Here is a 105,154-nt window from a genome sequence, read left to right as displayed (position 1 = left end):
TGTGCACCTTGTGACAATCATTACATACCTCCAACCTGATATTATGTGCCCAGTGTTTTTTCTTTTTTTGGTAATATTGAGCCGTTGTCTTTCACTTATCTTTTCGTATTTATTATTGATGTTGTTGAGAGTGGAATAAAGGATCATGCCTATCTACAGCAAATTTCTTGTCACTTGATCTGTTTTCGAACCCCCTTTGGCATATTGGTTGATTGATTACTTGTAAATAAGAGAGATAGAGAGAGAGAGAGAGAGAGAGAGAGAGGGAGAGAGAGAGAGAGAGAGAGAGAAAGAGATGTATTGTAACAGGACCATAATATTAACATGTGTTGGCTATATATATATATATATATATATATATATATATATATATATATATATAGATATATAGATATATATCACAAAAGCACGCACATACACACACAAAATATTTTTTGTATGTTAGACAATTAGGCGAGAAATTATACTATTTTCAATTTGTTTTACTGTCACAAGGATGTCGTAACAAAAATCAAGCAGGAGGTTAAAAGAGACAAACGAAGAGATTCCAGACTAGGTATGAAATACATTAATTCTTCTTTTGCTCTGATTACTGAAACAGCACCGGTTTTACACTCAAGACTCGGTGGACAGTTGCACAACATTTATTTGCATATATCAATCTTCATTGAAAGTATACATTATAAAACGAACAATACACAAAAAGCAAAATGCAAAACACTATAGATTATAACTTGAAAATATGTCTACATACATCGAAGGAGGCGTACTTCAAGGACTTATCTGAAGAAGATGTAAAATGAACTGGAAAGCAGAGAATCTCTCTGTTCCAGGGAAGAAATAAACAATGTGAATGCGTCTTTGCAATTATTGATGGGACACACAGTAACGACTAAACACATTATGTAGGTGATGGTTTGATGAAAATGATGTACAACACACGCATGTCTATCTTTCTATCTATCTATAATACTCTCTTTCTCTCTCTCTCTGTATCTTTGCTCAAAGTTTTTACTATATATGTATATATTATATATATATATATATATATATATATATATATATATATATATATATGTATATCATATATATATGTATATCATATATATATGTATATCATATATATGCGTGTGTGTGTGTGTGTGTGTGTGTCTGTGTGTGTGCATGTGTGTATGTGCATTTGTGTGTATCCGCGTGTAGGGAGAGGGAGAGGGAAAGAGAGAAGGAGAGGGAGAAAGAAAATCGACGTTATTGGTGCTCGTTTGATGACGCGAGTTAGTAGGGGCCAACAGTTTTGCGGGTAAAATGAAAAACAAACAAACAAACAACAAAAAGGAGGCTGTTACGTATTCATCCGATGAGCGGATGATGATGCGAGAGATGATGGATACCCAGCATGCCTAGTCTATTAGACCAATTATGGCCAACCGTGTTTGTATTCGCGTTGATTGTGACTTTTGCTCCATCAATTATGATTTGATATGGATTTGTCGCGTTGGAGCGATTGCCTTGGACTGCTGCATTAGAGGCTGCAGCACAATACTGAGGGGGTAATATTTTTCCTATCACCCAAAGGTTGGTAGTGCCAGGTAAGATGGTAAGATGAGATATAATCAAGGACGACTAAAATATTCTCACTTGAATTATCATCGATAGTAACATAAATTATGTGACTCATCAATTAAAAAACGCATAGAGGACAAGATTTACATGTAAACTATATCAAGCCATGCAGATCATCATTTTCGGAAGCAACATTAACACAATTAAATCGTTCATGAATTTTACACATTCCATCAACTTGATACCGACGTATGTTAAGGGTAGCAATCCCCCTGCTGTCTGAAAGTGGTTAGTCAAGTGCTCTTTAACTTTGCTAGAAAAGTGAATGTTATGGAATTCCCTTTACATTTTCTTTATACTTTTGTCCACACATGACATCATAACCTCTAGTAGTCTCCTCATCCAGCGGTTCCAGCACCAAAACTTTAAAAATTAATAAATTTTGCATCGATTGTCCCGATTTTCCTCAAATTTTCACTGATGTGTTCTACTAATATTGCTGCTTTCACTCAATCCACATTTCTCTTTTGGTTTTGGTTTCCTTTAAAGAGTAAAAGAATAGTTTGAAAGGTGAAACAAAATCAATCTAAATCCATTCACATTCCGAAAAGTCAACTCACTGATAATGGTCAATGTGTTGTGAGGCGCAGTCATGGAAACGGCTATTAATGAAATAACAAACTGATTTACCTCGCTAATCAAGTGGTAGTGGGTATGACCTAGCGATGACTTCCTCTGAAACGAGAGCAAATAAATTGATTCGACAGCAATATTTACCTTGTTCGCTCAGCTGTACAAAGATGATGAGTGGTGTCAGATTAATGGACATGTCGGAGAAAAGAAGATACTATCATTGGATGGGGGCAGTGGGAGAAAAAAGAGAATCGATTTTACTGACAACGTTTTTACGTATTTCTTTGTGGGAAACTTTATTCCTGCCCTTTCTCACAATTAACTGCTTCACGTCTGCCTCGGTTTGTCACAAACGATGTGAACATGTATTCACTATAATGTGTGATGGTTATTCATTTTCGAGACATATTTTCAGGTATAGTTTAAATCTGGTTCCCATAATTGCATTTTTCGAAAATTTAGCCGTAATGAAAAAAAATCTGTTATTGCTTCCGCAAAATATATATATATATATATATATATATATATCTTAGGCCTAAACGATGCTGCGTTCTTCAAACAATGTTAGAAACAAACATACTCAATTTGAAAAAAAAAAAAGACTGACACTGAATTCTTCGCTTGTATTTTTGTGGAACTGTATAGTAATTACTAAATAATAAATACTATACTATTTATTGGTCTCACTCTGGATAGTTAGTCATACACCCCTCCCCCTTTCAAAAGCGGAATTCTGTACGCGTACTCCTAAAGTCTGACAGTAAATAGAATTGAAATAATACATATGATATATACATTGTATATATATATATATATATATATATATATATATATATATATGATATACATTATACATATTTATATACGTGTTGTGTTGTGCTTACCAATTGTTATTGTAATGTAGATTCTGCTACGTCTCCCGTGCAATTTGTTTTTGTTGGCAATATATTTTAGTGTCCTTTCACCACCCCGCCATGTTCAGGTTTAGTCCTTTGATGTCATTTTATCTATCTATCTATCAATCGATGTGACGTACAAGTGGTGGGAAACTTAAGGTTTTATCCTCTTCATAGAGTGATCGTATATTTCGATCAAACGGACGGTCGGCTCGGTCTGCATAAGTGCCAAGGCCCCGTTGTTCGCTACAATATATATATATATATATATAGAGAGAGAGAGAGAGAGAGAGAGAGACAGACAGACAGACAAACGGAGAGAGAGAGAGAGTAAGAGAGGCAGACAGACAGACGGAGAGAAAGAGTCAGAACAGTGTAGAAAGTGGAGTGAGAAAAAGATGAGAGGGGGTCGGAGATCGTTACTCAATTGCTACGGAAAAGGGAAACAGATTTCGTGTGAGTGTGTGTGTGTGTGTGAGTGTGTGTGTGTGTGTGTGTGTGTGTGTGTGTGTGTGTGTGTGTATGTGTGTGTCAAGTGGTCTCTAAATTGGTTTTTTGTAAGCCACGTCACTCAGGTACCATCAAGAGAGGCAAGTTAAAACTATTCTGTAATATTAACAAGCTGTTGCACCTAAATAAGAAACGAATCTATTCATATGCCCACCGCAGTGAAATCATCTGAAAGACGCAAGGATAAACTGTCACGTAAAATCATGGTGAGTTAGGTGAAATCAATATTGACTTACACTTCCATACTGACAGTGACAATAGCAGAGGGAATTGGACAATGAAACCTGTTCTTTACTCTGACGGCGCCCTTGCATTTAAAAAACGACCTTGCCATTTATCAATCACACGTTCACTGTAAAACTAGTGATGCGCAGCTCGAATGATGTCACAAACGTGAGCGATTGGATGTTTGATACCTGTACCAGTGAAATCTACGACTGGATTTCAACAAAAAGTATACTGGAAGGAACACACCTCTTACTGTTCAAGCCCAGATGTCATTATTCTTAGCACCTTGCTTCTTTGAACCTGTTGCTGAAGGACAATCACAATCCAAGAAGTTGGTCTGATATTCGAAGACTGATGCCTTAGTCGTCATATATTGTTTATTGGAAGAATGTATTATATAAAATGTCCTTGATGTAACAAGAAGATTAATTGATTGTGCCTTGAAGTGAAAAATCAGGACTAAGGACTGACATCTCGCGTTTTCTCTGACACGTGTAACTTTTGTTGGTATTTGGGACAGACGGCATTTTGAATGGAGGGAACGGAAACAATTTGAAGAGTCTCCGTCAGGCAAATTGCTACCTCGAAGACGCCTCCCTAAAGTGGAGATCGTGTTTGATGATGTGATCAGATTTGAGGTGCGGGTTATAAATTCATCTTGAACTCGGTAGTCTGAAGTGTATCTCTTTTCATCATGGAGGCGTGGGAGAAAAAGGCTGCAGAGGAGGAGGAAAGCTTCTTCAAGATCCTCCACTCTCGCTTGCAGAACTCGTCCGCTCATGGTCTGCCCAACATCCAACGCGCCTCGAGACCAGCGGTAAAGCTAGCATGGCTGGCCCTCTTCCTCACCGGTATCGGAGTGATTATGTGGCAGGTGGTAGCCCTCTTTCAGGAGTACTTCGAGTACAACTACGTGGTCAGTCTGGAGGTCAAGTTCAATCGCTCGCAGGAGTTTCCCGCCATTACAATCTGCAACATGAACCCCGTGATGAAGACCAAACTGGAGAAGATGGACGATTCGTTTCGCGAGCTCTTTGACGTCAACTTCGAACCTCCGCGGGCCAACTCGGCCATGGACATGGGAGGCTTTGCGGTAGGTGGTATGTCCAACCAAAACCAAGAGAACGCTGGAATGGCAGGTGGACAAGAACCACAGTCAGGTAGTCACATTCTAACATTCTCATCATCCTGTATAGAATCAAAACTTGTCATCCACGCATTCTTATATGCATAGATTATAACAGTCCAGCGGCATAGCCCGATATGTCAGACCAATTGTGACTCTGCATCACAAAACCAACAAAAATTCGCCAGACATTGATTTTTAGTAATGAGCAGATTCTGAAAGAACAGACTTTTAAGCTTAAAAATGATGTATAGCTCAATTCAATGGACTCTCCTAGCCTATCCTCAGGATGATCCTAATATTGGAAAGAGAGCACACACTCTGGAAAGTGTGAACTGAGAAAAGAGGCTCTGAAGTACAGGGTCTATGCAAGCGCTTAATCTTTACCAATCGAGCTAGCTGTGCGATGAATGGAACAAAAAACCCAACAATAACAACAGGATGTTACCCACCATAGCAACGACAATGAAGGGATTATCAGATTAAGCTGAAATTGAGCGTGCTTGATTAATACATACTGTACTACCAACTTTGAAAGCAGGAACATCATTCTTTTCAAAGTTATTGCAGTAGAAAGTGAAAAGTATGGGCATGGTTTTAAGAAATGAAAAGAGGACCCTATGAGAAAGACCTAATCACACTATTCTATCACAGAGTGTTCGAGATGAAAAAAACAACAACAAAACGCTAGAAACATAATTTCCTGTTGGTTTTATGATCCCAAATTTTTTATAGTGTAGAAAAAGACTTGCTCTTTCACAAATCACGAAAAACTCAAGATTGGCAGGGTTGACCCATTTCAACTATTTTCAGTACTAACACAAAATAAGTGCGTGCGACTTTTTGTTGGTTTTGTGATGCACGGTCACATTGTACACCGATATACTGTATTTTAATTAAGAAGAATTGGATAATGAAACCTTTAGAATTATGATGTCTTTCCTCGTTGCCATGGCAACTTTTTTTTTGTGCAAAAAAAAAGAAACATATTTCCAGTTATGCTATACTACAATTTTAGAAAGTACCATGTATTATGAGAAATATGTGCTATTTTCTTAGGTAAATCATTACCATGGCAACGTGGAAGTCGTCAGAGAATGACTAGATTTTTGATTTGCACTTAAATGGGTAATTCTGAATCTATATATTGAGTAAATTTATTACATTTTGGTGTTATTTAGTTGGAAATATGTATATTTCACAAAAAAAAAATGTTATCATGGCAACGGGAGAAGACATCAGGGAGTAGCCAGGATTTCCATTGCAATTTGAAAAATAGCGAAAAGTGCTTTTGCACAAATTTGAACAGTTGTTTCACTATGCCGGTGGACAATAACCATTCAGTAGCGGTTTTCCGTTAAACTTTGACAGTGTGGTTGCTGTTCAGGGCTGATGTACAAAAGCATTTTTTTTTTTTAATCTGTCAAGTTTTGTTTTGAGTTAATCTGCTGACCTTGCAAATATGAATCCAGTTAGTGTAATACATACTCCGCTCCTATAGTGGAGCAAGATGTAAGTACAGTAGGTGAGGACTTTATAGCTACAAACAGGAGAAAACAATCAGCCTCAACGAAGAATTTCATTCTTTGCTAGGAGGTATTTTTTCACGTTGTTTACGAAATTGTTTCTTTGCACTTCGTGGATATAATCGGTTGGGAGATGTACCTTTTTTGCGCCTGATATTCAACGTTGTCAGTTCGACAAATTCCAGTCAGCTCTGAATGAAGCAAAACCTGACACTCAGGGGGCTTTGCATTATTTCTGATGCTTTGCACATCAGTTGGGAAAAGTGGTATGAAATATTTCAAATCTTAACTAATTATCATTGCACTTTTGATGCATTATTTTTAGACTGTATAGTGCATTTGCTATTGATTGATTAAAAGGTCTTTATTAGAAAATCTGAGCAGGCGACTAAAAGTCGAATTACACAGATATACCAATTATGCATTAATATGAACAGAATAATGTCATAACCATAAGTACAAAAATAAATCACATTCAAATATACTGTATATACAATTAATACAAATTTAACTCTACGAATGACAATGTATTACACTAAATTCAGACAGAAAATGCTGGCAATACATTGCTATTTCCGTAGTATGCAATGTCATCTGCTACATTTATATGTGCTATATGATTAGGGACAATTGTAATGAGGAATTGACAAACTTTCTGTATTGATCCGTATATTCCATGCTCCTAACAGACATAGTATCCATTTCCGACTGTACTTCGAGAAAGAGACATAACATTATACTAGATAGTAAACCACCAAAGCTTTACCACAGAAACATTCTGTGAGGTTCCTTTCGACTATCTCCGTAGGTGCAGTGCTCAAAATTCATGTCTGGCCACCAAAATTCAAAAAATAATTCAAAAAAGGCTATCTTTTGGCGACCCGATTTGGCATTTTAGATTAAAAAATGTTTCAGCCTATTTCGGACCACGAAAAATTCAAGATTTTTACATTATTTCCGTTGTATGCATTATCACTAACTACATTGAAATGTACTATGTTATTCGAGCATAATAAGGAATTAACAATTTCTGTATTGATTCGTATATTCCACGTTCCTTGCAGACGCTGTATCCATTTGTAACCGTATTTTTTTTGGGAAAAAACATATAGCTATATAGAACTATAAAACCAGCAAAAAATTTGCACAAGAGAAACATTCTGTGAAGTTCGTTATGACTATTATTGTCGGCATGGGTTACTTTGATAAAACTGTTCTATAAGAAACAATAAAGCTGAACAGTAAATTCCATCTCAACTTGTGCCAGGCGGAATGCCTTCTGCACAATCTACCACACGACCACCAATGGAAGGGAAGAACGACCCGAGAGCCACTACCATGACTACTACCGGTTCTCCAGTTGGTCCCCAGCCCCGTGGGACCCCGGGGTTTTCTGATCGTACGACTGACACGGCAGGAGGGATAGCACCCACCACGACTTCATCCAAACTATCAAGGACTTCGTCGGGGGACACTGAGAGGACCACTGACCCCCTTGCGACGGGAAATATGAGCACCAGCAGTGTACGTACACTTCATCAAAGTCCACCTCTAGAGGTGGTCAGAACAGGATGCAATCTTACTCCTATGTAGGACTACCTAGTCCAACAAATTAGGCCAACTACTTCTTTCCCAATTGAAAACAAAAAACAAAAATACAAACTCATTTCCATATGACTATTAACTAAGATGGAAAATATCATGGTCAACGAATGTTACTCTTCTGTAATTATTGTTTTTGAGTTTGCAATTATTGTTTATTTTCTTTTTATTGTTCTTGTTCCTGACACAAACTTAATGTATCACACTTTACTTAATGATAAACGATATTATGCAGGGTCCTATACAGACCAGTTGTTTGGACGAGGTTTCCGTCCCAATCTGGTACCAAAAATGTAAATGAAGTGATTATACACAGACTAAAGCTTAATAAAGACAGGAGACAGTCACACAATATATAGTCATAAAAGTAGAAAATTGATAATAAAGAGCACATTAGTGGTAGCAGTGGTGATGAAGTAAAATTAATAGGAATGATAATAGAAGTAGTCGTAGTCGTAGTCGTAGTATCAGTAGCAGTAGTAGTAGTAGTAGTAGTTGTTGTTGTTGTAGCCGTGGTAATAGTATCGTAGCAGTTGTTATAGAAGTAGTAGTGGTAGTATAAAACCTAGTAGTAGTGGTAGTAGTAGCAGTAGTAGTAGCAGCAGTATTAAACCTAGTAGTAGTAGAAGTACTGAGGGTAGTAGTAGTAGTAGTAGTAGTAGTAGTAGTAGTAGCAGTGGTAGTAGTAGAAGTAGTAAGAGTAGTAGTAGTAGTAAAGTAGTAGTAGTAAGCATAGTAGTAGTGGTAGTAGTAGTGGTATAGAAGTAAGCCTAGTAGTCAATAGTGGTATTAGTAGTCGTAGTAGAAGTAGTAGTAGTTGCCATTGCCATCGTTGATTTTGTTATTGCATGATAAGTTTTAGCAGTGTCTCACAATTATTCCAATTTTGGTTGTAATATTTGCAAACCTGTTCTGTAGCTGCTTGTACTTCGATGTATTGATATCATTCATTTCAGAGCGTGGAGTCCTGGAAGGACCGGGAAAAGGGTGACTTCTTCCGTAAGCGGGGCTCTGAATATCTACAGAGGCGCCGCCTGATGGTGAAACTGGCCAACCAAACCATGGAGGATCGCATCCAGCTGGGCCACACCCTGGAAGACATGCTCCTTTCGTGCTCCTGGAGGGGTTTCCAGTGCTCCCCAGAGTGAGTTGTTACATGACCCCACCCCCGTCGTCTTTAACATTCCCATCGTCAACATGCTCACATCAAGAAGATGAGCCTCTTGCATAATGTTCTAGTCAATTGACATTGACGTTATTCTTATTTGTTGCACCTAGAGAAATAACTGACCCATTACCCTCTGTGTAGTTTTTAACCACAATGCTGTACAGAGTGTTCGTTATTTAGATGAAAATTTGATGTGAATGTATGTTAATTATGTTGATATATGTAATTCATGTGAGTTTGTGTAGGAATTTTGTTTGAGTTTGAAAACCCCCTTTCCCCCGTAATTCGCATCCGGATAATGGAGAGATCTGGATAAAGGGAGGCCGGACAGTGCCGGATAGGAGAAGTCGGACTGTACGTGGTATATACATGTCATATTCTGTTTATTAGAGGAACGAAATCTTGGTTGATGTTCAAAGAATAAAGTCACAGTTTTACCATTTTTATCTAAGATTCTATGATTTCCTCATCAATATATCCAACAATTCTATTTCTTTATTTCATTGATTTCCTAAATATTCAATGAATTACCATTTGGGAAAATTCCAACCTCACACCAATTACAACTCGCTGTTTTGTGATGCTTGCCTAATACATGAAATACGCGTTGACTAAAATGAATAGATATCTACCCACCTGTTATAAAGTGAAGAATGTGTTGGTTAAAATATTTTGACGTAATTTCACCCGTTATTTGAACTATGAAGGAACTTCACGCACATCTTCGATCCTCAATTTGGCAACTGCTACACCTTCAACTCGGGCAATGACAGTGCAGTGCTAACCACCAACCGCCCAGGACCAAACTATGGTAAGAACAACAGTCCGAAGTCTTTACACCGGAGCTGATTGGACGAATGTAGATAAAGGATTATTACGAGACGAATATACCAAACATGAGTAGCTGCTATCCTCATAAAAACAATAGGGTACTGGGAATACATAGGACTCTAAAAAAAAAAAAAAATCACAACAAACAGTATACCGATATTGCAACTCTGACTACTGCTGTTTAATCATGATCTGATGCACTTGCGTGATACCATCAATCATTACAGAAAAGAAGCATCAGCAAACATTTTAGCTTACTATCGCCAATCAATTAAACAGCGGAACAGAGAACCAAGGTTTTGTTGTTGTAAGGACGAAGGTTAGAGAGAAAAACCTGTCAGGATAATCAAAGTGATGAATTTGTAAAGGAGTCCGTCATTGCCAGGAAGTATGAAAAAAGCCATCTAGTTGAATATTGTACACAAAGGCTGACGTATGTCATGTAATGGCATTTGAAATGAAGGGCATTTGAAATCAGACACAAACTGTCTCAAAACTCACGAAAGAGACATGGCAATTTCTTATCCTTTTTAAACTCCAGGAGTATACTTCACTCATTTATTTTTAACATGCTGACGTGATTTGATTTTATATAACCGCTGAGTTTCGTGCTCCCCCTCCCCTTTTAAGCTAGCTCACTTTCAATGTGTTTATCCATATTTCGTCAGAACGCATTACGTAAATTGAAAATATTCGTAAATTTCAAAAGAAACAGGAATTGTTCGTCCTCACCAATGTCTCCCCATATTGCCTATCAACTCTTTGTGTGTATACCTCTACTGTCATCAAAATGGAAACGTGAAACAATAAAGTGTGTAAACAGTTTGCTGCCTGAACGATCAAAGATAGTTCTGGGTGATGGTGATGGATGCTGATAATTGCTAATGGCTCCCCAACGACATTTAGAGGTTCCTACCTGCCATCGCGTCTCCCCTGGTGCCACCAGTCTCCATTATCTTTGCCCTTATTTAATAAATTATTGCCTACCATGTTCATGTTGTGGGCCATCTAACTCAGAATTGGGCAGTGCTATCGACCGACTACAATACACAGATATTTGGTGATTTTACTATTTTTTATGATTTTTTAAATTTTTTTTTTTACTAATTGAGATCACAAATCTTTAGCAACATCACTATCTCCACATACACACACACACACGCGCGCGCGAGCGCACACACACACACACTCACACACACACACTCATACACTATAGTATTGCAACATTCTGCTGAGGTGAAATCAGATTGAGTCCTTACGTTTTTATAACATTGCTGACTTACTACCACACACACGACTTTAAAAATCAGTTGCCTCAATGTGAAAACATGGCATACTCTGTTACCGATACAGGTCTTTCCTTAGAGCTGTATGCCCAGCAGATGGAGTATATGGACGAGCTGACAGAAGTTGCGGGATTCCGCCTGGTCATCCACCATCCCGTCACCATGCCATTTCCAAGCGATGACGGCGTCTTTGTTTCGCCTGGCCTGGCTACCGCCATTGGTGTGCGAGTGGTGAGATCGCGCCATCTACGTTCACTCCTTGTCGCACGTTCTTTCTGTGCCAATTTTTGATTCAACCGATTTGACGCAGAGTAAAAGTCGATTAGATTCGGAATCTTCTCTGATTATGCATCATCTAATTGATTCTTTTTACTCGAGGAAAGATGCAAGATTGACTATGTGACTCACCCTGATGAGGAGTACAGAAAACAAAAGTAAACAAAACAAATCGAAACAACCTTATAGCAACATTGGCGAATTGTTTTCGTGGCCCTATTACTACGTTGTAACAGTATGCTCAGCTTTCTCGCACGCTCTCTGACCGCGTAGTGATTTTTTTTTTATTTTTTTTTTTTTACTCTAATACACAAATTTTGCTTCTGTTTATCTTTGGCTATTTTTGTCATTACTTTGTGTGCGCGTGTTTATGTGTGTCTTTAGCTGGAGCTGGACCGCCTACCACACCCGTACGGCGAATGCAAAGAGGATGTTCTGACAGGTATTGAACGGAACATCTACTACCAGCACTACGGCGTGAAATACAGCATGCAGGTGAGCGAAAATGGGGTTATATAGGTGGTCCCCAAACAATAGTACGCGCCAAAATGGTGTACTATGTTGTCTAAACTCTGGTTTGTTTGTTTGTTTTGTTTTGTTTTGTTTTGTTTGTTGTTGTTTTTTTTTTTGGGGGGGGGGGAAGGGTCTTAATTTATCTTTTATGTCTGACTGTCTTCTACCTTATGCGGTTGTAATGAGTGAAAGATAATGATACCTTTGCTTATGAGGTTTAAGCGTTCACTCTTCCACAGATAATCAGCTTTAGAAGATGTCAATATTTTGCCACCGCCACAATTGGCGCTCTGGTAAACGGTAACACAGCTTAAGCGGGACTGCCTCCCGACAACATTTCGAAACACACTATTTTGACGGGAAAAGGCATTAGCTAAACGAGACAAACAGTTCGTTATCATAAATTCCCTTAAAAATGTATAAAATCTGCCTGTAAAAGTTGGTCATGTGGCTGAGGTTGATGGAAATACACTTTTAGTTTCCCTTGTGAGTATCAATCCCGCCTCCCGACAACATTTCGAAACACACTATTTTGACGGGAAAAGGCATTAGCTAAACGAGACAAACAGTTCGTTATCATAAATTCCCTAAAAAATGTATAAAATCTGCCTGTAAAAGTTGGTCATGTGGCTGAGGTTGATGGAAATACACTTTTAGTTTCCCTTGTGAGTATCAATCCCGCATACCGACTTATCAAAACTGCTATGTAGGAGGTATTTCTTTGAAATATTCATACCGGTAGTTAATGAAGTTGTTATCCATGATGTAATGTGCGTGCTCATGTATAATTATACAAAGGATTCAATTCAAGATGCCCTTCAGTCGGCAGAGTTGCCTGATTGGGGCAGTTATGGTCCTCTTGTATGAAGCTGCATAGATGGTATAGTATAGCAACTATCATTATCATGTTTCGTACGAGATGCCTTTGAGATTCAAGTTAAGCCCACTGTAAGTGAGGTCTGTTCTCTATCTTGTTGTTGTCTCCCCCGTGAGTAGACATGTGAACAGAGCTGTTACCAGCGCCGAGTCATGGCGAACTGTGGCTGTGCGGACCCGACGTTCCCTCTCCCACTCGATGGCAATACCACATACTACCCATGCGACATCGACAATGATGAAGGTTGCATAGTTTCTTTCTATAGTCAGTTGAGAGGTTGAATATTGAATGTTATAATGCCCGTTTTCTGATTAACCATACAGGTCCATAATGATAAACAAATCGGTCGATGGTTATGCATTGACACTGAATAATGATAATAGCTTTATGGTTAGATGAAGCGCCGAATGAGATTTGCGCTAATCTTTGTTACAAGCTATAGGCGAAGAAATCCAAGATATTTTTGCTTAGATATCTAATAGTCTAGAAAAGATTGATTTCAGTGTTACATGAGACATATGTATTGACATCCCCTTTTGAGGCATAAGAAAGGGTAGTCGATGACAAAGAACGATTATTTTTCTAACTAAGGAAGAACGTAGTTTTATTGTTAAGCATTTTATATATCAATCTTATTTCTGCCAAGCAACATTATGTTGAGAAAATAAACCCGATACCCCTCAACTGATTACTGATAAGTTTATGTCCTATATAACCTCCAATATGGTCTTTTGAAACAAGTATGATGTTTTGATATCTTGTAGTATGGCCTATTTTCTTTCCTTTTTTCGTAAAGCTTCAGTATAAATTAATACTTTTTCTTTTTGCAGAGACTAAGTGTCTTCAACATATGGAAAGGAAGTATGAAGAAGACGAACTAGATTGTGAATGCCAAAATGCTTGCAAGTAAGATATTCGATTGGTTTCTCTTATCGTTGCCGTTAACATTGATAGCGAGCTTTAGATCTGCGACGCGAACGTAAGACGACGGTTGCGTTGACCGTTCTCCTCTCTCTCCCTGCGTCGTGTTGCAAAGAAGCATTAAATTTCGCGGAGGTGCAGCCTATGAAAAGTAAAATAGCGCCCCTATTTGTCGTTCGTGACGTGTGAAATTCGTCCTAAAACAGCTAGCTGACGTCATAATGGCATCAAGTAGCTCTCTGCATCGTGAATTTGACCGGACGCTAAAATAACCCAGAACCGTCGTGAAACCTTAGACAAAGCAAGATTGATTTTGATGAGGTCTTCCGCATGCGCAGAACAGTTTTTTTTCTCTCCTCGTTGCAGATCTTCAGCTCCCATTATTGTTTGTGTGTGACGGATTTTCGTATGAGAAACACACAGATCATATAGCTTTTGAGCAGATTTTAGGGTGAAATGTTATGATTCTCTACTCCATTTGGTGACTAGTGTTCTATACACATGAACTTCAAATGTGGATATTTGTCAGTGTGTGATGTTGCTTGTCCTTTGTTATACAAATTATTACTTTCTTAAAAAAAAAAAAACCAAACAAACAAACCCAAACAAACCTCACTTTTGTCGGTTCTGCTTTGATACTTAATTACTTAATCAATACTGTATTGGTCCAAATAAAGTTGTTACATCATTGCAACATAGCTAATATTATATTAACTGAAGATTGTCCATTCATGTCTATACTTTTTTTTTCTCTCTTTCATGTGTCCACATTTCACGTTCAGTGAGATCTCATACCTACCGACAATCAGTTCATCCATTTGGCCTTCTGATGGCTATGAGGTAACAGTCAAACATATCTTTCTGCTTTAAATATTCAGATGACGTTCGTTGGTAGGGCATACTTAGCCTTGCTTTATGTGGATTACAAAATATTTGAATGCATTTTTTTTTTAATGAACATGGTTGTGGGTGTTTGTGTCTGGGTTGTGTTGTCTTTTCGTCATCAGATGACGTTCCTTGGTACTCAGCCCTGCTTTTTTGTGGATTACAAGACATCCACGTTTCTTATCTTTTCTTTTTCTTTTTTTCATTTTTTTTGATGAACGTGGTTGTAGGTGTTTGTGTCTGGGATGTGATGTCTTTGTATTAGGTTGGCTTTTCGTTGATGGTGGCGTACATTAGTGTCTGTTTGTTTAGATGTTGTTCGTGGTTGTGTATGTTGTTTGTTTTTTGTGTGACAATTTGTGTTTTTGTGGATTCAAGGCATTCATTTTTTGGTGGTTTTTGTGTGTATTTGTGACTTTGTTTGGATGTTGTACGTGTTTGTGTATGTAATTGTTTGTCGTGTTTTGTGGGGATTGCAAGGCATGGATTTTTGTGTTTTTGTGGGTGTTTGTATAATACGTATTCAATGTGATTATGGGTGTGTGTGTGTCGAGGTTGTGATGTGTTGTGTTAGGTTGACGTGTCACAAACAGTGGCGTAGTGTTGTGTATATAATTCTGTTGTGTGTGTGTCTTCGTTGCCGCGTATAGTGATCGTCTTGGGTGGGCAAAGCCAGGTCTTTTGTGTTCGTGTGGATGTTTGTGTATGTATATGAATGTGTGCGGGGTGTTTGGGGTTGTTGGGTATTGGTGTAGTGTGTCGGTGTTTGTGTAATGCTATCAACGTTTACGGGGTGTTTGGGGTTGTTGGGTATGAGTGCAGTGTGAGGGTATTCGTGTAATACAGTGGGTGTGGTGTTGGTGTTTGGGGTTGTTTGGGTATGGGTGTGGGTGTTGTGGTGTGGTTGCTTGTGTGTCTGTCGTGTTGTTTGTTCGTTGAGGGGCCTCGCCAGCACGTCCACTCATTGCGACTGCCAGGGAAATTTCCGCCCAACCATCCGGTGGTTGCGTTTCTTTTATAGACTCCTAGATGTTCCGCATGAATGAGTGCGGTGTAGCTAGTCTTTTTCGTCCAGTCACTTTTGTAATATCTAAAGGAGAAACCTCACAGAGACAATCCACTACTTTGAAATCTTTGAAACGACTGTCAGCAAGAGACTAGCTCCTATACGCACTAAAATGTCAACCGGCTATACGACAAAATATCAGATCTAACGTGTCTCAAGTGTCATTTACAAATAAGAATAAAAGGGGCTAAGATGGTGAGATAAGGAAAGTTGTTTAATACTAGCTTAGGACCACCAACAAAGACTGACATGTAAATAACTAGGTACACCAAAACATATCTACAAAATAACATTTTATCTCGCAACAACAAATTCAGCGCATGGGACTACTGCGACATAGCAAAGCTTACTACCAGCTGAAAGTGAAACTTTCCTTGATCTAGGCCCTTACAGGCTTGTCTTAAGGGCATTGTGTGCACTAAGTTAACAAATTGTAGATTTCCTTCAAAAGCACCTGTATGAAATGACAACTTTTGGTACAGGGCCTCCTTATGAGTAAAAAGTACACAACGTAGCATAAGGACTCACCTTAGGCCTTCAGGCCTTCTTCCTTTATGTCTGGACGTGATGTTGATGACAGCGATGTCCCTTCTTCCTTTATGTCTGGACGTGATGTTGATGACAGCGATGTTCCTTCTTCCTTTATGTCTGGACGTGATGTTGATGACAGCGATTTCCCTTCTTCCTTTATGTCTGGACGTGATGTTGATGACAGCGATGTCCCTTCTTCCTTTATGTCTGGACGTGATGTTGATGACAGCGATGTCCGGTCAACATTCTGAAGAATCTGAAGATTCAGTCCCAATAGGGTCTATCAGCGTCAATCTGGCACTTCGTGAAGCACTTGAGATGATAGAGCCAAAAAAGTTCAGCTGACCGTTCGTGAAATGTCTTGTTCATATTTTGGAACATTTACCCATGACGACATGACTGTAGAGCCAGCCGTTAGTTCGTCAAATCTAGTTGGAAGAGGAGCTAATTTTATTCGCACAAAGAGCACTTTTTACTTTTTATAGTGTATATTACATCAATTGCAACAACAACAAAAAAGCATCAAACAATGCAGCGTGGCACACTAGTTTCAGCACTGCACAAAGTACGAAAATACTCTTTCCAGAGGTCAGTACTTCACCCGGAAGAAGAAGAAGAAGAAGAAGAAGAAGAAGAAGAAGAAGACAAAAACCAGGGTGTTTAGTGGAACAATGTTGAAATCTATTACGTAATCATGTACAATCAAGCCCGGGAAATTTGTCAGGTTAAAGAGCCGAATGAATAATACGTCAGATAGTAAGTTGGACGAATTATAGTAGAATGGGGCATCTTATAGGCCTTGATCGACGGGGGTTTTGCATTATCTTCGCTTTTCTGTCGCCTTTCATTTACTGCAAACAATGATGTATCACCTATGTAAAGAATTGAACGCGTGACTTGACAACACTGAAAGCATTCTCTTCCTCAACTGGGCAAAATCATTATACTGATGAGGCATTCTGTAGGGATTCAGTAAGCATTTTGTTGTTGACTGTCAGTGCTGGGTGCATGGGCTTTGAATATCCACGTCCGACCTTTAAGCATGGTGCCACTAGCTCTATGCTTAAAGTAAGTAAGGCCAAGCTGGCCGTAGATCGTCAGAACAGCTTATCGTCTGAAACACTGGCATTGGTCTTGGTATTGATTAGTGCATGGAGCTACAACACACATAGTAGCTCCATGATCAGTGCATGTCTTGTGAATGAAAGCAAAGCAAGTTAACCGATCACGTGTCAGCCAACCTAACTCTTCTATAAAATATGTGACATTAGTAAATACAACAAACTATTGAACCCTCATCCTATTCCACTGAAGGCCTATGCTGTACCAGGGATACGGAAATTAATCAGAAAACAAATTCATGAAAGATAGGCACCATGATCTTGCTGAGATTATTTCATTTGTAGTAAATGAGGGGAATTTCTAATCGATCAGAGCGAGTTAACCTTCCGTTATGTTATATACTTAATCATTCGTTGACTGTGTTAAATACCATCGTTATCGTTATTATTATCATCGCATTAATATCACTGTAGTACTGCATTGTCATATTTGTCCAATTATATGTGTAAAGATTCATCAATTTGTCGAAAGTGTCAATATCTTTCATGTTTGTTTCAATCTAGGTAGTACAAGAAAACTGCAATTTGTGTGCTTGACGTCCTTCGAAGTTTTGTTGATGTTTTTTTGACCTAATAAGAATCAGATGGGAATCACTCGTCCTCTTTCATAACTCAGCTAACGCACTTTGCATACTATAGTAATTCTTGGAAGTATAACGTGGTTATTGGCTCCCCTCGTCTCGCAGAAAAAGCTTACCCAAAGAATGAGGACCTCACACGAGGAGATGAATCAACAGATGAAAGGTCCAACTCCATCGGAATGGACCAGGTATACATGTGACTGATCATTCGTTAACTTCTACCAGCATCAGTGATTTCTTTTTCTGCGTATTGTTGATATACTGAGTATATGGAAAACCTTCCAAGTCCACTTAGATACGAGGAAATTATGAATTCTAATAACTACAATTGTGTGAGTCTGTAAAGATGGTCAACAAGGAATCTCAGCATCACCTGGCAACCAAAATCAAATTCAAGTATCAAATACTAAAGATAAGTGTATATATGGCCCAGCGGGTCATCCAGCTGTCTAGGAAAGTGAAGAACAGGTATATAATATCGTCGATTAGAGACATTTTGTATGACGTCAGTAACACGCCCTTCTCACTCTCTGTAACTAGAGATTTCACTCATCATAACACAAATGTATCAACGCGACGTTTATCAACAACTAAGTCAAAAGAATATAAACAAGTAAATATAGGCATATGAATAGGCCTATATGAATTAAAGATATTCGTATATACGCTTAACAAACTTTTCAACCATTACGCATAATTAGTTTACTGAATAACCATTACGGGAGTGGAATTGCAGTCCCAATATTCGTCAGTGTAGATGATTATGTCAGATCGCAGTCTTAACGGTTCTATTCCTTTTTACCATCTTATTGAAACCAAGGGGTTGAATGTTCGTCTAATGAAAAAAAAAAGATGTATAACTCTAATCAGCAGTTTTGCTTTTTGTAAAAGGAAAACAAACAATCAAGCATCCAAAAATATATGATACAGACCGGAACTGAAAACTTAGTTTATTCTATGAATTATTTCCTTCACTTGATTAGAGTTGAATACCTTATTGTTTTGAATTCAATAACAAGGTGATTATATATATATATATATATATATATATATATATATATATATATATATATATATATATATATGTATAATAACTTATTGTGAATTGAGACGTTCCATTATTCATTTTGCAGAAGTAATATGGCGAAGGTTGAGGTTTACTTTGAAGAATTCAACTACGAGTATATCAAACAAGATCCAGCGTACACGGTAAGTCTCTGTTTCATTTCTCTCTCTTTTAAAATGAGAATATAGTATAGTATCGATAAGGTTATTTTGGCGCTATTTCGATAGCAGCATTGAAGCTATTGTGTGTTTGTCACTGGTTTCGTCGAATTGTGAGTAAGGACGTCGAGGGCTATAACAAGAAAAAAATCATGATAATGTGAATTTGCCTTGCTGCAAAAAAATTCAGACAGAAAGTATAAAGGGAACAAGGATTAGGTTGTGTTGTCACCTCAAGAGACGAGAATAAATATACAAACACGTTGGAAATAAGGTGGAGAGGACAATAGCAGAAAGGGAATTTTGAAGATGAAAAATACTTAAATGAAACGTGTCTCTTTTAAATGCAAACTGTCTACTTCTGTCTTGGCGCCTGCCGTTATGTGTGTCTGTTTGTCTCATTGGTTATCATTTGGCCGTTTCTTATTCTGCTATATCTCTCTCTTCCCTTGATTGATCGTCAGATGCATTAGTGTATGTGTATTTGATGTTAACATGCTAACCTGCACGTCAGCTTTAGAGAAAAGAAACAAAACGACACCGAAACGAAATTCGAACCATTTTCTTTTAATCACTCGATGGATTATTCCATTCGCATTGCAGTCTAATGTGGTTTAGTAACCCTATAAGTGTATCTGAGAAGCATTTGCGATACCGCCGAGTATTATTGTCTTCTCCCCTTTATTTTGGCCCCAAGTTTTATCCGTGCTTCTCATCTTTGTCTTCACACTCGATTTCTAACAGGTTTAATGGGATCTACGTTTAGTAGTAGGTCCCGTCGTATTTCTCTAGCATCACTTAGATTCAGATTTCGATAAATTGATCACCATGTTCTATGTTAGTGATATCATATTGTACAGCCAACCCTGTTTTCATATACCATCTTATTCTGTCACACTTTATGTTATTTCTTATTGAAAAATATGAAAGTAAATCGAACTGAATTATGCCTCGACACCTGAAATGCTCACATGAACATTATTCGTTTGAATTTAGTCTTGGGATAAATTTGTTTGAAATCTAGATTCCAGATTTGCTGAGTGCTATGGGTGGTCAGCTCGGCCTGTGGCTTGGTCTCTCGGTCGTCACCATGTTCGAGATCTTCGAGGGTCTGTGGTCAATGATGGCGTTCCTTCTCCGAGGACGGAACCGAACCTCGCCAGTCACGACTCTTCCCGCCGGTAAAAAGCCGGGCCCAAACAATTCGACCTCTCCTCACTCGACGCGAACGCCACCCCCACCATACGTATCGAGCCTCCCCTCGAGGAATTCGAATGGTTTGAAATATTGCCGATAGTCCTATTCGTAAAGATAGATTTTCCTTACACACACGCGTTTGTGTTTAAGTGTGTTTTTGTATATGTATACATAACAATATTACGAACATAGTATATTCATCATATCTCTAAATCATATGATAGTTTCTACACAAACATGTTTGTACTTAGGGCGCGGCATAAAAAAAACAAAAACAAAAACAGAGGAAGAGAACTCCTTCTTCAGGATGAAATGTACAAAAAAAAAAACATAAGATGAGTTGAAATCTTACAATATATACATGAAAACGTTGTTTATTGCACACATACAAGGAACAGACTAGACATCACACAAGAAGAAAGTAAAACACATTTTACCACAATGTTTCTCTGATTGAAAATTTTTTGCCACAGTTTAGTTTGGACACCAAGGATATTTGCTATCTTAAAAAAAAAGAGATTAAAAATAAGCAATTTGCTACCAAAACGATTTCACCATAAAGCTACCGTTTACAATAAATTTATGCCTAGTAATCGAATCGATAAAGGCGAGTTGAAAATTCGTAATGTGATAAAGTAAAGTTAACCTGAAGAAAGCCATTAAGCTCTAACAAAACATAACTTCTTATTCGTTCGGAAGAATTTTCTACGTGGTTACCTTCGGCGAAAACCAAATAAGGTAACATGCCAAAAAGACTTCATTTTTTTTTTTAAAGAGATATTACAACTGACGTAGCTGAGCTTGTTTCTCATTGTGTAATTTTAAGAGTCTTCGACTTGCGTGCTAATCTTTTTTTCTTTTAAGGTACAGGGTCCAATATCCTCTTTTCTTTTCAGGTATACAGGGTCCAAGCTTGTTTGAAATGCCAAATATACTTTATGATAAATATCTATGTCTTTTTTCCCAGTGAAAGTTGTCTTGTTTGAGTACGTGCATTCATGAATTCCATGTGTGTTTACCTGCGCTCAGTGTAGTCGCCAGGAAACCTAATTGTAGTTGGGACAGCCTTTTGTAGGCCGGAAACAATGGCCGCTGGGATGGTTCATTGGACGCAAGAATTCTGTCAGGCAAGGCTTCCAAATTACCTGCTTATTTCTCACATGATCACATGTTTTCTAGCACGTTAAAAGAGGTATATAGCTTGTGCGATCTTGTTTAGAAAACAGCTCATTTTATTCATCATTTTATGTACCATGTCTCAAATTTAGAAAGAGAGAGATGGACATATTATGTATAATGTATGTACATTTATTATTATAAGATATGAGAAAAGAGAAAGCGGTGTGTAACTTTGAAATTATCATTCCTCTTACTGTAGAGAGAGAGATACAGAGAGAGAGAGAGAGAGAGGATGAATGCCTTTTGAGCACTCAGCCTGAGTGGCAAAGGGCATTATAAATCTTTATCATACTGATACTAATACTACTACTAATGATAATGCTATTTACTATTATCATTTATTATCATTTATAATAATAATAATAATAATAATGATAATAATAATGACAATAGTAATAATAATGATAATGATGATAATAATAATAATAATAATAACTATTATTATTATTATTATTATTATTATTATTATTATTATTATTATTATGTAGGGATAAATGAGAGCCATTATGACATAATTTGAATGCGTCTGGTTCACATGATGAGCTGACAAGGTAACAGTTCAAAAGGTTGTTTCCTTTTGGTTTTGGCGAAAGTCTACTAATTGTGTCTCCCTTGTGCCATCATCCTTCGTAATAATGCAGCTAATATATAATTATTATCATTGTAGTCCGGCAGCCAAACCCTGATTTTGGGGCTAAGGTTGCATTGGAATGTTATAGCTTTTTTTTTTAAAGTGATATTGAATGTTTAGACCTTCTATTTTATCAATCCACATGCTGGAGCTCTGTCAGCATTGAGCAATTTGAGATATACATGGAAATCCAAGATGCCCTACTTACTTTTAGAGTAAATCCACATTTTTATCAGAGTGTCTGAAAGCACAGACTATCACAATCAGTATCAGGGGAATCCCCAAAATGCTGGGATCTGATTGGTCAGAAGTGAAGGAAGTTACTTGCAACCAAAGGTTTCTATTCAGTTCTAGTAAGTATTTTCCTTTATTTTTACCTGTATTATCATTATTGATTAAAAAAAAACCCAAGTGTTGTTTATGGTAAATGACAGTTCATTCAAGTACCTAAAAATAAGCATCTTATTCATGAATATGTGTAGATTATTAGATACTCCAGAACCTTTCTGTCTTTCCAAACCAGTTCTTTAGTCCCACTTATATAAAATTGTGGTAGATCTATGCATAACACAAATGATACTGAGAAGTGATTGGAAAATAACTGCTAAGATAATAGTATCATAAGTCCAAACTACTTTAGGGTGATAGCATAATATTTCCCTATCATATTTCAATAAAGCATTATGTCCAAATGAATATAGAATCCTTTCATAAAGTATAATAATTCTAGTCCAAGTCATATCAAGTGATAGTCTACATAACTAGACCTTAGTTTTCCAATTTAAGTGTATACATCCCAATGCACTTTAGAATACCGTAAAGATTGAGGTGTTGTTAATCATAGGAGCTGTCTTGCAAAGTGACTTTAAGTAATTTTTAAAATGTCTTTTTTAGTTTTGTAAAAGACCTATGCAAACAATGGAATTTATTCTAAATTCAGATAATAAATAGTACTCAAATGAAGTTACCGTTATGCAGAACCATGATGTACAATTGCATAGATACATTTTTTGGTTTTCTGCCTTGGTGCACCTTAATATAGAGAGCTCTATATGGATCTATATCTATGTACACACCCATGATACAGGTAAATGACCTGCACATGTTTACAGCGGGTATGTGTGGTACAGCACTTAATCTGTCAACCTATACAGTGTGAACCACAGTTATCTCAGTTAGATGTGGACATCCCTTGTTTGGCCCTACACAAAACCTAATAAACCTAAGGTAAGTCCATAAACTTCTGTGAACACACACACATGCATAAAATGTATGTGTATATATATGAAGAGCTTGATCGCCAAATCCACATTTTGCGTTTTTATTATTTCAAACAAGAGGGGAGAGATAGTCCTACAGTGATGTGACACCGGATTTTTGGCAAGTTACATATTTCCAAAGATTTTAATGAGCATTTTTTTTTTTTTTTTTTTTTTTTTTTTACAAAACGGCTTAAACCCACTTGACCAATTAATCAGTGTCGCCATTTTATTCCAAGATGGCTCCACCAAAGAACATGTACTTATAAAATCAAGCTACGGATTTAAATCGTTTTTGCAAAAGATGCAGTTTTTGTCCGTTTTCAAAGGTATTTATGTGGCTGAATTTGAAATGGATATATCAACTGCTTACCATTCGGCTTAGAAAAATAGTAGACAAAACCATTATCTAAAGTTTTATAGAAATATTCATTCAAAAAAAAAACACATATCTATTTGATTGGATTTGACCCATTTTGAAAGCTATGGAATTAACGCGTTTTTGTGCTTTTTTAAAGGAATGTTCATGTAGCTGGATTTGAAATAAATATTCCAACAAGTTACCATTTGGCTCATACATAAATAATAGACATTGCCAAATCAAACTCTCACACTATTTCATTTATTTCTTTGTGTCACAGATTTGGATTTCCCCAATATAAAAATGGAGGAAGGGTGCTTCTTTGAATGGAGGTTTAACTGTGGTGGTAGAAAAGAACAAAAATTATCAAACATCACAGAAAAACGTATAAAGACGATAATAAAGTGTAGCAAAGAGTACGATGATGGTATTCATGAGAAACTTGAGATTGGTAGTCACATACTAGCTCATAGAACTTGCACTGATAGCTATTGTCATCCCTCTAATGTGAAGAGAGCTACAAAACGCAAACAAAGTAATGATCAAGCAAGTGCTTCACAGAATCCACAAAAAAAGAGAGAAGCGTTCTGACATTCCACATTTCAATTTTTGTCAACATTGCCTGTACTGTGGTGAAGTATGTGTGACTGAGAAAAATACGAAGAACCCCTCAAGGTGGCGGCCTGCCTTTGTTTGCAGACAAGTAGAAAGAGCAGACAACAGAACTTTAAAGCAAGAGATTCTAGACATATGTGATGAAAGAGATGACAAGTGGGCTTCAGAAGTCAGACTCAGGATAGCGGGAGTCCTGAGTGACCTGCATGCTGAAGATGCACGCTATCATGTAGATTGTCGTTTGAAGTTCAGATTGACCCGTTACACTCCTTACGCAGATGGTACAAAAACGGAAACTGAATCGAAAGATGAAGCTTTTGAAGCAGTTGTGGAGAGAATGGAAAATGACCAGACTAAAATGTGGAATTCTGTAGACCTCTGTGCGATGTACACAGAGAATGGAGGACAGGCCGTGTCTCGAAGAGTTCTTGTCACGAAACTATCAGAACACTTTAAGGTCTTATTACCCTATCATCACCTGGCGTAGCAACAATTCTAGCATTCAAAAGCAGGGCAAAAGACATCCTCCAAATCGTCCCAGACTTAGAAGACAGTGACATTGCGATTTCATGGGTGAAGGACAAGATATGTGAAGAAACCCAGAGAATACTAGTCGACAGAAGCAAGTACCATATCGGCATGAATCTTGAAGAAATAAAGAAGAAGTCAAGTGACACAGTCCTCCGTCTCTTATCACAGTTATCTCCAAGGCTGGACAACACACTACCAGCTTTTCTCATTGCAAATATGATCACATCTGTACTGACAGACTCTCCAACAGAGTTACAGATTACCTTAGCTGTCCTTTTGAGAGATTCCAAGGAGTTGGTAATGAATGAATGACTTCGGTGTGACATGCACATATGATGAATTATTACGCTTCAAGAGATCAGTAGCCGTAGAAACAGCCAAGATGAGTGAATTGACTGCCATATCGAATGCTGAAGGTGGTCTTGTGCAGTTCGTCGCTGACAACTTTGATGCAGATATTCATCTCAGAATGGGAAATTGTCAACTCGTTCATTAGCTGTCCTTATGACACAACCTGAGGGCAACTCTGACCAACCTGACCAACGCGAAGTCTCACGTCTGAAGAAAACTGAAATGTCCAGAAAAATTGACTACAAAATTGACACAGTGAGGTACAACGGTCCAAAGAAGCCAGAGATGCCACCGATTAAGTACTAAGTTCCACCGTTGAAAGTCATTGCACAGATGGCGGGTGTCAACACAACAAGCCAGTGAAAAGGACTTCAGTTTCCTGAAAGAGGTAATTCAGCATGACGACACTTCAGAGTTCAATGGTTACAATACAGGTCTATGCCGTGATGAAGGGAAACCCCTACAACCTAGAATAAAGATAGTATACTTACCATTGATTGACATGCCCCCTGCTCACCCTGACACATAATGACAGCCATGAGTAAAGCACAAGAGATGACAGAAAAAACCGGTCAGAAATACACACTGTTCACAGTTGACCAACAGGTATACAAGGTTGTGGTAGATGTAAAATGGTCATACCCAGAATTGTATCAGAACCTCATTCCTAGGCTGGGTGGTATGCACTTGTTGATGAGTTTTGTTGGTTCTGTTGGAACACTTATGGCTGACACTGGTCTTGCAGAGATATTGGCATCCACGTTTGGAGGTGTTGGCAAGATGATGACAGGAAAGAAATTCCCTATGAATATGAGAGCCATGCGGATGGTAGCCGAAGAGCTCCTTCGAGATACTCTTTCAACTGAGCATGTGCAGTCCCAAGGAGAGCTTATGTCTGAACTGGAGAACCTTGCACTTCAGAGTCGCACAACAAAGATGTGGGTTCATAATCTCATCAAGCCTGTGCTCATCATGATGATGTATGTGAGGGCAGAAAGAGAAGCTGATTGGGCCCTTCATCTCCAGACAGTGAAGCTCATGATCCCCTACTTCTTTGCATCCGCACACATCAATTATGCTCGATATTCTTTGCTCTATCTAAGAAGCATGGAGGCTCTTTCGGAAGATGTCCTTCGGAATTTCTTGCAAGGTGAGCATGTCATGCGCCATATCCAAGGGATCTGGAACGGCATCTGGAGCGATATGTTCATAGAGAGTACCTTCATGAGGTATGGGCATGGCAAGTGTGGCATCATCGGAATCACACTCAAACCCGGGACCTTGAAGACGTGGGCCCTGAGTTGACATGTTTGCGGAGAGTTGCTTCAAGAACTGTCTGACATTCGGGAAAATGCATCTTGTTCCAGTGTAACAAAACACAAAGAAGAGTATGCATCTCGTATCTCCGCAGACAACTTCGACAGAAAGGGTATCAGAAGTAAATTAGATACCTGCATCCACCCCTTGAAGCCAACGGATCATCCAAAAGCCATCGTCAATGTTGTGAATGACCGTATTGCTCCAGAGTCAGTGAATGTAGATGATGCACATGCAATAGGAATGAAGCAGATGAACGAATTTGAACAAAATCTGCCAGAAGGTTTCTATGCTCCAATTTCAAGGAAGGTGGTATTGATGAGCATGGGGAAGAAGGCCATCAACTTTGGTGAGTCAAAAGTGTATGACACCAAATTGATCTACTCACGAGTGATTGGATTACAAGCAAGTTCAAGGGATCTAAATTTCCGTGATGTGATGTCTTGTGAACTCTCACCAGTGCCTACAGCGTTGTTTGATGACTGTGGTGACATGCGAATTGCTAAATCCAAGGCCACCTTGAAGAATCAGACAAAGGTTGAAGTTCCGACAAGACAGACAGGAAGACAAGGTGAAATACGCACAGTGATTGATGGCTGTGCCCTCCTGTGGATCCCCAGCTGGCCATCATCATCACCATCAAGACAAGCAACTGTGATGGATTACGTCAACAAATTCAACAGCAAGGTAGCCAACTACCTGAAATCCGGAGATACATATCTAGTCTTCGATCGCTACTATGATTACAGCATGAAGTGTGCAACCAGGTCGTCCAGGGGAAATGATGGATCGCGGGTATATCAACTCAACCCGTCTTCACCTCTTCCTCCCCAGAAACTAACTCTCACAGTTAGCGAGAACAAAAGACAACTAATTCACATCATATCCACAGAACTTCAATCTGACGGCCATTTCATGAAAGAGAACAGACACAAGCTTATCATAACTGACCAAGAAGCAACCCCTGTTGAAGTTCATCCAGATGGGTCACTAACACAGAGGCAGGATTTGTCCAATAAACATGAGGAAGCCGACACCATCATTGTCACGCAAGCCATCAAACTGGCATCCGATGAAGGAAGTTTCACTCGAGTGATCGCCGACGATACAGATGTGTATATCCTTCTGCTCCATCATTATCATGAGCAAGGTCTTACATCACCTTTAGTGATGGAGTCCCCAATCAAAGACAGAAGAGTCATTGACATACCTGCAACAGTCAACAAGCACAAAGATATCGTCCATCTGATGTTGCCTGGTCACGCACTGACCGGCTGTGACACAGTTGGGGCATGTTTCGGCATCGGTAAAGGAACTCTGCTGAAAGTCCTTAGAAACAATCCTGGGATGCGGTTGGAGTCAGTAGGAGACATTGAGGCTGACATGGCTGATGTTATGCATGAAGCGACTGCACTTATTGGAGCTTGTTACGGGCAACCAAGTGCTACATCAATGACAGAGGCACGTTGGAGCACATGGCAATCAAAAGTAGGACGACCAGGGACAACGAGCATGCCAAATCTGTCTTGCCACCGACAACAGAAGCCTTCACTGAAAATGTGAAACGTGCCCACCTTCAAACATGGATTTGGAGAAAGGCCCTGGATCTCAATCCTACAGTACCAGACCCAACAAAGTATGGATATATGAAGGAAGAGAAAACAAAATCCCTCCTACCAGTGACACTTTCTCCAGAAATACAGCTGGCTCCTGAAAGCATCCTCAAACTTATTCGGTGTACATGTTCCAGTGAAATGCCTTGCAGAACATCTTGCTGCGGCTGCCATAAGGCAAATCTTGCCTGTACAATATTTTGTGCGTGTAACGGCTCATTAACTTGTCACAATGACCAAACGAGAGAGGCAAGAGATATTACCAGCCATCCAGAAGAAGGAGATGAAATAGATGCATAAACAGTAAGTATCTTCACGGAAAGACTGATATTCAGGAACATGATCCACACATCTAAACCAAATAAAGTAGTAAACAAACTTAAATATTTGGTTCTTGCCAGAACAGAAGATCTGTTTTATCACCTCTGCCTGTAGCAGTGTAACCAATGGTGACACTACAAGGGAACAAGCACTTCATTCATTGCTTCGTTGTAAGCGGTCATTCGTTATAAGCGACTTCGTTATAATAGGATTAACCTGTATTATTTTTATCAATGAATCTAAGCTTTAGGCCTTAATCTTCATATTTTTTTTTTTTTACATTATGCACCTCCCTTGTCCAAAAAAAAAAAGAGAGAAAAACTTAAATGATAAATCAGGTCTTTCCGCGATTCTACATAGTCTACACTACAGCATGTTTATATGGCGGCCATCTTGAAAAATGGCCGGCATTTTATTTTAAGACATCAAAACATAGTAATATCCTGAAACTAACCTCAGATTTGAATTCTCCATCCCTAAAATCCTTCAATGCCAATTTTTGATGTGCTAGGGGGGTTAAAAGTAAGTAAATAGCATTTTCAAGATGGCCGCCGGCGGCCATCTTGGATTTCCGCGTATATCTCAAATTGCTCAATGCTGACAGAGCTCCAGCATGTGGATTGTTAAAATAGAAGGTCTTAACAGTCAATATCAATTTAAAAAAAAAAACAAACTATAACATTCCAATGCAATCTTACCCCCCATGGCTGCCGGACTATTGGGGTCATCCCACAAGACCTACACCCATGAGTCATACATCCCACGAGTCCTATACAGCCCACGAGTTCGACACTAGGCAAGTAAAGCCCATGAGACGAACACTATAGGTAAAAACAGCCCACGAGTTTGACAGATACAACACAGGGTTTAATGTGTCGGTCTCGTGAGCCTTGTCTGCTTAGTGTTGAACTCATGAGCTGTATGACTCGTGGGATGTGTAACTCGTAGGATGCATGACTCGTGGGATGTGTAACTCGTAGGCTGTATGACTCGTGGATCTCGTGACGTGCACCCTATATCATTAACCAATCTGTTAAAGGAAATTGAATCTGCAATGAACAAGTGTAGAGAGACTTACGGACTACTTAACTAAAGCAGATTTACCCAAAACTTCATCACATACCAGTAACTCATTGTTGTAATAAAGAAGTTTACTATAATGACCGTTTTACATTTTGAGTAATTGACTTGTTCCAGTTTTTTGCCATAAATGGGTGCGTGTATGTGTACGTGCGTGCTTGTAGGTTGCATGTATATCGGTCTTTGATGTAACGTTATTATGTATGTGGACGAAAATATGAATATGTGTTGGCGTGTATGTGTGTGTGTGTGTGTGTGTCTACCTTTTTTGTTTGCTATTGTTGACATGTCGGTGACAGGAAGAGGGACCAAGTTCATTGAAAGTGTTATTATTATAGTGGTATTGATAGGGATATTCCTTACTGATTTATGTATGACCATATAATGACTGGTCACGAAGGCTAGATTATGCACTCATCAGCTTAGTGATATCTTCATGACATAAATTACATTGCCATGGCAACGCTTGGTCACCAAAGCACCAGTACAAATTTAGGAGAAGCTCGACAGATGGCATCGAAAAATTCATCTCTACGGCTGTTAACGGAATGAACGCAGAGTTATTTCTAACATATTGTATATGGGTCATTCGATATTGCCATTAGTTTAATCACAACTAAACTATGCACAGTCATTTGTCATTATAAAGCGACGATACACGTGTTTCAGTGCTTTTTAAAAAGATACCAACACGTGTACAAACATCCTTTTGGGGGATCGTCATCAAATTGTCCATTCATTTCCAGTGGTTACTCTCTTATCAACAAACAAATGCAATGGAAATACGAACGATCTATGATTATGATTTTCTTTGTTACGATGTTGGTGAAGTAAAAGAAATCTTTGAACATCGTAGATCTTCACAGTGGGAGAAGATGGGGCACTGGTTCTGTACACCTTCGGGACCCCTTCTCTCACAGAGATAGAGAGAGAGAGAGAGAGAGAGAGAGTTACAATTAGAGGAAAAGAGAACTTTGTTAGAGTATAGATAGTTAAGATATAAAGATCCCATTACCAGAACATTGCGTTACAAAGGCCTCCGTGTTTCCCCTTACACTTTCCTCGGAGGCAGACTTTCACGTCACACATAATCTAGTGTCACGCATTTTGGTTAAGATGTTTGATGTAATATTATGTATATAGCATTACTTGTTTTTCATTGCTTTCATGATTATTGTACAAGTCTATGTAAAGGATGTCTCGCTAGCGCTATTGCAAATTACTAGTTAGCAAGCCCAATCCCAATTGCTTTGCATACAGCGGAGTACTCTCTTTGGCCATCTTCTTTTGTTCTTCTGACCTTCACATGTGCCTCCCTCGCTCTGACTTTGCTTTCACCTTCAGTACTTTCGCTTTGTCCCTTCTCACTTGACTTTGCCTTGCCTTTCAGAACTCTTGCCTTGCTCTCCGCAGTCCAACCTTGCCCTGACTTTCAGAGCCCCTGCCTTTACCCTTCGCCCTTGCCACTCACTGTCCTTCAGCCTTTTTCAGCTTGCTCCCTTTCCCTCTGACTTCCACTGTCCTTCAGCCCTTTGTGCTTGCTTCCTATCTTGACTTTCTCCTGTCCTTGTATCCTCTCCTTGCCTATGACTTTCAGCTCTTCATCTATGCGCTCAAAGACGTCCTTCTCCTATATTCTCCGCAGCGCGATAAACGTCTTTCTCGTGACTTTCATGACTGGTCCTCTCTATCTCTCTCGAACAAGAGGAGCTTGTTTGACAGCGGTATATAAGACAGACTTTGCGCTTATCTCGAGAGAATTGACCTAGAGGAGAGTGTGTCCGCTAAGAGTGAAACCCGTGTTTGAACAGCAAGAGAGTAACCTACGAGAGAGATAAAGAGTCAACCAGTCCAGAAACGGTCTTCAGTCTTGTTAGCTTTCCGTATTAATTAGTCTAAGTCTTTCACCGCATCGCATCCCTCATGCCTGGCGAGACATCCTCACAATCCATCCTTGTCAATGTGTTCGAGTGATTCTCCACAATAAACTTCTTTAACCGTGATTTCTGCCTGACAACTGTAATTTCTATGTGTCCCTCGGCATCCTTCGACAATGAACTTCAACATATAGCGGGACTTTATCTTGGGACATTTACAGAATTGGAATTATATTCTGCCCATCTTCGACAAAGATAGGTCGCCGTTACACTATATCTCTTCGAAACATCATCTGATAAAAGAAAAATGCCATCCTTCGGTCTAGATACTCTTTATTTCTCTCACATGTGCTTTTGTTTCACTGCTTCACCCACAGCTGATTTCGGGCCATAGAACTCGAGGATGAGGGCTTGCGATGAAAAAAACAAACAAACTGTCAAACAAACATTCAAACAAGCAAAAAAACCTGCAAGCAGACAATTCACGGTTTTAGTCCAACTGCTGGTGCAATTGTGATTCGGAGATTCAGGATACTGGGGCTCAATGCAGCATATTAAAACTGTGGTTAGACGAGTACGAAATTGATTTCAGTCTCATTTCAATAATTGCGCTCGACATTTCGAGCCATCATTAACGCCTTATTCTCCCACATGATTATTGCATGTGCCCTTGTAAAGTCTCGGTCGCGTTCATCTAATTGGACATGGCTCCCCAATGTCTTTTTCGTGCATTCACTTCTCTTTCTGCTAGTCACTATTTTATCATCAACCTCGTTTTTTTAATAATTTCATTTCTACCCCCTGTATTCAACTTAACCTTGATATGGCGTGCACCTATGAAATTAAATGCATAGGTTTTTTAACATTCATGTTTACATCAGTACCCCTCTTCTATAATCTTACTTCATTCGCCATAACCTTGTTATTTGTTAAACTCGTCATTTCCATTAACTTGTTGGAAACAAGACTTTCAAACGCTCACCTCTTAATTTTCTCCATGCAGCATGTATATAATGACATACTTTCCTCGTTTATTTTTCACTCATTGTACAATTTTCTGCAGAAAGGGTCTAATAATCTATAACAAGGTGAACAGCTGGAAGTATCGCATAATACGAACCGCTATATACAAAAAGAACACACAACAGGTACAGTCAATCCTAAAGGAAGATAAACATTCGGAAACTTTCAACTATGCACGTACATCGTGTTATATTTAGGAATACATTGTATAACATAACCGCGAAAAGGAATCAGGCCTATATAAAGCACAACCACATTTACCGCTACCATCAGAGATATTCGGCTTCACAGGGATACAGAAACAAAACTAAACCATTCTTTAATCACTCATCCCAAAGAATTAAAAGCAACAACAACAACAACAACAATAACAACATACAGATGGAATATTCTTATGACCAAAATGTTTCTAAGCGCTTTACAACTTACAGAAGAGAAACTAACAAATAAATCAACTTCGAGTACAAATAATCCACAATCACATAATCATTGGCTCTGTTCTTGAAATAAGTGATTTTGAGTTTCTTTTCGAAAATGTCAATGCAGATGGAAGGCGTGGAGGACTGAATATGAATAGGGAAATGGTAGTCATATGAAATGATCTGTGAACAGTGCGATAAATCAACAGCAGTATTTTGCAAACAACAGTGGGGCCTAATAGGGACGCTTTCCGTCATATCTATACCTGTCAGAATTTACCGTGAAACTGAGTGAAACTGAGTGAAACTGTTCACTCAGTTTTCTCGATCGTATTGTACAGAGGTGAGGTCAACCTTCTTACGATTGTAAGCAATATTATACATTATTCATAATTCTGAATATTTGTTGAAATCTAAGAGTCAATATCAGCTGTCCGCTTTAGGGAAAATTAGTATCCCGTCCAATAGATTAAGATTGCTATAGAAGTAGAGATATATAAGTAAAAAAAAAAAAATATATATATATATATATATGTGAAAGATTTTGAAATTCATGTTGAATGCAAGCTTATTACTCGCTATCTTTGTCAACAACAACAGCAAGTACAGGCGAGATGTTCCTCAAAAGCTAATCAACCAACCGACACAACATTTATAAATGTTGCATATCAGCATTTTGTGCAACCTAACGGTCTCCGCTAATTAAAATCGCAGACTTGTAGCAAGGAAATAAACTGCAATTCCACTGAGAGCAGACAATTTAATGGGACATGCGCTGGGGTTGTTTAAAGAATATTCAATATTATGAGGTACATTCGTAATTCCAAGGTTCAAGAGTTGAAATGGCAAAGGTTTGTCCCGAAAAGGTAATAAACCCACGAGAGTGAATTATTCACAGTAATGTAGCTCTTCTGCCCAGTAATCAATAAAAATACTTCAAAAATATATCGCGTTGCAAGTAGGCAAATACGGCTGTTCAGGGGTAGACTACTATGTACAGTGGTTTGTTCCAGATCCACTTGCAAAGTCACAAACGCAAATATGACATCGATCGATAGTTGGCTAATCTAAGACATTACAAAAACAAGAATATACGTATATAGCTCAGACTAAGGTCGATATGACCTCGAGCTTGCCAGTCGGTATTTGAGCAGATTGCTGAGGATATACCTCAATCCGTTTCTTTCCAAGGGACGAACTAATGACTAGATCGTAGGGAAGGAGAGACTGTAAACGTTTGTTTGTTTGCTTGTATTGTTTGGTTAATATTAACTGTTGTTGTTGTTGTTGTTGTTGTTCATTTTCCATCTGTGAAGATGGCTGGATAGCCCATATTCAGCTACACTAAGCTGGTCTTCCATGGGGTCCAGTTGGATGTGGGGTGGGACCACTTCACCGGGTTAGACACCCTGCTCTTTTCGATGAATGAATGAAGCGGGATCTTTTACGTGCATGAGCTGTGACCCTCTCATACACGGGACCTCCATTTGAAGAGTTTGTTTGCAAAAACCGATAAGTCCATATTTGCCAAATGGAGATATTTGCGATTAAAGGTCAAGAAAAATAAAGAGAATAATAAGAAAATTTTTGCTTCTTTTGACCATAACTTCAAAAATATACCTTTATATGTAGTGACCAATATGTCATTTAAAAGGTTTTATTTTGTACTCTATGACATAGGCCGTACTTCAAAATCTTCAAAAATGGACTTATCGGTTTTTGCAAACAAACTCTTCATTTTATGTCCTATCCGAGGGACAGAGTGTTTTGCCTCTTGCTAGAGGGGACGGTATGTTTACACACAACATTGCTCAGTCCAGACTCGGGTTCGAACCCGGGCCGCGTGATCGTGAGGCAGACGCGCTACCGACTGAGCCAACTCACCGCCAACTCTGGGTACCAACTCTGGGTAATCACATGATTGTGATGCAATAACAGCCGAACTTTTCATCGTCCATCTAAGGCTAATCACTGTGTAAAATCTATATCTATAAATATGAAGACGTCTATGCAATCGTCAACATCTTTTCCCTGTATTTATAGACTATTTTGACTTCTCCATTTTAATATCTTATACTTTGTACATGCACATTGTATTTGTTTAATGGATGATTGATTGATATCATCAATGGTTGAGTCAAATGTTTTCAATTAACTGAAAATCCTGCACGGGAGCAACATTAGAGCATTTGCTTTCAAATGCTCCAAGATGTTAGTAAGACAATGAAGAGCTGAAAACAGCATAGATTAAGCACGTATTACACTTTTAGGCAGATTAATGGATACAACCTCGCTACGTACACGGGCTCATTTGAACACGAAAACAATGTCTGCCTAAGAATTTCTGACAAGGGCATATGGACAATGTTAGCGGAATAACATGTATAATGACATATCATTGAAATCCGGGTAGTGTTTTTTTATCATTCGAAAATGTATGTATATCCTATATATAGGATTATGTTTATATAATACAGACACATTATGATATATGATATTACATTTAAAAAAAACTGAAAAAGAGTATACATGTTATCATACATGTTGTTATGTAACTTTTAAATGTAGTATGCAATATAAAAGACGTGCGTGAATCTTATACAATGTATTGCAAATTTGGTCTGCAGGCCACACTGAACTGAAACCACGTGCCTTGAACTGACCAATTGATGACGTCGATCATGCCACGCACCTTACATGCGAATTAATATCTTAAATTGCAGTCATGAAACTTGTTGGAAAAAGGGAATTGAAATTACAACAACAATTATTCTGAATATAACAAATAAACATATACAGCAGAGGCAGTAGTCATAAAAGAGTGAAACTCAGACAGGTCAGACAAAAGAGAGATTATTTTTCTCAAATGATTTTAAAAGCTAGATCTCAATACTACTAGCTAACACACACACACACACACACACACACACACACACACGCACACAAATACATCAGACGACAAGCACACCGTTGTACTATTCTGAGTAATCAAGATAATGGACTTATAAAATCCCAGCAAAGACGTATATACAACCATGACAACTAACCAGTTTGCACCTTTGAAGCACGTCCAATGGATACCCTTTTCATCAAACACATCATAGAAATGGAATGTCTAGGATGATCGTCAGTGTCTACATTTATCTACAGGGGTAGAAAACATATCATGTATAGTTTGCAGCAGGAATTTGTAAAATGCTCTCATCGTTATGATTACCAGGATTAGTAAGTCATACTTATCAGTGTTACTATGATAGTATTTGCATTGCAATTCATTGCACTCCATGGAAAATAGCTTCAACTTTTTACCTTTACAGGTGCAGTTTTGCACATTTCAGGACAGTGAACACCTTTAAAGGTATAGCTTCGCACCTTTCTGGTCTGAAAGGTGCAAAAATGCACCCGTACAGGTGCAAAGTTGAACCTATTTTTCTTAGGGTGTATGACCACAAAAACAACAACAATAAAAGTAAACCTCTGCCAACTGGAGCACTGTGATTCATGTCCCTTGTCGACGTGGGTCTGAGTCCAAGAAAGACCCAGACGGCTGCTACTCAAGGCTTTAGGCACGCGGAGAGTTATTCTAAGAGATCACGGTTTTCACCATGCTCCCTGCGTAGTCTGTGTTGTGACACTGAATATTTTCTCCTTTATTTTGTGTTTTTACTTCATACCACTATACTTGTTACCTTTCGGCCCCAACGCTTCCATGCGGTCTTCCTTCCATCGAGGCGTTAAGGAAATGAACGTGAATGGGACGTCCATTTTGGATTGTGCCGTCATCATTTTCGCTGTCCTTTGGCACGTTGCGGCAAAGCTCCGATGCTGCCAAAGAGCCTCTGCGGATGTCTCCCACCGTGGTGCAGCTAGCGCGCTGCATGGGGAACACCAATCCCCCGTTCAGCCTGATAAGCCGGCGCAATCCGTCCAACGATCTCTCATAGCTCTCCTTCGTGGATTTGTCGATGGTGAGAATAAGACGGTTCTCGGCGTCGCGGAGCTCGCCCGTCCTCTTATTGTAGATGCCGTGGAGCCCGTGCTCGACGATGTCGGCCCCCATGAGCTCCTCGTGGAGAGAGACACGAAGACCGACGGTGATCTTGAGGACGTAGAGGAAGAGGAATGATGTGACGGCCGTCCATCCACAGAGACATACCACAGAGAGAAGCTGGACTCCCAGCAACCAGAAACCTCCACCCTTGATTAATCCTACAAGAAGGAAAAGAAGACAAATCATGCATAATTAATTCCACATTTGTAACTGTCTTGTAACATAGCATAAAACCTTGTATTTAAAGGGATTGTATAGTTTTGGTTGAGAGAGGGGAATCAGTGATCAGATTTGAACTTTTTGAGAGGTAATAAGAGACCGACAACTGACAAGCTGGAGACCTGAAGCGCCATCTTAACCAAAACTATACCATTCCTTTAAGTACTGTAATGGCTAAAGTAATTGAAAGTTTCTTGAAATATATCTTAAAGGGCAGTATTTCAGAACCAGCCATCGTATATATGATACAGTCAACCACAAAAGCACAAAAACGCAAATTACTAGTATTTACTCCCCTCTTTGGGATTCATTCATGTATTTCTACGAAAAAAAAAAATAAATCCGGAATACTGTAAAAAACAACAACAAAAGGACTGAAAAAATTGTTTGTATAGGAATGAGAGTTCATTTTCGGTCAAGGTTGAGACTAACCGTCATGGCGATTGAACGTCCCAAGGGTGTCAACCTCGCCAAAAATCCCCACAGCCAGTAAGCCCCAGATGGCCGGAAAGAGATGTACGGGCACGACGCTGACTGGGTCGTCGAGTTTCAGCTTGGACATCAATGGCGTGGCAGCACAGCCGATGACGGCGCCCACGGCACCGATGACGATGGATTGCCACGGGTGGGCAAGCGCGCAGTAAGCTGTGAGAGATAGATATCAACCGATAGAGGTATACATGTGTGTAACACACACACACACACACATACATTATATATATGTATAAAATTATATAGTATAACGTGAAGTTGCCTTGGCCACGTCAGTGATAGGGGTTGCATTACATGTATTTCGTATAATAGAGAGCTTTAGATTTTGACGCGCGGACGTTTGAGACAAAGCTTGCGCTGGACGTTCTCCTCTCCCCTGCGTCGTGCTGAAAAGTAGCTTTAGATTACGCTGGGACGCAATGTATAAAAAATAAAATGGCGTCCCCATATGATCAGTGCATAAAGTAGTTCTCTACGTTGCAAACTGTGCGGACGTAAAAAATAGCCCAGTACGCGTAGTGAAAAACTCAGGCGACGCAAGCTAAAAATAGATCGATTTGACGCGTGTTTTTGCACAGAACATGTTTTTTTCCTCTGAACGTCCCCTCGCGAAAATCTAAAGCTCCCTAGAAGTGACGGAAAGGGGGAGGCAGCGGACGTTGCGGTTGTTCACTCTATTTAGTGCTTTTAATGTCAATACTGAGCTTTCGACCCTTCGACGGACATTGGACAGGGTTTTGGAAATCAACATAACAAAACAAAAGCAACCAATTTGCAACGAAACTTGAACAAAAGTAAGCGAATACAAAGTAAAAACAGCGACTTAACATGAATTCATCAGAATAGCAATTTGACGTAAAAGAACATGCACGGAGGTGTTAGCAACATAACAGCAATACATTCATATATATATATATTGTATATAAATTATATATATATATATATATATATATATATATATATATATATATATATATATATATATATATTATGTAGAGAGAGAGAGAGATGGAGAGAGGAAGAAAAACAAACATAGATTAGTGTTATTGTAACGCAATAGAGAGTGAGTCTGTCTCGGTGTAGATGTAGATGATGCTTGTCCTAAATGGGATACTTGGGAGTGATGTCACCGTTTCAATCAAAACAGTTTGCTCATCACATTAACCCCACTCTAAAGATATCGTTTTGAAAACTTCAGCAGAAATAATGAAAAAAAAAAGAAAAATTGCATCGCCGTTGCAGTAGATTTGAAGCAGCAATTATAGAATAGCTAAAGAGAAAAATTGCATCGCGGTTGCAGTAGATTTAAAGCACCAATTATAGAATAACTAAAGAGAAAAATTGCATCGCCGTTGCATTAGATTTAAAGCACCAATTATAGAATAACTAAAGAGAAAAATTGCATCGCCGTTGCATTAGATTTAAAGCACCAACTATAGAATACCTAAAGAGAAAAATTGCATCGCCTTTGCAGTAGATTTGAAGCACCAATTATAGAATAACTCAAGGTGACAATAATCCCATTTTGGGCAATTTTAACAAACCTTGTCAGTATGCATTTGATTATAGAGCTGATTACTGGACAGTGTTAAAGGTATAATAGAATATTGGTTTAGGTGAGGATTCAGCTTTAAATTTTCCGCAAGATACTTAAAAATCACTTCATGAAATGTTAAAGAACACCCAATTCTAGGAAAAATTCAATGTTTACTGCATGTTGATTTTTTTTTTTAAATGGCTGAGATATCACAAACAAAGTAAAACAAAGCGATCCTATTAAAAGGTGGGTCCCACCTTTTATTAGGATCACTTTGCTTGGGATATTGCAGCCATTTCAAAACCTATTTTCATCTAACATACTTTGAATTCCTCTTAGAATTTTACATTCTTTCATTATTTCATATTGTAGAGGTTTCTTATTATCTAAAAAAATCACCATCAAAAAGGGTTGGAAACCGACTCCCCATCTCAACCGAAACTATACAATCCCTTTAAACCATTCACCAACATAATATGCCAAACTTTTCTATTAGCATTCAGGTAATCCATCCAAACTTGACCTAGTTGTAAAGGTAGCAAGCCCAGTCACGTACAGATATCATGGTTATGAACCTCTGTCCTACCGGAAGGCCGTGATATTACACAGGGAATTAGTAGGATTGGGTAATCTGTATAAATGGATAATGCAGTGGGTTTCTCGATGTGTGCCAAATGGCGAACAAAGTGCATTATGCATATTAAGGGTTTAGGGCGCTTCCAGACTTGACGACACGAATTCACCAATGGAGAATTTCAATTCAATTAAGTTTAATTAAAATTTCATTGTTAATTTTCAACAAAACAAAATGACTCTTCACTCCTTGTAGACTAATATGCACTGTATGATAAATGGAATCTAGGTCTTATACATTAGCAAAAAAAAAAAATATGACAATGAAACATTGCAAGAATTCATCAAAGTGAATCAAAATAAATTGAGACAATCTCTGAAGAGATAATTCTTGTTATGTGTTGGCCCCTCCGAAGAAGGAAACCAATACAGAAATAGGTTTGGATGCCAACTTAGGAGACACGTAGTATGACGGTATAGAGACAAGCTGAAGAAAAACAACATGACACAAGACTGACGTCACAACAAGACTTCTTGAAGTAAAACTGACATGACTATGGTGAGAACGAGACAATGATTATGAGACAAGACTAACATGACAACGAGACAATGATTATGAGACAAGACTAACATGACAACAAGACCACAGAACTGCAGAGAAGACGAGTAAATTATACGAAGACAGCCACCTACAGAAATATGTCGAGACGTGACTGTACAGCGTGAAAATGGAAAGGAAATGGGTGAATTACAGATATGACTTGAAGAGAGACTATAAAGCTAGACAAAAACCATGATATCTGCCCTCGTATACAATCGACGCAATAGAATATGTGGCAATTCATGTGGATTTTGCAAATTAGTCACAAAGTAGGCCTAAAGGACAATTCGATTCTGCAATTCATAAGGAAACATGAGATTTAAAAAAAAAAGCAACTTCAAATTCTTTTTGGAAAAATACTAGTAGACAGTTGACAGGGACATACAAGACAGTATATCATGTGCGATAAGGAAGAAAGGGCTCCAGAACGCATGCCATTTCCAGTCAGACCGACTTTTATTACCAATGCTACATGACTTAAATTTCATGGCATTCAAAGCAACAAAGCGGAGCAGGTAGTTCATAAAAAAAAAAAAAAAAAAAAAAAAAAATCGCCCTCCATCCAAAGAATATACAATACATTAACGACAAACGGAAAACTGAACAGGAATAACAAAGTACATGTTTGATGTAGAGTTCTTGACAAGACTCCTTTTTTTTTGTCCAGAAAGGTAAACATGTTACGTTGACGGCCTAGATCTGTTAATCATGGCGTCAATGGTACACGTCGTAAATAACGTGCTTTTCAAGCTCAAGAAATGGCATTTTGGGCGTTCTTATTCTCAGAACCTCAAAGATGTAGATGCGGTAGCCTATCTTTCTTTTAGATTCGTGTCCTTCTATCCAGCAACTAAAAAAGGAGGCTGGAATGAAGATAGCGCACTCCTACACAATGGAGGAAAAATTACGAGGTCGACGCCGACATGCCGTCTCTTCCTGTGTATCCTACATGGTTATATCATTCTTTTTTTTAATGCTAAAAGGTTTGGATAGTCTATGTCATCTAACATTGAAATTTCGTGTCTAGTTTGCTTTTCAGTAGGTAAACACACACACACACACACACACACACACACACACACACACACACACACAACACACAAACAAACGGCAGCAGTATACTGATGTTTTCACAATGGGGAAAATTTTCCAGCCTGTACATTCGTTATTGCTTATTCTGATAATAAAGTACATATTACTGTGGTAGGAACGTCCTTGCTTTGTATTGTAGAGAATTTAATCAGTTAATGCAACTTCCGAAATTTGAATTCATGCCATCAGTAAAGAATCGTATTGGGAAAAAAAATGCGGCATGTCATGTTGGTTGATAGTCTGATGTGCAGACTCAAATAATATCTTCTCCATCAATAATTACCCGTTATAGAAACCAGCGATGCAAGGACAGAGTTGATCAACCAGCCAATGTTGAATTTCCGACCAAGGGTAAGATAACTGGAGGGGCAAAGATAGAAATACACAACGCTAACAATGTACATTAAGATTACTTTCTAGCATTGAAATGACGAAACAAGATACATGGTATGCTGCTTACAGAGGAAAAGAAGCAAGCAAATGGACAAACAACCTCATTGCAATTCTTTATCGAAAGAAAATGATTGTATATACTTGTTTTTCTTTCCAGCATTTTCATTCCAACATGTTGTATCTAACAGTCAATGCATTGAATTTGCAGTTGTTATGTCTATACATGTATATTCATTAAATGTGATGCTCAACGAAAAATGCGTAGGCCTACACATGAATCATACCGGAGAATATATCTTTTAATGTTGTTGTTTTTTTTCTTCTGAAGATTGCAATTACAGTTTGCTGTTGACAGTTAAAACAAAAGGTAAGGGCGGAAAAAAATAGAAGAAACATAATTACCTGAGAGTAATTCCTGTTATCCCTCCAGAAATGGATGCAAGGATAGTAGAAACCGCCGATCTGGGAATTCAAGATACAATTTAAACATGATGAAACAGTATTATACACGACACGAGTGGTTACCACGTAACAGTACACCATGCCCTGATTTTTGTCATTACATTTTGATCGTCTCGTGGTTATTAGGCTACGGTCACAACTCAGAGCAGCGACCGACCGATTTGTAACCTGGTCGGTCGCTGCTGAAATTTTGGCACCGCCCAGCAGTTTTTGGAGATGCTGAGCAGGCTGTAAAACCCTAGCGATGGCCGAGCAGTGCCCTGTCGATTTCCCGTCGGTCACCGATCGATTTTCAGAAAAAAATGGTGAAATATTGGGATCTGCAACGCGCAGAGTCCGAGCAGTCACCGAGCGATGCCCCATCGGCAACTGGACGATCTCCCACCGGTCACCGGCCGATTTTTACGAAATCGCTCAGCGACCGACGGGTGATCGATAGGTCATCTACCGGTGACCCGTAGGCGTACCGACGGCTACCCGCCGGTCTCTGCCGGAAATTTCTCACGAGCTACCTGTGTTTATTAATGTACCTATGTGATTTGTGATGTGTTAATTAATCAATCAATTAAGATAAAACTCGAGGCAAAAGATCTAAGAGTTAAAGGGACTGTTAAGTTTTGGTTGAAACCTTATTTCAGGTTTCTAACATTTTTAGGTGAGATAATGAGAAACCGATTATGAAATATGAACAAACATTTAATTCTATGAGGAATTCAACGTTTATTTGATGAAAATTGGTTTTGAAATGGTTGAGATATCCCCCCCCCAAAAAAAAAAAAGAGCGATTCTAATAAAGTGTGGGACCAAAAGTTTATTAGGATCACTTTGTTTTACTTTGTTTTTGGATGTTTCAGTCATTCCAAACCCGATTTTCATCAAATAAACTTTGAATTCCTCTAAAAAGGTATGTTCTGTACTATATTATAAGTGTTTTCTTGGTATCTCGCAGAAAGTTAAAAGCCCAATTCTCATCTCCACAATACTGTACCATCCCTTTGAATTATCAACTAACAAACTTCAGCTATGTGATACCACAGATAACTAGACTTTAGGAAATAAAACAAAAGGGAGGAACACCAAAGATGGAACAAAGATTAAAATAGATTAGATTTTTCCAGAATATCTTCAAAAAATCTCCAAAATATCTTTTATATTTTACAGTATTTTTCTATGCCTATTTAATTTTATATTTTGATTTTCCCCATCTCTTGTCATTCATTTCTTCTTCAATCAATAGGCCTTAAATGAATGATAAGGTAACCAAACCATATTTTACTACGTCAACATATCAACACTAACTTTTAGCTTTCATCTCTTTTGCCCCAAAGAGGTTGCCTCTGACTTCCATGTCCCTCATGTTGGTTGCCAAGATATTGAGATGCTGAGATGTTGGTGGGGTTTCTTTGCCTTTTATTACTCCCCTTGCTTCTTCGTTAGATTGTCTTCTCCATCTCGTCCCTGGTTTCCTTCAGTGCTTCTGTCATTTTTATCTTAACTTTTTTAGTCCCTAAGTCGCTCGACGGCGACCGCTCGATCTCTTCTCTTAGTTTTCCTCTGTGCTGTTGTCATTTTTGTCTCTATTATTTTTGTTCCCTAAATCGCTCGGCAGTGACCGCTCGATTAGGTCAGTGCCTGGGCGGTTCCCGCTCGGACACCGAGCGTATTTTGGGCAGCGAGTGAAAACTGGTCGGTCGCCGCTGAGATTTTAACTCCGCGCTAAAACTTCAGCGGCGACCGACCGATGACCCAAAAATCAGTGGCGCCTGGTCGGTCACTGGTCGGTCACCGGTCGTTGTCCGACCGGTTTTGGCTAAAAACTCGCCGACCGGTCGCCGAGTAGGCTGATTTTGGGGGTTGTGACCGTAGCCTAAAGGTAGCGAGAAAGCTCGGGTATCTGGAATGAATTCATCCGTCTTTGCTACGTCAGTATAAGTTTGCCCTTTGGTATAAAAGCACACAGCCGTCCTGTTTTGCATTCTTATCACGCTCAAATTTTGGTAAGTAATGAAATTTCTGAAGGTACAGCATTGGAAATTAAGCAAAATAGGAATATACTAAACTTTATAATGACATACTATGTATACAATTCATCTACATTATAATTTGTATAATTATAAAATGTATAATATGCGTGAAGTATGAATACATTATGTTATTTGTATAACTGTTTGTTCGAAACTAAAGGAAACAAGCCTATTGAAGGTAAATCCGTCGCCCGAAATAAGATAAAACTGAGCACTTTAGAGCAGGACAAGATGAATGATACTGAATGCACGAATGAACAACAAACACCGACAAATAGTTGCATGTGGCATCGTCTACGGAAAGAGAAACCTCTCGACTTGTCAGGCTTGTGCTGCGCACTATCTATCAATTTACATAATGAACTAACGTTCTCCATGAACGCGTCTTTGTTTTTCTATTTGGGCAGCAAACGAAAAACAAACACGATTGCAAACTTACTTTATTGTGAGGATCCATTTCTGACCGGCTACGCCGTACGTGCTGCCGCAGTTGAAACCAAGCCATCCCCACCTTAGCATAAAAGTGAAATGAATTGCTAATGAAATGACGTTTTGCAGAGAGGTTTTAGCTCAACAACTGATTCTGATATCTTTCTTGTTGTTTTTGTAATTCTTTGTTCAAATCATTCTTGCTAAACAGCTCCTTTGTAGTTTATCAATTTTAGTCTTTTGTATCAAACAATGATACAAGTCAACGCTGCATTTGCCGAAATACTATGTATATGTAATTTGCTAAAATCGCTATCCCCCAAGACCCGCCTTTAAGTTGTTTATGTATCTTTTTATCATCTATATCAACAAATAACAAAAACCGAGGCTGAAGTTACCAAAACTAAGCGCAATCATTACCAAGCCTATAAACAAATCTCCGGAAATACAATTAGTGTAAGGATTTTCATTTAATCACAGAATATAGGACATCATACTTGAAGAACGTAAAAAGTATGTAAATTGATTTCATTAGTCTCTTTATTACTATACTGGTATGGAAAATAATGTATCCTCAGAATTTGTTTTCATGCACTGACATAAATATACATATATACGATCAATCAGAAGCAAAACACTGCCTCAAGTAATATCATATCGCTCTGAATTCTGATAACATCAGTATTCAGCATATTCCAAATATCCTGAAGTCCAGTCATTTTCCGAAACCCCAGGAACCGAGAAGAATTTATGTCGGAAATAACAGCAAGGTAATGCAAATGTCGAAATGAAAATTTTCGCTATGGATTTTTTTTTTTTTTTTTTTTTTTTTACAATACCAAATCATCATTTCCCTCGAGGAGAGTATACATATTGTGGAATGAAAGTAATTAAACGTCATGGGTTTGACCTATTGCATCACAGTGCTAACAAAATTTCCATGTAACGTCATGCGGAAAAAGCCATTAAATCAAAATTTTTAGCGATGACATAAAACGGAATGTGGGAAAAAGCTCTCTATTCTGTTGACATTTACATGACACTTAAGTAAAATGCATTATCACAGCTCTCAAGTCACCCAGTTTTCTTTAATATCCATGTCTCCTCCTATCATTATTATTATCATTATTCCTACTATAATAGATGCTATTGTCGTTACTGCTGTTATCATTGACAGCATCATCATGAGTAGCAGCAACATCATTCCAACTTCACTTAAATTATCAGAATTATGATAAAAAATTATGAAAAAATTCTAAATTGAAGACTGTCACACTTATCTTTTTGAACTCTCATTAACTTAAAAAGTAATGCATTAATTGTAAGAAGGGTAAACATATGATAAGCGGGAATAAGAATTTAGATGCTAGTTGGTAAACATGGAAATACTGAAAGGCCTAAATGAATAAAGTATTTTAAAATCGTATTTTCTAAACTTACCACAACATGAAGAGACCAAGGAGTGTGTTGATAGGACTGCCTTGAACTGGCTTATCCTCCTGGGGGCCAAACCGACCGTGTCGAGGCCCCAACATGATGATAGCCACCAGACCAGTTACTCCTCCTAACAGGTGCACCGGTCCAGCCCCTGAAATATCGACAACACCCATGGTGTGTAGCCACCCATTGGGAGCCCAGATCCAATGGGCTGGGACGGCGTACACGAAGGTGTTGAGAAAGGAGAAGATGATGTAGGCTTCGAGCTTTGTGCGCTCCGCCATCGCACCACTTACGATTGTCGTGGCCGTGGTTGCGAAGGAAGCGTGGAAGAAAAAATGAGCGAAGAGGTGACCGAGCTCGGCGTCGACTCGCATGCTGTCCACGAAAAAATCGCCAATGCCAATGTAAGGGTTCGAGCCTTCATTGATGCCGAAGCTCAGGCCGTAGCCGAACATCCAAAACGATATGCCACCGAAGAGGACGTCGACGGCGTTCTTGACCATGATGTTGACCTCGTTTTTCAGAGTCACGCTCCCGGACTCGAGAAGGCCAAAACCGGATTGCATGGTGAAGATGAGGAAGGCGCTGGTCAAGATCCACGTAGCATCATCCCACGTCGCTGCGCGATATGCAGTCGGACTTCTCTCCGTCGAGTTCGTTACCAGTCCGACACTAGTCGAAGGCGCTGCCATCGTAGTCATGATCGCTTATACACAAACTGTCCACTGCTCGACGTCGTGTTGACACGTTTTCCTTAAATAAAAATCTAAGCCGTCTCACTGGATATACAGTCCGAGCAACAAACGTAGGTCGGCGAGTTACACATCCGTGATTTTCCGAGAGAAATTATTTCGCGGGTCCATATAGCGCCACAGCTGCTGTGTCATTGCCATGCATCACGTATATCATAATTTAGACAGCTACACAATTGGTGTGTGAAAAAACACACCGTATCAGTGTGCAGCGGTGAGAGTATGAATTATGTTCCTTGCGTCAAACATCCAGAAAAGTAAACTACTTGATTTTTGCCTTTGATAGTCATTATCTATTACCTGAAGTAAAGTTTTTTTTTTTTTTTTTTTTTTTTTTTTGCGAGAACACAGTGTGTCAAAGTAGCACTGTTTACGTTTTCACTTAATCACAAGAAACTGAATATACTTTCGTCCACGTGCCTTCGCAGGTTTTACGTTGATTTTTTTTTTCTGTTCAGTAATGAAATGTTCACGGGTATGACGTCAGCATATGACGTCCGTTCTGATTATGTTTACAAGCATTGAGATACAATTCATTGAGACTGGGTTGATTCATACCTTTTGGTTATTGATCGTAACTGTTGAAATACACCCAATAAATGATGACATTTTCAATATGTCCCCCAAGAATGAAAGGTTAAGTGTAATGCTCTCTTCTTCCTTTCATCTTTTTGTGTTTGTCGGACGGCCAGACGGCCAGGAGTTATACATTAAAAAAAAGAAACAATCTACTAATGATACATCCTCGATCCGACCTTTTTTGGCCAGTGTCTAGCTCTTGGACCGTCGATAGCTCGTCACTGCTCGTGAGTCTATGTCGAGCTCGTGGGCCTTAACTGTCCACTTTGAATGGTGTCCATTTCCTTGGCTGTGTGACTCGTGAGTGTCGAGCTCGTGATGATGTGTCGAGCTCGTGATGTGTCGAGTTCGTGACGTGCTTTGGTGCTTTTTACTTTCATATAATCACCACTTTTCCATCCGGCATGTCCGGAGGTACATAATTTAGATGGCTTTGCTGAAAGCAACCATGCTGGAGTAGGGCTGCTCTTTCTGCACTATTATTACTCTATTACTCATTTATTCCATCACGCTGTTCGCACACTGAGTTTTATTTGGATGGGCTACAATTCCTTTGCTTGGTTCAGCTTGGTTGGTTGTGTGTGTGTGTGTGTGTGTGTTTGTTTGCTTTGATTCGTTTTCTCTTTTTTTTTTTTGAGGGGGAGGTGAAAGAATGACAGGATTACTTCGTCATTGCTAGCAATATTATGCTTTTTGCATGATTGTAAGAATTCTCAAGTGATGGTGTATCGACTGTGCAAACTTAGATTAATGTTGCCTGAATGATGGAATCCTATTTTACATTCAGATTTTTCTCTGAAACTATTTTAAACATATGGTAAAACTATTGCCAAAGACCCATCTATCAAATACCATTAAGATTGATGCTCATGACATATTGCACAAGGTGTTCGATCTTAGAATTCTCATCAAACGGAAACGTACAATTTCCAGGACTGTTTTCTTTTAATCTAGTTTCGGTCAATATAATTTTGTGCCTTTGTCCGACAAAGTAGGCCTAGTGGCCTGATTCAAGTAGCCAGTGAACGCATTTCCGTAATTGCATGCAAAAAAGAATAAAACTGCTGTTCCGGGATCGATGGAAGAAGATTGCTCAATTGGCCACTGCCGGCAAATGAGTTTGAAATGAGATGGACAATTTCATTTTGAATTTTTTTTTCTCGTCTTCGGGCAAGAATGCCGTTTCACACGATTCTTTGTTCTGTACATTCGCCTCGTTCAACGATAAGTAGACTTCAGACAATAAGGAGGCACCACTTGAATGGAATTACATATGTATTTCGGTCTCTTTTATTATTGGGGGAATGATGCGTGCTGGTGGTTACGGGGGGGGGGGTGGCAATTGACACTAATGCATTTACCTTCTCGTGAAATTCTGAATTAGTGTAGGTTTTTCTTTCGCGTTTTTGCGAAACCAAAGATACCACCGCTGTTCATTTCTAAGAAAATTGAGCTGGAAATGTAAATGAAAAGAATGGCGTAACTCTATGCTCTTATCTTCTTATACGAGGGGAGTGTGCCTTTCTTCATTAACAAATGCGGATGAATACCCTCAACATTAACTAAATGACTGTAGCGAACCTTTTTGTGATGACGAAGTGAAATGAGTTAAAGACAATGTGAATTTTCTTAAGGTAATCTGATGGTGGTTGCGCTAACTTGATGTAGCACTTACCATTGGTGGCAAATCAAATTTTGAAACCATTAGCGTGGTTTAAAAAAAAAGGAAACAAACCCCAAACTCATCTGCAAAGTCCTGCTTTAGGTTAAGTAGTGACGCATTTGGAAAAGGAAAAACATACAGAGAAAATACTTGAATAATTGTCTCTATGGAAGCATCTAACTATGAAAACCCAGAACAAATTTCGGTTGTCCCCTTTTTCAAGTTCCTTGGGTTAAATTCATATTGTCTCGTCTAATCAAATTGTAACATGGTGCTTCCTTTCATTTTTGTTTTGTCTTTTATCGAAGGATAATTAGATACGTACGCCATGTCATCTCAAGAAATGGAACATTAATGATGCTACAATGACTAAAACTGGAAATATAGTGTCTCCGAAAACTTTTGATACTGATATGTCTAAAACAAGCATTTGTGCGTACTCAAATTTCTCTACCCTGGATCTTTTTTTTTTTTTTTTATAGATTCAGGATAAACGTGACTTTGTATCTGACGTTCATAATATTTTGTAGCAAAAATGTATCACGAACCATTAAATTGGTAAGGATTTTATACACTAATGAAAATCAAAATGAAAAGATAAGACATTAATGAAAGCAAGGAAATAGAGTGAGATAAATTGAAAAAAAAATCAAACCTCAAGATAAGGTATTGTTCGTAAAATAGAGTATAACAAGCATGATGGAGATTCAAAAAAAGAGAAGAAAATAAAGGATGCATGCTACGTACACTGTCAACATATACTCAGACCAAACCGTTTTAAGATGGCAGGAAAACAAAATGAAAACTGTTTTTTTTTTTTGGGGGGGGGGGGGCAGGTTGCTGGTCCTAGTGTTTAGGTTTCTTAGTACTAGTTCGTGTGTATGTGTGTGTGTGTGTGTGTGTGTGTGTGTGCGTGTGCGTGTGTGAGTAAGCGTGTGCGTGCGTGTTCGTGAACGCGTGGGTGCGTGTCGATGTGTTAGATACTACATTATGCAGTATTCACAGGCGAATTACAGCTTACACCGCATGATGTAAGGATAAACATGAGTGTCTGCATGCTGCCGCTTTATTATCAAAACCTTTACGCATTGGAAGGAGGTATCAGGTTATCTGCTCTTTCATTAAGTATACTGGACGTGCTGTGTGTACGTTGATCTTATTACAAACTACTGATTACTCCTGGAAATTGTACGTGATCGCAACAATGAAGATTTGATTTTTTGTGTTTCTGTAACTGGAGAAAAAAAGAGAGAGAAAGAACAAATTATAAAACGAAGGACTAAACCAATGGACGTGGTCGGGGCAAGTCTTTCATAAGAGCTTACATTTTTGTCTTTGCTCTAAAGACTCACCTTAAGACGAAATGTCTACCGTGTTTCCTAATAGTTTGCACGAGTAGAGGGTAAATTGATTAATGCTGAAGCTATTTTGTCCTACACAAAAGACGTTACGGACTTCGGAGTGTTTTGTTGCCACCATACACACATGAAACGCAAAGGCTACCTGCTCTGTCAAACTACGGTACAAATTACAGCCCGTGGTCTGACCGCCCTTAACAAATTATATTCACCGCGAGCCCTTTCAGATTTTAATTAGATAATAGTTCTTAGAATAAGAATAAGGAAGTGTTTTTCCCCCTTTTTTCCTCCTGTTGTTATCAAACACAGGTAAGGAAAGTACTTCCTTATATCTACAGTTTTGTAATTATTTCTATCATCAATAGTTAGCATAAAATGAACGTGTATAACACTTAGCCATTAGCTGAGGTTGTTCCTAATAAGAGGCGGGGTCACCTGTTCTCACTACGAGAAAGAGCTGGTTGAGAAGATAAAGTGTTTTAGAGGCTTTTTAATCTATTGTTGTGTGCTTCCTTTTAGCCTCTACGACAGAGTGGTAAAGCAAACTCCAATTCTATCACAAATCCACTTTATTTCATGACGTAAAGAAAGCTGCAGGTGTTGCCTACAGCTTGGAGATTAAACACTTTGTTCGTCCTCTTATTTCTTCACTGAAAATACTATAGCATTTGGGTATTATGAGGCTAATGGGTGATAAAGTGCATGTCATGTACTTTATTTGTTAGATATCTGAAGATGTTTTGTTTCTCTCTCAAGTTATATTTAAAGATTAACAAGTTATCAACTTTGCTTTTCTTTCTTTAAAGAAAGAAACTGAATAAAGCAAAGAAAGTATTCACTCATTTGTACAAAACCTGAAAATATCATTCAAAAATAAACCTTGATACTAGTCAGACTGGGAGTGTGTACCAACCGCGAGCTACAACGGTGATCGCAATGTAAACACGAGTTATTACTTAGGATTATGCAAACGGAAACTACAGCTGGCGCCCTAACTATCAATCCATTGTTTTCCAGCTCTCGCGAGAAAATGATCGCATTCAGAACTAATCGAAAAGCACTCAGAGAGCTCAGTCTAGTCAAGCAACTCATTTACACCCATATTGTCATTTCCAACAATTAGATTATAGTCCAGCATTTATATCATCAGCATTATTATATTCCTTGATAATCAAAACACATCCGTAGCATTTGGAACACGTTAATATCATTTTTAGTCGAAAAGCTACTCTCAAATTATCCTATTTCCCAATTATACAGACTCCCTCAAAAGAAAACAAAATTAAGAGAAAAAAAAAATCTTGGATCTAGACGGTTCACTCTACCAAAATGTAATTATTTGTTTCTGGTGTCATCATCAACCTTTCCTTAAAAAAAAAATCATGCGAATTCGTTAATAATTTCATGAGTTATTTTGCAAACAAACAAATAAAAAACAAACAAACAAACCAATGAATGCCCTCGAAAAACATAACATCTTTGTTGGAGGTAACTATGGAGAGGCTGACAAGTTATTTGCAAGGTACAAAATTACACCTAAACGAACCAACACACACAACACACACACACACACACACACACACACACACACACACACACTCACAGATAAACATGCATATGTATGTACACACGTGGGAAAGTGTGTGTATTCGTACTCTTACTCTCGATTGGTTCAGCAAGTTCAGCGACGAAATACAAGATATCCCTCAATTTCTGTGCGCATGCGCTCCAACTACAAGGTTGGCAATCAGTTACCATCTAATGAAGATAGCCGTACGTACTGTCAAGCCTCAGTGGCAGATTCTAGCTCGCAACGTCAATGGAGTTAAGCAAGTTGAACATTTAAAAAAGCTAAAACAAACATTAAAACAGTAACGTTGACTTCCTTCTATCTCTCGTGAATGTGCAGCTGTATTTGCAACAACGGCTATAAATAGTGAGGCGCTGGTCGTTTCAAGGTCAGGTCAGCAGACTCTATAGAATGAGTGGGAAAACGTTGCTCTGACTAGCATCGATTCAGCCAACTTCATTTATTCATACCTCATGTCGGACTATCACGTGTTTTCTGACCGTTGCCAGATTGTGTTGGATCTTCTGATGAACAAAGAGGCAGTTTATTCATCCTTACCTTAAGAACTTTATAGCAAGATTACTCATTGACAATAATCGCCTGAAAAGAGTGATAATGAAGCAAGTAACGCCTACCCCAGTTCCGAATGCCACAAACATTTCCTGCCATGGCTATGAGAACGAAACGGACTGCTACTGGAACACCACGTTGAACAGTACGACGGAACCCGACCGGACACCGGGCACTAGCTGGGACGACGCCACGTGGATTCTGACCAGTGCCTTTGTCATTTTTACCATGCAATCAGGTAGGCCATTCACGTCCTTTGTATCTTACCCGAGAGCTTGTCTAAAAGCACCGAATTGAAGCCTCTGTTGATTAAAAGCATGAAGAGAAACAAGAAGAAAGGAATAAGAATAAGAATAAGAATAGCACAGTCACAGACATGCATGCCGAGAGACAAAATGCAAGTTTTGTTGTCTTTCACGATGTGTACGGTAAGATAAAAATAATAATTTAACAATTATACAATGTTTGGCAGAGATATAAGAGAAAAAACAATTCATATATACACTAGCGTCTCTCTGCATGTTTATTTTTATATGTCTGTCTGTCTGTCTGTCAGTCAGTCTGTTTGTCTGTCTGTCTGTCTGTGTCTCCCTTCCCCCCTCTCTCTTTCTCTGCAAGTCTACCACTCATGTAGCTCCTAAAACTCGATCTACTCAAATACATTGACACATAAATTGATTGCCTGTCAACGTGTAAAGAAATATGGTAAGTTGTCGAGTGCGAGTGATAGATACACCAATCTGCAGTAATCCAAGGAAACACACTGCGTGGTCGGATGAAGGTCGCACCATTCGGCAATTCAAGTTAGAATTTAAATGACAGTGAAACATGGGTTGTGTTTTTAGTGCATCCAAGCAGACTAAACTAAAAGGAAATGAATGTAAGGGATTCAAAGGTGATATGAATGTATAGCTGACGCACTCTGATTTTACTTACAACGTTAGATGCGATTTCCTGGTTGTTGTTGTTGTTGTTGTTGTTTTTTGCAAAGAAAAAAAAAGAAATATGACTGCACTAATTACTTATAAAGGGAACTCTTTTGAATGATATATCCCATCCCCCTGCTGACAGAATTGCTCTTTCAAGGCCGCTTGTGCTATTATTTTTTTGGTCATTTATCTTTCGAAACGTTTCGTATGCAATTTAAATTATATACCTGTTTTCTACTTTTTTTTTAAACTTATTTCTCCTCTCTCTGCCCCCCTCTCTCTCTCTTTCCTTTTGTCTTGCTTTCACACAGTGTTACCCACGCACATATTAAAATACACATGAAGCCTTTCGTCACTTTGTATCTCAGTTGTTCATATTGTATCTATCCCGTTTGATGTATACTTTACAACCTTACATCGGCTACACATACTACGTTGCTTGCCGGAGTCATGGTTGGTACGTGGCTCATTTAGCGCATAAAGCATTGTATTTTTAAAGCGTGTTTTATATGGCGTTGCAGCTCCTCATCCAGCGGTTCCAACACCAAAACTTTAAAAATTCATAACTTTTGCATCGATTGTCCGATTTTCTTCAAACTTTAATTCACTGATGTGTTCTACTAATGTGGCTGCTTTCACTCAATCCACATTGTTCTTGGGGTTTATCTTCCCTTTAAGTTTGAGTAATGGGACATTGTGCACGTCCCAGGTATTTACTTGATGGATCTAGTAATGGGAAAAAGAAGATGCTTCTAAAGCCGATAATTAATCACAACGAATGAATCACCATGGGTATTGCAACAGTAATTTTCTATATGGTTATATTCATAGAAGGCTATTTCGGGGAACCTCTATACAAAATAACAACAACAACAAATAATAACCACCAGTATTACTTCTATTCTAATTGTTACTACTGCTACTACTACTACTACTACTGCCACTGCTACTGCTACTGCTACCACTACTGTTACTACTACCTGAGTATTGTACTATTATTTCTTCTGCTACTACTACTACTATATACTACTACTACTACTACTACTACTACTACTACTGCCACTACTACTACTGCTTCTACTACTATTACTGCTGCTACTTGTCTACCACTACTTCTACTTCTACTACTACTACTACTACTACTACTACTACTACTACTACTACTACTACTACTACTACTACTACTACTACTACTACTACCAATACCACACTGCTAACATTTACAAGATAGTTATAACCAAGAGTACACCTGTGATTACTGTAGATACAGACTACTTCGACCATGAAGGACCAACACATTTCGTTCAGCTGCAGGAGTATTTTCTGCACGTAATGCATCTAATCAATGGGTGCCTTCTGAAAAATAATGTACAAGTCATAGTGGATTCTAATCAAGTCGTAGGAAGACAATTATGTAGGAACAATATAGCTAGGTTTTGTATTCAAATAGATATGTTTCAAGTTGGCTAAGGTGAAGGGAAGAAATAAAGATACAATCAAAAGCTGACTCTGATCCATTTTAATTCAAACTATCTCTGAAGATATAAAAGCCATTTCAAAGTAAGCCAAAATAAGAAGACCATGCTCTCTCCCTCTCTCTTCACACACACACACACACACACACATGAATACACACATGCGCACATACACACACACACACACACCTATATATATATATATATATATATATATATATATATATATATATATGAAGAATTTTATTGCAAAATGAGCTAGGCGCCATTTATAAATATTTCAAAGTATAAGTGCATCATCAGATAGAGCAAAATTAAACCTTTCCAGTAATACCTCACTTGTGACATAACAAGGAATATTCTAAAAGTTTTGATTAAAAATATCCTGATTTTCTTATTATTTTCTCTGTTTTTAGGAACTTTAATCACAAATATCTCAACTTCAATAACAAAAAGGGATTTAGCTCGTTTTTTACATATATATATGTATATATATATATATATATATATATATATATATATATGACACACTCCTGTCTCTCTTTGGTTGCATCCACGTTTTTAAGCTGTGCTTACACGGCCGATCTTTTAAGATTCAAGCTTGACTTGACTAACTTTTGGAGGTGACATGGACACGTTTGAATAGGTCAACGATTTTACGCACAAGATGTCAGCCGAGTCTCTTGGTGACAAATCGAAGAGACGAGTGTCGCATTCAGCTTTTCTCTCCCCAGCCTAAAACCTGAATTGAAATTAAAAAAATGTACATAAGGGCAAGAAAGAAAGGGTAAAAATCTAAAACAAGGGAGCTCATTCAATTTGATGACGCATTTTGAATAGTGACATTGTCATTGCATCATCAAACAGTTTTCCGGACGCTGTAGAAGGTAAAAGTCACAGGGAAATAATAATGCCAAGTGCATCTTAGTGTACTTGCGCAACTATGCAAGCCCTTGAAAAGGTTTTCTGTGTAAAATATTTTCTGCATCCATTTCGCTCCTTTAAACACCATTTTTCATTCATTCTCTGTCATCCTGTTGTTCTCCGACGTCTCATTGCCTCTAATTCTCTCTCCATTCCGCATTCTCCCCCTTTCTGTCCGATATGACTCTTCATATTTCTTACTCTATCTCCTCCCAGTTGTTTATTTTTTTCCGTCCACTGTTTCCTTTCTCAAAAATTGTCCCTAATCGCTGACATGACACATGTGAACAAAACGTCTCTTCGCTCTTTTTTAAAAAATGCAAGTTCTGTTTTTGTATCATCTGTATCATGTGTAATGACGCACATAGAGGGTCTACAGGGTCCCCGGTGATGTATTTCTTTTTTTTTTTTCTTTATTGTGTAACTTTCTTATTTGTTAAGTATTCCGGATAGAATATGATAAGATGTCATAATCATAATCATAATCATAATCATAATCATAATCATAATCATAATCATAATCATAATCATAATCATAATCATAATCATAATCATAACCATAATCATAATCATAATCATAATCATAATCATTATCATAATCATAACAAGGTACGATACAAGGTGCTAGGAATGTATTCCATGGAGAAGTTTGATTTTGATAAGCGCTACTAGAAAGCAAAAAGATAAAATAGTGAAACTTTTCAAATTGAGGAGCCAAATTAAATTAAATTCTTTAAAGGGGTGGTATAGTTCTGATTGAGATGGGGATCCAGATTTTATCATTTAGCGAGATGACAAAAAAAAAAAAAGCCCACTTATATAAAATATGAAAGAGCACCCAATTCAAAGTGGAATTCAAATTTTATGGCTATGTGATGAAATTTGGTTTTGAAATGGCTGAGATATCCAATAACAAAGAGGTTCGAGTAAAATGTTGGTCCCACCTTTTATTAGGAACGCTTTGTTTTACTCTATACTTTCAGATATGTGAGCCATTTTCAAGTTTTTTTTTTTTAAATAAACTTTGAATTCCTATTTGAATTGTACGCTATGCCTTATTTCATATAAGTGGTTTCTAATCATCTCGCAATATGTTAAAAACTGTATCCTCATCTCAACCAACACTACACTATCCCATTAATGCCATGCCTCCTCCGGTGTCTTGGTTTCTTACGTTCTGAGAAGGAATTAAGCAAAAAGAAGAAAAAAAAGGTGAGATGCACTTCGATCAACTTGTTCTTCTCTGAGTATTGTAGCTTTTCCAGATAGACGTTGAAATTTGCTTGAATTTCTCACACTAGGAAATTAAACAAAACGCGTTTACAGTCCATCAACATCATCGAATATTACTACAAGTATGACAAGTGAGATCCTTTATTCTTTTTTTTTTTCATTCAGAGCAATCAAAACCAATCTGTCACAGAAAATGTATAGATGTGTGGTTGTGACAATTTTGAAATGAACTGAGTTGTATCTTAAATTATACGTTATACTATAAATGAAACATTTTGACATAATAGAACGAACGTTTTGTGTCATTTGAAGCATTGAACTTTACCTAAACCAGAAAAAAAAACCTAACTAATAGCCTGAAATACAATGACAGATGGCATAGCCGAGAAAGGATCTTCGTTGCCATGGTTACATGCCATTTCAGACACTGAAAAAAAAAAAACCACCCGATTATCGTAAACACACCCCGTCCCCCAAAGGAGGAAAAAACAAACAGACAAACTCGAGTCCAGGTGAATCTGCCATAGGTGTGAAACAATTTCCCCCGAATGCAACTGATGGTCGAACAACAAAACCAGATGAAACAAAAAACAAATAAAAAATTAACAAACTGTCTGTTATTGCTAAGTGTTGCTAATGCCTGATGTTTGACCTTGACGTTGGAAAGGGCATATAGCACTTTGCCAATAGAAGACTGGAAAATGTGGCAAGATGTGTTGAGTGAGTGATCAGGTCTGCGAGAAACCAGGAAATCATGTAAAACAATCCACCTGCGATCATCCAATGTCCATTGATTGGAGTTGATGACAGCGGAAAGAATCAGATTTAAACAACCATACCTCACGAATCAATTTTACATGAACACTGGAAATTCACCCTTTAGGAACATTTGATTTGGTTATGCTATGTGGATCATATTTTCGAGATCAGGTGCGCTTATGGCGGCGATATACGGCGCTATTTAGTTTGCATCATCGTGATGATGCTAGACGAACGATTAAAGCAATTAGGAACAAAGGTTTGGAGCTTAACGATTTGTCTTGCTTAAAGCTGAACTGGTTATGAGGTCGTGAACAAAGGGTGTGAAAATAATGTTTACTGTAATAATATTTAAATGAAGCTATAATTTCTCCTCCAGGAGAAATCGAAGTAGAAATATTCGACACAGCATACGCGCGACATTTCTTGTCTTTCTTTCTGTTTTTTGCTATTGTTGTTGTTGTTTGTTTTTATCGCCGTCTTCAGATAAAAAAAAATACACACATTACAAGTTGCATATACATTGCATATACGTACAGAAGAAACGGGGGATTGCCCGTTCAGTCATATTTGCAAAATATGCCTGTTTTTCCACAGGGTCCCGCTTCCACAGGGTCCCGTTTTGCTTTTGTTAAAGTTGGATTAATCAGTAAAATATTAGTACTGTATAATTACGTTACAAAATACTTGAGCGGTAAAAAAAAAGAGGGTGACGAAACGAAGATGCATTTCAGAGAAGACAAAATATGTCTTCACTGAGACATCTGTACGCCTTCCTCTTTGTTCTTTTAAGTTTTTCAGTTTCTTAAAGCAAGGATGTTACAACCTATGCGACAGAAGGTTTCTGGATACCTTTTTCAACAATATACTAACATTGTTGGATATAATTATAAGTATTATCTACCGAAAATGCCACTTTTTGTTTCCTTCCTAATGCAGAATTTTTGCTTGCACAAAAGCATGACCACTTATTTGAAATCAGTTATTTTCAATAAAAAGACAAAAACAGAATAAAATTGTGTGCCTTGCTACCAATTTGACAGCTACGATATAATTGTCAATGAAATTAAATGGTAGTGTATAACCATGCAGTCGGAATTTTTCTAGCTCGGCCGAGAAATCATCATCTACAAAACTGACATAATAACTGCACAGTTTTAATGAATTATCACACACACACACACGCGCGCGCGCGCGCGCACACACACATATACGTGCACAGACCTATTTTTTTTCTGCAACTTTGTGAATGATATCGGGCGCCTTTTATATTGACGCTTTACGAATGCTCTTGATCATCATCATCATCATCATCATCATCATCATCATCATCTTCTTCATCACCACCACGCACACTCACACACCCACGCACACCATCAGACATTTACACACACAGATACTCACATACGTCCACGATGTGATCATACAGATGAACGTGCTACTTGAACACAGCTTCACACCCATGATTATGACTGTTCTATTATAACACCATAAATACACATTCATACATAGAAAAGGAATACAACTGTATACTTAATCAGGACGTCATAACTATTACTCCAGGACACGAGTTGTGAATGATTTAATCTTGGTGCATCTATTCATTGTTTTTGAGCCATCACCCTCTCCTCCCCCCCCCCCAAAAAAAAAACAAAACAAAACAAAAAACAAACAAACAAACAAAACAAAACCCACACACATAAGACATACACGCGCGCACACACACAAACTAGCAATAGATATTCAGGCCTACTTGACAGTGCTTGATAGGAGTACCGCGCACACGCACACATGCCCACTAAAAAGTATAAAAAGGTTGTCGACGTACTGTGTCTTTTTGATGTTGTTGTTTCTTGTTTCTGTCTACGCTGCTGTCCTTGCAAGTCGAATGCCGCGAGGCGACTCATGCTCGCTAATTAGTGTTAGAGTTTAATGCATGATTTGACTTTATGACGCTATGGAAACTATAGCATGTAACAGAAGCTTTATTATACGCAAACGCCATACGATCAAGCGGGGAGTCCTACTTCAAGTTCATCCAAAACAAGGCCGTTTTAGCGTGAAGGTTCATGTTAAACCAAACTACCATCGAATACTACTTTCCTTAATATGAAACATACGCGTGCGAGCACACATACATACGAACACACACAAACACGGACACACACAAACACACACACATACACACAAAACAAAGGACATCATACAACTAGAAATGTCGCTATGGCGACTGGGATGCCTCCGCCGTTATTCATGATTCTCCCAATAGGTCCATAGTGCATCTTGACAATGTGTGACGACAGTTTCACATAACTAGCAAAATATCAGAATGACATGTTTGTCAGTAACGTGTTGAGTGTTCACTTTTCTTGAACTAGGTTTACTTGGCTATAGTGTTCAAGAGAGCAGGTATTTTGGGATTTGATGATTTTTACTCGATCTTTGACCATTTTATAAGTTTATGCATTGAGCAATTTCAAAAGTATGGAGAAAAGTGTGATTTAAGCATCAAATAGTAAACGTTTAGCATTTTAACCCGGTCTTTTAACCTTGACCTTTAATCTTTTACCCCATGACTCTAAAATTCTTAAGAGAATCGCTGTCAGGCAGTATATGTATAAATATGTACCAAGTTACATGATGATACCTTGAACCACTTCAAAGATATGGTGGAAGAAGTGAAATTCCACATTTTCACTCGAACTTTGACCTTTGACCTCATGGCCCCAAACTTTCTCTAGAGAATCTTTATGAGTCAATACATGTATACACTAAGTTACAAGAAAACAACTTCTGGCATTGCATAAATATTAGGGTAATAGTGAAATTTTGAGCATTTGACTTAGACCTTTGACCTTTGACCTTGAGCATGTGCAACCAAAAGTTGATACGCACAACTTCGCCCACTCATGCATATACATGCCAAGTTTCATTAGAATACCTCAAACAGTTTTCTAGTTACCCTTTCGACAAATTTATTACGGACGGAAGGACGGACGGACGGACAACCCGAAAACATAATGCCTCCGGCGACACTTTGTGGCAGATGCATAAACATATGGATGGTCCATGGTTAATGAATGTCACTCATCGTAAGTGTGTGCGTGATCGTTTTTTTTAACCACATTTTTTATGATGATGATGACTCTTCTTTATTTCTTTCAATATTTACAACATATACACTTAAAAAAGATGAAATATAACATAATTCACACGTATAACACAGAGGGATGACATAGGTCATCACAGCAAAGTGGTAACAAGTCAGACTTGAAAAAAAAAAAGTCACACTTACAAAAGAACAAGAAAAGAGAAGTGTAGTAAAGTGAAAGAAAAAGGTGTTCCGTAAAAGCCTCAAGGGCTTGCAGTGATGGGATCACCCGACTACAAAGAGTTGGAATCCACAAAAATAAAAGAAAGTGCAACGCTTGTTGGATAAATTATGCAAGTGGTGGATCAAATGTGAAGCAAAGTGAAACTAATATTTGGCGAGGAGAAATATTTTGAGTTGTTTTTTTGAACGTCCTGTTAAATTGTGAATTTCGAATAGTGGAAGGTAGTGAATTCCAAATGACCTTACTCCTGGGAATAAACCTATCAGGATATAAACATTCGAGTTTACCTGACTCTTAGAGAGCCAGTCTTTGTGTTAGGTTGTATTTTGCATAAGCTCCGTTACATTAATTGAGTTTGTTTGTTTGTTTGTTTGTTTCCATCGTTCAGTCTTTATCATTGTGTCTTGTGCACTTGATGTGTAATGTAGATTTGAGAGTTACAAAAAAAAAAGAAACAAAAATGATTTAAACCAAAACCAGCAGGTCCCGGTAAACACTAGATTTAGAAATAACACTATGTCTGTCTTCAGGATTATGTTAAGAGTTTGCTAGTTTAAAAAAAAAAAAAAATGGCTTGTTGAAGTTCAATGGTTCTTGCATCTTAATAATTTCAACCTCATTCAGTCCACTTTGTTTATGCATGAAATACATGCTATCTGTTGCAATGTGGAAAACATGTGCAAGAAAAATCGTTCAGCTCCAAACCTTTGTTCCTAATTGCTTTAATCGTTCGTCTAGCATCATGTTCGTTATGTGCAAGAAAAGTTCGGACAAGTATCGGAGAGGTCCATCAACGAGGAAAGATTTACCACGTGGTAATGCGTTTGTTCTATTTTAGGCCTACATTGTAGCTGGCTTATTGAACAGACAAGCTCAGTTAGTTAATTGACCCGTATTCTGTCCTATTATTATTTATGTGCTACTGCAAATGACGACGATGGTCGAAAATCACAAATTCAAAAAGGTGAGATGTATGACCTTCAAAAGACAGCAAGCATGTATCCCTATATATGACTACGTGTATTCGAGTGTATCGCTACGAAAAAAAAAAATGTGACAATAAAATTTATAATGGGGTACCCATTAATTCTCTACACACCACGCCGAGATGGAATCGACTTCTTCAGTATGATACTCAATATGTAATGTAAGAGATCTTTACTTGAGTGCACAAACTAATTAATAATTCATTTAATACTGCGCGAAATTCTCGTCATTGACAAGTCAAATTCGTTCGTCACACTCGCTGCATTAGTAACAGCAAAAGCATTTTCGTCTCTCAGCGATCATTTCCGTCAAATTTTCCTTAAAATTCATCTCATATCTTTTTCTGTTGTGAATTCTTGGTTATTTCATTTTTTCTGCAACCGTCCCCTTTTTCCACATTTAGGAGTATCATACGCGCACGCGTGCCCACACCACACAAACAAAAACACAGACACAAACATAGACACACACACACACAGACACACACACATGCACACATGCAAACACACCCTAATCAGAGTACGCATGGAGACAACCATTATACATGTACGTCTGTCACACAAACGAAAACAATGATCCACGATTTCCAAGCACATCATGATTAAAGACAATTTTACATTTATTTGTAGTAGAGTTTAAGCCCGTTTTAATGTAAAAAAGGGACACTATGCTTTTTGCCGCTTTCCATGTTGAATAAAGTTTTTTTTTTTTCACACACAAGATGCAATAACATAAAATCAGGAATTAAATTCCAAATGTTGTCATGACATATTTAAAGATTATCATTTATGTTTTTAATGTTCTCTGACTGCCGAATACACAACATTCTATTGTTTTGCATGGAATGCATTAGCAAAATGTTATTTTTTTTTTCTATTGATGTTAGTTGCAAAATACCAGGCATGGAGCTGTGGTGGTAGGTGATTGATTACACAATCATTACGTCACAGTGCTAATATCAATGAATTTAAAAACCCACTTGCCTGTTAACACCACCATCACCACCAACAACGTCATTATCAACAACAACAACAACAACAACAACAACAATGGCGACGACGACGACAACAACAAAAACAACAGTATTCACAATGATATACAGCACAACAGATGATGAAACGTACTCCGATTCAATTGTCTGGCTGTCGTCAGTGTCATCAAATTAATCTGATTACTTGTAGTGAATAATTCATTTTCAAATGTTTTTATAATGTTTTCTCAATTAAAGATGTCGCTTTATAGGACGACATCTTTAGCAAAACATCATCTAGCTTTCAAGAAAGGCATCAAGAGTCATTTTCGCGAGTCTATCGCCAATTCTCAGAGAGAGGTTTGCGATGAATTAGGAGAAATTAAGAAGTTTACCAAGAAGCTGTGGCCACAAGAATAGTCACGTGAACGTTTTCTTTTATCACATGATCCCGTCCGTAAACTTCGAGGTCTCGTCACCATGGTATCAAAGCATACCAGGGAGAGTTGTGGCCATGCGGTATTTCCACTTTGTTGCATGTCCAATTCATTTAGAATTCTCGAATGACACTAATTACTTTAGAATAAGAAAGAGAGAGAAAGAAAGATGGGAAAAAAGTCAAATTAGGATGTCATTACACACTTTTTAGGTTTTGTTATTTTGTGTATGTCTCGCTAATAACACTATAAATGACTGAAAACAATATTGTTTAACGACAGTTTTCAGCAACAGTCTTATCTGGTGGAAAGAGATACGTTCGATACTCTATAAGATTACGAATAGTGTACTGATCATATGCGATGCAACTTACAGTGTGGGTTTAGACAATATCTAATAGATGTGCGAACTTTTTTCTTTACACAGATTTGTTGTACTAATGCTACTGGGCTCCTTAATCACATTTATGGTAGGAACACAGATCCTTTCACTTATCGTGTCCGATTTAAGCTGAAAGTAAACTTAAAGAACTGTGAATCATTAACTAATCTTAATAGCACGTTACGTATACATGACAACATATCATAACGAAACAAAAGAAAGAAATTCGATTTTTATTAAACATGGGACACAATGTATACTCTTTATGATGGAATTAAAAGAAATATCATTTCGTTCTTAAAATCAAGTGAAGAACAATGCAACATAGGGTCTTTCCTTTCACACTGTTGCAATGGACCTACAAGAAATTCCCCCTGAGAGAAGAAAAAACAGGAAATGAATAGCTAGATGAAATTAATTTCCTCTTTCATAAATGACGTCATGGACTAGCTATACGTTGCTCTACTTGACTATACGTCTTTGGCGTCGATACTATGATGGCCTTCATATCCTAATGGCATGTCCTTTCATCCGCCACCAACTGCTAGTAGAATAGGTCAAACCCTGTTAGGAGTGTGCAGATGCACATCAAATGATTGCTTTCATGCAATGATTTCTGTTCCTATAAGTTTGATCGCGAGGTAGGTATTTTCTTGGCCATGGCCCGTTTTGTAGATATCCTTCATGTACGTGGGTAGGCCATGTTCAATCAGAACAAAATATCTGATGATTTTATGACAAGCAATCAACATCAGAACGCCATCAGTGAAAGTGAACGCCATCCCCAAGTTCCCAGTGGCAGCATGGTAAACAAATTTCCAGGTACATACACACAAATCGATAACCCAATCACTAACAGCCCTATAACAACAACAGTAACATGCAGTAGAAACCAGAGATAAATCAATTACATCAACAGCAGTAACAACAAGAATAACACTCACTACCACTGGTACTGCTACCACAGTTAATGCCACCACATGTACGACAATTAACAGAAATAACTTTTGCCAATATTTCTATTATACCGACAGTATTCTCGATTTACTTTATTTTGTCTATATACTACCACTACCACAACCACTACTACTATCACCGGGGCCCCATTTCATAAAAGATGTTAGGATGGCAACTCTTGGTGGAATGACAACTTCCAATAGCAACAGCCAATCAGGAAGCTTGATTCTTGTCGTTACTATGACAATTGTCATTCCAGCATTCTCGTCATAAATATACTTCATATAAGAATGTTCTCACGCAAGTAATACGGTGCGAGAAACGTAAATATTTTATTAATCAGTTATCTTTGTTTAAACATGATATTCAAAATACGTGGAAAATTAATACAGCTATTAATAAAAATACGGAGAAACCGCGTATTACTACAGTCAAATATAATAATTTGGTTATCAATGATGCTACATCCATTTCAAATATCTTCAATCAGTATTTCTCACAAATTGGCAATAATCTTGCTCGCAATATTCCGGATAGTCAAAAGATTTTTTTTTTTTGATTTTTTACAAACTCGTAATCCTAACTCATTGTTTTTTGTTCCCTTAGAGAGAAATGAATTGTTAGATATTGTTCAGAATTTGAAAAACAAGAAAAGTGCCGGGCATGACAGTATTGATAATGTTCTTTTGAAAAATATTATCAATTCTATTGTTGATCCATTAGTACACGTTTTAAATTTGTCTTTGTGTAACGGAGTTGTCCCTGAGGATATGAAAATTTCTAAAGTAATTCCTATCTATAAAAAAGGGGATAGGGAAGATGTTTGCAATTATCGACCTATATCTTTGTTGACTTCTATTTCGAAATTACTTGAAAAAGTTGTTCATTCTAGATTATTGACGTTTTTGGATATTCATAAAATAATTTCTGATTATCAGTTTGGTTTCCGGCAAAACCACAACACATCCCACGCAATACTTACCCTTTTAGATAAAGTTTCAAAAGCTATTGATCAATTTCATCATACAATCGGCGTTTTCCTGGACTACTCCAAGGCCTTTGATACCATTGACCACAATATACTTTTTTTTTATAAATATTCACATTATGGTATCCGAGGAAAGGCCTTGGAGTGGTTCAGGAGTTACCTTTCTAACCGTAAGCAATTTGTTTATGTTAATGGACATACATCTGTCATGCCAAATGTTAATTGTGGAGTGCCTCAAGGAAGTTTGCTTGGACCTCTTTTATTTATCCTTTACATTAACGACATGCCGAATTCATCAAGTATTCTTTCCTTTCTATTATTTGCTGATGATTCTAATGTTTGTTTTTTTTTGTCACATTCTGATCCTAATATGTTAATTGATGTTTTAAATGTGGAATGGGATAAATTGCTTCAATGGATAAGAGCAAATAAATTGTCCATAAATATAAAAAAAAACTAAATGTATGATTTTTAGTAACTTTTTAGAAAATGTACCTAGGAAAGTATATCTGAATGCAACAGTTATCGAAGAAGTTTCTTCAATCAAATTCTTAGGTTTGATTATTGACCGTAAACTTACTTGGAATTTACATATTGATTCCATAAGCCGTATCATTTCAAGAAATATAGGTGTTATAAATAAAGTTAAATTTTGTTTGCCCAAAAATGTTCTTTTAATGTTATATTCATCTCTGATCTTACCTTATTTGAATTATGGTATACTCGCCTGGGGAAACACACATTCTTCTCATTTGGAAAGACTACTTTTGTTACAGAAAAAAGCTCTTCGCATTATTTGCAATGAATCGTGGAGAAGTCATACTGATGTGTTATTTCATGAAAACAAAATCTTTAAAGTTAAGGATTTGTATTTTTTACACCTAGGACAATTCATGTACAAACTTACCAATAATTCTCTCCCATTTGTGTTTGACTCCATGTTCACTAAAAATAGATCTGTTCATTTGTATCCTACCCCGCAATCCAACTCATTTCATTGCCATTAACCAGGACTATGTTTGCTAAATCTATGTTTTCTTTTACTGGCCCCAAATTTTGGAACACTCTCGATAATAGTATGAAATAAGTTCTAAGTTTAAACACATTCACATTTAAACTGAAGAAGTTATTCATAAATTCTTATATAGTTGAATGAGTTATATTTTAATTAGCCTTAATTTTGAGCTCTCTTTTATATTCGTTATACTCATTCTTTTCTTTTGTCTATTCCTTTCCTACATTATGTACATATACCTCGGTGATCCACCGCACAATGTGCCTCGCGTGTGCTGGTATAGACCTTTCATCTCTTCTCCTTTCTCGCCTTTCCATGTCATCTTGTCTCTTTCTGTTTCTTCTTTCAAAATAATTTCCTCTTTTCCTCTTTTTCCTTTACTGTGTTTTGTTTTTTTCTCTCTTTCTCTTTACAAGAGAGGTTGCTTGTGCTTGTTTGTCCGTCTGTTTGTTTGTTTGTTTATATGTATAGGTCTGTATGTGTTGTACACCTTTTGTATTATGTCTAGCTAATTGCTTTTTGATGTTATTTAGTCTTTTTGTCCACGAGGAGACTGCAAAATACAAGCTTAGCTTTTTAGCATGTCTCCTCCATTTCCTGCAACTTTATTTTCAATTCAATTTTCATCGTTTACTTTGCTTTTGTGATGCGCAGTATTGTCAACTTCACGTATTTTTCTTTGTTACTACATTGCATTGATATTGTGTTATTTTGTGTATGAAAATGTTGTTGGAAATGAAATAAATGAAATGAAATGAAATGAAGAGTTGCTATCATATCAACTTTTTATGAAATGGGGCCCAGATCACTACTGCTACAACTACCACTACCAATTCTACTACGACTACCATTACTACTGCTACTATCATTGTGGCATTTTTTTCAATTTCACTTCTAATACCAGTACCACCACCTCCTACTCCTGTTCCTCCTCCTACGAGGTCCTACTTCCACTACTTTATTTTCATTATTATTATTATTGTTGTTATTATTATTGTTATCATTACTACTACTACTACTACTACTACTACTACTACTACTACTACTTAACTACTACTGCTACTGCTACTACTACTACTACTACTACTACTACAACTACTACTACTACTACTACTACTACTACTACTACTACTACTACTACTACTACTACTACTTAACTACTACTGCTACTGCTGCTGCTACTACTACTACTACTACTACTACTACTACTACTACTACTACTACTACTACTACTACTACTACAACTACTACCACACCTACCGGCATAACTACCGCTATCACCGACACTACTGCTACTACCACTCTTTCTCGAACTATCACATCTACGACTGCTGCTGCTGCTGCAAGAACTGTATTTTCTACTTAATATTACAGTTGTTTTCTTGCATGTTTACTTGCAATGTGATGCGCTGTGGATTGTTATTGTTATCCATGTAAAAGCTTACTCTATAGTTTGATGAAAATCAGTTATGATAGTGAACATCGCCTGGTAACCCTTTCGCGATTGAGTCTTTAATTCTTTTCTGTGCACCTATGTGAACAGGGTTCGGTCTTCTCGAGTCCGGAATGGTGTCTCGGAAGAACGAGGTCAACATCATGGTCAAGAACGCTGTCGATGTCATTTTCGGAGGCCTGACCTACTGGATGTTCGGCTACGGCTTCAGCTTCGGCGTCGACGAGGGCACGAATAAATTTTGTGGTAAGACGCCCTGATGGGTGAAAGGAAAGCTTGATATTACGTCCCTATTCCATGATATGCTTGGTAATCTTTATTTCACGCAGCAAACAGGAAGTTATGATATTATATGTATATATATTATGTATATTCTTGTTCAGTCCTAATAAGCATATGAATTTAATAATGATAATGAGTTTAGTCCTTTTTTGGTACTATCCCCTTTTCTGCTTTTTTTTTTGCCAGCCAAATGTTCCGAATGTTGTTTCAACTAAGCAACATGGTTGGTATATAGGTACTATATCGGCCTAGTCGATGCATAATAAACACCTCTTCTGCTATATCTGTCTACTGTCTCGTAAATCTCGAATTGATATACATGTACATAATCACACATCTTTATCAAAGCAATCTGGATGTCTATACAGATATCATAGTTTGTTTGTATGACTTGTGGATGGCTGTATAGGTGTTGGACACTTCTTCACCGATTCCGTCGACGAGGACGAACTTGGGTGGATCTTCGCTCAGTTTGTATTCCAGGCCTCTTTTGCTACAACGGCTACCACCATTGTTTCCGGTAAGAGGACCACTTTGATACAGAATTCATTCAATCTTCTAAATGCCGCCGTCTTCTAGGTGGTCATTATTAGCTTCCGAACTTTGATGCTTCTGCACACTAATTAGGTAGGGTAGATGAGTTATGTGTGGAGAATGCTATCGCAATCTTTCACCCGTTCCCGCTATGCAATTCATTTTTCACATATCTCTAATCAGTTGTATCTACGGTTGAAGTGAGACCCTGTTATAACAGGTCCTTTCAAACCAGTGTTACCGTGACAACGTCCGATATTTTTTGTTGGTTGGTTGGTTTGTTTGCCTTTACCCGATGAAATGTTGCCCGGACGTTGTCACTGTAACTCTTGCATTTGATTCTAGTCAGCTATAAAGGGTAATTACCCCGAAGTTACCCTGACATTATTATAAAGGGTTATTACCCCGAGGTTACCCTGAACTTCCTTTGTACACATTTGGTATTTCTGCTATTGTACACTGCATCTGACTTGTACCTCGCTCGGGTGATCACGCAACTCTCAAGAAGTCTTGTGCCGCGGACATTGTTTTCTTTGTTTTTGTTTTTGTTTTTGTTTTGTTTTTGCTTTTTGTTTTTTACTTTTTGGCGTTTATTTTTCTCCAATTCACAAATTGTCATTCCTTTGATTACATATACCAAGTAAGAAATATTCTCACATGCGATTCCTCATATTTCACATGTTTTATTGTCTTATAAGCTGTGCTTGACAATTCATCCATGCTTTTGTATTGTGATGTTTATGTTTTATGTATTTGTTGAAATGTGGAATGTGGAACAATAAAAAAAAAAACAACAACAACAAAACATTACCCCGACAACCCTTCTGTTAACACGCATGCGCCACAGTCCAAACAGAATGGCACACCGCTCGCCGATCACATGCATGAACTGTAACCACACCCTCTTTGCCCATGAACGGGTATACAATGTAGTTGTTTTGGAAACCTACCCGGAGAAGGCTTGTCGGTGTGATTGTTGGTTTAAAACTGTACTCCTCCCTCCTGCGGTTTTATTGTGCAACGCAAGGAATTTTGCTCTCCGGACGTTGTCCCATTGTTGTTGGGGTAAAGGCTATTATAGTAATGGATGGATGAGCAAGGATGTCTTCAATTGACGCCCAATCTCTTTGCTGATACCACGCCCTCATGCGTTCGTACTTGCCACGCCTTCCTACGTCATCACATGCTGGCTTCAAAGGGGTCCCTCTCATGGTGCGGATTATGTAAAACTCCTGAGAAATGAATCCTTGATTAACGGCTAATTTTCAATGTGGCGTTTAGAGAGAATAACGGTTGAGTGAGCAAACTGCGGGCAGTAATACGTATAAGTGAGCGCTAATCGTTTTTGCTCATCCATTCGAACTTGCCTAGGATTACACGCAGTCAATCCTTACATCAGTCACAAAAATCCATTTGGGATACACACTTATCTCCTCATTTCAAGTCACCCCTTTTCACTTGTATGACATTAAAATACATAAGATACACATGTGATTTGGTAGGCCTACATGTTTCTCTTTAATTTGATTAGAATACGAAAATACTGGAAAGAGAAGGGAACAAGTGAGGGAGAGATAGATAGACAGATAGACAGACTGATAGACAGAGAGGGAGAAAGAGGAGAGAGGGAGGAAGAGGCAGATCGAGTAACAGAAAGTAATAAGTTTCATTTTCACAACAGACACACACACATAGTGTCAGCAACCTATGCCCATATGATATATGAATTTGAATTACTGAAACTGCACTGATCTTACACTCAAGACACAGGGAACAGTTCAGCACGTTTATTTACATATTTCACTTGACATATATCTGTCTATATTCTAAGGACAAAAAAAGAAGAAAAAATAAAGGATAGCTAATATTATGACATAAGCGGAACCACAAAAGCAGAGCTTGTAACAGCGGGTTCCAGGAAAAAAAAAATAACAATGTAAATTCGTTTTGCAATGGAGATAGGACACAAAGTACTATTGAAAAAACTATAATATATGAAAGGTAAAATAGCAGCTGGAAATAGCAAGCTACAAAGGGCAGAAAAAGTAAAAGAAAAGAGAATATGACTACAAAGAAAATGTAAAAAAGTAATGCCAAGATATACTATGGATAAACAAGGCACGTTAACAAGTTAGGTCCATTTATCATAATCTGTTTTCAGCAGTTATCAGGGCAAAGTGCATATACCCCCCCCCCCTACACACACACACACAGGTTACAGTAAATGTTCAATTTACCTTTTTAGTACATTGTTACCTTTTTATGCAGCTTGCGCAATTGTCCTTCATTCATAAAACCTAATAAAAAGCAATTTCTCATCAAACAATAAGTACTACTACCACGTTGCGACCTTACAGCGATAGGTAATTTTATGGCAGCTGGAATCAACCTTCAGCGTGTAAATTAAACTGTAAAAAAACACAGAATAACAACAATACAGTATTACACAGTACATGCAATATTTTCGATGCATTGAGGTTGTGTTTTTTTTTTTTTTTTTTTTGTTTTCTTCGCCACAGCCTTTCCTGAGCTTGTATTGAACGCATGGATAATCGCGACCTCGTTCACACGTTAAGTCCACTTGACTTGAAAAAAAAAAAACCACCAACAACAACAAAACAAAAGCATGCATGGTTATTTGGGAAAGAAAAAAAGACTATAGGGTCTATAGGCATTTGCGTTGAGAAACTTGATACGGCTACGCTTTTTGTTCGAACGTTTTCGAACAAAACAATTTAAGTTGCTATACTACTCTTTAAGGAATAGAAACATTGTATGTAACTTACGTTGTTATTCAGGGTATATGCAAAAAGCAACATTTGCTATCCTATCTTTTTTTTTACACAGTTTATACGATATATTTCTGTATACCCTTGAAATTAAGTGCACATGTTTGACTCTTTCGGGTAGTAGTATGGCAGTTGACACAGCTTGTCCGTATGTGCGATAGAAACTTTGCTATAATGTTAACTTTTAGGCAATGTCTAAAATCCTGGTGCACGAGATAACCCTTGTTCGTTAGAGATTTAGTATAATTGTACATTTGACATTGTTTAATTTGATACACATCAATTTCCCCATTAGTTTCATCATGTACAGCCTATAAATCTTATTCTCACCTTGTAATAAAGTAGCAATAACAAACGTTGGGCGTCATTGCCGCTAGATACGGAGGAAATTTGATTGGAAAGGTTAATGCGTTCCTCCAACTATAGCAAACAAATCAATTCATTTGTGTCTCGGACACAGCGCTCTGGCGAAGGTTGCGTTTATCGAACGCTTTGCCTGTTAACTTTTGAATGACAGTCGCAGCTACGTTATATTTCTTTGTTTCCAACGAATAGCAATCTGTACAAGTTGGAGCTTCTATTGTTTTCACTAGTCTATAGAAGAACCTTGGTCTTTTGACAATTTTCCTGCAGGAAAGTTACGACTGTGCGCAAGGCCTGATTAAACAATTGGCCCTTTCTACATACGATCTGTAGCGTCGTTGGACCTTATAATTATGAATAGTTGAGCATTCTGAGGCAGTCTGTGTTTGTTGTAAAAGAGAAAATCACCAAATCGCTGCCCTGATAATAAGGACGTCGTCGTCGTGTGTTTGTGTGTGTATGTTTTTTTTTTTAATTATATACTGCCTTAAATATTCAAGTATTCGCTCACTTTGTTCATATCTTTATTATTTTGTTGTTTTTTTTTTACACCTACTCCCCTCGACTGTCTTATAACATGTCCAGAAAATGTAGTGCTTACGTATTAGTATTGAAATAATGAATCGTACATTAATTCTATCCATACCTATCTTACATAAACTACGCATATCTCTCACTCAAAAAGCCCAAAACAAAACCAAAACAGAAAGAATGTAGCATACAACGCTTGAAAGATTCCATGGTCGTGTTATACAATCCACTTCACCACCAGCACTTAAATTATATCTTTTAATTTATTTTTCCTTTTTGCCCATATGCGTTTTTAATGAGCATCTGAGTTAATTTCAGAAATTTCAAATTGACATGTGAAGGCAACAGCTATTTATCGTTTACATCGTCCTTGGCATTTAGTAAATTTGATGAAATCACACTTTGCTAATAGGGACTTTTCGATTTGCACGTTGAGCCAGGCGTCACCCTGTTCTGACGTAGTTTTTACGTACTGCGCATGCGCGAGTGTCGACCCTCGGCTCATCGCACAAATTTCGAACGCGTTAACCCCGGTTATCACCGTCCACCCAAATCGGTTGCGCCGCGCTCAACCCACCTTGCTATGACGTCACACTCCTCTCGGGTATCGTGCGAAAGAGCACGATGACTCTCGGGAAATCCGTGCTCAGTTCACCGGTTTTCCTTTTTCTTTCGAGAGAATATTTATATTCTAATTACATGAAAGCTTATGATCTTGATACGTCACAGCAGCAGCGCTGACATACAAACTACAGCCTCTGGTACCTACTTTATTTGCCCGTTTTCACTACTTCGCACTTTGCAACTGCCTACCGTAGTCCCACACATGCACTTACACGTAATGCTGTACGCAAACAGATCTTGGTGCTTTTGGCCTAGCTAGTGCAGCAGTGCATTTGCCTAGTAGTCTTACCATGCATCATGTTTTAAAATCCACATAATTCCTCCCAGGATACGCATCTAGTCAAAGTCAAAATAAATATTACAGGTACAGAAACGAGTCACAAATTCCGCATATATACACGCAAGGCACAGGTTGCCTCCTGCACACGCCACGAGATGTGACGCCGGCGCCCGAAATCGAAATGTGTTTTAGCAGCGGGTCAACGTACAGACGTGACGCCTTGACGTACGGTTGCGCTCGGCGGCACGTCCTTCTCGTTCACCCAATCGAAAACTCCCTAATATCACGGAGGTCATACCTCCGTGGGCGGTGAGTTGGCTCAGTCGGTAGCACGTCTGCCTCACGATCACGCGGCCCGGGTTCGAACCCGAGTCTGGACTGAGCAATGTTGTGTGTAAACATACCGTCCCCTCTAGCAAGAGGCAAAACACTCTGTCCCTCGGATAGGACATAAAATGGAGGTCCCGTGTATGAGAGAGTCACAACTCATGCACGTAAAAGATCCCGCTTCATTCATTCATCGCAAAGAGCAGGGTGTTTAACCCGGTGAAGTGGTCCCACCTCACATCCAACTGGACCCCATGGAAGACCAGCTTAACGTAGCTGAATATGGGCTATCCAGCCATCTTCTTATGCCCCAGTCACATATAAACACGGATGCTCAAGGATCTACACGGTGATCCGGGGAAATCCGGGGACGTCCGGGGAGATCCGGGGACATCCAGGATTTTGGTATGACTGCACACACGGTATCAACACGGCAGCTACACGGATTAGGCCGGAAGAGCGCGGCGTCTACACGGACAAACACGGCATCTACACGGATCAATACGGCATATACACGGCAGCCACACGGACCACCCCGGATTGCTCTGCCAACACGGCAATCCCCGGATGACGCCGGATGTTTTTGACCTCCAAAAGTTGCCGTGTTGGCCTCCCGGCGTCAACACGGATCTCTCCCCGGATCAGATCCGGGGTGGTCCGGGGTGATCCGGGATGTCTATGTGACTGGGGCAATGAACAAACAGACAAACCTCAGATTGATTCGGAAGACAGGCCCAATCACGGCTTTGTGTCAGCGGTGTTTATACCTTCGTAGGTGGCGCCTTACCCTCCTTCCTTCGACATGGTGCTCTCGGAAAGGAGCTACGAATGACCTATATAGCCCCTTCTATCATTCCAACAAGTGCATCGTCTAGCTCTGGAGCGATTCTGCCAATCAGTAATATTGAACTGCTCGAACTGCTCGAATGAAAATATCTGAATTACAATAATGAATAGGCTTATTTTCTTTCTTAAATCAGGTTTGTTTGATAAAAATCGTTTCACATGTTTAAGTTCAACAGCAATCAGTTATTATCAAGTAACTGTAATTAAAGTGTTATCTATGGTCGAAAGATTTTATGAAACGATTTACAATTCCATACACACACACACACACACACATACACACATGCATATATATATATATATATATATATATATATATATATATATATATATATATAATATATACATAAATATACTTTTTCATCATGTACAGCCTATAAATCTTATTCTTTTATAAGATTATAAGGCTGTGCCGTATATATATATATATATATATATATATATATATATATATATATATATACATACATAATGTATATAAGTGTTACCAAGGAGATGGTGGAAATATTGTATTTGCAAAACTCCATGCACGTTGTATCTCACACGGCAAAATACGGTTCGTTTTTGCTGAATTTTGATTTGACAGTTAGATTTAAGCAAGATTTCAAATAATCAAAAAGGCTTCTCTTATTTTACGTTTTCATTTTGTATTTTTGTGGTCAATTCTTTTCTCTCTGACAAAATGCACCAGTCTATAGTGAAAAGGATTTCGAGCTATGAAGAATTTGTGGATTATGGCTTATATGTCAATGAGTACGTACTGCTTGCCTGTAAACAAATTTAATGCCATGACAGATTAGGAAACAACCGTCAGCATGTTCAGTTGAATTTTGTCTGATGATTGATGACTGTTAAAGCCGCCCAGGATAAGCTACAGTATCAGACTGGGTTACGTATTTGACATAGCGCGAATAGCTGCAAGTTTACATATATATAAATGAATGCTATATATCATTGTCGATATTTTCTTTCATATAGACTTCCAACCATTTATTTCGCAAAGTCGAGTTGGAAAAAAAAAGTCTGTTTGGACAATAACATCAAGGCCAAAAACCACGCTCACGCACACATTTGATACACCACATAGATGCACGCACGCTCATCACCTGTTCACATACTCGCGTTGAAAAGGTTATGACTTGTGCTTGAAAGGTGCTGTTGTTGTAAAACTTGCCTATTTGATTGTCTGATGCAGAATGTTGTTATCAATGATGGGTGCAGCTGTTTTTTAACCGAATCGTCGCCGGTGTAACTATACACTCTTGATAGAATCACGGAGCGAGTAGCTATACATGATACAATCTTCTCATGCTTCCCACAACAGGAATAGAGCAAAAGAATAATGATCACCCTACAAATCTTGTTTATTTCTACATCTTTTTCGCACAAAGAAAGACATGCATTCTGTGATCATGCCCTATTACCCATTCCTCGCCTTCACGACATATCAATTTCCCGTTTATCCACGTTGCTTGGCAACCCTCATCACTCAGATTATGAAATTTTGTTAGATGCATCACAGCTGCCTCGGAGGTCAATTTTATTTCGTTAAATAAGCCTTTTTGGAATGCCGCATCTACTTTTATAGGCTACCCATTTCACACACTTGTTATTTGTCAAGCTTATAGATAGTGGATGGGGACGTAATTGCTTAAATAAATTGTTGTCATTGACCTATATTTTTAGCCAGGCGGCCGAAACAAGGAAATTTCCGCTATTTCGTTTCTTTCTTTTTTAGCACCAAGTTGTGTTGATGAATAGCATGAACAAAATATGAATAGCATTATATATAACAATTTATTCGAATAAAAAGGGGATATCTTTAGAGGCTACTGAATAAAAGGGAAAAGGGGATATCTTTAGAGGCTACTGAATAAAAGGGAAAAAGAGGAGCAGAGATATATTGTGCGAGAAGTTATCTAAGTAGGTAAAGAAAAGAATTTTGTCTGCACTTGCATTGGTGAGGTTTCATGAAGAAGAAACAAAATCTTGCCTGAAGGGTATCATCTTCATCATCATCACTATCATTACCATTATCATCGTCATCATTATCATCATCATCATCATCATCATCACTATCATTACCATTATCATCGTCATCATTATCATCATCATCATCATCATCATTATCATCATCTTTATCATCTTCATCGTCACCATCAAGGTATCATCATCGATGACGTCATCATGAATATAGCCGTTGCCATGAGAGCATTGGAAGTAGGTGTAGATATTTTAGAATCATTGTGAGTACGTTACCCTTTATTAAGGGCAATCGGTCCTTTTCTTCCGAAAGGGGATCACGTGACTTGCGTAGTGACGTAGTGTTTAAAGGTTTCCATGGTAGTGGAATCTTTAGTGATAGACACTTTCAAGGTACAATATGTATTTTTTTTTCTTGAATTTAAGTATGGTCCTGATGCTTGAAACCTGAGAGTAAGTACCCTAAAACACTATCTTTAAGCTAGTGTTGTATTGGATATTCTCTTTCATAAATGTATGACATTCTAAGTATGTTGCTAAGAATAGATCATACTGTCAAAGTCTCGTGGCAGACACACTAGTACATGTATGTGTCAGGGAAAAAAGGTAAAAGACAAGAGGAAAAAAAAGGACAAACCTGAAATCAATGCGAATCATATTCTATTCATTTAGGTTTGCACCGCTGATAGTGTCGATTGCAGGTGATTTGACCTACTAAAGCGCAGGATGATGTCTTCTGTAGCCCAACTCACTTAACCAATGTCAAACTCAGCCAGATTGTTATGACGTTAACAGCAATGCCATCGAACTTTTCCTCTTCAAGGCGACAATAGATTTCACACTCTCTTTCCATCTCCCCCTTAATAGTTTTCAATCTACAGCCATCTTTTTGACAGCTATCTTTTTTTCTTTGACCTCTTCTTCTCTCCCTCTCTTTCTCCCCGTCTCGCTCCCTCCGTTTCGATTCCATGACACATTTGCTCCTGCAACAATACAATTGCTCCCAAAAAATGTCTACACGCTAAGCCAAACATAATATCTACCCACAAACATAACGCTATAACCCTAATCTCAATCCTCACATCAAACTAAACCTGAAACACTATCACACCCCTAATCCTAGGTCCTTAGAGGAAAAAAGAATGAAACAATTGTCGCAGGAGCAAATATCGTGCCATCCTCCATTTCATAATAGCATATCTCCCTCTCTAATCACGTCTCTCTAACCATCTCTCTGACCGCTTCTCTTTCAGCATCTCTCCCCCACCCAACCTATCTCAATCTCATTTTCCAGCCTTTTGATTTATTCGATGGTATGGGTTTACTTATTTCCTATGTTACATCAGTCTACATGAAGACAGAGTCAAAATACTCAAAAGTTAGGCAGCTCACCACAAGCTCTGCTTTTTGAGGTTCTGCCTTCCTTGTACAACTTTATGTATGTGATTTACAACATGAAAAGATGGAAACTAAATGTTTACAAACTTGAAACTTGAAAAGGTGCTGCAGTACCAAACCTATGTTACCTGATACCTCAGTGGAGTCAATCCTTTGTCATTTAATTTTGATTTCAAATAATGTGACATTCAAGACTGAATCAACTTTCTACATACAACAGCATAGTCCTACCATTAACCCTTCTCCTGCCATAGCTATAGGCTGTAGCCTGACAATGACGATTCAATCCTGTCAGGTTGGTAATATCATAGAAAAATCATTCTGAGTTGTACATACAAACTATCGCTGACACTTCTATAGACACGGGAGTGAAACAGAAAACTACACTGGAAAACTTATTGAATGAAGAGTAGATAAACGTTGAATTCAAACATCTTCAAATGACGCAAAAACGGTGAAGTCTACCGAAACAGGCTTTACCTAAAGATATTAATTCCACTATATAAATCCTATGGCTCCTAAAATGGCATCATGTACCGTTTACAGGAAATGAGCAATTCTTTGGAACATCTCACTTTTTTCCCTCTGAGGTTCCCGTGGTTGTCATGACAACATAGACATCCAAGATTTCTCACACTTGAAATGGTAGAGAAACAAATGCCATGTTCTACGCTTCAGCTCCGCCTTTCGTATACTCTTTGCTAAATTTGCATCTGCACCGTCGCCAAAAGATTGTGCTTCCCAGCATGTACACTACAATGCTGTATGGACCATTTGGCGGTTCGAAAGCATCCAGAGATTTTGCTTCGTCAATGTGTGAATATAAGTCTTGAAATGTCTAATATTCTGGCGGCATGTTTGAACCAGGGTTTCCCAATACCTCGAGCATTTTTGAAGACAGTTATATTTCTTCCGACCCAAAAATACATTTCCATCCATATTATGATGAAATACGATGACTATTGAAACTGTACATAGGAGTATACTCTGGTCAAACATAAGAATTTCCTTGACTATAATCAGGTAGGATTGGTATTGATCGAGAGAGTTATTACCCTAAACCATTTTTTTTTTTAACTAGACTTGTGTTGGAATCCTGGAGAGAATACCCCACCCATGTTATTATGGAGATTAGCGGTGAACTTAATGGAGCTTAGATGATGCTGCTGCGATGACCTTCATGAATAATACCTTGAAAGTCAAGGACGTCACTCCCACTTGTCGATTCCAAATCACCACTCAGCGGATGTTCCCTGTCAGGTTCTGCTTGCTTCCATCGGGGATCGATCATCAGGAAAACATTGCATCAAGCTGATACATGACACTTCACTCATCCCCAAATGTGGGTTTAAAATTCACTACTTTATGGATAAAAGAAAAATAATCCATCTTTTTCGGTGATTTATTACCCCATCGACAATGTTCCATTTGTCAGTACCCATATATGTATACTTATGTTTTATGTGAGAAAAAATGTATTTACAAGTTCTGTTGGAGATGAAAAAATGAATGAATGAATGAATGAATGAATGAATATAAATGAATGAATGAATGAATGAATGAATGAATGAATGAATGAATGAATGAATGAATGAATGAATGAATGAATGAATGAATAAATGAATGAATGAATACATTAGTAGCACTTATAAATATGTAACGTTTAACTTTGATATATGCAATTTTTGCTAGGCTGTAGCTCGTCACATATTTTCACACTTACTGTTGCCCCTCTGTTAGACTGCAATACTTCTCTTTGAGGAACATCTCATTTTGATATTGCCATGGAAACTATTATGTTTTTGTTGTTTCTTGTGTTTGTGATGTAATGTATTTTGTTAGGCAGCTCACCACAAGCTCTGCTTTTTTGAGGTTCTGCCTTCCTTGTACAATCTTAGGTATGTGATATACAACATGAAAAAGGTGGAAAATAAATGTTTTACAAACTTGAACTTGAACTTGAATGAATGAATGAATGAATGAATGAATGAATGAATGAATGAATGAATGAATGAATGAATGAATGAATGAATGAATGAATGAATGAATGAATCCAGTGATACTAGGACGCAAGATTAGGACGGCATTGTAGGAAGGATATGTTTGATAGATGTTGTTTCTTTGTTACATCTAGGAAAAAGACTGCCATCATGCTTGTTATCTATTCACCTGACTTGGCGGGAAGAACTGTCAAAATGAGAAAATATGATAAACAGTCTATACATTGAGGTAGAAAACTTTCATCAGTTGGGGAGATCATGCAATACACCGAGGGGTCTGCCTGCTTATCATCCCTTGAAAGATATCTTGCATGATTGAAGCGCGACGTGCAATGTGCCTATTTCCTGTTGTTCTTACACAGTCCCAAATGATTTTTTTAATGCATTGTATTAAAAAGTAAACTGTCAACGTAATCCTCAAAGAAATTGACTCTGACATGCACATTTTCCGTCAGACATCCCAATACACATCCAGTTAGTATAACAAAAGTCTGGCGATGCTTTGGAAATCACATTTCTGTCACAATTTCCACCACTCTTGGGGGGATATCAAATTTGCGCATCGGAGGTTCTTCATTATAAAGATGTATGAACATCTCATCCGTGTGACTGGGCATCACACGTTATAGGTACATGTAGGTGACCATGAGGCTGCCAGGTATCTATGCAGTCCGTCCGTCAAGGCCTCGAGTTGAAGGATAAATCTGGCACACACACTTTTCTGTTTATCATTATACATACCAGACTTAAAACCATTTATCTGTGCAGCTGCCTTATTTGTTTTTCTTATCCTGTAGTGACAGGTATTTGAAGGCTGCGATATTGTTGACATATGCGTTGCCATTTTCATTCTTTTAATAATCACATCAAGATAACAACAACAATGACTGTGTTTCACCTCTTCTTTTAATTTAGTTGTTTGTTGGATTCAAGAACAATTTCAGTGCTTATATCTTTTATCATCATTTTATCATATTTATTGTTATGTGACCACAATTACAGATGTTTTATAGATATCATTTTATTATTGTTTTATCATTACATGTATTACCATTCCTAATGTAATAATCAAGTTTAAGATGATCTTCATTATTACGATGTCTTTATTTCAAGGATTAGTCCTAAATATAGTTGGTTAAAAGATTGGTTTGTCCGACGAATTCGGCAGAGGGCATCAAATTATTATTTACGATGCATGTCTTTTGCACCTATTCCAGCTTTGTTCCTTTCTTTTCAAAGTCATAGACTAAAAGATACAAGTAATGAAAAACATTCCAAGCCAAGTCAATGTTCCATCAACTTTAATACCCGAGCAAACATCTTGTTAGAGTGACAAGAACAAGGCGGAGCTCCTGAAGATCTGATGTGGTGATTTGATATATTTTCAATTCCATTTCTCCATTATTGTAAGAAAATCCAATTTGACACCAGAATTTTGTCTCATAAGCACGTAAGCATGTACGTAAACAGTTTAGTTTGCATCAATATTCCTTGTTCATGTGTTGTTGTTGTAATGGAAATGGCAGTTGACGCATCATTGAGCACGTTCAAATGTTTTGTGGACGTCATCCAATAGTGGGAGAAAAAAAAAGTGAAGTGTTATCATACATGCATCAAAATCGACTCGAGTAGCAAAGTTTAAATGAGAATTATGAAAAGAGCTTTGGAACTTTAAACAGTAGGTTCTACATTCAAATCCCGCTACTTATAATGAACCTTTCGGCAAGTGCAAATAAAATGGGTACCTTGGAGATGTAGGCCCTAAAAGTGAGACATAATAGTATATCAAGCACCTCCATGAGAATCGTGCTAGGAGTATCATTGATAATATACACTCCCGCTTTTTATCGAGAAGAATTACAAGATTCTGATTATCTTAACCAACTTTTAATCAGTTTTCCGTGTTTATAAGGGATAACGTTGATCATCTTTACAGGCGAGCTAGGTATGCTTCTACATAGTCATGCAGGACTATGAGTGGTTCGTAGTCGGTATAGACTATCGATTACACATCCATATACAACACGTATGTTAAACACAGATTCCAAGCATACCATGCTAATCCAGGCAAACTTTTGATACGCCAAATAATAATAGTTTTATCATTCCATGTTTCCTCAATTTGATTCACTTACGTGTTCTGTGTGAGAGCGCATCTTTTTAAAAACATCTTGTTGTTGTTGTAGTTGTTGTTGTCTCTTTCGAACACGACGATTGCTCTGTCTGTTTACATCATGCAGACATGTCGCATATTGTGTTAACACTATAATATAATCACATGCGCTGTGGGAGATAAATAGCGTTAGAAGTGTAGGCATTCGATTTTTGTAGTGGTAGTTCGTTCTACGTCCTTCGTGTTGTCATTGTGTGTGATGATGCAGAAACTCCGTTTCCTTTTTGACCCTCCATTTCAATCCACTTCCTTTTCTTTGTCCACTGTTATACATTACCTCTAAGTGACAATATCCTTGTCCGTCTAATCACGAAGAAAGCTATAGTATCCTCTCAAAGGCACATTCACCAAATATCGAAACAATACCCGTATTCATGAAGAGAAAACATCTACACACATACATACTCGCGCACAGAACTCTATGCATTATTCATATATATATATATATATATATATATATATATATATATATATATATATATATATATACATATATTTGCATAATACAATCAACGATACTGACATCCTTTTCCCCTCTCGCTGTGTCACGCATCTTTATCTTTATAATTTTAGTATTGACTGCTGTTATATACCAATAGTGGTTAGATACAAAAATTGCATTCAAGATTATAATGTTTTCGATATGCCAGTACCGAAATGTTTTGTCAACAATGAAGGAATACAAGCAAATAATTCATGATTGTTGTAACCTCGTGGGCATGCATTACATTAAAATGCTAACATTTATTCACTTTCAGCCTTGACAAAATTAATGAAACAATTTTATCAATTGTATACCGTCGTCGTATTGAAAATCTATTTAGAATGCATGGTAAAGGAAATATTCTCGATAATTGGTCTTTTGACAGGGATGCAATTAGCAATTATCTTTCCGATACCCCGGTGAGAGTGAGAAGAATGACGTCATGATTATATGAAGAGTATTTTGTTCTTGCTTCCATGTAGGGTTACCTCTGCTTAGCTATAGGCTGCACAAAATGGCTTCAGCCTTTTTCTCTTTCGAACTTCATGCAGAAAACCGAAAGAGTGCTAGAATGTCTGTCCGAAATACATGAACTGCTTTATGATCTGGCGCGTCAACAAAGTGAATATTATTTTAATCTAAATGCAAAAATGCTCGCCCACTCAGTCATGACACAGCACCAGTATGAACAAGTATAGGCTTTTAATAGTGACTGGCAGAATATGGTAAATGATCTCTCACTGAATTGGAAATCTTGTTCCATGGCACACAAAAGAACGCCGTCAACTATTTGTTTAAACATTCGACACCACTGACATTTACAGGCGTGGACAAGACACTGATCTTAGAAAACAAACAAGTGTTTTCTCAAGGCGAATGATAAACTGCAATATTGATAAACAGCCTATTGAGTAATATACATGGTCGGTGATGTCATAGTTCAATATTAAACTTGCAGCTGTTCTTCTTAGGAAATGTCATGTGATGAGCAGTCGACCAATCGGATGGAGCAGCATTATCAGTCAATTGTAAAAATGGAAATCTTTAATTCAACACCACAGATATTTACAGGGGTGGTCAAGACAATGACCTTAGTAAACAAATAACTGTTTTCTCAAGGCAAGGCGAACAACTGCGAAATCGATAAACAGCCTATTCAGTAATATATATTGTTGGTGATGCCATCGTGCAATATCAAACTTGCAGCTGTTCTTCTTAGGAAATGTAATATGTTGAGCAGTCGACTAATCGGATGGAGCAGCATCACTATAGATAGTTGTAAAAATGGAAATCTTGGATTGCATTTGGTAGGCCCTATATACTAGGAAAACTGGATGTTTCTGTTTTACCCCGCTATCGAAGGGTAACTTCACTTACCTGTAATCGTTTTCTTCTTACGCATCGTTACCGAACAAAGTACGATGCAATTCAAAATGGAACCTACACCGAGAACGGCGCCCCATCAGCTTTCGGATATGTTTATGAATTCACGTTGCTGTTATTGAAGAGTTTAACAAACTCGCCGAATGCTTGATCATGTTTTTGTCTGAGTTTGATTGTTTCTTTTTTGTGTGTCATTATTATTTTACTCGTATCAACGGCGTTCACTTGTTAATCGGGAAGTCGCATTTTTTGAAGAATTTATGCCGATCGATATTTTTCATCGACGCGCCATTAATGGGGCAGTTTAGCAATGATGTGATGAGGAAAAGATAATCAACAGAGTAGCCATGGTTACCTATAGTGCAATAACTGACAGGCAGGACAGGTGGAAAATATTCCCCTTGTCACTTTTTTTTTCCAGCGGTCAAGGGTAGTCAATGCCTATGAATTTATTTCTTATTTCCTTTTTCTTTCCATGTGGCGTCATTTTTGGCAGGTGCCATGGCGGAAAGGACAAAGCTGGAGGCTTACTGCGTGTTCTCCATGGTGAATACCCTAGTCTACTGCTTCCCTGCCCACTGGGTGTGGGCAGAAAAGGGACTGTTCCGTGGGATGGGTGCCGTCGACATAGCGGGAGCAGGTGAGCCCAATGATGATGAAGTCATGGTATGATCATGTTGGTGATATGATGAATAAAACGGATTGCAGTGATGCTAAGAATGAAAAATAAGAAATGGCAATGATAGCAATGGTGGCGGTTATGATGAAGAAGATTATCTAAAGTCACTCTTCATGATCGTGACTTTTAATGTTGATAGTAAAAGGAAAAGATACGTCAGTAACAATGGTAACAAGAAATGGCGGAGTGTAAGAGGAGGACTCAAGATGATGATGCGATGATGATGAAGAAAAAGAAGAAAAAAAAATAAAGGAGGAGGAAAGGAAGAGCTGAATGAGGAAGGTTGATGTGTGTTTGTGTGGTATAGAATTACGAATCATTGTATCTTTTTGAATTATTGTTTATAATGATATACATTGCTTTGAGCTCTTGTTATTGGTGGCAACGCCTTCTATGCCCAAATCAGTTTTTGTAGGATTTTGTCTGCAATTTCTTTACTGGTTTATTTAGTTAAGTGGCAAAGGTTGCAATAATGATCTTAGTGTAATGTTTGCATACTGCGCGTGTGCATTTCACCTATACCAAGATAAAAACTAATACAGAAGTTAAAGGGTGTGTACAGTTCTGGTCGAGGTGAGGATTTAGCATTTAACGTTTTGCGAGATATTCAGAAACCACTCTATGAGATGTCAAAAAGCATGTAATTCTAAGGGGTATCAAAAGTTGATTTGATGAAAATCAGTTTTGAAATGGCCGAGATATGCAAAAACAAGGTGAAACAAAGAAATCCTAATAAAGTTGTGGCCTGTCGCCTTTTATTATTATCACTTTTTTGGATATCTCAGCCATTTGAAAACCAATTTTCATCAAATAAACGTTGAATCCTTCTTAAAATTACATGCTCTTTCACATTTCATAAGAGGTTTCTCATTATCTCACTTAAGAATGTTCGAAACATGAATCCCCACCTCAACCAGTACTGTACAGCCCCTTTAAACCATAAAAGAATTCAAATACAGTAAATGATAATTACATTTACTCCTTCAAAAACAATTCAGTTTCGTTGTCTTGTTAATGACATCTGTGTCATTAACATTAAGCCTATTTAGCATATTATATCCTCTCTCAAAGCTGTATCCCTACTTGGACTTTCCCTTTATTCTTTTTTATGCCTCCGCCACGAAGTGGTGCCGGAGGCATTATGTTTTCGGGTTGTCCGTCCGTCCGTCCGTCCGTACGTCCGTACGTCCGTACGTCTGTACGTCCGTACGTCCGTACGTCCGTACGTACGTCCGTCCGCTTTCGTTTACGCGATAACTTGAGTAATGTTTACTGGAATTTTATCAAACTTGGTCCAAGTATGAAGTATGATGGGGCAATGATTTGATTAGATTTTGGGTGAAATCGGCTAAAGGTCAAAGGTCAAAGGTCAAGGTCAAATCATGAAATTGTATCCGTTTACGCGATAACTCAAGACTGGATGGAGAAAATTTCACCAAACTTTGTTGGAGGATGATGTATGATAGGACAATTACTTGATTAGTTTTTCAGTGAAATCGGACAGAGGTCAAAGGTCAAAGATCAAGGTCAAATCCTAAAATTTATCTGTTTACGTGATAACTCAAAACTGGATGAAGCAGCTTTCACCAAACTCGGTCCAAGGATGATGTATGATGGGACAATTAGTTGAGTAGATTTTTGTGACATTGGCAAGAGGTCAAAGGTCAAAAGGTCAAGGTCAAATGCTAAAAATGTTGCTATTTCCCCCATATCTATGCAATGCCAGTAGTTATTTTCTTGAAACTTAGTGTAGACATGTACTACTGCGTAAAGATTCTCCAGAGAGAGTTTCATGTCATAAGGTCAAAAGTCAAGAGGTCAAAGGTTAGATGAAAATGTTGCAATATCACTTTTCTTGCAAATGGTTCAATGTATCTTCATGGAACTTGGTACATATGCATGTACTGACTGGCAGGGATTATCTAGGGAATTCAGGGGTCATGGGTCAATAGTCAGGGGTCAAAGGTCAAGATCAACTCCTAAAAATGTTACTATTTCCCTCATATACTAGTACAGTATATGCAATGATTCCATTATTAGTTTTAAAATTTAATATATGTACATGTATTGGAGATTCTCTTGGAAATTTCTAGCCAGAAGGTCAAAAGTCAAAGGTTAAGGGTCAAAGGTCGGGTTTGAATGAAAAAAAATATATATATATGTACTGTAATTACACTCTTTCTTCATACCTTGAAAATTATACTCAATGCATAAACTTATAATAAGGTCGGTCAGAAGTCAAGTAAAAATTTTCAATTCCCCAAATATGTGTACCTGCACTCCTTAATAGACAATTATAGCAAACCCAGTTCATGGAAAGTGAGCATTCAAGATATTTCTGACAAACCTGTCCGATATTTTGCCAGTTATGTGAAACTGTCATCACACATTGTGAAGACATTGTGCTATATACCTATTGGGAGAATCATGCATTATGGCGGAGGCATCAGTCGCCATAGCGACATTTCTAGTTTTTAATGTTTCCTCCAGGATGTTCTTCACATATTGAATTCTGCCAGTCACTGCTGACATCTGTGGCGAGAATACATTACATGTACAAGACCAATTATTGTCAGAACCGTTTAGATCGACGTCCAAACACCTATACACCAAAGTATCGGCCTCGAATTATGATTAGAAACAAATTGATTGGAATTACTATTATTGCTACAATAAAAGTTTAATGATATTAGTTCGTGGAAATTAGCCAGAATGGCTGGCAATTTGTAAACAGATAGCTTGATCACCTCGTTAGTCACAATTGATGAAATGAAATGAATTCGTCCAATGGAAATAGATAACAACATTATCAACTGAAAAGACATCAAAACGAGACAAGTAGGCTAATGGCGATGGGACGTATTGCAACGAATGCATTGGCTCAAACCATTTATGGAGCTATATATGGAGCTGCGCTGCGGACAGATATGCAGAAATTCATGAACACGTGAATGTCAGTCATGCAGCAAAAAAACGACTGGGTCACGTGACCGAGCCTTTCACTCTAGTAATCCCCTACCCATATTTTGTCCTGACTTTTCTCAAGATCATATCAACGGGATGGTGTTGAATTTTTACGCATCGATGATAAGAGCAAATCCGATTTCGATCTCCACTTGGATAAAGCCAAAGAGAAACTCCGAAACAAGTGACGTCAACACCACGTGGTTTATGTGGCCATTTAAAAGTAACCTGTGGAAACCATGCCAACTGCCCGTACATATAAGACATTCAGTTTTGTTGCAACTGTCGTGAAATTTGTAATGAAGCTCTAAGACAAATGATACAAGGCTTTGAATCATTAAATTTAATCCCAAAATGACAACGGCATACTGTGTGTTCACGAATTAAGATGCATATTAGATTTCGTGGAAAGAATAGTTCAACCATTTCCATAGCATGGTAGTGACCCTTTGCCATATTGAATTTACGAAATGCTGTATCAGAAATGACCTTTTTATCGTTTCTAATCAATTTGGTCAATTAATTGGCACAATCGAATGGTATCGCCCTCGTACGGCTTCCAAGAAACATCTTGCGAGTATGGCCTTTGGTGTCTGTTGTTTTATTTCATCCTGTATGGTATTTGGAGATTACTGACTGAATGCGAACGAACGGTCCTCTGTTGCATATTAAAATACGGTGTCAAAGAATTCATTTCTTTTTTCCCCATCAGCTCACAAACAAAGGCGAATTAGTGTGCGTGTGTGTGTGTGCCTTGTACATGTTTCTATTCTATTTTGCAGCTTATTTTTTTTTTATATTAATGCGGGACAAATTAGTCTATTGTCAAGTTCTAATTTCTACTGCTGTGGAAAAGAAAAAAAAAACACGTGAACATCGGAAAGACAGAACTCTCTCATTATTGGTGTCCAAATTATGTTACTTTGATAAGCACTTCCAGTTTACAATGTTGTCCTTGTTTTATTTGAGTGGAAAGGAGTATGTGTGTGTGTCTGTGGTGTCATAGATTTATGCAGAATTTATATCACTTTTTTATACTGGTATGATTTGCACAACATATTTTATTGTATGTTAAAAAATGTAATTCAGCAGCACGAGTGTAAAGGATACAGCTGCTTATTTTTATTCATATTATCCGTTTCATTGTGAAAATGATGGTAACATTGAATGAAATTCAAATAAAGAATATCATTAAAAAAATCACTGCGGAATACATTCACGATTAACTGGCACTTGCATTGTAATCTAATCGCATAGATTTTATCATGCATTTTGCAACCTGTGTTCTAACCAATGGTGTCAGACTTTGATTATATATTACTTTGCATCTAATGAGCCATGTGCCCATTTGCATAAAGGACCTTTATTTTCTTTTCCTCAATTGGTTAGGTACTTTACTAAGTACTCGTTTTCAAATCGATATATCGATTGGCCCGACGTAACAATGCACGGAATTCATTGTTATCAAACAAAAAAATGAATAGGTGATCAGAATGGCCCCATTATTGTCAAACAAAGAATGAACATGTGATCAGAATGGCCCCATTATTGTCAAACAAAGAATGAACATGTGATCAGAATGGCCCCATGTTTTCAGACAAAGAATGAACAGGTAATCAGAATGGCCCTTCAATTAACATTTCGGGGAGAGTCCATTCCATTGTATTGTATTGAATGCATAAACACGTTATATTGACAAGCTCTGATGAACTCTTTTGTTGTTGTCAGGTGGATTTGCTGGCAAGCACTATTTGTATTGAATAATCATTAGGCTACATCACAGATGCTCATCTCAGTGAATTTAAAAAAAAACAACAACAGACCTGTTATCACCTTTTTTCTACTCATGCGCAAAATGGAACTATGTGCATATTCTGAGTATCACGTGACTATAAGAATCTCGTCCGTCTCTGACTGCCCCATCCCAGGCGCCGTCCACCTCGTCGGGGGCCTAACGGGACTCACCGCCACCCTAATGCTGAAGCCGCGCCGTGGTCGCTTCGAGAACGGACGTCCTTGCGAGATGAGCAACCCGACCAACGCTCTACTGGGCATGTTCATGCTCTGGTGGGGGTGGCTTGGATTCAACTGCGGCAGCACGTTTGGCATTTCAGGCGGGAAGTGGAAACTGGCAACACGGTTGGTTGCATGGGATGAATGCAAAAAGGGGGAAAGAGAGAGAGAAAGGGGGATGCAAGAGAGAGAGAGTGTTTGTGTAACGGGGAAAGGGATTTGGCTGCGAAATTGTGAGATGTTGCTGGTATAGCTCATTACTGAAATTACTATTAGCAGTCACTCGAACATCAGGGAAACAAAATTGTTATCTAAAGGTGATGTAATCAGATAGAGTTCTAAGTGCATTTTAGTGCAAACTAATTTGCAGGTTATAATATAAACAGCATTCTCCGTCCATTCTTTTTTCTTCTTTTTTTTCATTCTCGTGTACAAATCAAATTTCTCTGAGACCAACAAGCTGCACTTAAACGTGACGTATCGAAAAAAGGATCTTGGAGAAATATCAGACGTAGTGAGAAGTGTAAAGTGTTCTGGTATTGTTAAGAATACAAACACCATGTTAGAGAGAGAAAAAATACTCGTCGTGTTAAAATTTTGTTGTGAGATTTCATGTGCTAATAATCAAAACTTCAAAAATGGGGTGTTGATGTTATGCATTGATGGTTTTTCTATCTTTTGTCCTATGATTATGCATATTTGACGTCTAGCGACTTCTTAGTTATAATGATCATAGATTTCTGAGATAACATCTAGATCGTGTAAAAGAGGTCTTATATTGACTATCCACCAATCCTGGTTACAATTCTAGGGAAGTAAGTAAGTAAGTAACTTATGCAAAGCTGTTTTTGTATGTAACGTTCATTTTTGTTTGAACAGGTCAGCCATCATTACGCTGTTGTCATCCGTAGGGGGCGGTATAGTCGGTATGACCATCAGCTTCTTCTTGAGACCGAATGGATGCAAATTCGAACTGGGCTATCTCATGAATGGCGTGCTAGGGGGTCTCGTGGGCGCCACAGGTACATGGATAACCCGTTCATTGCACGCAATTTACATGTTTCCATAGTGACGCATCCTCGTACCGTTTCTCCACATTTTTCTATTGTTGATTTCACATCAGGTCTGCGGGGAATACCATCATGTCCTCTGTGGGGGGTGGATCTGTCGGGCTGTTCGGAAGCTGGCTGACAAAAAAACGTCAGTTTGATATTTCAGATCTTATCAACGGTGTTCTTGGCGGGCTTGTCGCTGGGACAGGTGATTTATCAGCCTTGCCCTTGTAATAGAACTCGTATAGCATTGCATGCTCCTTCTTTGCAAAGAAAATGTTTCCTGTAAAGCCAAAAGAGTATTTTATGTTTTGAAATATTTGGCACTTATCCCGACGTGTAAGTATTTATCCACTTTTGATTTGTACATTTTATTCCTTCTTTTTGTCATTGTCTTCATTATTCTGTGTTTCATGTTTTGCATTTTTTGTACACATTAAGTAATCACGTATGATATCCATCAATAATGAGCAGCCTCCCATATACATTCATCCAATTTCGTGCCTTTGATGCTATTCATATAATCATTATGTTGTCATATGTCTCGCTAACACATATTGAATGACGCATGGATGTTCTTCAGCACTGCGATTAATGCAGAACTTTTCCATTACTGCATGGAAGACTAACAGAATAGAGAAATACCGTAGTTCCGTTATCTTTGTATGAATTTGTTTCTTCACTACCTAGAAATAGAATGCAGCATGCCGATAAACTTTATTCTTGCACAGACATTAGTTCCTGTCTTTTGATAGGACACATAGTCGGATTTTTCTTATCTTGAAAGAGTTGATATCACTTGCGACTTGCATTTTTCTTGTAACCATAGTAACATTATAGTATCATAATATCACCATAAAATATCCTAAAACAATCCCAAAACCTTACGAAAATCAAGGAGACAGATGATATCATCTGAGATAATTCCTCTCAAGATTCAGATCACAAAATAGTTCGCCTCGAACAAGAATGCGATGTATTCTGTTTTTACATGATTTGTTATTTGTGTAAAAAAAAAGAAGATCTTTTGACTTTACCTTCCCTTGCTACTTTGTAACCCTCCTCGTGAATTTGAATCAGTCAAGAAGGCCCGAGGCCAAGCTTTTTTTCACCTTTTTGATTATCATGCTAACCGTTCGTACATAAATAGAAAATGTAATTTAGAGGCCAATTGGTTCCATTGCTGTGATTCTCTGACATTATCATCATTTTTTTTTTTTCGAATCATAAACACAATTATACATTACAATTGGTTTTCCTCCAACCATTAGTCGCTCGTGGATTATATTGAGGCAGATAGGGATGTCATACAACGGATAAAATGCAAAGAGGGGAAACTTAGAGATAGCTTAATGTTTGTAATGTATTGTATTCCTCGCAATTTGCCATTGGTAGATAATTAACGTTTGGTTAGAGAGATTATAGAGAGAGTGTCATTCTCATTGATTTGATAATGAATGCAAAGTCATTGTGCGCGAGTGCGTGAGTGGATGTTTTTCTGTTATGAATCATACGGGCATTGTTGTTTTGACAATGTGTATGTGCTTTGAGCTTGAAGAGTAATAGCCTTCCTCGTAATTAGACATATCTGCAGACAAGGATATCTATTCTCATCTTTTTATAAGGCAGAAGAAAAAAGGCAAATGGATTGCAATGGAGGGTCAAAAAGGGAACGGAGTTAACGCATCATCCTCCAAACATAACTTTGTATTTTGCCGGTATGCATGTATAATTTCGTATTTGTTAACCATTATCTACCATGTAAAGTCGAATACATGCCTATGTTATATCTTCTGATACATTTCGTGTTATGTTTGACGAAAAAGAAAGAAGGAATGAAATAAATGAAATGAAATCAAACATAATAGCGAAGTTTAGATCTGCGACGCCAACGCTAAGACGACGCAGCCTCCCAGGATCTCAGGGTTGGACAATGGAAACAGCTGCGTGGCGCATGTGCAGAACGTCATTTTTTGCCAAATTAGCGTCGTCTTAGCGTTCGAGTCGCAGACCTACAGCTCGCTAATGACAACATGAAGGACGTAGAACAAACTATCACTACAGTAACCCAATGATCCGACTTCTATCTGCTTTTCAAAGTATTTTAGATCGTTAGCTTAAAGTCATAAAAGGATTTACTGGCAATGTATTGTATCCCCCTCCCCGATCTGCCATATAGGTATAATAGTCTTCGCATTATTTATAGTTTTGCATCACCATGTACCATAGTTTTCGCATCATCATATAAATATATTGTATATAAGTAAACAAAAAGCGGCATCACTTTGTTAATCCTTTGCATTTATCTGGAAGTTAATTTATATTCTTCGGGTCTATATCAGGCTTATAACAGGCTTCTGTTGACACGAGCAATGAAAATTATGTGTTTCAGCGACAAAAACTGTACGATAAGGTTTCCAACAGCCCCGTCGGTGAAAGCACCAGCCTATAGCCTAACTAACAATCGAGAAGCCTCCGGTTCGAATCACGGTAGAATCCTATTTCCTTTTCTCATTTTCATTCATGTCATTTCTGGTCATATTCCCTACATATATGTTTGGATTCATTTTGAATTTCAAGAGACGAAGCGATTTAAATCATCCCATACCTAAAGAACTTCTGCTTCCTTTTTCGTCCCAGCACTTTGTGCCCTTGCCCGCCCCTGGGAAGGGTTGCTAATAGGAGCCATTGGTGGAGTGATAGCGGTGTTCACGCCCCACTTGCTGGAGAGAATGAAAATCGACGACCCGGTAGGGGTGATTGGAGTGCACGCCTTGGCCGCCTCATGGGCCATCCTGTCTGTTGGTATCTTCGCGCAGCCCGACAACATTGAGAATCTAAACCACCGACCAGGTAAGTTTAGTTTCTTCCCTCACAATTTCTGTTCCTCTCCTTCTCTTCCTCCTCTTCCTCCTCCTCTTCCCCTTCCCCCTCCTCCTCTTCTTCCTCCTCCTCCTCTTCCCCCTTTTCCCCTCCTCCTCTTCCTCCTCCTCTTCCTCCTCTTCCTCCTCCTCCTCCTCTTCCCCTTTCCCCTCCTCCTCTTCCCCTTCCCCCTCCTCCTCTTCCTCCTCCTCCTCCTCTTCCTCCTCCCCTTCCCCTTTCCCCTCCTCCTCTTCCTCCTCTTCCTCCTCCTCCTTCTCCTCTTCCCCTTTCCCCCTCCTCCTCTTCCCCCTTTCCCCCTCCTCCTCTTCCTCCTCCTCCTCCTCCTCTTCCTCCTCCCCTTCCCCTTTCCCCTCCTCCTCTTCCTCCTCTTCCTCCTCTTCCTCCTCCTCCTCCTCCTCCTCCTCTTCCCCTTTCCCCTCCTCCTCTTCCTCTTCCTACTCCTCCACCTCCTCATCCTTTTTCTTCTTCTTCTTCTTCTTCTTCCTCGTCCTCTTCCTCTTCTTCCTCCTCCTCCCCATCCTCCTCCTCCTCCTCCTCCTCCTCCTCCTCCAAGGCCTCCTTTTCCTCTTTGTCCTTCTCCTCCTCCTTTTATCCCTCCTCCTCTTCTTCCTCTTCCCCCGCCAGACCTCCTCTTCCTCCTCCTACCCCTCCTCCTCCTCCCTCCTTTTTCTCTTTGTCCTTCTCCTTATCCCCTCCCTCCTCTTCCTCCTCCTCCTCTTCCTCTTAATCTTCTCCTCTGGCTTCATGGTTACGAACTCCATCTAACGAATATATCAGCATCACTTCAGGAAGTGATTGTATTTTGGAAGTTCTAGCTATTGACCTCGTGTTTGATTTGTTTTGCTCTTGTCATTCTCACTGTTTGCCACCAGGCCTGCTGTATGGAGGAGGCTGGGAGCTACTGGGCATCCAGGCCCTTATGCTGGTTGCCATGACAATATGGACGCTGGTAGTATCGTTCATCCTGCTATATACCATCAATATCACGATTGGGCTTCGGTATGTGAACATCTTCCTTGGTCCACATCAGTCTTTAAGACAGGGAAATACATAACTAAAGAACAATACGATATATGTGCTTTTTATGCTCAGCATTGTAATGCAGAGTTTTCCAATAGGCTCAGTCGTAGAGAATGATAATTGGTGTAAATTAAGGTAAAGTGTTTATGTACGTGTATGTGGAATGTGGTGTGCCATATTTGATAGAATTTATTCCCTCGCAAATCATCTTTACAAACTGCAGTTGCTCCGAGGTCGACGAAATTCTAGGCGCCGACATCGTTGAGCACGGCATTGACCAGCTAAGCCCCGAGGATCGTGTCCGCATCATTTACGAGCTAAGAGCTCTTGGCCACGAGGCACCGGACTTCTTGTTGCAGCACAGTGGGCAGGGCTGGCGGGGTAGCGCCCGGTCCCTAACCTCCCCATCGGCGTGTGATGTACGCGACATCGAGGGAAGGACCAATATAATATACAACCTGTCGGCTGGGCTACAGAACGACAACGACGTCACTTACCCGAGGTAAATAGTGTGATTCTGAGAGAAAGAGAAGCTTGTCCTTCTCGACTTTATCTGGATCACTGATATCAATTTCAGTGTAATCGCTTTCTCTTGACATTCTGTGTCATCAAAAAATTGCATATATCAAATATACTGGAAGCACCGGACGCCAGTAATTAAAAAAAAAATGTAAAAAATACAGTGGGGTCAATCGTATCATTATGCGCTAAAATCAATCCCAACTGATCTTAGGGACAATTTTGGGATCAATCAATCCTTAAAGGGACTGTACAGTACTGGTTGAGGTAGGGATTCATGTTTTGAGCATTCCTAAGTGAGATAATACAAAACCTCGTATAAAATATGAAAGAGCATGTAATTTCAAGAAGGATTCAACGTTTATTTGATGAAAATTAATCTTCAAATGGCCGAGATATCCAAGAAAGTGATAATAATAAAAGACTACAGGCCACACCTTTTATTATGATCTCTTTGTTTCACCTTGTTTTTGGATATCTCAGCCATTTCAAAACCGATTTTTATCAAATAAACTTTTGATACCCCTTAGAATTGCATGCTCTTTGACATTTCGTAGAGTGTTTTCTGAATATCTCGCTAAATCCTCGCCTCGACCAGAACTGTACACACCCTTTAAGGGGATGGCTAGTCACTAGTGACTGATCAGTGGGAATCAGTGGGAATGCTTGGGGATGATTGTTCCAATCCTTGCGGGATTCATTTAAGAGTACATTATATGAAGTGCTTGCTTCCAAAAGGCGCTAAATCCATGAAAAATTATGGATTTAGCGCCTTTTGGAAACAAGCTCTTCATATATCTGTTGTGTGAAAATTATTTGCTTCAGAATGGTCTCATATTCAAGTGATGTGCAGTTCAATGTTTCTAGGCTAGCATGCCTGTACAGTGTCGGGGCGATCGTTAACGGCCCTTTAACGATCGCCCGACACTGTATCTCAATTAAAGACATGACAATGATTATTATTCAAACGTCTTTTTGAGAATGTGGCTGAAATTGATCTCTCTTTGTTTTCCTGTTACTTACGTGTTGTCTATCTTTCTATTCAGATTCAGATTTCGATTTAATCAACACTTTCAGTAAAAACAGAGGAAAAATACAGAAAATTGACAACACCATACTATAACAAAGAAAAGAGTGATCACAATAAGCATCAGTATATCATTACAAATATACAATATTAGATATTGTCTATTTATCTATCTATCTATCTATCCATCCATCTATCTATCTATCAATCTATCTATCTATCTATCTATCTATCGGTGCATGAACTTTGTAATGTAAATGTATTTATGCTTGTTTCTCCATTAAAATTCAAACGCTATAGGCAGACAACTTCTGTGGATCTCCTTGAAATGAGTCGAACTACGCCCTCAACGAACGGCGCGTCAAGCAGAGTAAACGGTGGCGGCTCAGCGCGAAGAGGAGTCAAGCGATATCGAGCCAAAAAGAAGTTTAACCCGTTCACAAAGAGGAAACCGAACGGGTACTTTGCGAGGAACGGAGAAGCGCAGAGGCCCAGGGAGGTAAGGGCCGTTTTCATTCTAAACTTGTCTTCATGTCGAAATTTTTTGATAAAATGGGAGTTACGCAAATGTAACCAATAGATCTCGTCTTCTTGACTGGATAAGAACCGCTGGCATTTATGCCTTTCTCTGTTAATTCTTCTTTTTCTCGCGTATGAACAATATGACACTTGTAAATTATAATATGAAATACAGTCAGTAATATAAAGTCAGTATATTAAAAATGTGACTGTACATAACGAAAGAAAGACAGAATATACATATAAGTTGTAATAGGCTACGCATAATGCGATACCAGTAGATATACTTAGTATTACTCCAGAAAACTTTAGTAAAACTAGAGCAGTGGTTCACCTAGTTCAGTAAACATCTGAGCAATCTAGTAAAATAAGTGTTGGTAATCGATATGATCAATCTTGCTTGCACTAGGTGTGATCATCCATACTAGATTCTCAAGGACACTTGGAAAAACCGTTTGGGTTTAGAAAAACAGGCAAACAATTTTAATCGTAACAGATCTAATGACCTTATAGTTTGAAAGATCTTTTGTCACATGCGAGGTTCCCTGCCAAATCACAATTCTTTGTCCACACGGTAGCGTTTCCGTTAATAACGCCACTTCCGGTCACGATCACTTACAATTTCATTGTGGGTGGAACAAGAGGAAAGCATAATAATGAGTGGCAATATTGATTCATTCAACTATTTACCACCCCTCCCCCCCCCCCAAAAAAAAAATAGAAAGTGGAAACAAACATCAAACAACAGTAGAGGAAATCATGTAGCCTGGTTCAGTTTGAAAGCACTAAATGATAACAAATTTTTGTTTCATATTGGTATTGATGTCGCTACGCGCAAAGTACTGACGAACAATGTGAGGGAAGTTAACGTTGTAAACGCTGATGATTGGGAAAAGTGAAAAAAAAAAATGAAGATTGAATAGGTGGGGGTGGACTTGCCACTTGATATAGATGCGCATCAATTAAACGAGATAAAAGGTATTGCGATGTGATTCTGTCTATGACCTTGATTTGCATACTCGCTTGGATCGGAATGAGTAATAATATAGGTCTAGGCAAAATAGCCAATGTCAGTGACTGCTGTATAACGCAATGTTTTAAGCAGATTTTTACTATTCTAAACAAGCGAGGTTTTAAAGGGAAATTGTAAACTGACATGTACAGGGCAGGGAGTGAAATCAGTAACTGGCTTACTGTTTTTCTTGTTACTTTCACCATGTCCCTATCAATTGCTTTATTGTGTACATTTGCAGCCATCACAATTCAGAGCCATAAACACATGAATTAACAATTTAATAATCAACTGTTTTTAATTCTGTTGACCATCATATGACTTGAATTTCTTGACATTTTGAGGGTTAAGAAATATTGAAAGCATTCTGTGTCCTTCCATAAGCTTGAAAGCAAAAGTTCATCATAAACGTGACACTTATAACAGTTGATCCCGGGGTCAGCTTGCCCGCGAGAAGTACATGTCAAAGAAAGCGACTGCTGGAGGCTAATTAAGTTTCTCGACGTTTGATTACATTTGCGTTGCAATTCACTAATGCTCTATCGCAAATTTCCTATAGAAATTCTTTCCTCCTTCCCTTCTCTCTCTCTTGCGATCTTTTCTTTCCTCAAATTTTGCTCGTTAAGCCAATCTGATTACTTAGGTTTCGCGTTTATCCATGATTGACGACAGTTGAAAAGTGGAAGGCAAATGAGACAAGAACATTAGCGTTATCTGAAATGGTGAACTAATGAATGAAAAACACTGGCTGTTGTTGATAAAAAGAAAAGTGCATTGAAATGGCAACTCAAGCAGAAGACAGGAAAAACTCAATCCCTTATTGCATCATCTTTTTCAAATTACATTTCTAGATAGTGATAGAAAGTACAAAAGTATCAAAGTAAACACCAGTGGGTTGTGTATCATTAAGGTTGTCAAACCTTCTATAAATGTCGACTTTCAATTTTTTTAATACTTCAATATCTTATAACTACCTGTTGTGTCATTAAAATATGCATAGATAAGCTTCTTCCTAACATCATGATTATGCCAATGACATAATTTCACAATGCTTTTGGAAAACATAAAATGCATTACACGTACAAGTTCCCATGCAGTTTATGTGACAGTAGCAGAGGATGAAGAAATGAAAACAAAAATGGTTTTCTTATTGTAACTCAATCATGTCCAACAAACGCAGATTACTTCCTTCCTACAAGCCGCTGTCTATTCCTCCGTGTATAACAGATAATCTCCCCTAGCCTCCACCAGATGAGAGCAAAGGGTGCCAGTTGTAGGTGTTTGTGTGCCCCCGTTGCATTTAGGGATTAAAAGAAAGTAGAAACCAAAACTCAAAGAGAAATGTGGATTGAGTGAAAGCAGCAGCATTAGAGCACATCGCTGAAAGTTTGAGGAAAATCGGACAATCGATGCAAAAGTTATGCATTTGAAAGTTTTGGTGTTGGAAACCCTGCTATGGAAAAGGAGACTACTTGAGTTTATGACAATTAGAAAATTCAGCATGCTTTCACTTTTCTAGTGTAATGAAAGAGCACTTGACTAACCGCTTTCAGAAAGCAGGGCGAATAATTACTATCCTTAACATATGTCAGTGTCAAGCTGATGGAATGTGTAATTTTCATGAAAAATGAATTTTTGTGGAATTCTCTTCATATTTTCTTTATATTGTTTGAACTCTAGTAGTCTTCTTATCAAGTCATTAAAGCACCAACACTTTAAAAATTAATAACTTTTGCGTCGATTGTCCGATTTTCTCAAACTTTCACTGATGTGTTCTACTAATGTTGCTGCTTTCACTTAATCCACAGTTCTCTTTGGGTTATGGTTTCCTTCTATTTCCACTCTCATAAAGTTTATTGATCTTGACCACCCGACCATAAATTTCCTAATTTATTTCTATCCATGACGCTGGCGAAAGAGTGAAATGTTCTCCAGATTAATCGATTGTCCGAGCCTCTCTTGCCAGCTCCAAATACTAAATCATTTATACGCTTTTGACCTTTTCCTGTTTGACGGGAGATGATAACTGATAGGTCTAATCAGCAGGTGAATGATAGTGGAAAATTTGTTGGATATTATAGTATTTAATTTCTCTGTCAACTTGGCTGTCGGTTGGTCACGTGACAGACCCATCTCAGATCTATCTCTCCAAATTGCAGGTCGACTCCTGTGAGATCCAACAGACGAGTGATAAAGTGCTATGGCCGCATCGACATTATACAATATAAATGACTCTCAATCGGCCAATTTGTTAATTGCGCCGAGAGCATCAATCAGAATTACCATTAACCATTTTTATTTGTTCTGTTTGCTTTGCTTTCTCTTATGAGTGTTTGTTGTTTTTTTTTGCGTGTGTTGATTTGTGATCATTGTGTCTATCAATCTATGTCTCCCTCTTGTTCTCTTTGTCATTTGTTGTCACTCTTTCTCTCTCTCTCTCTTCTCACATTTGTCTACAGCTTGACGCTTCAAGGCTCGAGGCACGAGAGAGAGGGATGTTGGATACTATGGAATCTGTTGTCATAGAAACGTCGAACAAGGTGCAGTGAAGTCATTCATCATCGCCTTCATTATGCAATATCACAACACGGACACGCCCGGTTGGTAGAAAGAGACTGGTCTGTGTGTACGCCCTCGTAGGCGAATATTCACCAAACCTGTGGAAGTCAACTGCACCGCACAAATACATTTCAATCCGCAGCAGCTTGTCTCTAGCGTAACACGTCGTTACATGGTCACACGTCGTAACAAGTCGTTACAAGTCACGACCCGGTGACTGAATCTTGCAGGATGTTAGAGTCCGAAATCAAGACCAAAATTACAACAATACTTTTGTATGTTTAAGTATCGTATTTATGTGAAAGTTCCCATATGCATGTACCCACGTAAGCCTATACTGACAATAGACTTCTGTTCGTGTGTAATCCTTGGTTTGGCTGGGGTAAACTGTAGACTCTACAATGTGAGTTCATTGATAGTCATATGATCTCTTTATCCAAGCTTGTATTATTCTCTTTTGTGCTTTAAAAAAATCAAATTCTTATTTGCAACTCATCGAAGTATTAGGAGTAAGGTAATCTGTTGAAAACAAAATTAATCAATATTTATACTTAGTCTTGGCGTCATATTATAAGACTCTTAAAAGCTCCGGTAAAGTAGATAGGAGAAATTACCTACAAGATTTAGTTTGGATCCTAATGCTACACTAGCAATCCAGAAACTATAAATCTTAATAGAAATTACTTTTAGTGTTGAATTTGCTTGACCAGAAGTAAGAATACCAAACGAAGTTCTCAATCTTAGGCTTTTGTGACTAAATTGAAACAAGCAAACAAAAAAGAAAGCAAGATACTAATCGTATTTTGAATTATACCCCACTTTGATTCTATGCAACACGGAACAGATTCTCGGTATGAAAATTAAGGCAATTTTAAAGGTCAGCAACGTAATGCAACATACTATTAAAAGTGTTTTGTAAGCACAAAAGCCCCGCAACAAAACGAAACAAAACAACAACACCAAAAACAAAATAACGAAGGATGATCGAAGTTGACAACAAAACTCTTTATTGTGGTATCTGTAGTTCCACGTACACGTAGACCCACACAGACACCACGCAAGTACTATCTTGGAAGATACACTTTCTTTGATTATAGTCAATTCAATTCAGTTCAATTCTATTCAATTCAATTCAATTCAATTCAATTCTATTCAATTCAATTCAATTCAATTCAATTCAATTCAATTCAATTCATTTCAATTCAATCCAATCCAATTCAATTCAATTCAATTCAATTCAATTTAATTCAATTTATTTTGATTTGATTTAATTCAATTTAATTCAATTTAATTCAATTCAATTCAATTCAACGCAATCTTTATTTTCCACTCATGGGGTGGAACACCTTCGTCAGCCAAAGGCTGGTTTTCATAGGGGTTCACCCAGAGGGATCCACAGTCACTTTGTTAAATACAAAATTACAACTTTATGATAGTGCATATTGCGTAGGTGTTCTACCAGTTCATGGACTTTACTTCTTCTACTTCTTTTTTCAAACATAGTTGAACATATCATAGAGTGGTGCCTACAATGACAGTGATGATGACAATAACAATAATAGTGATAGGGTATTCATTAAAAAGAGATTAAATACAGATATTACTTGTGATGAAAAGCAAGATTCTAAACACCCTCAGACAAGTTAATTTTAGTCTCTGCGTGTTTTATGTTTTATCCTCACCCTCCGTGTTTCTTTTGTATCCCAGTGTTTGGATGTCAATTTTGGTGCGTGATTAGTGTTCGACTTCTAGTTTTATACTTTAATGATAGAACATGATTTTAGTATTGGGCACGTTGAGAGTCAACGTCTCGACTATTGCTGCCATGTAAGATAAACGTTGCTGCGTAACTAGTGAAGGCGTTTTTGTTTCGTTCTTTTATTTTTGATCCACATGGTCCTGTCGCTAGCTCCATCTCTCAGGTTCAGACGTTCACTTACAGTGATATGATGATAACTTTAAATATACAAGCAGTAGGTGTACTATTGCGTTCAAATTTCATGGATTTTTTGTGTTCCCCTCGGACCTTGTGACGATATTTTTACTTCTATTCAAAATGTACGAAAACCTTGACATAAGAGATTGTTCCTATTCAAAGCATCTTCCCCCTAAAATGCCTGACGTACGCAAACTGTGCTCCATGCATTGACGTGCATTAACTGGGAACAGGCGGGTGAACACTTTGTTATAGTGATATAAAGGGAAGACAATAGGCTGGCCGATGAACGTGTTCTTTCCCGGTACGTCCGGTACTTTATTAGGTATGCCTAGGGCAACCTTCGTGATCTTCGGAGATAACTTTTCTCCTAGAGGTAGTCAGGATTTGATGTATCACTAAAAGCATATCGGTAGGAGGCAAGCGTAGAAATGTATGCACAAAGGCGACTGAGGGTGCTTGTTCAACCATAGGTGGATGGTGATCACAGATCTCTATACAGTACTTATGGAGATCAGTGGGTGGCGATACCAAAGAGAAGTTCTGTTTTCCGACAAAGGCGGCATGATATACCAAGAATCTTCAAACACATAAAGCTTCTTGCATATACCTCATGTGAATCTCTTCACACAATGAATTGATCTAAATACTCGTAGGATGAATAGCACAAAAGGCGAATACAGAATGCATGTGCGTGTTGTTGTTGTTTTTTCCCTTGAAGACGGTAGACAATTTTGATAGTGTATTCACAATAGATACGCAAATTTAGAGGGGTGTTACGCGTGTAATGCATTGCGTACCAGTTGACGATTATAGGCAACCGCCAGATGACCGCGGAAGAAGATTATAGCGTATTTGCAGAAAAACAACAACAAAAACTTTCAGTTCATTATGAATTACGGCTAGCAACTTTTTTGTTATCAACGTATCACTTTGTGAAAGTAGACGATGATTACTACTACTACTACTACTACTAGGCCTACTACTACTACTACTACTACTACTACTACTACTACCACCACTACTACTACTACTACTACTACTACTACTACTACTACTACTACTACTACTACTACTACTACTACTACTACTACTACTACTATACTACTACTGCTACTACTATACTACTACTGCTACTACTACTACTACTACTACTACTACTACTACCACTACTACTACAACTACTATCACTACTACTACTACTACTTCTACAGCTACTACTACTACTACTGCTACTACTACTACTACTACTACTACTACTACTACTACTACTACTACTACCACCACCACCACCACTACTGCTATGTATCATCATCCCTACTAAAACAACAAATACTTTGACTTGTTCAATATCTACGGTCACTTAGGAGTCACTACACTGCGACCGAACTGACACCGTTTTACCGATACCATACTTTTTGATATCACTTCGAGAGTGATAATTAAAGGTCTTGTTTATCTTTGGGAGCAGTGATTTAAAAATTTTTTAAGAACATCACATTTGATGCATACGTACAGGTCAGTTATGTCACAAAACATCCTACCACATAAAATATTCGATATAAAACCTAAAATATAAGGAGATATCACTGTTTTTCTTAACAAACCATAACTGTAGACGGTTTAGTCTGGAAACATTCTTTTTATTATTTTTCACATTTTGTACATTAAACAATACATAACATCCATTATACTGGTTCAGATTTTTACATTGGTTGTTTCTATCTCAAACTCACATTTTAGAACTATTTTGAAGGACTAATGCTGGGTTTTTGTTTCATCTGCAAATGGTGAATTATGCCTTTAATGTCCTTCGTGTTCCAAATGTATCTATTAGAACAACCACTTCCATACCATTACTGCAAGTCACTACCACAACTGCTGCTGCTACTACTACTACTACTACTACTATACTACTACTACTACTGCTACGACTACTACTATAATACTATTACTACTACTACTACTACTACTACTATAAACTACTACTACTACTACTACTACTACTACTACTACTACTACTACTACTACTACTACTACTACTATACTACTACTACTACTACTACTACTACTATACTACTACTACTACTACTACTACTACTACTACTACTACTACTACTACTACTACTACTACTGTGTGTTGCTAAACATCGAGTTTCGAGTTTCGAGTTTCGAGTTTCGAGTTTC

The 105,154-nt window shown here is 38.2% G+C and overlaps 3 protein-coding genes across 3 annotated transcripts; 2 read left to right on the top strand and 1 right to left on the bottom strand.

Annotated features, from left to right (window-relative positions):
* The first annotated feature begins 4,524 nt into the window (after positions 1-4,524).
* LOC140231250 (epithelial sodium channel subunit beta-like) lies at positions 4,525-20,661 on the top strand. The gene is made up of 12 exons (XM_072311397.1): positions 4,525-4,990; positions 7,750-8,006; positions 9,035-9,228; positions 9,960-10,063; positions 11,437-11,600; positions 12,030-12,140; positions 13,155-13,278; positions 13,866-13,941; positions 14,739-14,796; positions 18,246-18,328; positions 19,274-19,349; positions 20,389-20,661. The coding sequence occupies exons 1-12, from the start codon at positions 4,525-4,527 to the stop codon at positions 20,659-20,661; spliced, it is 1,986 nt and encodes a 661-aa protein (XP_072167498.1).
* Positions 20,662-36,823: 16,162 nt separating this feature from the next.
* Positions 36,824-47,152, bottom strand: LOC140231248 (putative ammonium transporter 3). Its single transcript, XM_072311396.1, has 6 exons — positions 46,452-47,152; positions 45,022-45,093; positions 42,499-42,558; positions 41,987-42,063; positions 37,841-38,053; positions 36,824-37,347 (listed from the first exon to the last, which is right to left on the bottom strand). The coding sequence occupies exons 1-6, from the start codon at positions 47,150-47,152 to the stop codon at positions 36,824-36,826; spliced, it is 1,647 nt and encodes a 548-aa protein (XP_072167497.1).
* Positions 47,153-52,988: 5,836 nt separating this feature from the next.
* On the top strand, positions 52,989-101,021 carry LOC140231247 (putative ammonium transporter 2). The gene is made up of 11 exons (XM_072311395.1): positions 52,989-53,181; positions 68,878-69,033; positions 69,479-69,589; positions 85,281-85,424; positions 90,356-90,566; positions 91,320-91,462; positions 94,133-94,345; positions 95,248-95,374; positions 95,619-95,897; positions 97,242-97,440; positions 100,932-101,021. The coding sequence occupies exons 1-11, from the start codon at positions 52,989-52,991 to the stop codon at positions 101,019-101,021; spliced, it is 1,866 nt and encodes a 621-aa protein (XP_072167496.1).
* Positions 101,022-105,154: the final 4,133 nt, after the last annotated feature.

Source organism: Diadema setosum, chromosome 7 (assembly GCF_964275005.1).
Source record: "Diadema setosum chromosome 7, eeDiaSeto1, whole genome shotgun sequence".
Taxonomy (NCBI): Eukaryota; Metazoa; Echinodermata; class Echinoidea; order Diadematoida; family Diadematidae; genus Diadema; species Diadema setosum.
This window is presented reverse-complemented; position numbering and strand designations above follow the sequence as displayed.

Bases quoted from the DNA above. Each gene is read 5' to 3' on its own strand.
- LOC140231250 (XM_072311397.1), top strand. From the start codon at position 4,525: ATGGAGGCGTGGGAGAAAAAGGCTGCAGAGGAGGAGGAAAGCTTCTTC. The intron at 9,229-9,959 runs GTGAGTTGTTAC...TGAACTATGAAG, and splicing joins GGTTTCCAGTGCTCCCCAGA to GAACTTCACGCACATCTTCG. The intron at 13,279-13,865 runs GTTGCATAGTTT...TTCTTTTTGCAG, and splicing joins CGACATCGACAATGATGAAG to AGACTAAGTGTCTTCAACAT.
- LOC140231248 (XM_072311396.1), bottom strand. From the start codon at position 47,152: ATGACTACGATGGCAGCGCCTTCGACTAGTGTCGGACTGGTAACGAAC. The intron at 42,559-45,021 runs GTAAGTTTGCAA...TTGAATTCCCAG, and splicing joins AAATGGATCCTCACAATAAA to ATCGGCGGTTTCTACTATCC. The intron at 37,348-37,840 runs GTTAGTCTCAAC...TCCTTCTTGTAG, and splicing joins GACGTTCAATCGCCATGACG to GATTAATCAAGGGTGGAGGT.
- LOC140231247 (XM_072311395.1), top strand. From the start codon at position 52,989: ATGAAGCAAGTAACGCCTACCCCAGTTCCGAATGCCACAAACATTTCC. The intron at 85,425-90,355 runs GTGAGCCCAATG...GCCCCATCCCAG, and splicing joins CGTCGACATAGCGGGAGCAG to GCGCCGTCCACCTCGTCGGG. The intron at 90,567-91,319 runs GTTGGTTGCATG...TTGTTTGAACAG, and splicing joins AAGTGGAAACTGGCAACACG to GTCAGCCATCATTACGCTGT.